This window comes from Dasypus novemcinctus, chromosome 1, assembly GCF_030445035.2.
Source record: "Dasypus novemcinctus isolate mDasNov1 chromosome 1, mDasNov1.1.hap2, whole genome shotgun sequence".
Taxonomy (NCBI): Eukaryota; Metazoa; Chordata; class Mammalia; order Cingulata; family Dasypodidae; genus Dasypus; species Dasypus novemcinctus.
Window position 1 is genome coordinate 104,450,288 of NC_080673.1, and position 144,179 is coordinate 104,594,466.

A 144,179-nucleotide genomic window follows, 5' to 3' on the forward strand; every position below is an offset into this window, starting at 1 on the left:
CTCTTTCTTGTTACATTGGTTTCCTATTAAATGATCTAGATGTTACTATTTATAAAGTTTACTTCTTTTACATAGGAATTAAAGAGGATGAATGCCTTTATTAGCATAAATTGGTGAAATTCTGCCATCTAGTGCCCTTCGCTGAAAAAAAACCTTATTAAAAATTTTTTTTGCAGTTCCTAGTCTCTTAAATGTCTCAGATGAAAACATTAGAAATCTTTGTCCAACCCCTGAATGTTACAGATAAGGAAAATGAGGTTCAAAAACAAAAATAAAATTAGGACCCATGTTACTGGAAGGGTATATTCCAGGCATGGGAGGGAATTCTAGCCAATACTTAGGAACTGGTATAGTGCAAGCATTTTTTTAGGATCTGTTTACTACATCTAGTATTAAATTCTTTGTGGAGTGTGTATATTAGTCAGGAGTGAAACTATGAAGAGTTGTGAGATGACTGAGGACCACTGGATAATGAAACTCTGGGTGATTGGCCATGAAAGGGAAGAACAATTCCTTGGGGGAATGAAGATTTTTTTCTCTTTCCCCTATGAGATAGAGTTGTTTGTGTGTGTGTTTTGATAGGAGGAGGAAATGAGGAGTCACAGGTTGCATTAGGAAAATGGGGAATATAAAAGGGAGGTAGAGAAAAACCATAAGTTGTATTTAAGTGTGCTAGTAGCCGAAGTTAAATGACCAGGAAGCTTTGGATTCGCCTGGATCCATATTTGGGTTTGAACTCAAGGTCTGCCTATCTCTTGTGTGAATTTAGAATTACTTGGTTTCTTTTGGAGATCTAATTTTTATGTTAAAAGGAATGGTGAAGGTGGGGCATAGTAGGGTAAAATCAGGTTCTTTATAATATAATCGTGTAAAAACAGCATGGGAATGAATATTAACTCCTTTCCACCAGAATATGTTAGGTAGAATTTCTGCAGCTACCTACCTGTATCTGTGGGACATATGCTTGTATGGGACATGTCACTTCTCCTTTAGTTAGGCTTGTTCAATTAGACTAAAGATTTCTTTTACTTAGTAACCATCACTTAGCTCTTAACCATATAGCATCTTTCATTTTCTTGGCATTTATTATCTCTTGAGTTTCTATTTAACTTTTGTTTTTAGGAGTGGTATCAACAGCTATATTTATATTTATATCTATATCTACATATTCATAAAAATGTTCATAAACATGTCCGTAAAAATGTTTTTCACATTTCTCAGTGTCTTATACACAGTAGGTAATTGGTAAGTACTTATTTATTAGGTTTCAGTAAATTTTCTGAGATAAACCTATCTTGTCAGCAGATCCTTCATATTACCACCATGAAAAAAGTATACAGAATTCCAATAATTTAAAATCTTCTAAAACTATAATAAGTTCCTTTGGGATCATTATACATGACAGGTAGGTTTTTTAAAAAAAAGTTTAAAAATATGTTCTTACATATTTCATGAATATTTTATAGTTGAGCCACATGAGACTGGGACCTTAATAGTCACATAATTTTCCATTTTTAGCATACTGAATTTAAATGAAGTGTCAAATCACTGATTTCCAATTTTTAAAAAGCCACACAGCTATTTTAAGAGACTTTTCTTTTAGTCTTCATTTTCCTTTAAGGAAAAGTAAAATGCCTTATTGTTAATATTTTTTTAAAAAATGAAAGAACTGTATCTGTTATTGTTTTCCTTATTTTCATACCATCAAAGGCAAATTACAGTAAATGTTAATTGCACTACTCACTTTAGGAGGACGCAACCCATAGTAACCCATGATAAGGGCAGGGAGAGCATTCTAAAGCTCCTACTGCTGCATTTGCCTGGATCTCAAACTCGGTTCTCAAGGCATGAAAAGAATCAGCAGTTGCCATTTCTCCAAGTCAGGTGATATATTAACTACACTGATTTTGGCCAAAATTAGTAAGAGAAACTTTATTTATGAACCTTTCTGAGAAACTCTCAAGTGTGAAAACTTCATTTCACCAGTTTTTATATAACAATTTCCTTCATGACCCTATATTTTGTGGCAAAACCTCCCCTAGATCCTTCTCTATGCCATTCTCTTTGATAAACCTCACTACCAATGCGCTTCTGCCTTTAATTACTGTTTACTTCATTTGCGTCAGATTTTCCTTTTTACAATGTCGTATGAATCAGGGTCTGTAAGGAGCTGTTTTCCAAGGCAGTCCAAAGGGTGTTTGTATGAATGTTTCAACTTATACTGAAAATTCTACCTGATTTCATTTCTTCCATATTCCTGTTTCACCTCATTCATGGAATCAAAATAATATAAACATTCCACAGCTCTATCTGCTTTCTATCCTTGTTTTGTCTCTTCTAACCAAGATTTCATGCATTACATTTTATTAAATAAATCTGTACCCTTCTGCTCTGAATTCTCTGATTTGCCCTTTTAACATTTAAAAGCAAGTTAACTGTAAACATTTCAACCAGAGTAATGTGTATTTGCAGCCTCTTCTGAATATTCTAATTAAGTTCTGAATTCACATTCCACCAATTAAAATTTTCTTTATATTTATATATTTTTAATTTTACAAACAATGCATAAACACGATCATTTATTTTATATACTTTTTTTTCCCCCTCCTTTGTCCATTCCTCACTCTTTCTTCCCCTCCTCTACCTATTTTAGGTAGTTGCTTTAGTTTCTAGGCTGCTTCAGCAAATACCATGAAATGGATTGGTTTAAACAATGGGAATTTATTAGCTTACAGTTTTGAGGCTGGGAAGATGTCCAAATCAAGGTATCATAAAGGTGATGCTTTCTTTCTGAAGACTGGCTACCAATGATCTTTGGCTCCTTTGCCACATGACAAGGCACATGGCAGTGTCTGCTGGTCTCTCCCTTCTCTTCCAGGTTTCATTGATCTCAGCTTCTTGCTTTCTCTCTGTCTGAATCCATGCTCTTATAAAGGGCTCCAGTAGGAGGATTAAGACCTATCTTGATTGAGGTGGGTCATACCTTAACTGAAGGATCCTCATCAAAAGGTCCTACTTACAGTTAGTTCACACTTACAAGAATGGATTAGATTTAAGAACACGTTTTTTTAGATTTAAGAACAGCTTCAACCCACTATAGCAGTCTATATTAATAACCTAGTGTGCATCTTTCCATATTTTTCTCCATGCTTATATAGTCATATACATATATATATATGCATATATACATTTAACATGTACAGGTGTTGTTTTTTTGGAATTCCTTGGTTTCACAAAAATGGTGACACAAATTTTTTTTGAAACTTGCTTTTTTCCACAATATCTCATGGAAACCTTTCCAAGTAGCTAGAATGACTTTATTTTTTTTTATTTTTTATTTTTTTAAAGATTTATTTTTATTTATTTAATTCCCCTCCCCTGGTTGTCTGTTTTCTGTGTCTTTTTGCTGCGTCTTGTTTCTTTGTCCGCTTCTGTTGTCGTCAGTGGCACAGGAAGTGTGGGCGGCGCCATTCCTCGGCAGGCTGCTCCCTCCTTTGCTATGGGCGGCTCTCCTTATGGGTGCACTCCTTGCGCATGGGGCTCCCCTACGCGGGGGACACCCCTGTGTAGCACCGCACTCCTTGCGCGCATCAGCACTGCGCATGGGCCAGCTCCATCCGGGTCAAGGAGGCCCGGGGCTTGACCGTGGGCCTCCCATGTGGTAGACGGATGCCCTAACCACTGGGCCAAAGTCCGTTTCCCTAGAATGACTTTAATTCAGTATTTAAAATGGTTGCATGATTTACTCAGTTTTTCCACTTATTAATAGGCATTTCATTTGTTTCACTTTTTGACATTTTACACAATGCTGAAATAAACAAATTTGTGTTTAAATATGTGGATATACACATGTGTATGTACATGTATCAGTTTATTATAAAATATTTTTAAGGGAAACTTACAGGATTTTCACAATTAGCTTTCCAAAAAGGTGATGACAACTCACATTTCCACCACCTATATGAAATTACACTTCCCTGCATCTTGCCCAAAATAGGTCTCTAAATTTTTTCCATTCTGGTTGCTAAGAAGAGATATTTCATTGTGACCCTGATGTTCACTTTCTGACTACTAGTGGATTAGAATTTTTTTTCCTTAGGAGGTACTGGGGACTGAACTCAGGATCTCCTACGTGGGAAACAGGCACTCAACTACTTGAGCTACATCCGCTCCCCTAGAAAATGTATTTTGATTTGACTGTTTGGATTAGTTCCTCTGTAAATTGGTTCTTTATATCCTTTTCTGTTTGTTTTTTAAACTGTTTTTTTCTCTTCCTGATAATTTGCATGGCATAAAATATATTCAACCTCTTTTGTCTTTTGTATTGCAAATAATACTTCCAAAGTTATTACTTACCTATTGATTTATATTTATGTATCTTATGTTACATAAAAGTTTTAAATTTTGATTTTGTCATATAATGACTATCTTTTCTCTTAAAGCTCCTAAGTTTCTAGAGTAAAGAAGGTATTCTTGCCCACACATATAATCTCCTAGATTTTGTGCATGTATTTTGTCTTTTTTTTTACATTTAAGTCTATAAAACATCTGGAAATTATTTTTCTAAATGTGCCATACAGAGGTAATTCTATTTTCTTACAAATGGGTAGTCAGTTGTGCCAACAGAATTTATTAGAGTTCATCTTTTCCCACTTGATTAAAATATTACCTTTGTCTTATATTCAATGTTTACATATACTGGGAAATATTTCTGGAATCTCTCTTTAGTTTCCCAGTTCTGCCTGTCTATTTCTGTGCCAATACCACAGTGATTTGATTATAGTTGCTTTCTAGTCAATTTGTATCTTCTGATAATTGGTAATGGGAGTTATTCCTCATCATTCTTCTTTTTCATAATTTTCTATTCTCCCACATTTATCATACTAAAAATTTGACTGGGGTTCTAACTAGATTGTGTAATATCTTAATTTTGTGGGAACTGACATTTTTATGATATTTTCCTCCCATAAACTTGGGTGTCTTTTCATTTGTTTATGTCTTATTATTTAGTTTCTATGCAGCTCCATATGGGTTAAGGAGGCCCAGGGTTTGAACCGTGGATCTCCCATGTGGTAGTCAGACACCCTATCCATTGGGCCAAGTCTGCTTCCCAAACTGTCTTTAATTCTCCAACTTTTCTTCTCTGTCTTGTCAGGCTCTTTAAATAGCTAACAAATTATCAGAAAATGCTGTGAAAAATCATCAGGGCATGAATTAATTGCAGTAAATGTGGTTTGTGTCTTTTTAAAATGCATGGGTTTAATGTTTGATTGTTTCATAATACTCAAAGAATTGGTTCATTTTAATCCAATTTAAAGAAGTAAGCTGGTATCCAAACCTATAGTTTTGGCTGATATTTCATTACATATTTTATATTCTTCAACTATTAATACAATAAATATTAAAATGAGCTATGCTAAGTGAAGTGAGGAATTAAAAAATGATGCTCTCCAGAATTTAGCATTCAGAGATGAAAAGTAGAGGTAGGGCATTTCAAGGCAGAGGTAAAACCTTGAATGAAAGCACAGAGATGTAAAGTGCTGAGTTTGTTTGATCAATACTTCAATTGTGTAAATGAGGGAGCAGTGAAAGATTTAAGAGTGGAAAGGTATATTGGTTTTTTGAAACTTCCAAGCCAAACTTATTCAGTATGTAATATGAGCTCAAGGGTGACATTCTCAAAATCATTCTTAGGAATAATAACCTAGCTGCACTGTGGTAGATAAATTTTTTCAGAGATTGGAGGAAGGAATTCCAGTGGAGATATTATTAGAATAGACAAAATTATAATGTTGAGAGCTTCAACGAAATAATGACAGTAAGAATATCAATTCAGAGAGATCACCAAGGTGGAAACAATAGAACTTGGCAGCTGCTTGGAATGGGAGTAAAGGGAGTGGAAGGAGTTTAAGAGGTTTCAAGCCTTATGTCTGGGTAGATGATGCTCTTATGAACAGAAATAGGAAATTAGGAGGAGGAGCATGCTTTCCAGAGAGAAAAATACATTAAGACTTGGGAATATGTAATTGAAATGTTGGTGGAACACATATTTATGCGTTAAGCAGACATTTGGACAATGCAGGATTGGAGAGCAATGTATTCAAAGGGTGTACATGAGTTATGAAAAGGATAAAAATTACTGAGAGACGGAGAGAAAGGGATAGGAGAAGAAAGAATAATTAGAGAAAATGACAACAGAAACACTTTAGAGCAGGGGTTCTTAACCTTTTTTGTTTCACTGACCCCTTTTTCCAGTCAGGTGGAAACCACAGACCCTTTACTAAATCCACACTATACTATGTATTATTTAATAAACATATCACACCCACACCAACATGTCCTCATAAGAATAATATTTTTTTTTGAATTTGAATTCAAGCTCATGGACCCCTTGTTAAGAACCCCTGCTTTAGAGGTCTGTGACTGAGCCAGGATAGACCCTATGAAGAACTCCTTTCATCTAAGTTAGGTTAGGCTCAATGGCCAAAATTCAAATGAGACAGAGAGCAGATAAAGCCTGCTTTATCACTTATACCCCCATTCTCAAACCCAAAACTATGCAAAGAAAGGCTAATTCAGGCTACTGCAGACATGAAGAGGCAGAGGGAGAGTGTTAGAGTCTGCCCCAGTGATCACAGGGAAGATGGCTTAGGCCTGAATTTGCTCTCTGGTTTATATTTTTGTTTGGATCATTAGGGGCAAATGATGTCCTTAAGGAATTTCTAATTAGAAGCTAATTTACAAGCACTACAAGATCATCCTCTAAAGTATATGTGTGTGTGTATATATATAAATATATATAAAATTTCCTCCTTTTAATTCTATGATTCTTTCCTTCCTAATATATCATAAAGTCTAATAGTAAATAATAGATCTTATCAATGGGTATCTGTATTAACTTGGGAAAATAAGGTTTGAATAACATTGAAAGTACTATGAGCGTTTCTACCAAAATGCAAGAATTTAAGTAGGTAAGAAAGGATCACTGATCAGTACCTAGATTCTTATATGAAGAGCACCGCAATGCATCTTTCTCTTTACCTCTTAAATCTTTTGAGTAAATAAATGAATTATTCAGCCAGCTATTGAGTAGAAAAAGGATATTATAGATACATCTTTGAGGAGCCTATAACCTTGTATAAAGAGTAGGCTAACATTATGTGGCACAATTAGACTACAATGAAAACACAGAGTCGAGTACCACACAGTGTACTTTAGAGTATAAACACTATAAATACCTGGAATCAGAGAAAAATCAAAATACTGAAGCTCATTTAGGGGCAAGCCATGGTCAAAATTTGATTTGAAGCCTCTAAGGATGGGTAGAATCTGGGTAGGTTTGTTGCTGGAAAAAACAGCCTGACCCAACTTTGAGGTGGATTCTGACGTAGATTCTTCAAGACTATCTGTGCAAAAGCCAGGCTCCTCTGGCCGAAGGTTAAGAGACCCATTGGTTTTGTGGGGTAGTATGGGCTTTCTTAGTGCTTTCGCTTTGTTTTACCAACGGTGATGAATCTACGTTGCCATTGGTTACCCGTCGGGCATCTGACAACAGAAGCAGTTTTCCGTCATCTGCATCAGGTGGTGAGCCTTTCCTCTCCCTCCGGTTCCCGGTTTCTTATCCCTGCCTCCAATCTGAGTTTCTTTTAGCACAGTTTGTATTATCTATGGGATAAATTTAGAGGTGCTTTTCCTCTTTCGGTGAGAATATAGCTCAGGTAGGAGTGAGGGGGCGAACTTGCGAAACTCAGGCTCTGCTTCGCGCTACTCCTTTTCTTTCAGATCCTGATGAGTTTCCTCCCAGTCGAGGTGATTTGCAAGGAAACGAATCCAGGTCAAGTTAGGTCCAACCTCTTCTAGCGCCTTTTATAGGGCTTTTCTGCACAGTGAAAGAGCCCGGGACAGAAACCAATAAGTGTCTTCAAAGGGACTCCAAAACCCCGTCCGCCCTCCCCGTCCTTCGGGTCGCCGAGGGCGGCTCTCAGAGCGAGTCGAGGCGGCGCTCGGCTCCGTGCGCATGCTCCTCCGGCTCGGGCTGAGAATAATAGCTTCCAAACTCACTTTGCAGTCGCGGTTCGCCTCTTCCCCTAGGCTTCCGGTTTGGAGAGAAATAGGCGGAGCCATGGCCGGATGCACAGTGGCGGGCACCTACTCTCTTACCTTTCTTTGTAGGAGCGGCTCAGTGGGGGTGGCGGGCGGAGGGGTGCGTGGCGCTGTTGTTCCCTTTTCCGGGGGTTATCTATCCGCCGGGATGAAGTCCAACACCAATTAGTGGGTGGCAAGATGTCTTCTACGCTGGATTATTCACCGAAGTTCTGTTGTAGACCTCCTCAGACTGGTGTCTGTTCCTTTCCCCCCACGCTTTCTCTAGCCGACTTGTTCTATTATCCCTTTTCAGATCCTTCCCTGGGTCATCATGTATGACCGGGCTCCCAGATTGCTCAGATTGGCTGAGGGTGGCAGCACTGAGGTCCATGTGGGTCCAGGATCCTACCAGGTACCTTTCCCGAAGCAGCAGGTTGCAGGTAAGATGGAAGGAAAGCCAGTCCTTTTCATGTGCCGCGCACCTCACCCTCAGCTTTGTGGCCGTGAGTTAAACATAAAGCGAACTTCCATTTATAACAGCACTTTTAAAGTGTAACTAAATGTCAAGCCTGCCGATGAGAACTGGTAAAATAATTTGTCTGATATCACAAAGCTAGTAAGCGTTTGGCCAAGACTTTTGATTCTACAGTTGTTTACTACATCACACTCTGAATTTTACTGCCTAGATGTAGAATTTTGATTTCCTGGCTCTGTTGAAAATGTGAGTCTTCAAATCCCATGTAACACTTTCTTACTTCCTGCTGTCTTTTCTTTATAATTGTCTGCCTCACATACCTTTTGTAACATTAACCAGAGACATTTATTTAACAAGATGTAACTTTCATAATTCTATTTTATATTATCATTTAAAGATGGTCCTCTCTTTTTCCAGCTGTGTGCGTGCTGTCTGACCATATCTGCTGTCCTTTGTGAAATTCCTTTTGGACTGGACTTTGTAAGACTCCCTTTTGCCCACATTCTGCAAAGACAAACATGGGGATGGAGTAGGGATGGATAAATATTTGCTCTTTTCTTTTGTTTGAAGGTAGTGAGTTAGCCAAATATTTAATAAATATTTTCAATTTGCTTTCTACTTTTTGTATTCTGAGGATTTTCTGGAGCTTAATACATATCAAATGCTTTTGCCCTTATTAACCTACATTTTCTCTATACCTACACTATGTATTTTTAAACAAATGTTATGGTCACATAACTGATCAAATTAGGGTTGAATTAGGTTTCTTTGGGAAGGTTACAGATTTGTCTTGTCAGTGTTTTAATATTGAATTTTACTGCTTTCCCCCTTCTGATATCAGTATTCTTGGAACTTAACTATGTTTGCCTTTACTTGTTAATAAAATTTTATTGAAGTATATCATTCATACGTAAACATACATAAACATTAAGTGCCTAGTAAAGGTTGTGAACTTACAAAACAAACATGCGTAGCATCATACCTGGCTCCCATAAATTAACCCACCACCATCACCTTACATGGTTGTGAAACATTTGTTACAAACTATGAAAGAGCATCATCAAAATATTCTGTAATCCATATCTTACATTTGGTATATTTATCCCCCAACCCACCCAGTTATTAACACCCTGTATTAGTAGTATATATTTGTTATTGTTAATGAGAGAACGTTCTCATATTTATTCTGTTAACTACAATCCATCTTCCACAACTGGATTCCCTGTGTTATACATTCCCATGCTTTGTATAATCCATTCAGAGTATACACACAGTGGCTCTCATTTTCATCACAGAGTTGTGCTGTCATAATCTCAGTCAATTTTAGATCATTTTCATTATTCCAAAAGGAAAAATCCCATACTCTTTTACCCCCTCATTGTTCCTTAGAATTCTTACATGTTCTTTGCACTGATGGAAAAATATTACAATATTACCATTAGCTATTGTCTATTAGTTGTAGTTTTCCTATGTATCACCATATTCTTAACACTGTAAAAGAAGAACATTATTTGTACTATTTTGTACAAGATAGTACTATTTGTACTATTAGTGCTATTGATTACAATCTTCATCTACCACCAAAATCATGTAAATTATACATACCCTAGATTATTCTCTAGTTTCCCTTCAATTGAGGTTTACATGGACAGACTATTTTTTTAGCCACAATCACATTTATAAGTCAGCCATGTTAGTTATATTCACGATAGTGTGTTACTATCAGTTCTTTTCATTTCCACACTTTTACAATAAACCTTATGAAAAATTCTACAATCATTAAGCATCAGTTCCCATTCTCAACCCACATTCTATATCCTAGTAACCTATACTGTAGTGGTAAACTCCGTGAGTTTACTCATTGTATTTAGTTCGTAGTAATGAGGCCGTACAGAATTTGTCCTTTTGTTTCTGGCTTATTTCAGTCAATATAATATCCTTAGGGTTCATCCATATTATCATACACATCCCTATTTCATTTCTTCTTATACCTGAACAGTATTTCATTGTATGTATATACCACATTTTGTTTATCCAGTCATCTGTTTATGGACTTAGGCTGTTATCATATTTTAGTAATTGTGAATAATGCTGTGAGCATCAGTGTCCAAATATCAGTTTGTGTCCTTGCTTTCAGTTCTTCTGAATATATGCCTAATAATGGGATTACTGGATCACACAGTAGTTCTATATTCAGATTCTTATGGTACTGCCAAATTGTCTTCTTTAGAGGCTGCACATTCCATGTTCCCACCAACAGTGAAGGAGTGCTCCTATTTCTCCACATCTTCTCCAGTACTTGTAGTTTTTCTTTTTAAACTAATGGCCATTCTATAAGGTATGAAACAGTATCTCATTGTAATTTTGATCTGCATTTCTTTAATTGCTAGTGATGTTGATCATTTTTTCATGTGCTTTTAGGCCATTTGTATTTCCTCATTGGAGAAATGTCTTTTGGCCATTTTTAATTGAGTTGCTTGTCTTTTTATCATTGAGTTGTATGATCTCTCCATAGAACATGGATATCAAACCCTTATCGGATATATGATTTCCAAATATTTTCTCCCATTGTGAAGGTTGCCTTTTGCTTTCTTGACAGAGTCTTTTGAAGAACAAAAATGTTTAATTTTGAGGAGGTCCCATTTATATATTTTTTCTTTTGTTGCTTGTGCTTTGGGTGTAAGGTTTAAAAAACTACTGCCTACCACAAGATCTTGATATTTGCCTACATTTCCTTCTAGGAGTATTATGGTTGTAACTTTTATAGTTTTTTTTTTGTAGTGCATACACACATTACTGAGTTTTGCATATTAATCTTGCATCCTACCACTGTGCTTAAATCATCTATTAGTTCCAGTAGCTTTGTTGTGGATTTTTCAGGATTTCCTAGATACAGGATCCATATCATCAGTGAATAGGGAAAGTTTTACTTCTTCCTTACCTCTTTGGGTGACTTTTATTTTTTTATTTTGCCTAATTGCCTTAGGTAGAACTTCTGGCACAATATTGAGTAACAGTTTGACAGTGGGCATCCTTGTCTTGCTCCTGTACTTATTGGGAAGGCTTTCAATTGTTCACCATTGAGTACAATGCTAGTTGTGGGTTTTTGTATATGCACTTTTCCATGTTGAGTGAAAAAACACTCCTATATCTTGGAGTGTTTTTATCCAGAAAGGAGCTGTATTTTGCCAAATGCCTTTTCTGCATTGATTGAGAGGATATGATTTTTCTTCTTCAGTTTATTAATGTGGTTTATTATACTAATTGAATTTCTTGTGTTGAACCACCCTTGCATACCTTGGATGAAACCCACTTAATCATGGTATATAATTCTTTTATGTGCTTTTTGGATTTGGTTTGCAAGTATTTTGTTGAGGATTTTTGCATCTATATTCATTAGTGAAATTGGTCTGTAATTTTCTTCATAGTATCTTTATCTGGTTATGGTATTAGGGTGATACTGGCTTCATAGAATGAGTTTGGTAGTGTTCCTTCCTGTTCAATTTTTTTGAATAGCCTGAACAAGATTGGTATTAATATTAGATCTTTAAATGATTGGTAGGCTCTACCTGTGAAGCCTTCTGGTCCTGGGCTTTTCATATTTGGGAAGTTTTTGGTTACTGTCTCAATCTCTTTATTTGTGAGTGGCTTATTGAAGTCTTCTATTTATCCTAAGGTCAACATTGTTCATGTGTTTCTAGGCATTTGTTCATTTTATTTATGGTTGTCTAGTTTGTTGGCATAAAATTATTTATAGTATCCTCTTATGATCTCTCTTAATTCTCCCATGTCAGTGGTAATGTCCCCCTTCTCATTTCTGTTTTTATTTATGTGCATATTCCCCCTTTTTTTCTTTTCAGTCTAGCTAAGGATTTGTCAATTTTGTTAATCTACACAGAGAATCAGCTTTTGGTTTCTTGGTTCTATCCATTTTTTCTTCTTCTTAATTTCATTAATTTCTGCATTGAGCTTTATTATTTCTTTTCTTTGGCTTGTTTTGGGATTAGTTTGCTGTTCTTTTTCTAGTTCCTCCAGGTGTGCAGTTAGTTCTTCAATTTTAGCTCTGTTGATATGTTGTGTTCTTGTTTTCCTTCATCTTAAGATATTTACTGATTTCTCTTGCAATTTCTTCTTTGATCCACTGATTTTATTTAAGAGTGTGCTGTTTAATCTCCATATATTTGTGAGTTTTCCCTTTTTCTGTCCATTATTGATTTCCAGCTTCATTCCATTATTATCAGAGAAAGTGGTTTGCATGATTTCATTCTTTTAAACTTTATTGAGACCTGTCTTGTAACCCAACATATAGTCTATCTTGGAGAAGGATCCAAGAGCACTCAAAAAGAATGTGTATCCTGCTGTTTTGGGAGTGTGCTGTTCTATAAATGTCTGCTAGGTCAGTTGATTTATCATATTATTCAAGCTCTTATTTATCCTCTGTCCAGATGTTCTATCCAATGCTGAGAGTGATGTATTGAAGCCTCCAACTATTATTGTAGACACATCTATTTTTCCCTTGATTTTTTTTTGGAAAATTTTTTTATTTTTAAAGGAACTTTAGATTACATAAATGTTACATCAGAAATATAGGGGATTGCTATATACCCCGTGCCCTCCCACCAACACTTTCCCACATTAACAACATCTTTCATTATTGTGGTATGTTTATTACAATTGATGAACACATAATTGAAGTTTTGTTACTAACCATAGACTATAATTTACATTATAGTTTACCCTTTGTCCCACAAATTTTATAGGTTTTTGACAAAACGTTTAGTTACCTGTGTCTGTCATTGCAATGTCATGCACGACAATTGCAAAGTCTCCAAAATGCCACCATGTTACACCTGTTCTTCCCTATCTCTCCCCTCAAAACATCTGGTGACCACTGCCTTTATATTAACAATACAAGTTCTTCCATTGCTAGAATAATAATAAATCTATAATAGAATAATAGTAAGTCTACTTTAGTCCACTGTTAATTTCCCAGTCTTGAAGATTTTGGGATGATGTTGTCTACTCTTTTTCTGATTGAGAGGGGCCTTAGATCCCATGGGGTAGATGGATGGAACTATCTTGCTTGTAGTTGTAGACACTCAGTTTTTTGGGATGGGCATTGTTTTGTTAGTTGTACTGGGCAAGCCCAGTGAACTGAAGAGTAGGTGTTATAACTCTGATGAGATTAAGGGCTGACCTGGCATATAAACAGACCTAAGATTCATGTGTCTGAGACATATATTTAACAGGTATAGTGTTAATTATGTGTTCAAATAAAAGGGGCAGAAGAGCCATGTGTAAGGAAATTATAAATGAGCCTAATTGTGTTACACTGGGGAATACAAATTCCAAAGTAAGGCCCACTGACAGGGTGCCTAATTCCTGAGATTATCTGACCTTCTTATAGTCTCTAGAGTCCACAGGAGCCCTGCTTTTTGAGATATTGTTTTCTGTGGCAATCATTAAGATCCTGCTAAGATATACATAAGTTTAAACTCTGGAATGGCCTCCTCACTCACTTTGAAATCTCTTAGCCATAAAAACTCATTTGTATTTAATATCTTGGTCAAGGTCTTTTTCCAGATGCATTGCTAGTTGGTGCTTTGTAATCATCCCTTGGTTTCAGGGAGGCTTATCCCGGGATGTCATGTCCCAATTGGAGAGGAAGGTAGTGAGTTTATTTGCTCAGTTGGCTTAGGGAAAGGCCCACATTTGAACAACAAGGAGGTTTTAGGAGTAATTCTTAGGCGATACATAATACAAGGCTAAGTTTCAGTTTTACAAAAAAAGGTTCATGAATACAAACATCAGCATCAAGGGCTTGGCATAATGGCCTGTCCTCCTTCTCTAGGCACCACACATTTACTTGGAGGATTCTTGCCATCCATTAGAGAATGTAGCAGGACTTCCCAAGATGGGAATTCACTGTTCTTTCTGTTACTGTGTGGGTAACACTTGAATGTATTCATATGCCTTAGAGGCCTAACCCAGGTGTACCCCTCCCCACACATCCCCTCACCACTGACAACCTACACCAGTGATCCTCCCCTGCCACAATTGTGACTGTTTTGCAATCCAAAACCTCCCCCAAAACAAAGCCAAAACAATAACAAAATAAAATAATTAAGGAAATAAAATTATTAAAAAATGACAATAAAATACAAAAATACAAAATAAAAAATAAAAAAATTTTAAATTCATTGTCTTTCTTCACTATAAGATCTTTTGTCTTTTATGTACAGTGACAATTTCTTCTGTATGTTCCCCAGTATCTTATTTTTTTCACTTTATCTTCAAAGAAGCTTTACAGTACAGAAAAGTCACATAGAAAATATGCAATATACTCAATGGCTTCCCCTTCTCTCACTCTCTCCTATTAGTAATATATTACATGTGGACGGTACATTTCTTATAATTGATATACAAATATTGGAGCATTGCTATTAACCATGGTCAGTGGTTTACATTATGGTTTACATTTTGCACCATATACTTTTATAGGGTTTGACAAAATTTAAAATGGCCTGTATCCATTATTGCTAGATCATGCAGAACAGTTTCAAGGCCCTAAAAATGTCCTATGTCCCATTTATTGTATTCTTTCTTGCCCTTCCCTTCAGAACTTATGATAAGCACTAAGTTTCGATTTTTGAAGGGTAATGTTCATACTGCATTCCTTCTTACAGCTGATAAATATTCCATTGTACATATTTACCACAATTTGCTTATCCATTCATCTGTTGATGAACACTTGAGTTGCTTCCAGCTTTTGGCAATAGTGAATAATGCTGCCATGAACATTGGTGTGCATATATCTGTTAATGTCCCTGCTTTCATTTCTTCTGGGTATATACCCAGCAGTGGCAGTTCTATAGTTAGCTTCCTGAGGAACCACCAAACTTTCCTCCACAATGTCTGTGCCATTCTACATTCCCACCAGCAGTGGGCAAGTGTTCCTTTTCTTCCACATCCTCTCTAACACTTGTAGTCCTCCACTTTTTTTTTTAATAGATGCCAATCTAATAGGTATAAGATGATACCTATTATAGTTTTGATTTGTATTCCCTAATAGCTAGTGATGTTGAGCATCTTTTTATGTGATTTTTAGCCATTTATATTTCTTTTTTGAAGTGTCTATTAAAATCTCTTGCTTATTTTTTAAAAATGGCTTCTTTGTCTTCTCATATCTAATATGTAGGATTTCTTTATATATGCTGGATATTAGGCCCTTATCGAATAGATGGTTGCCAAGTATTTTGTCCAATTGAATAGGCAGCCTTTTCACTTTCTTGACAAACTCATGTGAAATACAGAAGGTTTTAATTTTGAGGAGATCCTATTTATCTATTTTTTCATTTGTTGCTTGCACTTTGGGTGTAAAGTATGAAACCATTTCCTACTACAAGATCTCGTAGATGTGTCCCTACATAATCTAGGAGCTTTATGGTTTTGGCTCTCATATTTAGATCTTTGCTCTATCTAGAGTTAATTTTTTAAAAATATAGGGAAGTGAATTTGGCTCAACCTGGGTTCAAACCCAGGGCCTCCTGACCCATATGGTGAGCTGGCCCACGCACAGTGCTGATGAGTGCAAGGAGTGCCATGCCATGCAGGGGTATCCCCCACATATGGGAACCCTACGTGCAAGGATTTGCCCTTCAAGGAGAGCTGCCGGGTGCGAAAAAAGTGCAGCCTGCCCAGGAGTGGCGCTGCATGCATGGAGAGCTAATGCGGCAAGATGATGCAATAAAAAAGAGACACAGATTCCCAGTGCCACTGACAAGAATACAAGCAGATGCAGAAGAATACACAACAAATGGACATAGAGAGCAGACAATGGGGGGTGGAGTGAGGAAGGGGAGAGAAATAAAAAATCTTAAAAAAAATGTGTATTTTTATTGAAGTATATCATTCATACATGAACATTCATAAACAATAAGTAGGTAGTAAAAGTTGTGAACTTACAAAATGAGTGTATAACATCACACAGGAGTCCAATACATCACCCCTCCACCAACACTTCACATAGTTGTTCTATGTATACATTCGGTACAAACTGTGCAAGAGCATTGTCAAAATATTATTAGAACTATAGTCCATGCCTTACATTTGGGGTATTTTTCCCCTAACCCACCCTATTTTAAAAAAATAAATAAATTTTATTGATACATATTAATAAAACATACAATTTATATGAAGTGTACAATCAGTGGTATCTGGTATAATCACATAGTTGTGCATTCATCACTTCAGTCATTATTAAAGCATTTTCATTACTTCAATAGTAATAAAAAACAGACAAACAAGAAAATTCCTTCCCTTTGAGTTAATTTTTGTATAGGACATGAGATGGTAATCCTCTCTCATTCTTTTGGATATGAATATCCAGTTCTCCAAGCACCCTTTGTCGAAGAGGCCGTTCTGTCCCAGTTGAGTGGGCTTGGTGGCCTTGTCAAATATCAGTTGACCGTATATGTGAGAATTGTATCAGAACTCTCAGTTCTGTTCCATTGGTCATGTCTATCCTTATGCCAATACTGTGGAGTTTTGACCATTGTAGCTTTGTAGTATGCTTTGAAGTCAGGAAGCGTGATTCCTCCAATTTCTTTTTTTCTTATTCAGCACATTTTTGGCTCTTTGGAACCCCTTGCCCTTCTAAATAGATTTCATAAGTATCTTTTCCATTCAGTAAAAATGTAATTTTTATTGGAATTGCATTAAATCTCTAAATCAATTTGGGTAGGACAGACATCTTAATGATGTTTCCAATCCATGAACATGGAATATTCTTCCACTTATATAGGTCATCTTGGATTTTTTTTTAAACACTGTTGTGTTTTCTATATACGATTCCTTTACATTTTTAATTAAATTTATTCCTAGGTATTTGGTTCTTTTAGTTACTATTATAAATGGAATTTTTTTTCTTGATTTCCTCCTCAGATTGCTCATTATTCGTATACAGAAATGCTACTGATTTTGCAAGTTGATCTTATATTCTGCCAGTTTATACTCTTGTTTATCAGTTCTAGAAGCTTTCTATTTATGCATATAGTGAAATTTTTACTTCCTTTCTAATTTGGGTGGCTTTCATATCTTTTTCTAGCCTAAGTGCTTGAGCAAAACTTCTATCACAATGTTAAATAAGAGTGGTGACAGTGGGCATCTTTGTTTTGTTCCAGATCTTAGAGGGAAAGCTTTTAGAATTTCACCATGAATATGTTGTTAGTTGTGGGTTTTTCATATATACCTTTTATCATTTTGAGGAAGGTTGCTTCTATTCCTATCTTTTCAAGAGTTTTTGTCAGGAAAGGATGCTGTATTTTGTTGAATACTTTTTCTGCATCTTTTGAGATTATCATGTGATTTTTTTCTTTTGATCTGTTTTTGTGGTATATTACATCGATTAATTTTCTTATGTTGAACCATCTTTGCATACCAGGGATGAAACCCAGTTGGTCATGGTATATAATTCGTTTGATGTTCTGTTGAATATAATTAGCAAATATTTTGTTGAGGATTTTAGCATCTAGGTTCATTAGAGAGATTGGCCTATAGTTTTCCTTTTTTGTGGCATCTTTGTTTGGCTTTGGTATTAGGGTGATGTTGGCAACATAGAATGAGTTAAGCAATGTTCCCTCCACTTCTATTTTTTGGAAGAGTTTAAGCAGGACCGGTGTTCTTTCTGAAATGATTGGTATAATTCATTTGTGAAGCCATCTGGTCCTGAGTTGGGATGTTTTTGATGACTAATTCAATCTCATTCCTTGTGATCCATCTGTTGAGTTCATCATTTTCTTCTTTCATCAAAGTAGGCTGCTTGTGTGTTTCTAGAAATTTGTCCATTTCATCTTCATCCAGCTGTTTGTATTCAGTTTTTAAAAGTATTCTCTTCTGAAACTATTTCTGTGGGATCAGTGGTGATATACTGGCTGTCATTTTTTATTTTATGTATTTGTTTCTTCTCTCTTTTTTTCTTTGTTAGTCTAGCTAAGGGTTTGTCAATTTTATTAATCTTCTCAAAGAACCAGCCTTTAGTTTTCTTAAAATTTTCTAGTTTTTTAAATTATCAATTTCACTTAGTTTTGCATTAATTTTTTGTAATTCCTTTCTTTCTGCTTGCTTTGAGATGAGTTGGTTGCTCTTTTTCTAGTTCTTCCAGGTATAAAGTTAAGGTCTTTGAGTTTAGTTTTTCTTCTTTTTAAAATATAGACATTTATGGCTGTAAGTTTCTCTCTCAGCACTGCTTTTGCTGCATCCCATAAGTTTTGATACATTGTGTTGTCATTTTCCTTGTTTTAAGGTAATTACTGATTTCTTTTGCAATTTGTTCCTTGACCCACTGATTGTCTAAGATTGTGTTGTTTAACTTTCATATCTCTGTGCATGTTCTGAGTCTCTGCCCCTTACTGATTTCCAACTTCATTTGTTTGTGGTCAGAGAAATTATTTTGTATAATTTCAGTCTTTCTGAATTTGTTGAGAATTGTTCTGTTACCTAGCATGTGGTGTATCCTGGAGAATGATCCATGTGCACTCAAGAAGAATGCATATCCCACCGTATTGGAGTGTAATGTTCTGCATATGTCTATTAGGTCTAGATCCTCTAACGTATAATTCAAGATCTCTGTTTCTTTTTTGACCCTCTGTTAAGTTCTGTCTAATGGTGATAATGGTGTATTAAAGTCCCCCCAATATAATTGTAGAGGCATCTGTTTCTCCACTTAGTTTTCCCAATATTTACCTCATATATTTTGAGGCACCCTTGTTAGGTGCATAACTGTTGATGGTTATTCTTTCTTTTTGATTGTTTACACCTTTTATTAATATATAGTATCCTTCTTTGTCTCTTACAGTAGTTTTGCATTTAAAGTGTATTTTGCTTGATATTAATATAACTACTCCTGCCCTTTTTTGTTTTTTGTTGGCATGTAAAATCATTTTCTAACCATTCACTTGCAACCTCCTTGCATCCCCAGGTCTAAGGTGAGTTTTTTGTAGAGCAAATAGATGGGCCATATTTCCTTATCCATTTTGCCAATCTGTGTCTCTTGATTAGAGAGTTTAATCCATTAATATTCAGTGTTATTACTCTGAAGCCATTACTTACATTAGCCATGTTTTCTTTAGGTTTATATATGTCATAGATGTTTTTATTTTTCTTTTTAGTTATTCTTACAAATAGTCTTCCTTCCTACACTCTCCTCCAACCCTCTCTCTCCTTTTTTTCCCCTTTCAACTTGCAGAACTCCCTTTAGTACTTCTTGAACGGCAGGTTTCTTTTTGGCAAACTCTCTTAATTTCTGTTTATCTGTGAATATTTTGAACTCTCCCTCATTTTTTAAATTAATTTACTGAAGTATATTACTCCTACATAAATAAACAATAAGTGTATAGTAACAGTTGTGAACTTATAAAACAAACATATAACATCATACAGGATTCTTATAACTCACCCTGCTACCAATACCCTGCGTTGTTGTTAAACCTTTTAAACTAATGATTAAAGAGCATTGTCAAAATATTACTACTATCCAAAGTATTTTCCCCCAACCCACCCTATTATTATCTTTATATCATTTTTTAAATATATGAACATACATAAACAATTAAGCATATAGTAAAAGTTGTGGACCTAGAAAGCAAACATGCATAACATCATATAGGGGTCCCATACATCAACCCTCCACCAACAGCTTGCATTGTTGTGAGATGTTTGTTACAAATTATGGAAGAATATTGTCAAAATCTTACTACTAACTATAGTCCATATTTTACATTTGGTGTATTTTTCCTGCAACCCACCCTATTATTTTTTTTAATATGTTTTTTATTACAGAGTTTGTAAACTTATAAAACAATCATGCACATGTGTAGAATTCTCATACAGTGTCCCTTCACCAACATACCACACTGTGGTGGAATATTTGTTACAGATTATGAGATAATATCATCAGATTATTACCACCAACCATGGTCCATAGCATACATTTGGCATACTTTTTCCATACCCTTCCACTATCAATACAATAAATCTTTGGCATTGATGCAAAAATATTACAATATTACTGTTAATCATAGTCCATAGGTCACACCAATTGTATTTTTCCCATGCTTCTTTACATTCCTACCACCCTGCAATAGTGACGTACATCAGCTCTAGCTCACAGAAGGATACTCCTGCATTTGTACCATCAACCACAATTCTCATCCTCCTCTGGGTTCACTGTATTATTCAGCCCCTAGATTATTCTCTAGCTTTCTTTAAAATAAGATTACAACCCTAGACTACCCTTTTCAGCCACAATCCCATTTATAAGCTAGCTGCTACTCACTAATGTGTTATCATCAACTCTATACATTCCCACACTTTTACAGTCAACTAAAATGTCTACGTACATTAAGCATCAGTTGTCCTTCTCAGCCCTCTAACCTCATAATAACCTATACTCTAGGTTTTAACTTCATCCTTTTATTCTTCTTATTTAGCTCATATTAATGAGGCCATACAATATTTGTCCTTTTGTATCTGGTTTACTTCACTTAGCCTAATGTCTTCAAGATTCATTTATGTTATCAAATGTGTCCCAATTTCACTTCTTCTGACTGCAGCAGATTATTCCCTTGTATGTATGTATATACCCCATTTTGTTTATCCATTCATTGGTTGATGGATTCTTGGGCCATCTTTTGACAATTGTGAATAATGCTCCTATGAACATAAGTATGCAGATGTCCATGTCCTGGTTTTCAATTTTGGATATATTCTTATTAGAGGAATTCCTAGATTATATGGCAGTTCTAGATTTAGCTTCCTGAGGAACTGCCAAATTGTCTTCCACAGAGGCTGCACCATTTTACAATCCCACCAACAGTGAAGGAGTGTTCCTATTTCTCCACATCCTTTCCAGCATTTACTGTTTTCTGTTTTTTTTTAATAATGGCCATTCTTTGCGGTGTGAGATGATATCTCATTGTCGTTTTGATTTCCATTTCCCTATTAGGTCGTGATATGGAACTTTTTTTCATGTGCTTTTGGCCATTTGTATTTAATCTTTTGAGAAATGTCTGTTTAAATCTTTTGCCCATTTTAAATTTGGATTGCTTGCTCTTTTATTGTTGAGTTGTATGATCTCTTTATATACAATGGAATTCAAACCCTTATTGGATATGTGGTTTCCAAATGTTTTCTCCACTGAATGGGCTGTCATTTTACCTTCTTGATGAAGTTCTCTGAATCAAAAAGGTGCTTAAGTTTGAGGAAGTCCCATTTATCCATGTTTTATTTTGTGGCTCATGCTTTTGGTGTAAGGTTTAAGAATGCATTGCCTGCCACCAGGTCTTGAAGGTGTTTTCCTACATTTTCTTATAGGAGCTTTATGGTTCTTGCTTTTATATTTAGGCTTTTGATAATTTTGATTGTTAATTTTTGTATAAGGTATGAGATAGGGGTCCTCTTTCTTTGGCTATATATATCTAGTTCTCCCAGCACCATTTGTTGAATAGACTCTTGCCCCAGTTGTGTTTGACAGGCTTGACAAAAATCACTTGACCATAGATGTAAGGGTCTGTTTCTGAGCCATCAGTTTGATTCAACTGGTCTCTGCATCTATCTATGCCAATACCATGCTGTTTAAACACTGTAGCTAGGTAATATGATTTAAAGCCCAGAAGTTAGAGTCCTAAGTCTAGGAAGTTGCTTTTCCTTTTTAAGATGTTTCTGACTATTTGGGGCCCTTGCACTTCCAAATAAATTTGATAATTATGTTTTCCACTTGTTTAAAAAATGCAGGTGGGATTTTTATTGGGATTGCATTGAATCTGTATATCATTTTGGGTAGAACTGACATCTTAATGAAATTTAATCTTCCAACCCATGATCATAGAATGTTCTTCTAATTTTTTAGATCTTTTTGATTTCTTTTAACAATGCATTGTAGTTTCCTGAATACAATTGTTTAAATCCTTGGATAAGTTTATTCCTAAATATTTGATTCTGTTTTTATAGTCCATGTCCTTTGATTGGGGAATTTAATACATTAACATTCAATGTAAAGGCATTACTTCGTCCATTTTATCTTTTGACTTTCTATTGTCATATTTTACTGTTATCTGTGTTTTTAAAATTTATTTTTATTTTTTATTTTTAAAGAAGTTTTGGATTACATACATCTTACATAAAAAATATAAGAGGTTACCATATACCCTATTACTTCCCCTGCCCACATGTTTCCACACCAACAACATCCCTTGTTAGTGTGGTATATTAGTTAGAATTGGTGAGCACATATTGAAGCATTTCTGCTAACAATGGATTTTAGTTTATATTATAGTTTACACTCTGTCTTGCACAATTTTGTAAGTTATGATAAAATATACAATGCCTGTATCCAGCACTGCAATGTCATGCAGCACAACTCCAATGTCTGAAAAATGCCCCTATATTACTCTTATTTTTCCCTCTCCCATCCCTCAGAACCACTGCCTTTATATCAATGATAAGAGTTCTTCCACTTTTAGAATAATAAGTGTATGGTAGCATAATTTTAAGTCTACTTTAATCCATTGTTCATTCCGCACTCTGCTTCTAATTGAGAGGGACCTTAGATCCCCTGGTGCAGATGGATGAAACTACCTTACTTGCATTTGTGGACACTATCTGTTCCTTGGGATGGCCATTACCCATCATCATCTCCTTGTTAGTTGTCCTGGGTGAATCCAATGAACTGAAAAGTTGTTGTCTATCTTTTTATCCTTTAAGTTATCCTTACTAATAATCTTCCTTTCTACACTCAGTTCTTTGTTTCTTGCCCATGTTTTTTCCCTTTCAGGCTGTAGCACTCTCTTGTAAATCTGATCTTTTGTTAACATACTCTCTCAGTTTTTGCTTTTCTGTGTCAATTTTAAACTCTCCCTCACTTTTGAAGGACATTTTTGCTGCATACAGAATTCTTGGCTGGCAGTTTTTCTCTTTCAGTACCTTTTTTTTTTTTTTTAAAGATTTATTTATTTATTTATTTATTTCTCTCCCCTCCGCCTGCCCCAGTTGTCTGTTCTCTGTGTCTGTTTGCTACAAGTGTTCTTCTTTGTCCACTTTTGTTGTCAGTGGCATAGGAATCTGTGTTTCTTTTTGTTGTGTCATCTTGTTGTGTCAGTTCTCTGTGTGTGAGCCGCCATTCCTGGCCATTCTTGGGCAGGCTGCACTTTCTTTCGTGCTGGGCAGCTCTCCTTATGGGGTGTACTCCCAGTGCATGGTGCTCCCTTACGCGGGGGACACCCCTGCGTGGCCGGGCACTCTTTGCACGCATCAACCCTGCGCATGGGCCAGCTCCACATGGGTCAAGGAGGCCCAGGGTTTGAACCACGGACCTCCCATGTGGTAGGCGGATGCCCTGACCACTGGGCCAAGTCCGCTTCCCTCTTTTAGTACCTTAAATACATCATACCCCTTTCTTCTCACCTCCATGGTTTTTGATGAGATCGGCACTTATTCTTATTGAAGTTCTCTTGTGTATGATGGATTGCCTTTCTCTTGCTGCTTTCAGAATCCTCTCTTTATCTTTGGTATCTATCATCCTAAATAGTAGATTTCTTGGAGTAGATCTGTTTAGATTTATTTTGTTTGGTGTGCATTGTTCTTGGATATTGATTTTTATATCTTTCAAAGGAGTTGGGAGGTTTTTGGTTATTATTTCCTGAAATATTCTTTCTGCCCCTTTTCCATTCTCTTCTCCTTCTGGGACACAGATAATACATATGTTTATGTGTTTCACATTGATTCAGTTCCCTGAGACCCTGTTCCATTTATTTCCCATTCTTTTTTTTTCTCTCTTTTCCTGCCTTTTCAAGTTCAGATGCTCAATCATTCAAGTCATTAATTCTCTCTTCCATTAGTTCAAATCTGTGTTGTATGCCTATAATGCATTGTCTTTCATTCCTATAAGTTCTGTTACTTTTCTTTGAAGGCTTTCAAATTGTTCTTCATGCTCACATAGTATCTTTGTAATATCCTTTATCTAGCATATTTTCCTTTAACTTCTTGAATTAAGTTAGGAGAATTGTGTGATCATCATTGATTAGTTGTCTTAAATCCTTTGTCTCATCAGAATATTTGATTTGTTCCTTTGACTGGGGCATCTCTTCCTGTTTCTTAGTGTGACTTGTAATTTTTTTGCTGATATCTAGGTATCTGAATATATTGGTGAATTTATTCTGTTGGTCAGTTTCTCTCTTTTGCCTTGTGGTTTTGTTTTATGGCTTTTCTTTGTTCTTTGATTTTTGGTTCAACTTTTTCTAAGTCTTTAAAATTTCCCAGCTTAAGTTATCAGTATAAGGCCAGGGACTCACTAATGGGGGGGCCCAGATCTGGTATGAAGTAACTGTAACAAGAGACTCCTAAAAGCAGTTTTTCTCCTTGCAGATTTCCAGCCCACTAGCAGATGGCACTTGTCAACACATCTTTCCACAAAGGTTATCTGTCAACTTCCACTTGCCTGTGATTGTGGTCTGGCTGGAGCCGAGATTCAAAATGTGCTCTGCTGGCCAAATTCACTAAAAAGAAACCACTGTCTACCCTCTGCTGCAACCACCCTCTTCCCAGGGAGGAAGATGTCTGTTTCCCTCTCAGTTGGATGTAGTGAGACATGAATTTTATCTAGGCTATTCATCTTAAGGTGGGGGATGGGTGCCATTAATGTGTGGGTTAGTAACTCATGTTTTTATGTTGGCTTTTTCATCTCTCTGTCCCTTGCCCACCTGGAGGATGTCAGCACTCTCCTGGTTTGCAGATTCCCATAACAACTCCTTCAGCTAGCATTTTGCCCTTCCTCTGTTGTTTTTATGAGAGAGTTGAGACCTGCTTACCTACTCTGATTCCATCTTACCTGTTTGTCTTTATTTTAATGTATTTGAAAACTAAGGTATTATAAGCCTTAATAAAAGAGGTTTCCATATACCCCACTCCCCACACCCCCCACTCTTCCCATATCAACAACCTCTTTCATCAGTGTGGAACATTCATTGCATTTGATGAATACATTTTGGAGCACTTCTCCACTGCATGGATGATAGTTTACATTGTAGTTTATACTCTCTTCCTGGTCCATTCAGTCGGTTATGGCAGGATATATAATGTCCTGTGTCTGTCCCTACAATATCATTCAGGACAACTCTAAGACCTGAAAATTCCCCCATTTAAATTTGAAGAGAAAATGACTGAGGTTCCAAAACTACCCCAAATCATCTGTCTAGAAACTATGGGAGAAGAAATACAAATGCACATTTTTCTGACTCCAGATAAATTTTCTTTGGAGCCTGTTCAGTCTGTGGTACCCTCTTCATTACTGCAAAGCTCACTTACCACCTCTGTGTCATCCATCCATCCAAAAGAAGTTGAGGATTATGTTTGTCTTTCTTATCTCCATGTGGTTGTTGGCCTGTGTTGAAAATGAATCATCAGAGAAGTGCAGGATATACTAATTGTTTCATTTACAATCAGCAAACTTTGGTTGAAGCTGTTTGAATCTTGATGAAGGAAATAAAAAAGTGAAGTTTTAAGAGACAAAAAATATTATTTAGATGAAAGGTTGAAATCCATAACTGGATTTTGGGGTGTGCCCAGGTCAAACTTTGTCTTTCACTATCCTTTTTTTTTCCTTCCCCCTTTTTTTCTTATCCTTTTTAAAAAAAAAATACATAAATCACACAAAATGTTACATTAAAAAATATCAGAGATTCCCATATACACAACTTCCCATACTCCCTACTCCTCCCACATTGACAGCTTCTTTCATTAGTGTAGTATATTCATTGCTTTTGATGAGTACATTTTGGAGCATTAATACATAGCATAGATTATAGTTTATGTTGTAGTTTACACTCTCACCAGTCCATTCAGTGGGTTATGGCAGGATATATATAATGACCAGTATCTGTCCTGGCAATATCATTGAGGACAACTCTAAGTCCTGAAAATGTCCGAATATTACACCTCTTTTTCCCTCTCCCTGCCTTCAGCAACTCCTGTGGCCACTGTCTCCACATCAGTGATATAATTTCGTCTATTGTTAGAGTCACAATAATTCTACAGTAGAATACCTGTAAGTCCACTCCATATTTTATTCCCCCATCCTGAGGACCCTGGGATGGCGATGTCCATTCCATCTTTAAATTGAGAGGGGGCTTAGATCCCATGTGGCTGATGGATGGAATTCTCCTGCTTGCAGCTGTAGACTCTTGGTTCCCTGCTGTGGTGTTTGACCTTCCTCACCTCCCTGTTAGCTGACCCGGGTAAGTCCAGCGTACTGGAGAGTAGGTGTTGCAACTCTGCTGAGACTCAGGGCCCAGCTGGCACAGAGACAGTCCAAAGATTCAAGTCTCCTGAGCATATGCCAATCCCAGGTTCAGTAAAAGTGACAGAAGAGGTGTGCATATAGAGGTCACATCTGAGTCCAACTCCATCACACTCAGGAGCACAAATTTGAAAGTAGGGCCCACTTACAAGACATTGAACTCCAGAGCCATCTGTCATGGCCATAGGTTCTGGGTATCTCTGTAGCCCTCAGGAGCACCAGTACCTGGGATTGTATCTACTTTGGCTGTCTCTGAGATCCTGCTGAGATGTGCATAACCATGACCCCTTTGATGACCTCAACTCATTTTGAAGTCTCTTAGCCATATAAACTCATTTGTCTTTACCATTTCCCCTTCTTATTCAAGGTCTTTTTCTAGTTGCATCACCAGCTTGGTAGTAATCCCTCAGCACCAGGGAGGCTAATCCCTGGGAGTCATGTCCCATGCCGTGGGGAAGGTAATGCATTTACATGCTGAGTTTGGCTTGGAGAGTGGCCACATTTGAGCAACATGGAGGTTCTCAGGAGGTAACTTAGGCACCCTGCATGGGCTTATATTTAATAACTTAAATCTATAACTTTCTTTTGATACGAACTTAACTTCAGTTACATATGTAAATATTTTTCTTTGCTTCTTTGTCCTCCCACCTTTATAGTTTTCTTTTTATTAATTATGTCTTTATACTCTGTCTATATTCTTAGATTTATATTGTTCTCCATTTGCATTTTAGATCCTATATGAAGTAAAAAGTGAAGTTTTAAACAAAAATATGGTATTACTGACATTTATATTTACCTATATAGTTACCCTTACTATGCTTTTAATTTTTGTCTTTCAGTTTCACTCTACTGCCTAATGCCCTTTCCTTTCAAAATGAAGAACTCCATTTAATTTTTCTTGTAGGGTTGGTCTTGTTACAAACTTCCTCAGCTTTCTTTATCTGAGAATGCTTTAATATCTTCCTCATGTTTGAAAGACAGCTTTGCCAGATATCACCTTCTTGATTTGCAGTTTTTTTCTTTCAGCACTTTAATTATATCATCCCTTTCCCTTCTTTCCTGCATGATTTCTGATGAGAAATTGGCTCTTAATTTTATTGCTGTTCCCTTGTATATGACATATTGCTTCTCTTTTGTGGCTTTCAGTGTTCTTTATCTTTGGCATTTGACAGTTTGACTATAGTGGGTTATTTGGGTTTCTTTGAATTAATTCTGTGTGGTGTTTGTTAAAATTCTTGAATGTGTACATTCGTGTCTTTTGTTAAATTTGGAAGTTTTCTCTAAATATTCTTTCAGCTTCTTTCTCTCTTTTTCTTCTTGGGCTTTCATAATGTGCATATTGGTGCACTTGATCATCTCTAATAGCTGTCTTAACCTTTGTTCACTTTTCTTCATTCTTTTTTTCTCTGCTCCTCAGACTGAATAATTTCAGTTGTCTTATCTTTAAGTTTATGGTTTCTTTCTTCTGCCATCTACAATTTGCTTTTGAATTCCTCTAGGTAATTAAAAAAATTCAGTTACTATGGTTTTCAGCTTTGTTCCTTTTTATGATCTATTTATTGAAATTTTTCTTGTTCATCTCTTGTTTTCCTGATTTCCGTTAGTACTTTGTCCATGATTTCCTTTAATTCTTTCAGTGTGTTTAACATAATTTTTGAAAGTCTTTGTCTGGCATGTTCAAAGTCTGTTTTTATTTATTGAATGTTTCTATTGCTCTGTATTGTTCCTTTGTACTCGTGATCTTTTCATGCTTCTTAGTATGCCTTGTACTTGTTTTTGCATACTATGCATTTTAACATTTTAATGTGATATCTCTGGAATTCAGTCACTGAGATGTTTATTCCTTAAGCTTGTATCCATCTGGTGTCAGGACAGAGAATTCCTTGAATACCGGGGTTGGGAAATGGCATTAGGAATTCCTCTATTTACATGGTTCTGAATATCTCTTTTCCACTAGGAAATTTTTCTCTTGGTCCTGGGTACTCTTTTGCAATTCTTAAAGCTAGAGATCTTCTGTCCCAGGAACCTGTGATTTGACTGCTTTTTTACAGCGTTGTAGCTGCTCTGTGAGTTGCTTGCATATGCAGGGGTAGTTCAGGACTGCAAGTCAGAGATGAGTGTTCTGGTTCAGTCCTTCAGACTGTCACCAGACCATTTGGTACAGACATATAGTCACCCAATATGTGCATAAGGGTTACTGTGTTTCATTCAGACTCAATAACAGGGACCACAGCCTACCTCTACTCTGAGTTGGGAAGGGGTTGGGGAATTGGCTAGCAAAGGTGCCACGTGATTTCCTGACTTACCATTTTAAGTTGCCAGTCACTGTCATCCTTTCACTGTTTTCCACAGCTCTGAAAAAGGTGGTTCTGTAGTTTTTGCTTGTTGTTTTGAAACTTCTGTGGAGGGATGGAAGCCTTGAACTTCTCACTTTGTCATTTGATGATATTACTTGGTTGAGTTTTATAATGTGTTTTACTTATTTCCTTTTATCCTCCAAGTTGTTAGGTCTTTTTTTCTTGCCTACTGTAAACCCATGCGCTTGTGGTTTGTTATTTTTCTTTGGCAGAAAAGAGTAGTTCAGCTTGAAGCAAATTCTATAGCAGGTGCTTTAATATACATCAGTGTTTTTATATGTGTTTTTTTAATTATAATCTCTCTATAGAGAATTTTTAGACAATTTTTCCTAATGCCCTCTCAACCATTAAATTTTAATACTGAGAAATACTGTTTATCTGTTTGTGTATTATATGTGTATCCATGCTTTAGACATAAAAAACTAAGTTTTATTTTTATTCAATGCGGGATTAAGAATGATTAAATAAAAATTTAAGTTAATTAAAAATTAAAGTGCTATTAACATTTAAGTTAACTTTATAACTGCGTTTGCTGAGTAATTTTTAGTGTAATTTACACGTATAAATTGTAATGAATCGAATGAAAAAAGAATCAAATAAATAATGAATCAAATGAATGAATAATGAATAAATAAATAAATAATGAATAAAATAATTTTTACTGAATTAACTTATAATTTTAGCTTGAGGTTAGAAAATATAATGAATGAAATAAATGAATGAATAATGAATAAATAATGAATAAAAATAATTTTTACTGAATTTAAATTTAAATTTTAGCCTGAGATTAGAAAATAACTTCAACTTAACTAGCTGCTAGATATTCATTCAGATGTCAACAGTTTTTATTTTTTATATTTTATATAATTAATAAGTTGAACACGTTTTATATAATTAAATAACAAAATTTACATAATTTTTATTTAGTTCTCGAAGCCCATTCACATGCCAGAGCACTGAGAATCAAATACTGTGGAAGAGGTTATCTTCTAGTGAAGAAAGGGTTCAAATTCCCTGTTAATCCTTTCTCCTCAGGTGTCAATATATTTTCCTTTTGGAAGGGAAGTCACCTTGCATTATGAGCATCTACTTGTATCAGTTGTGATTTGAAGGGAGATAATAATTCACCCTCCCTGAAGTCTCTACTCACTTCTTAAACTTAGATGTGTTTACGCCTGGCCAATCAAACTTTATCATCAGGTAAAGCCAGACTCATCTATCTTTTGTCTGTGATGAGTCCCAGGATCCATTTTGCCATTCTAAGTGAACCTTGGGGGCAAAGGACTGTGGCCATAAAACCTTCTGAGGCAAAGTCAGTACTGGAACTTCCTGTCAGTCTAGTGTCTACTTGTCCTTGATCTGATGGAAATGAATGATCCATCTCTCCACTGAGATCAAAGTAGGGAAAAAAAAACCCAGAATAGATAAAAAATAAAAAGTATACTGTTCCTTTTTTTTTTATTTTATTTTGTTTTTTGTTCCTTTTTAAATTCTTCTTAGTTCTTGCTTCCTGATTTTTGGGTAGGTATAACTCAACTGAGGTAAAAGGGGTGATGCTAGTGTGTTACTTGAAATTATACGAAGAAAGCTAGACCAGCCAGCCAGGTAGAGATCGTTTTTGGAAAGGATGGTATTGTTGGATAACATATATGATCCGTAGGTATTAGTGGCTTCTGTGTGAGTCAAAATAATTTCTTGTTGAGTGTCTGTATTAGTTTGCCAAAGGGCTGCTGATGCAAAGTAATAGAAATGTGTTGGCTTTTATAATGGGTATTTATTTGGGGGTAAAGCTTACAGTTTCAAGGCCATGAAAAGTCCAATTCAAGGCATGCTTTCTCACCCAAATCAGCTGCCATGTGCTGAAGCAAAATAGTGGGCATCTCTGCCTGGTCTCTGCCTTGCCCTCTGGGCTGTACTGTCTCCCAGAGCTCAGCTAAAGGCAACCAGACATAAGGCTTGTTTCTTACAAGACTCTAAGACTTGGCTGCTCTGCTTTCTTTCCATTTTCAGCTGCAAGCTATCAGGAAAATAGCTTGCCTTTCTCAGGGAACTCAGCTCTTTGAGCCTCTCCTGTCTGTCACATGGCAGCATCAAACATGGCAGAGCTCTCTTTGCTAGTCTTTCCTCTTTTAAACAGACCCAAAAGAGGGTGGAGACTCAACAGGAGTCACGCCTCACTAAGGTAGTCTAATTGAAAAAAGGTCTCACACCCACAGGAGTGGACCAGCCCACAAACATAATCTTTTTCTTTTTGGAATTCGTAAAATAATTTCAAACTGCCTCAGCATCATTGCCCTTTGTGGTACTTCTAATACTGTGGTGGATCTGAGTGTAGATCTACTGGACTATAGTAGATAGAGTAGTTACACATGTTAGATCAGCTTTTGCAGTCTTGCTATTTTATTCTAGATGTAGTTGCTTTCTATAGCTTTTGTATCTATTTCTGTAGAATAGTTAGATCAGTCCTGCCTGTGTGACCCAATGGCCTGATCATACAGGTAGGTCATGGTGAAAAAGAAACAATTGAAAAATTCATAGGTCTGAAACATGCTGTTCACAAAATTCAAAGAGGCCAATTAGAGGTTGTTTATCTTTTTCTCATGATTAGTGTTATAACAGTTTGTCTTTAATTGGCTTTAAATGAATTGCTCTTAGATCTGTGGCCCAAATAGCTGCCTAGAAGGTTACTTGATCACATGGACTTGGATATTAGAATAATTTAAGTCCTATCCATATTTGGTGTACTGTGCCTGAAGGCATGTGAATGCAAACATTTTTACTGGTGGTGTCCATAATCAAAATAATGTCAATATAATGAACCCTAGTTGGCATTTTACTTTGTGCTAAGTTTTATTTATGTTCTGAAAAGATATTGCTGGGGGTTGGGTGGGGTTGAGGAAGTTAATTAGTCATCTATTGCTGTGTAACAAATTGCCCCCTAATTTAGTGGCTTAAAACAACTCACATTTATTATCTCACATTTTCTCTCATTCAGGAATCCTGGCACATCTTCACTCAACCCACTGCTTCAAGATCTGTGAGGATTAATTTCATGTTCCAATTTAGCTAGGCTATGGTATCTAGTTGTTTGGTCAATATTGGCCTGCTTGTTAATATGAGGGTACTTCAAAATGGGATTTGCTTATCTCATCAATTGATTGAATCTACTATCAGTAAAGGTGGGGAGTCTCCTCATGCAGTCAGTTGGAGATCTTAAAAATCTTAACTAAAGATTTCAGAGGTTAGAAGAGGAATTTGGATTCAACTTCAGCATTGGCTCTTGCCACAATTTCCAGTCAGCCAGCTTATCCTTGGAATCCAGACCAAGAACTTCAGCTTCACCTTAATAAAGGCTCCAGCTTGTGATCTGCCCTATAGAGTTTATTCTTGCCAGTCTCATGGGGTCACATGAGCCAATTTCTTATAATAAATCTATAATCTGTTGTTGGTCTATTTCTCTGGCTATCCCTGACTAATACAGGGTCTCTCATAGGCTGTAATCAAGGTGTTGTCAGTATTGTAATCATCTCACCTTGGCTGTGAGAGGATTAGCTTCCTAGCTTATGTGGTTGTTGGCAGGATTTAGTTCTTTGTTTTTGGACTGGGAAATAGTACTAGGTATCACCTCTATTTTAAACCATGTATTTAAATGTCTTTTTTCCCTCCTGGTATGAGACAATACTTCATACCAGGACATGTTGGAAAGAATTATAAGTGCAGGCTCTTTTTGGTGATACATTCAACCATTTATTTAGAAAGCTAGCCAACAACTGGGTCGGTCATGAAGAATGTGACACCAGTATGTCTACACAACTGTGAACCTAAAGCATTGTTAAAAATTATTCAGGCTGACAAAATAATGACACATTGTTCCTACACAAAAACAAAAAAGATACCATAGAAGTTCAGATGTCTAGAAAGGTCAGGAATGTTTGGGGGTCCTTTCCTGGAAGCACAGTTGTGGCCAAATATTAGATCTCATCCTTTTCCTTATTCATCCTTGTACCTGTAATTCTTTTTTTATAAAATAATTTTATTTCAAATTCAAAGAAATAAAAGACAGAAAAAGGCAGCTTATAATTCCAGTCCGATTTTTATGTCAGTCCCCTGATTTTGTATTTTTGTTTTACAAGAATAGTTGAATTCATTCCTGATTTTTACATCAGCAAATCTGTTTGGCTGCTCTTCTTATTCTTCTTCCTTTTTTACAAAAGCAATTTTATTGAGATATATTTATATGCCATACAATCTGCCCAAAGTGTACCTTCAATGGGTTTTGGTATATTCTTGGCTGCTTTTCTAAGCAGGTCCTAGTTCATGTAGCTCTGCTTTTCTCTTTAATTCTGTCTCTCCCTTATAGTTCCACTTATATTTTAGTAATAAAGTATAAGCATTCAAGTGAATACTTCTGAGAACCTTGCCTCATTTTTACTGGCTACCAAAAGCCTTACTCTTTGGGGCTATCCAAAGAATAAAAAATCCATCTCTCTGGTATTTTTGAAGGATCTGGGTGTTTTGTAGCTTTGGGGTATAGTAGCAGGTTCTCTGCAGCCCTTCCCTTTCTTGGACTGTGGACTCTGCTCCTGTTCTACCTATTCCTGAGCTCATGGACACTCAGATACCAGTTATCCATCATCCCTACTGATATTAATGATCCCCAAGATGCACTACTTAAAACCTGTGCTTTGAAAATACACAGGAATAGGATTGGGTGGAATGCTTTCCTTCATGACTGCCAATTCTCATGTAAAATGGACACAGACATACAATCTATAACTAGTGCCATGTGTTGTATAAAAAGAATTTATTTGGGAAAAATCTTATTAGAGTGCACAATCTCTGGAACATTCATCATGTCTTTGAGAAGTGTGTGTATTTGATCTAGATGAGCTGCAGAAAGAGTTCCAATAGGGGAACTTCTTCTTCAGAATGCTACACTTTATCTAGAAGAAAAGAGAGGCAGGAAATATTTAGTAAATTATGTAACAGTGTCACTTCCTGGTAAACAGATAGCTTTGTTAGAAATGGAAGGTAATGTCTCTAGCACTCAGCCTCTGGTATTGAGTCTGTTCTATAGAGCTAAAACAGATTTGCAGATCCAGTTCCTTGGAAAGAACTAAAAGGAGAGAAATACAAGTCTCAAGGATCATTCACACATAAAGAAAAATTGTTTTGTTCAGAATTTTTTTAAGATTTTATCTTTATAGAAAAATCCCAATGCAAACATCTTTGCCATTTTTGGAATTTACATCATCAATTTATTATGTTAGTCTGCATTTGTAGCTGTAACATTTCATGATGATTTTTTGAAGTTATGTTTATAAGTAATATATATTATACATAAGCTTGATTTCAGAATGGTAAGGGGAACATTACAAAGATTTTGTTATAAAAAGGGGACTGTGAGTTTGATAAACTTCAGAACCACTACTTAATGTGTATTTACCTGCTATCCCATTTGTTCCTATTGTGAGCATCCAATCTGGTCACTCTTGTAGTCTGTATTCTTCATTTTATATAATCTGTTGCTTGGTTTGTAGGTGTGTAAAAGTGTGTGCTTACATATTTGTATGCTGAGTGAAATCTGTCCCCATTGCTTATCCTGATTTGGAACATATCACTGTTGTCCTTGGTTCCTCAGCTCTGCCAGACCACTGTTGTTTTTCAGAATGAACCTTGCTTCCTTTTAAGAATTTCTCCTCTTCAAGTTTTTTACGTTGGGTTAGCCAACTTAAACCATCAGTCACTAAGTGAACACAGACAGTTTTAACACCATCCATGAAGCTTTTGCTAATAACCTTTGATGTGAATGTGAACTTCTTTTCTTTTTGAATTTTTCTAAACATTTGTCTTGCATTTTGGCACTTAAGATATTTTTCCTTGATTAAAATTAATTTGTTACTTTTCTTAATGATTCATTATGGTGTTTTATTTTTAAACGTAAACTTCTGTTTTGCTCACCTCTTTTATGTTGTAATAACAACATAACTAACAAAAGTACCATCTACCATATAGGAGGCCCAGGGTTCGATATCTAGGGCCTCCTGGTGAAGGCAAGCTGGCCCGTGTGGTGAGCTGGCCCACGTGAAGTGCTTCCCTGTGCAGGAGAGCTGTCCCATGCAGGAGTGCCACCCCACGCAGGGATGCCAGCCAGTGCAGAGAGCTGATGCAGGAAAATGACACAACAAAAAGAGACACAGAGGAGAGACAGTAAGAAATTTAGCAGACCAGGAGCTGAGGTGGCACAAGAGAATGATCACCTCTCTCCTACTCCGGAAGGTCCCAGGATCAGCTCTGGGAGCTGCCTAATGAGAATGTAAGCAGACACAGAAGAACACACAGTGAATGGACACAGAGAGCAGGCAATGGAGGAAGGGGAGAGAAAGAAATAAATATTTTAAAAAAATTCTTCAATTTCACAGTAATACTTGAAGGCCTCAAAAGAAACATATTATTTCTAGTTTTAAACAGAGTATTTTTTATTATTAGTCCAGAGTAGCTAGATTTTTATTATTCTAATAGTCACCATAAATTTCTATAGTAGCACACATTTTCCTTTTGTGTAAAAGATTCTCTCAAGTTTTGCATCCTCACTTTCTTTCTTTTATACTTGCTAAATATATTTGCTCTATTCCCTCCCAAGCCTTCTTTAGTATCTATGTTGTTTAAACCATACTCATTTCTCAAAATATTCTTGCATTTTCACCAGACTTTCAGCAGACTCTCCAAGTGTGTCCAGTATGATTGTTGCTCCAATGAAATCAGTATCTTGGATTTGTAAATCTTTGTTGAAGATCAGACAATCAAGAAATATTTACTGAATTCAAACCATGTGCAAACTCAAGAAGACATTTTTGGTTACCTGATGTCAATCCACTCTAAATTCTTTCCATCTAGACTGTCACTCTTTACAAATCATATATGATATTCCAAAATATAAAACGGTGCTCTTCTGGAATGAAAATAATTATTAGCAAAATATAACTGCCCTTTCATCCCAACCAGATGTGTTTGGAAGACAAAAATCGTAATTTTATTTTTATTATCCTCATGTATTTTTTCTGTTTAGGAAATCCAGTGCTGTAGGTGCTTATGTTTAATTTATTTTAATAATATTCTATCTTGCATCACGAATGTAGCACATTGTGTGGCTAGCCATTGGTTTTTAAAATACAGGCTAAATAATGGGGGTTATTAACTGATTTTATATATTTTGAGGAATTTTTCTCTGAAATCCTTGGAATCCTATCTTATCTGCCAATGATATGATTTTATTTTTATAGGTGGTTATGCACCATTCCTTTCTTTGGCTGCCAGAGGTGGTTTCTTTGGTGTTGCTTCTAATGCTGAGAAAGCTGTTCCAGGTCCAGGATACTATAATGTTTCAAAAGTACAGGTAAATTTATGATAGCTATTATAATTGTCTGAGTTAATAAAAATAATATTTTCTACCGCTAATAGACCAAAATATCATCTATAATATTTTATTTTCCTCTCATGTTGTCCTCTTCCTCTTCTCAATCTTATTTTATAATTTGAATAATAAAAAAATAAATTCGTTCACTGTTGATGCCTGATTGGGTGTTCTTCATTATTCCATATGTTCTATAAAACACAAAACATTGCTATATGCTGCATGGTCCTTGAGACGCTTTCTTTTTCTTTCTTAAATGTATTTATATTTTTAAAAGAAGTTTTAGATTCCATAAATGTTACATCAAAAATATAGGAGATTCCCGTATACCCCACCCCAAAACACACACTTTCACCCATTAACAACAGCTTGCGTTAGTGTGGTACATTTGTTACAATTGATGAGCACATATTGAAGCACTGCTGCTAACCATGGTCTATAATTTACATTATAGTTTACACTTTGCACTGCACAATTTTATAGGTATTTATAATGGCCGGTGTCCATCATTGCAGTGTCATGCAGGACAATTCCAGTGTCCCAAAAATGTCCCATGTTACACTGATTCTTCCCTGTCCCTCCCCTCAGAACCTGTGGTCACTCACTTTATGTCAGTATCTGATACAAGTTCTTCCATTGCTAGAATGCATAGTTGCATTCCCCTCTTAGTTTGTTCATTCCTCAATCTTGACAATTTTAGGATCATGATGCCCACTCTGTTGCTGATTGAGAAGGGAATTAGATCCCATGGGGCAGGTGAATGGAACTGTCTTGCTTACAGTTATGGATACTCTCTGTTTTTTGGTATGGGCATTGTCCATGATCATGCTTTTGTTAGTTGTCTTGGGCAAGACCAATGAACTGGAGAGTAGGAGTTGCACCTCTGCCGAGAATCAGGGCTCAACCAGCATATGAACAACCAGAAGATTTAAGTCTCTGGGACATATATTTAATGAGTATAGTGCTAATTATAGGTTCAAATAAAAAAGTTTGCAGAAGAGCCATGTGTAGGGAAATTATAAATGGGTCAAACTTTGTTACTTTGTGAAGATATATTCCCAAGTAAGTCCCACTGGAAGATTGCCGAATTCCTGAGCTTGTCTGCTCTGCCTATGGTGTCTAGATGTCTCTAGAGCCCTCAGGAGACCTGCTGTTTGAGGAACTGTTTACTATGACAGAAAATGAGGTCCTGCTGAGAGGTGCATAATGTAACCTCTGGAATGACCTCCCAACCCACTTTGAAATCTCTTAGCCATAAAAACTTATTAAATATTTAATAATTCCCCCTTTTGGTCAAGGTCTTTTTCCAAATGCATCTCTAGTTGGTGCTTGGTAATAATCCCTCTGCCAGGGAGACCGTTGAGACTCTTGAATGGGAGTAAAAGACCCTTGAATGAATTATGGCCCATGATAATTGTGTAAATGGTCTATATAGGAAGAAGAATGGCAACAGTATGAAGGAATTGGTTTGTTTGCCATATTCTTATGCTATGGCCATTATTATCTCATCTGTCTCCTGTTTCTTCTTGGTCCCAAGAGTCTGTAACCTTAACAGCTCATTCATATTTAGAAATAGTGAATATAATGACAATACCTTCATAATCCTGAATATCACCTTTTATCCTTTTCAAATACATTTTGTTTTCATACATAGTGGCTCTTATCTGACCCTGGAAGATCTTAACTCTCCTGTTGGAGGACCAGATGCAATCACTGATGCCCTTAATTTTCTATCAGTCTTACTGAATTAATGTTAGCAACCACTGTATCAGTTATCATTTTTTTTTGGCTCAAAGCAATATAATAGGTTTTTAAGATGGATATTAGGGCAACAATGAAAGATTTACAGGTAAGGTTCTTGGGTGGCTCACAGACATGAAGGACCAATTGAACAATCAGGACTTAAGAAAGGATAGGATCAAGAAAATTCCAGGTGTCTGCTAGCAAGAGTTTTGGGCCATTTCAACAGAGAATGCCCATGTGATTACTCAATTCTATAACTTCCTTTCATTTTTTATGTGTCTTCATTCAATATTAAAATTCCCAGTAGGGAGAATCTAATCAGCTTAATTTGGTTATGGACCCATATCTTTAATTTCTGAGAGTAGGGAATCTTGTGTTTGGCTCCTTCCAAACTACAAAGTACAGCAGAGGTTTAATTGCTCCAAGGGTGGGGAATATTACTGTTATGAATAGATGATTGAAGGGATGCTGGAAAGATAAAAATAGATTTCCATTACATGTTACCTATTTACTGTCCAATTCTCTTTCCCACACACTGTGCATGTATGAGTGTACACACACACAGAGTTTTCCACATATATATAATTTTAAAATGCTATTATTTTATATATTATTTGCAAATGTACATTCTCAGAAAGACCATAACTAATCTTATTCAGAGGTGATGTTATGGTGCTGCTGTAAAATGACTCCTGGATCTCTTGATTAAGGCCATTTCTTCTCTTATTCTTTCATATCCCTGTTTCATAATTCTGTAACATTAGATTAAATGGTAAATTAGAAATAAGTGGTAAGAGTTCAGGCTTTGGAGCCATAAAACTTAGGTTCAAAATCTGACTCTGCCACTTACTAGCTATGAGACTTAATTCCTCTTAGTCTTGATTCCTCACCCGTTAAGTAATAATAACTTTGTAGCATTGTTTTATGGATTAATATGTTAATAAGCATTTAGAATAATGCCTAAAATATCTGAGTATTGTTACCATTAAATAAGTTTCAGCTATTGTAGCAGTTTGATATTGTTTATGAATTCCAAAAATAGATATTGGATTGTGTTTGTAAACTCTCTGTTCCTCGGGGCATATTAGATTATATTGGATTCAGAGGTTTCACTTTACTTTATTAAATCAAGATTAGGGCTTTTATTTGACTACTTCATTAGGGAGTGCAGGGTTGAGTCCACACCCTCTTGGTGGCGATTAAACAGACTCTCACATGGAAATAAATACACAGAGAAGAAGAACACAGAAAAAGAGAGATAGCTCATTAGAAAAGGCAGTGGCCTGGGGAAGAGAGGTGGGCCTGATAGTCACAACTGACCTTGTGAAGAGAATAGAGCAGCTGAGCCTGGAAAGAAACAAGCCTCAGGGAGAGAGATGAGTCTTATGCCTACCTACAGCTGAGACAGGAAGAAGCTATGTCCACGGAACCTTAAGAGGAAAAAGGAAGGCTGAACCCTGCAGACATTGCCTACCATGTTGCCTCACCATGTGGCGGCAGAATTTGGTGAGGAAATAACTTTGAATTGGATTCTTTAGGGACTTGTAACTGTAAGCTTGCACCCCAAATAAATACCCTTTTTAAAAGCCAACAAATCCTGGGTTTTGGCACCAAAAACAAAAACAACAAAAAAAGCCAACAAATTTCTGGCACTTTGCATCAGCACCCCTTTTGGCTAAAACAACTATTATTAGTGTGCTATTATCATTTTACAATAATAGAAGAAAGGAAAGAGGGAAAATGAAAGAAAATGATGTAGGAAGCAAGGAAATGCAGGTGGGTACTTTAGGTCTTGTGCCCTCAAGTAGTCATGAGGATATAAGTGGCTTAAGATTTTTCCATTACTGTTTGTAATGTTGTCCATCTCTTTAACAAGGACTTTATCTGGTGGAGTTCTTAGCTTGGTGTGGTAAAAAAATCTTTATTTCTAAGTAGTCTGAGCCCTTGGTCATCTTGCTTCTCAGCCTTTGGATAGTTTCCTCTTAGCAGTTTCACTGGCAAGGATGCTCTGCAGTGTGTCCCTGGGTTCATCCAACTATATGCCTCTTGACTACCATTAGTCCTATTTCTCCTTCCTGGTCAGGGTTAATCATATCAGCCAGTATGCTAATCTCCTTGTTTTGCCTTTTGTTTCACAGTATAAATAATGTGGAATGGCCAGGTGGTAGTCTCAATTCCAATTCAGTAGAACATTTTTTATTCTCTTTTCTTGGGTCTTAAAACTTCCAGTATACTACAGTCTAGAGCTGTGAGGATAAAAAAGTAAAACATTTGATAGTGGGTCATTAGAATTAATCATTAGAAATGTTACCTTGGCTTCTACTCCAAGGTCCACAGATTAACATATTATGGGTTGATATGGGTTAATATTGTGTGATAAACATTTCTATATATTGGCTCTTGTTTCAAAGCCTTGATTCAGTCTTGCAAGACAGTACCTCATTATGGGAACAAGCAGTTGTAAGTGCTGTGATAGGAAAATCATGTGGGAGGGTTCACAGCTAAGCCTCAGAGGATTGATTAGGCAAGGCTTCCTTTAAGAATTGATATATGTGTTAAAATCTGCAATTAAATAAGAGGTGAATTAGGGGGTGATATACTGAGGGAGAGGAGTGTTTTAGGTGGCATGTGTGAAAACCTGAAGTTAGAGATTTTTGTACTTTGGGAGATAGGGAAGAGTATGGTTAGAAAATATACTTTGAGAGAAGGTATGATAAAATATCAAGATTAGAGAAGAAAAAAAGGGTAGGATGATATAAGGCTTTATAAGAAGTTTGAAGTTACTATGGGGAGAAATTGGAGGATTTTAAGCTGAGAATTATGTGATTTAGAAAGATCCTTCTGACTACAATATGAGGAATGAATTGAAGGGATGCAAGATTAGAGTGTAGTTCGTAAATTCTAGTAATCCACATGGGAGATATGATGTTCTCATTAGGTCATCGTAATGGAGATAGAAAGAAATGGTTAGGTTCTAGTGCTAATTAAGAGTTAACACAAGACGAAGAGATGCTATGGGCTTGCTAGCTATACCTATAGTTCTCTTATTATAACTAATAAGTAACTCCAGTATCCCGAGAAAAAAAGCAGTAAAATCCACAATATGTAGAATTTAGTAGGGAGAATTGTTAAATATGGAAAGTGTCAGAATGTTGGAATATTTTCATTAATACTGATTTTAGCTAATTCCACATACAAAATAATAGATGAAATTCAGATCATTTTACCCAAATTGAATACATTTCTTGGATTTTAACAATAAGGAGTTAGAAAAGGTGGTTTTGGTGTGTAAAAGAGGAACTGAGAAAACAATTCTTATATTTCCTGTTTTTCTTCTTATATAATAATAGGAGAAGATTGATTTTCTTGGTTTAAAAATGACATATGACTTGTTCAATTGCTGTTAAATTTTTTTTTTTTGTAGTTTTTGGGTAAATTCTAGGAGAACTTTTAGAAATTCAGGAGGTATGAACTTGTCAGACTATCTAAAAATTAAAATTCGTTTCATTTAAAATTGCTGAATGATATTCATTCTGTAAATAAAAGCAATTAGAGGGACTGTCTTATTGGGAATGAATATAAGTATATTTTATACTTTTCTTTTGGAAATATAGAGTTGAATGTTTCCTATCAGCAAGTACTTAGTAAATATTATTTAGAGACTTAAAATGAATTTTTATAAATTTAAAATTGAGTTGGTGTTGTAAGGACCTGCCTTCACTATAAAATACAGAATACTTGAAACTTTTATAAAAGTAGAATATCTGGGGATTGAACCTGTGCCTTAACTTGGTCTTCTGTATCGGTCTCTTCCTCTTAATGTTATTTTACTTTGATTTTTGTTGTCACTACCATTCCAAAGTTCAGGGATGGGGAGTGATATAATTTTGACCTTTACAGCTCTTGTCCAGATATGGGGCAAAATCTCTTTTCCTGTGTGTCCTTTAGTATATCTGAAGCCAGCTAAGTTTTTCAATAGGAAGTTTGCTTAGTAGAAGAGAAGAGAAAAAAATTAAGAAAATGCAAAATGCATAAGAAGAATCAAGTTTACAAAGTACAGGCTTGTGTTCCTTTTAAAGAAAATTAGCTTGTTAAGTCATAAATCATGTTCTGGTCACATCCTATTTCCTAGGATGACTCCCACTCCAACAGGCCAACAAATTTCATGTAACTTTTCTGGTTTTATTTTCTTCTAGTTTCTGACCTCTGCCCAGTAGGTACCATCTTGTTTCTTGTCACAAGAGAATGGTACTAGACATGTGGATCTCCTCCCTGGTTCTAGACAAAGAATTTCTTTCATAGTTTACATTCATCTATGCCTAGGTATAGCACTTCAAATTAGATTTGTTTTTCACCTGAGATATTTACCTCACCATAGCTGACTAAGGAGATATCATTTATTATGCAAGGAATGCCCTCATCCTTCAGATAAGAGTCTGCCTCCTAAAATGTTGGGGGTTGCTCACAGTATAATAATTCACCAAATAACCACAATACTTAGATAAATTCAGTACTCAAAAAATAATAGGACAATTTTCTCACAAGTTTTCATATAAAATGTGTAATTACTTGGTAATTGTTTTAGTTTCCCATGCTGCTTGAGGAAATAACATGCAATGGTTCAGTATAAGCAATGGGAATTATTAGTTTATGGTTTTAAGGCTAGAAAAAAGTCAAAGTCCAAATCAAGGCATCATCAAGGTGATGCTTTATCCTAAAGGCTGTGGTGTTTTGCTACCGGTGATCATTTATCCATGTCACATGGTGAGGCACATGGCCAGTTCCCCTGGTCTCTCCCTTCTGTTTTGGATTCGTTGATGTTCAACTCCTTACTTCCTATGGCTTTCTCTGTTTGTCTGAATTTCATTCTGCTTATAAAGGACTCCAGTAATAAGATTAAGACCCATCCTGATTGAGGTAGGCCACACCTTAACTGAAGTAACCCTATAAAAAGTCCTACATACAATGGGTTCACACCCAAAGGAATGGATTAAGTTTAATAACATGTTTTTCTGGGGTACATACAGCTCCAAACCACCACAGTAATTTAATTTTCTTCATCACTTACTTGACACATGGCAGTTCCTTTTGTTACTTTTTATAAAATCAGTAGAATTGGCAATTATGAAATATGAGTAGTTTGAAAACATAATCCTGGTTTGTTTGTATCATTGTTAAAGAAATTAGATTACATTGATTTTTCTATCATCTATTGCAGTATTCAGTATAAATTGAAATTTCACTTTCAGAATATGATCATACAGACTACAGTAATGTTTTTCAAAATCAGATTATGAAAAAGTCTTCTCTTTTCACAGGATTTTACATATTGTCTATGTTGTAATTTTATTGTTTTTGCAAAACAATTGATTAAAGCTCATTATAGAGCTAAACTCCTTAAACAGGCATTCTGATTTTGTTAAGTAGTAATCAAGTAGTGAATTGGCTATCTAAGAATTTAATCTGATTTATTTTCTTTAAGAAGACCTCCTTTGTGTATTATTATTATTATTTTTTTGGAAGTACCTGGGGCCAGAGTTGAACCAGGGACCTTGTCTGTGGGAAGCCAGTGCTCAATCACTGAGCTTCCTTGAGTTGGTTTTTGCATTTGTTTAACTTGTTTTTTGTTTGTGCTTTTTCAGGAGGCATGGGGAACTGAACCTAGGACCTCCCATGTGGGAGGCTGGCACTCAACCGCTTGAGCCACACACACTCCCCAGTGTATTTATTTTTAAAATTTTTTTGTCCTTTTATTTTAAAGATACATAGGTCACAAAAAATGTTACATCAAAATAAAAGAGGTTCCCCTGTACCCTTCTCCACCCCCACTGCTCCCACACCAATAACCTCTTTCATCATTGTGGCACATTATTTGCATAGCGTGAATACATTTTGGAGCACTGCTACACCACATGGATTATAGTTTACATTATAGTTTGCACTCTCCCCCAGTCCATTCAACGGGTTATGGCAGGATATATAATGTCCTGCATCTGTCCCTGCAATATCATTCAGGATAACTCCAAATCCCCAAAGTGCCCCCACATCACACCTCTTTTTCCCTCTCCTTGCCCTCAGTAACTCCTGTGGCCACTGTCTCCACATCAATAATACAATTTTTTTCTATTAGTCACAATAGTTCTGTAGTAGAATACCAGTAAGTCCACTTTAATCCATATTTTATTCCTCTATCCTGTGGACCCTGGGATGGTGACTAAATCAAGAGGGACTTAGATTACACATGGCTGATGGATGTGATTCTCCTGCTTGCAGTTGTAAACACTCTTGGTTCTCTGGTATGGTGGTTGACCATCTTCACCTTCCTGTTAGCTGACCTGGGTAAGTCCAACAAACTGGAGAGTACAGGGCCCAGCTGGCACACAGCCAGTCCAGAGATTCAAATCTCCTGAGTATACACCAACCCCAGAGCCAACCACAGGTTGAGTAAAAGTGACAGAAGAGGCATGAGTGACCCCTCTGATGACCTATCGACTCATAGCCATGTCTCTTAGCCATGTAAACTCATTTGTCTCTACTAGTTCCCCCTTTTATTCAAGGTCTTTTTCTAGTTGCATCACCAGTTGGTGATTGGTAGTAATCCCTTGGCACCAGGTAGGCTCATCCTTGGGAGTCACACTGCGGGGGAAGGTAATGCATTTACATGCTGAGTTTGGCTTAGAGAGTGGCCGCATTTGAGCAATATGGAGGCTCTCAGGAGGTAACTCTTAGGCACCCTACAGCTGTAGACCTAGTTGAAGTTTCAAGCACACAGGTTCATAAGCATAGTCAGCAGTATCAAGGGCCCATCATTGGGCCATCTTTCTTCACTGGTCTTTGCCCTTGCACTTGGGGGATTGCTGCTATTCCATTGAGGAATGTGACAGAGCTCACCTGGCTAGGAACTCAGCACTCCTTCCTCAGTTGATGTGTGTAACTCTACCTACTCTGACAATACCCAATGAATATCCGAACATTTTTATATACCCTCTATACCGCCCTGGAGAACTCCCAACCATGTATCCCCCATCAATGACACCCCCACACTGGTGCTCTTCCCCTGCCATAGTTGAACCCCTCTGTGATCCCAAACTTCTTCAAAATGAAGCCTAATATATTGCCAAATTCAGTTAGTAGGAAAATGAAATAGTAACGGTAAATTTAAAGATTAGAAATAGAATACACAATAATTTAGAAAAACTAAAATAAGGGAAAAAATTTGGGGTATTAAAAATGAAAAATATAAAACTTTGTTTTTGATGTTTTGCCTTTCATTACTAAAATAAGTGTTACCTTGTGTGTACAGTGGCAAGGCAGTCTCTTCCTTCCTCAGTGTCTGCATCCTTTTTTAATTTTTTAAAATTTTATCTTCAAAAAAGTTTTAGATCATAGTAAAGTCACATATTCAATATAGGGAACTCCCATATATTAAACATCAAACCCATTTCCTGCTTTCCCAGCAATGATATTTTTATGTGTGGATGTTATATTGGCTACAACTGATATATAGATATTGAAACATAGCTACTAATCATGGTTCCATTTTGGTTTATAATTATGGTTTATATTTAAGACTGTACAGTTTTCTAAACTTTCAATTACATTATGGTTTATATTTTAGACTCTACACTTTTATAAATTTTTGGTGAAATTTAACATGGCCTGTATCCATCATTGCACGATCTTGTGGAACACTTCCTTTGTCCCCCAGTTACCCCCTCTTCCATCTGTTCTATTCCTCTCCCCCCCTCCCCTTGGCACCCACAGTGACAACCAAGCTTCACTGCTTGAAGGACCAGATTCATAGATCCTTGTAACAATGCTGAGGGCTTGACACACTGGACTGTCCTCCCCAATTGGGAGCCACCAGTGCTCTCAAGAGACACCCTTCCCTCTGTTTGAGAACATCTGGCCTCCGCAGGATGGGGGTACAACACCTTCCCGCTCATTGTATGGGCCTCTACCCTATGATATAACACGCTGTGACAAGATGATCACTCACACACTGCCTAGAAGCCTGCCCCAGGTGCACCCTGTACCAGATGCCTCCATCAAACACCTTAAGTAATGCTTCCTTATTATATTTTCTAAAGAGCTATCTCAACTTTATAGTTTCAACCACATACCTGATAATCTTCCATGTTCACCATTTCCCCCCAAAACCTCCCCCCAATTCCATGGACCATCTGATCCAAAGCTCCCAACCCTAGACCCCTCAAGCCTGCAAAGACATACCCAATAGAATCCCTATGCCCCCGTCTTATCCTTTCACTGCACAACTACTTACCTTCACTTTATCATAGATTTCATCTTTGTAGGCTCAGCTCACAATCTTCCTCTCCCCCACAATTTCCTATAAACCTATCATCCAGTCTCGACCTCTCCTAGACAACTTGATTTGCTTAGTTCATATTAGAGAGGACATGTAGTATTAGTCCTTCAATGCCTGGCTTGCTTCAGTCAACATAAGGTCCTCAAGATTCATCCATGTTATCCCACGTGTTGGTGCTGTATTCCTTCTTACAGCTGAGTTTCCATTGTATGTATATACCACATTTTGTTTATCCATTCATCTGTTGATGGACATTTGGGTTGATTCCAACTTCTGGCAATAGTGAATAATGCTGCTGTGAACATTGGTGTACTTATATCAGTTTGTGTCCTTGTTTTCAGTTCTTCTGGGTATATACCCAGCAGTGGAATTGCTGGATCATATGGCAAATCTGTTGCTAGTTTTTTGAGGAACCGCCAAACTGTCCTCCAGAATGGCTGGATCCTTCTGGATTCCCACCAACAGTGAATGAGGGTTCCCATTCCTCCACATCCTCTCCAACACTTGTAGTCTTTTGTTTTTTTAATAGTCACCAGTCAAATGGGCATAAGATGAGTGTGCATTTCTTAAAAGCTGAAAAAAGCTAAATAAAATGCAACCTAGAGATAGGCTGTTAATAGTGATTATGAACAACTTTTGTGTGCACACAATGTGAAAAGAGCTCTCAATGACTTTTAAAAAATATCTCAGCAATCAAATGTCAATCACAGTTACCATGCTTTATCTTTGAAATGATTGTGCTATGATTGTTTATTGAAAGTAATATGATGGAATTTTACCTGAATTAACTATTAGGCAATTGATAACTTTCTGATTCTGGAGAATCTAGAAGTGTGACAAGGAGAGATTCCTCCCAGTGCCTTCTCTGAAATAAATCATGTTTAAAAATGGATATGAACATAAAATTGAGCCATTGCCAATAAGCCTACTTAAATATGCCTGGAAATGACCAAGATGTTATTTAGGAAAAAATAATCTTAAGCAAGCTTGGAAAGTTTGCTTTCCACCTGCAATATGAGTGCCAGCATTTTTTTTTTTTTTTTCTCATTTGAGAGGTACAGATTCTCCAGGGACCTGTAAAAATGTTCTCTTTATTCTTGCTCTATAGTTTTGGGAATTCCTTTGTCTCTGTTTCCTGTCTTTTTATATATATATAATAAACTTTATAGTTTATTTATAAAATTGCATAAAATTACTTGGAAATTATAGGGGATTCTCATATACTTCTCTACCTCCCCCTCCCACATTTTCCCCTATTAATAACATCTTACATCATTGTGGTACATTTGTTATACCTAATGAACAACTATTGAAGAATTCCTACTAATCATAGCCTATAGTTTACATTATGTTTTATATTTTTCACTGTACAATGTTACAGGATTTGACAAAATGTATAATGACTTGTAGTAGCCGTCATTGCAATATCATGCAAAGGAATTCCAATGCCCTGAAAATACCCCATTTCACCTATTCTTTCCTCCCTGTCCTCAGAGAACCTCTTGTAACCACTATCTTTATATTAATGTTACAAGGTCTCCCATTACAGCAAAATAAGTATACTTTGGTCTATGGTTGTGTTCCCCCTTATGTTTGTTCATTCCTCAATCTTGAAGATTTGGGAATGGTGATGCCCACTCTGCTTCAGATGGAGAAGGGAGCTAATTCTTATGAGGCAGATGGAAGGAACAGTTCTGCTTTCAGTTGTAATATTCTTTGTTATTTTTGGATGGGAAGATTCAGGGCTCAACTGGCATATGAACAGACTGAAGATTTAAGTCTCTGGGACATATATTTAATGAGTATAGTGCAAATTGTAGGTTCTAATAAAAGGGGTAGATGAGTCATGCAGGGAAATTATAAATGAGTCTAACTCTGTTACATTGGGGAAATAGATTATCATATATTCCAAGGTAAGGCCTACTGATGGGGTGCTGATTTCATGGGGTTGTGTGCCTTGCCTATAGTGTCCAGATGTCCCTATAGCCCTCAGGAGCACCCCTGTTGTAGTTTTGTTAACTGTGGCAGTTAGTGAAATCCTCCTGAGTTGTGCATAAGTGTAACATCTGAAAAACTTTCCTTGCTCACTTTGAAATCTCTTAGCTATAAAAACTCTTTTCTGTTTAATGTTTTGTATTTAATGTTTCCCGTTTTGGCTAAGGTCTTTTTCCAAATGCATCGTTGGTTGGTACTTGGTATTAATCCCTCCGTACCAGGGAAGCTCATTCCTGGAAGTCATGTCCCATGTTGGGGAAAAGGTAGTGAGTTTATTTGCTTAGTTTGGCTTAAAGAGAGGCCAGCTCTGAAAACGGAGTTTTTGCATTCTGTAAGAATTCTCTAAGTACAATAAATTTCAGTTGAATTCCAAGTTAAAACTGTCTGCTATTATGGTAATCCTTTCTCATTCTCTTTTACTAGAACAATATCTTCAGCCAAGAGCCTTAACTATCTAAGGTTGGGTTTTAAAGCTTTTTTTAAATATTAATATTTAATATTTGTGAACTTGGTATTAATATAAAATACTTCTCATTATTTCATAAGTTTTTTCTCCTTCACTTTAGCATAATATTAAAGGAGGCCATAGTCTACAATACCGGGAGGAACGTTTTAAGAAGTTTGTTTCAGATAGTCCAGGACCTGCAAGCTATGATCAGTCTTATCATGGGACACTAGAGATCATGAACAGAAAAATACTAGAGGCTAAACAGCATCTTCAATCGGTAAATTGCTATTTTAACTTATGCTTCTAAAGACATTTTTTTTAGTTAGAAGAAAATAGAAAATGTTTAGTATTTTATGAACTAAGTACATTTAAAAAGCTTTAATCTAAAAATTAAGAGATTTATTACTTTGTGTTATAGGTAATTTATAATTAAATGAATGCTCAATAATATTTTTTAAACTTTAATTTTGCATTGTTAGCATCTGACTTCTGTTTTGCTCTTGATGAAGCTATAATCACTTCCAGTGTCTATGGTGAACAGTAAGTGAGACTTAAAAACTACCAGATTTGGTTACCTATACCTAAAGGAACTAGAAACTCTGTGCTAAGTATTGGTCATAATACAGTAAAATTTAAAACATGATTCCCAAATTTTAAAAAGCTTAAGATTCAGATGACTGAGATATATAGATAGCTACTAATGCTAGAAAAATGTGACAGGTTTTAAATGAATGATCATGTAATTAAATGCCATAGAAATTTACAGGAGGAACACCGTATTATGGGGAAGTATAGCTTGCATAGGATTTATGCTGGAGGTTGTTTTTTAGGTGTGCCTTAAAGAATAAGATGAGAATTTGCATTCCAGGCATGGAGTTACATTAGTGGAGATACTGAAGTGTGATTTTATGGAGGGCAGTGAAAAAATTATTTTGATAGGAGAGAAGAATTTGTTTAGTAGACTAATAGGGGATACGTTTGGAAAGGTAGGTTGGTGCTGTATAGTGAATGGTTTTTGTAGTAAAAGTTTGTTTTTAAATAATCTAGCAGATTTTGGTAATGGTTTATTTAGAGTGGTTCCCTTCTTCTTTTGTCATATTCCTTTACCATAGCTCATATTAATGAAATTTTAATCAGTTCTCTCTTTGTTTAGGGAGATATATTTAAGCACTAAGTACTCAGTTGGATGACAGGGAAATGAAAATAAGGATGTGTATATACCTAAATTTCTCTAATAAAAATTATGAAGTAGAAAAGATTTATAAATCTATTTAAATATCAGATATTTTATATGTTTGAATTTATGCTTATCAAACATTTATTGAGTGACTAAATGTGCTGGGCATAATCCTAGGTACTGGTAATACCTGGTAGAAGACAAATCGCTGCATCTTGGGATCTGTAATTTTTAACAGGGAAGGAATGAATGAAATTCAGTCCAATAAGGACAATTAAATGAAATCATGGGGAAGTGGATGTGGCTCATGTGATAGGGCCTCTGCCCACCATTTGGGAGGACCTGGGTTTGATCTCTGGGGGCTCCTGGTGAAAAAGAAGGGAAAGCTTGCCTGCAGAGCGAACCAGTGCCTGCGCAGTAAGCCAGAGCCTGTGTGGTGAGCCATGTACCCATGTCGCGAGCTGAGTGCTCATGCAGTGAGCTGAGTGCCCACGCGAGGGCCTGCTTGTTGAGCTGAGAGCCCACGTGGTGAGCCAGTGCCCACAAGGGAAGCCACTGCCCACGTGACAAGCCGAGTGCCTGTGCAGCAAGCCAAGTGCCCGCGCTGTGAGCCAGTTCCTGCACAGGTGAGTCATGCAGCAAGGTGATGATGTAACAAAAGAGAGACAAAGGGGAGAGTCAAGGTGAAGCACAGCAGAATCCAGGAACTGAGATGGCACAATTGACATGGAACCGCTCTTCACAGCAGAGGTGCCCAGAATTGAATCCCGGTGAATCCTAGAGGAGAAAGACAAGAAGAGAAGACAAAAAGAAATAGATACAGAAGATCACGCAGCAAATGGACACAGACAGCAAAAACAGGAGGGTGGGGTGGAGGGAGGGGGAGGGGGGGAGAAAGAAAAATGAAATTATGGATCCATAATAAAATGTTCACTAGCAGGCTAGAGAGTCATGTATTCCACCTGGAAAGAACAGGGAATATTACTGTTGGAGATTTGGACCTGAAGGGTATCGGGAATGAAAGAAAGAAAAGGGAGAAGGAAACAAAGAGAAAGAACAAGCGAGCTGGGATCGGGGGTCTGTGAGTAGAGACTCCTCCGACAACTTTATTTTTTACATGTGGCATTATATATACTCAAGCTATGGAGATAACAAGCAGCGTAACTACACATTAACAATACTTGTAAATTAAAGAATTTATCTCAGAGTACGAAGATTTAGTGTTCCTTTCAAACTGCAAAGTGTGTTTGCTCCTATTTTTTCCTGCCCCAACAGCTTTGTCCTGTTGACCCAAAAGGCTTAATTGCTGCATTCCTATGTTAAAAGCGTAGCCATGGAAACAGCATGTCTCTCTTTGTGAGACCACTATGCCTCAGTTTCCAACATTACAATTGAATTCGATCTTGCAGGATTCACCAGTAGTCAAAAAAGATGGGAAAAGATATTCTAGACAGAAAATCACAAGTGTAAGGGCATGGTGTGTTCAGGGAAGAACATTAATATGCTGTTCATGGTCTCAGAGGAAGTAGTAGAAATAGAGACTGGAGAGGGAAATAGGGACTATATTTTAGGAAGTCTTGATACCATGCAAATAAGTTTTTGAGAGTGTTAAATGGTGGGGAGGGAAGTCATTCAATACCTTCCTGTTTTAATTTGCTAATTAAAATCATAAATATCATTGGAATTACTTAATCATTGTCTCTAATTATAAAAAAATAAAATTCTTTAAGTGATAGTATGTTTATTATATAATTTTATATGGGCATGTGTGCTGTGTGCACCCAACTATAGCATTTATTTATTTACAGAAACCATAAGGGATGGATATGTTCTTAATATGTTAATTTTTTTAGATAACTAAACCTTTAAGTGTAAATACTTTTATTTGATATGTTTTATATTAGCATTTCTAATGTTACTCTTTCCTGCTTTTATTTAAATTATAAAATAATTTGCACCAAAGGGAATTTTTGATAAAAGAATTATCACCCCAAAATTCTTGCTTTAACATTAATATTCTGTTAATTTTTGCAGAACTTCTTTCAGTATTAAGTCATATATATGACTTTATATATTTACCTATAATTTCACATATTACATAGCTATAGTCATACATTCAATTTTGTATTTTGCTATTTCCATTTAGCATTATATCATAGACATTTTCCTTGCTACATAGTCTGCATAACTAGGATTTTTATATAGGGCATCAGTAATCTGAGACAAGTGAGAATCTGGGAAGAAATGAAGCCAGGAAATTTTACTGAAAAAGATTTGTTTTTGCATGACAGATATAGATATGTTGCATGATAATATAGCACAAACTGAACTTTTTTTTTTGTTGATATGACTATAGGAGTGCCTGCTTTTAGAATCAGTAGTATTTGTTTTATTAAGCAAGATAAGTAACAACCAAGTGAGAGACTTCTTTCCTCTTATTGTGGCTTTAATAGTAACGGTGGACATTCTTTTGGTTTATATGATGAATTGGGATTTGAATTCTGTCCTTGAAGTTAGTTTTTCAGAGCAAACATTTTTTTTACTTATTTCATGAAACTCTTTAAGTCAATATTTAATAGGTGCCTTTTAGTAAATTTCAATATTTGGTTCTTTATTCCCTCTTCTTCTTGCCTTTAAGCAAAAAATATAAAATGTTTTCTTTACAGACAATTTCAAGAGCACCTACAGTTTCCAGAAGTGTTGATGTTCCTTCAGTTCCTTCTTTTGGATGGTCATATGGTTACCATATTAATGATGATGGCACTATTATAAAACATTTTCCTCCTGCTAGTGACAGCACACTAGGTCCAGCATATTACAAACCTCAATATGTAAGTATAATGCATTTCATATCGGCAGTTGGAGGACTGTTTATTATTGTGTATATTTACTTAATATAATAGTAACTGCTGTAACAGATAGATACCCACCTTTCTGCGTCTTAATACCCTAGATGCTTTCTTCCTCATTCATACCACTGCATATCCTGCAATCCTGGTTGGTAAGTAGTTTTCCACCATGTAGAGTCAGGAGTCCAGATTTACTCCATTCATGTTTGTATCATCTCCTAGGGCCTTGGTGTCATCTGTGTCCTGCTGGCAGAAGGCAAGAGTATGGAGAATAGTGAGTGGAGGTTTTTTGAAACAGGCCTGGGAGCTAAAACTCAGTCACATGGCCACAGAGAGCTGAGAAATACAGTCTGCATAATTAGGAAAGAAGAGGAAACAGATTTAAATTACTAGAAATCTCTGCCACATGTATAATCATATGTGATACATAGATATTCTTTTCCTGAATTTGAAAGCAGAATAATTTACTTTTTTTCCCCAGAGGTACTGGGGAGTGACCCTGGACCACATACATGGAGAGCAGGCGCTCAACCACTTGAGCCACATCTACTCCCCAGAGTAATTTACTTTTAAAAGAATTTAAATAGGATAGTGTAAGGATCATTTATTCCACAAATTATGTATTTTTTAAAAGGAGTTTCTCCCCGATTAGAATATCTTCTAGCATAAGATAGCAGATCCATCTCATCCAGATTTTAAATTTCATACCTGCTCAGAGTTGAGCCAAGATTTCATTGAGTCAGTTGGAATGTATGAGTTATCTGTGAATGCATATTAATATATATATAATGTGTGTGATTTTTTTTTATTAGAGAAGTTGCAAGTTTACAAAACAATCATACATAACATACAGGATTCCCATACATCACTACCAACACCTTGCATTGTTGTGGAACATTTGTTACAAAATGATGAACAAAATATTACTGCTAAGTATCAATGACTTACATTTGGTGTATTTTTCCCCATAAACCACCCTATTGTTAACACTATGTATTAATATTGTATATTTGTTATAGTTCATTAGAGAATGTTCTCATATTGGTATGGTTAACTATGATCCATCTTGGGTTCCCTGTGTTATATGATCCCATGCCTAGTATAGTTCATCCAAAGTGTATACCTAGTGGCTCTCAATTTCATCACAGCATTGTGCTGTCATCACTTCAGTCAAATTTTTTTTTTACATTTTTTATTGTCTTTTTTTAAAGATACATAGATCACAAAAAATGTTACATTAAAAAATATAAGAGGTACCCATATACCCCTCAACGCCCCCCCCATTCCTCCCTCATCAACAACCTCTTTCATCATTGTGGCACATTCATTACATATTTCAGTCAATTTTAGAACATTTTCATTACTCCAAAAGGAAAAATCTCATACCCCCTTATACCCTCCTATTATTGACCCTTAGCATTGATATATTACCTTCTATGCCATTGATGTAAAAATATTACATTATTACTCTTAACTATAGTCCATAAATTATAGCTGTTGTATTTCCCCCTATATTACCAAATTCTTAACACTTTTTAGTAGTGATGTACATTTGTTCTAGTTCATGGAAGAACATTGTTGTATTTGTGCTATTAACAATCGTCTTTATCTATCACCAAGTTCACTATGTTATACAGTCCCTAGATTATCCTCTAGCTTTCTTTCAATTAACATTTACATCCCTGGACTACCCCTTTCACCCACAGTCACATTTACAAATCAGCAGTGTTAGTTATACTCCACTATAATATGCATGTGATGTGTGTGATTTTCTAAATTGCCAGATGTAAGTAAATAGGGTTTTGAAACTGTTGTACTTTCACACTTTCATGAGATCAGGAAGAGATAATCCTAGGAAGGAAAATGACAAAAATTATAAATGGACTTAAGGAAAGGGCAAAGAGATACCTTGGGCAAAGAATAGGTATTCTCAGGAATTGGTTTCACCCTCATCTTAATACTCTAGTTATTTGTTCATACATGTCTCCATCTTTGGTCTTAGGCTCAAGCACCTTCAGAAAGCATTTGTTTCATGGCGATAGAGTTTTTGGTCTTTTGATAGAGTATTAGGTCTTTTGAATTGTTAACTGTTTCCTTAAAATATTTTAATTGTAATTTGTATATTTCAAACACAATAGTACAAAAATAAATGCCCCTATCATCTAGATATAATATATTAAAAGCTTGTCACACTTATATGTGGATCTCTTCCCTGGGTCTTGAAAAAGAATTTCTTTCATATTTTGCATTCATCTATGCCTAAGAATAGTTTTTCAAATTATACATGATTTTTCTTCTGAGATATTCACCTCACCATAGTTGAATGAGGTGATCCATTTGTTATGCAAGGAATACCCTTATCCTTCAGATGAGAGTCAGCCTCCTAAAATGTTGGGGATTGGCTCACAGTATAATAATATACCAAATAAACACAATTCTTAAATAAAATCAGTACTCAAAAAATAATTGGGGGAAGCGGATTTGGCCCAATGGATAGGGTTGTTGTAGAATTTGAGAGAAGTTCAATTATTTGAGTATAGAGAGGCCAGGACTCAGGAATGATTTTGAGAAGGAAAAATGGTTTATTGACGGCCGGCCGGACTCGGGAACTTCTGTTTGAATCCCGAGCCCCGAACAAGATTTTCAAACGTCTTTTATACAGAGAGGAAAGGCCAAATGGTCCCTTTGTTTCAGTTCTCAATAGGCTTCAATTAGCATATATATCTTCCACATCTTAGGTAAGCTTTTAGCATGGACTCCAGATATTCTAGATAAGCTTTTAGCATATTTACTTTTTGCATTTCCCCTAAATACTTAAAGTTTATAGCCCTTGCATTGTTAAACTGTTTCCTGGGACTGGAGCCTGTTGTCATTGTCCCTAAGGGCAGGACTGCAGCCTCTTACCGTTCCACACCCACAGCCTTCAGCTTAGGTTATCTCTGAAGAGACAAAGAGCCTTCCACCCATAGCCCACATCATTCCCCCCCTTTTGCCAAAGTTTAACTTGCTAAGCTTTGGCATAATTATTATTGGAGCTATGAGGTGGATGGCTGTTTGTTGTTTTGATTGATTATTTATCAGTCTTTAGTACAGCATCCAGGACTGTTTTTAGAAGTTTAGAACTTTTCATTCTGGACAGCAGAATCTTGGGCAGGGGCCTCCTGCAGTTATTCTGCTGCCACTGGCACTCACGTGAATTTCCAGTCAGGTTCCAGATCCATCTATTACTTTTATTTTATTCTTAAAGAGTTTACACCTTTAATTTAAAAGGGGTGCTGAAGGGAGATGATCTCTTTTCTGTAACTGCTTCCTGCTGGCCATGGGCTGTAGTCATTGCCTAATAAGGTGTAAAACTCTTAATTTATTCTAACTGGAGGAAGATGGATCTGGCATTCTGTACGAAGTTGGATGAAGTTTTCATATGGTTAATAAGATGTTCACTCTGAAAGAAACAAACTTAATTAAAAATTTGGAATACCCGTTTTTAAAAGAGGACACATTGGATTACAGAGGTAGACAAGGTTAGATGCCTATAAAGATGGCACTCCTTAAAAGCTGGTGGGAACAGCATATATATTCTTTTTTAAGTTATCCATCTTTAGAGAGAAATTGCAACAGACACTTAGCTTTGTCTGAAGACACATTCCAAGCTGTTCAATGATTGACACTCATTCGCTCTGTCAGATGCTCCTGGTGAACTGGCACTCCTTGGGCAACTGGCTTCACTCAGGATTAGAACACTAATTTGGAAATACTCTTAGTTTTCACCTGTGGGAGTGATCAGAACTACAGAATAAAGATTTTTACACCTTGGTTTTCATTGTACAATTTCTAGCAATTTTGACTTGTTCAATAGGTGACTCACCATCAGCAAGCAAGCCTCACTTTTGCTACACAGCAGAGTACAGCAGAATATAGAAGTTGACTGAGACTGGCTGAGACTGCCACCTTATTCTATAGACATGTTATTAACTGTTTAGAAAATGATTTTACCAGGAATTTAACATGTCTAATATACTTCTGCACTTGATCCAAAATAGAAAAGATAACATTACAATTATTAGGCATATATTTAGTACAGGATAAAAGTACAGCACTTAATATTAACTAATGTATTACTTAATGCATAAGGATTCAGAGTTGCAATTATTAGTTTTGAGTTTCAGGTTTGTAATACCTTACATGTTATCTCTCCATGAGAGCAGGCCATAATGCCAATTGTGTTTAAGTTTCACTTACAGTATCCTGGTATCATGGCTCCACTTAGCATGTTCTTCAACGCAGTGAGCAAGTTGCAGCATCCTTCATCTTAGAGAGATTTTCCAGTATTCCACTAGCCTGGTGCATAGGGCTCTCTGGCACTATGGAACAGTGCCAGTCTGGAGGCGATATCCATTGTACACTTGGCTGTACCGAGTCATTATTGGCTGCTGCAGGAGCTTGAAACTGCAATATAGTTTCCATCGACTTCAGGAGCAGAACCAGAGACTGATATAGCACATATTTTAATTGAGGGGTCAGTGACCAGCCTAGCCAATAACTCACATGGAGAGGCCACCTGTAATGTATTCAAGGCCTGGTTTGAATGCACAAGAGTTTGACAATGTTAAAATTTATTCCTTGTTTTTATATATATTTTAAACAACTTAATGCAACACATATATCAAATGACTGTTTACTTACACAATTTTACTATGAAGATAACAGTAGGTACTTTACTTTAGTAATAGAGGAAAAATATTATTTTTCATTGTTAGAATGAAAACAGAATATTTCCAATAGAATCAGGACAACTTTTTATTACCATTTACTTAAATGTGTACTTTGCAGTGGCCTTCAGACAGGTTTATTATCATGAAGTTATTTCTGCTACCAATACCAATATAAGTTTTTTTAGTTAACAATGACTTCTACAACTAGAACTATTTAAACATTTTCAGTTTGGAAGATGTTTTACAAACTCTTTATAATTGACTATAACCACATTGACTAGCCACCTCATGTTTAAATAAACTTACTAAATTACAATTACCAATGAAATAAATTCACTCTTTATTTAAGAGAGCATATCTACAATCTTTTTCCTTCAGCCTAATTTCATTCATTAAAGATTTCATACATAATGTTAATTTAGTTTATAAATTAACTATGGGAGATTACACTCAAGTTAAATAAAATTGAAACCATAATAGTTTATGCAAGGAATGTTCTCTTTTTCCCTTACAGGAAGCTAAAAACTTCTTTTCTTTAAGTTATGAAAATTATTAATTTAAAAGCATACTGACTACCAGGTTTTAAAACACATGTATACTGACTACCAGGTTTTAAAACACATGCATACTGACTACCAGGTTTTAAAACACATGCATACTGACTACCAGGTTTTAAAACACATTACACAATTACTTAATTTTTTAAATCATAACCCAGGAAAGATCTCTCCATAGTTTTTATGGACTTTCCTTTACTTACTGAAATTTGTTAATAGAGCCACTAATTACCTTTATTTTGTTAGAAAGAAATCTTCTGGAAGAAAATAAGGCTCACCAGATTGTGGAGAAGAAAATAATTTATTCTCAATCTTGCAAGAAGGGGTGCAGAGCCAGGTATGGCTGGTGCCATGAACAAAGAAAAATGACACAATTTATACCCCTAAGCCTAGCATGCAAGCTCTTCCTCTGTTTTTCCATAGATTGGATACTTCAGAAGTTACAGTTTATCTGAGATTTAACTTTCCCACCCAAAAGTTTGATTTAACTGCTTCTTCTATAACATTCCAACCATTTTAGTTTTTACCTGCTCCCCTTTGTCAAATAAGGAATAGAATTTAGTGCTGAAATGGCACCAACTTAGTTAGCTCCTTCTTTGGCATCCTTCCACTGCCCATAGGACTGGCCTAAACTGGTCTCCTCCACTGCTGTCCAACCTGGGAGTGGGAGACTGAGGCAGCAGGCCGCCGGGTTACATCAACATTTTTCTTATGTGAAAATTAACCTAATTTTTTTTTTTTTTTTTGCATTTTATGGCTGACAAAGGTTTAAACTAGGAAATTACCAGGCAAACTGATTCTTATTCCCTAGCCTAGTAGATAGGTTTAATCTGCCACACCTAGTCTTGCCTTAAAAGCTCTTGCAAAGAGGAGGCCCTTTCCCAATTGTTTCCATAATCAGATTTCTATGACTTTTTCATCCTGCTTAGTTTAATTTGGGCTTTAAGAATATTTATAAATATAACTGCATATTTAATTTTTAACAATTTGAATAGACCTCTTTTAAGAATTTTTGTTAATTTGATATTATCCTGATGTATGAAGACATACATTGAGCATTTTTTAAAATGGGCAGACACAAAGAGTTAGACACAAACACAACTCATTGATATTACTTATAATTTGCATTATTTTATATACTGTTTAGCTTAATTAATTAGGGGTCCAGAAATACATATTACTTATATAACTGCATATTTAACCTCAACAATTTGAGCAAATAGGCAGATATAAATAGTTTGAGACAAAAACATAACTTTAATTACTTTAAACTTCTAATCTTTACAAAACAAGTGTGACTGCAAACATTTCAAAGACTCTTGAAACTCTTCTTACTTTGCACTATGACCATGCAGTTTACCACAAGAATTTTCCTTCTTACTTAATGGACTGTAATAACCAAAATGTTCTCAATGCCTTAGCACCATTTTGTTTTAGAACTTTATATTTTACCTTGAAATTAGCAGAATTTTGGATAAGCAACAAGATTAATTTTATATATATTTACTGAGGCTATTTGAAGCCTCAGGGAGACAGACTGCTTTCTCTCATGAATTGCCACTCTTAGGAACACTGACCGTCAAGGCAGGAGACTTCTCTCCCTCCACCCCCCTTCACTTTCCCCCGCTTCCAGGCAGTCGGGTGCACAACAAACAGGAATGCGGCTTATGAATAGAAGGGTGGACTCACTGGAAAGGGGCAAGCCACTCCCCCCTTTCCAGCTTTCAGCCAAAATGGGCAGACAGAACCTACTCAAATTTGGCAACTCTCCCAGGAATCCAGCCGCCCTGACTGGGACATTCCCAAAAAACTTGGGTGCTTGGCGCGGACACAGATGGCCTCCAAGCCCCGGCAAAGGGCCAGACCAGAGACAAGACAGCAGAGCATGCACCAACATCTAGACTCCGCAAACATCCAGACTCCTCAGCTTTTGCCCCAGAATCATTTCACCCCCTTGCCAATGGCAAGGGAGGGCTCCAGCTCAGCTGTAATTCCACTCTACATAAGGACACAACTCCAACACTAGCCTTGAGCTGACACAGACAGAAGCACAAAGGTCACTAATCTGAGCCACAAGTTTATATATTTATTTTCACCATGGCTTCCCCCACAGCCATCACAAACCTCAGAACACTTAACATTTGGTATAAAGCGAATTCATTCACAAATTAGCACCATAACAAAAGATTTCAGCTAGACTTTTCCACTGTTTAAACTTTACACCCAGACCAAGCTCCACCAGAAAAGCCGATCCATTTTCCTGTAACCAAGTTTTGTTTTCCTTAATCTAGACCAATTTCCAGGACATTAGGACTTGAACCTATAAATAGCCCTTCCTATTAAAATCGAGACTCCACTCCTTTAGTGGATATAAGACCAGTACCAGATTCTAACATGCAGTTAGACAAAGCCAAAACACCAGGGCTTTTCCCCGGTTTTCCTCCTTTTCCCAAGCCTAGAGAGAACGGCTTCCCCCCAGCCTTCTGGGGCTACTAGGGTTCTCTCGGGAGGTGATCAGCCTCCCCTTCCTAGCAATTAAAGCTAGGGCCTTCCAGACTGTGCTCACCCGGGGAGTCTTACCTTCTTCCATGTTCGGAGTTCTTTTTCGTTCCCAGAATCTTTCTCTTCAGACCTTCCACTGCCCTCGATTTTTGTCGGGAAGATTCTGGTGGAGCCCAAATCTTTTCTGGATTAAATTTAATCCAGGGGTGCCCGGATTTGGGGTTCACCCGAGTCCTCCCGGCTTCCTTGGAGATTTGGAAGGGGCAGCAAAATGCTACCGTCTCTGGCCTTCCTTTGTTGTCCCATCTGGGTCGCCAAAAATGTTGTAGAATTTGAGAGAAGTTCAATTATTTGAGTATAGAGAGGCCAGGACTCAGGAATGATTTTGAGAAGGAAAAATGGTTTATTGACGGCCAGCCGGACTCGGGAACTTCTGTTTGAATCCCGAGCCCCGAACAAGATTTTCAAACGTCTTTTATACAGAGAGGAAAGGCCAAATGGTCCCTTTGTTTCAGTTCTCAATAGGCTTCAATTAGCATATATATCTTCCACATCTTAGGTAAGCTTTTAGCATGGACTCCAGATATTCTAGATAAGCTTTTAGCATATTTACTTTTTGCATTTCCCCTAAATACTTAAAGTTTATAGCCCTTGCATTGTTAAACTGTTTCCTGGGACTGAAGCCTGTTGTCATTGTCCCTAAGGGCAGGACTGCAGCCTCTTACTGTTCCACACCCACAGCCTTCAGCTTAGGTTATCTCTGAAGAGACAAAGAGCCTTCCACCCATAGCCCACATCAGGGTGTCTGCCTACCACATGGGAGGTCCGTGGTTCAAACCCTGGGCCTCCTTGACCTGTGTGGAGCTGGCCCATGCGCAGTACTGATGTGTGTAAGGAGTCCCCTGCCACACAGGGGTGAACCCGCATAGGGGAGCCCCACACACAGGGAGTGCACCCCATAAGGAGAGCCACCCAGCGTGAAAGAAAGTGCAGCCTGCCCAAAAATGGCGCCGCACACACGGAGAGCTGACACAAGATGATGCAACAAAAGGAAAACACAGATTTCTGGTGCTGCTGGAAAGGATAGAAGTGGTCACAGAAGAACACACAGCGGATGGAAACAGAGAGCAGACAACTTGGGGGGGGGGGGAGAGAAAAAAATAATTGGACAATTTTCTCACAGGTTTTCATATAATGAGTTTGTGTATATATCTGTGTAAAAAACTGAAACAAACATTTCCTGAAAAAATGCTTAATTTTTATTATGTGAGATAATTCTATGTTTTCTTCCTTAAAAAAAAGAGACTGATATCCACCTACTAAATTGATTTTAATTCACTAAAGGATATTGACCAGCAATTTAAATTTTTGTTCTAAAGTATGCATACATATACACATTCTCTATATAAAAGAAGAATTAATGTGGTCATAGAATAGGCATATCTTCAACTCTACTAGATATGAAAAATATACCTCCAAAGTAGTTATACAAATTTACACTCCTAATAACAATGTAAAAGAACTCTCCCCCCCACATTCTTCTAATATAGTTGGTGATATCATCATACTTAACACTTTTGCCAAACTAATGGGTTTAAGATGGTTTCTTGTTTTCCTTCATATGTATATACATTTTGTTTATTCATTCTTGTGCTGATGAACACTTGATTATTTACATCTTTTGACAATTATGAATAATGTTGCTATGTATATCAGTGTGCAGATATCTGTTTGGGTCTGTTGAGTTCCTATTCTCAACTCTTTTGTGTATATAGCTAGAAGGGAGATTACTAGTCATATGATAATTCTATATTTAATTTTTTGTGGAACCAACAAACTATCCACAGCAGCTGCACCATTTTACAGTCCCATAACAATGAACAAGTGCTCTTATTTCTCTACATATTCTCTAACATTTATTTTTCTCTTGTTAAAATAGTAACCATGCTAGTGAGTATGAAAGCGTATCTCATTTAAAAAATTTAATTTACATTTTTTGCCTTTGTTTTTAATATAATAAACTTTATTTTTAGAGGTTTTAGATTATAGAAACATTACGTCAAAATTATAAGGGATTCCCTTATATCTCACCCCCTTTCCCTCCCACAAATCCCCCTATTAATAATCTTACAATTGTGTCGTACATTTGTTGTAATTGATGAGTAAATACTGAAGCACTTCTCAAAACCAAGGTCTATAGTTTACATTGTGGTTTACACTTAATTCCAATGCCTTAAAAATACCCTGTTCCACCTTTTATTCCCTCTCTCTCCCCTCAGAACCTCTGGTAACTACTACCTTTTTATCAGTGGTATATATTCCTATTACTACAATATTAATAAGTTTACTTCATCCATGGTTGCATTCCCCCCTTATGTTTGTTTATTCCTCAACCTTGAGGATTTTGCGGTGGTGATGTCTGTTCTGCCTCAGATTGGAAAGGGGTTTAGATCTGTGGGGCAGATGGAAGGAACTGTTTTGCTTGCAGTTGTAGATACTGTTTGTTTTTTGTGATGGGGGTTGTTCAGCATCATTATTTTGTTAGTTGTCCTGGGCGAATCTGATGAACTGGAGAGTAGGTGTTGGCTGCAACTCTCCAGAGATTCAGATCTCAACAGGTACATGAATAGACTGAAGATTTAAGTCTCTGAGACATATGTTTAATGGGTATAGTGCTAATTATAGGCTCAAATAAAAGGGGTAGATGAATCATGTGTAGGGAAATTATAAATGAGTCTATCTCTGTTACTTTGAGGAAATAGGTTATCATATATCCCAAGGTAAAGCCCACCGAAAGGGTGCTGATTTCAAGGGATTTTGATTGTGTGCCTTGCCTATAGTGTCCTCAGGAGTACCCCTATTTGAGGCTTTCTTCACAGTAGCAGTTGGCAAGATCTGCCTGAGACATGCATAAGAGTAACCTCTTAAATGACCTCCTGACTCAGTTTGAAATATTCTAGTCATAATTTTTTTTTTTTTGTATTTGATGTTTCCCCCTTTTGGTCAAGGTCTTTTTCCAAATGCATTGCTGTTTGGTGCTTAGTATTAATTCCTTGTTACTAGGGAGGCTCATCCCTGGGAGTCATGTCCCATGGTGAGGGGAAGGTAGAGCATTTCTTTGATTAGTTTGGCTTAGAGAGAGGTCACATTTGAGTAATAAGTTGGTTTTCAAGAGGTGATTCTTAGGCAATAGTTATTATTAGGCTAAATTTCAATTTTATAAGGATTGTAATTTTTAAAAAATTCTAAATTTCATCTAATTCTGCTCTACTCTTTGTTATTTCTTTCCTTCTGCTTGCTTTGGGATTAGTTTGCTGTTCTTTTTTCTGTTCTCCAGGTGTGCAGTTAGGTCTTTTATTCTTTTTTTTATATAGACATTTGGGGCAAAAATTTTGCTGTAGCATTGCCTGTGCTGGATCCCATAAATTTTGATGTGCTGTGTTCTCTTTTCCTTTTGCCTCAAGATATTTACTGATTTCTCAATGACTGATTCAATCTCATTACTTGTGCTTGGTCTGTTGAGGTCTTATAATTCTTCTATAATCTGTGTAGGTTATTCTTCTATTTCTAGAAATTCGTTCATTTCCTCTAAGTTGTCCAACTTGCTTGCACACAGTTTTTCATACTGTCCTCTTATAAATCTTTTTATTTCTGTGGGGTCAGTGGTGATGTCCCCTCTTAGGTTTCTGATTTTATTTGCATCTTCTCTCTCTCTGTTTTTCTTTGTTTGTCTAGCTAAGGGTTTGCCACTTATATTAACCTTCTCAAAAAATCCTTGTTTTTCAGCACTTTATGTCATCTTTGTGCCTTCTGTGATGAGAAATAAGTTGAAATAAAAGGTTTGTGATGAGAAATAAGTTGAAATAAAAGGATCCCTTTTATGTGATATCAATTTTCTCTTGCTCATTTCAAGATTCTTTCTTTTGCTCTGGCTTTCAGCATTAGGATTGACATATGTCCAGATGTATATCTTTTTGTGTGTATTTTTCTTAGAGTTTATTGAACTTTATGTGTAGATTAATGTTTTTCATGAAATTTGGGATGTTTTAAGGTATTATTTTTTCAAATACTCTTTTTTTTTCTGTCCCCTCCTTCAGGGATTCCCATTGTACATATGCTGTTGTGTTTGATGGTGTCCCACAGGGTTCTGAGGCTATCTTTATTTTTCTTCATCTGTTTTTTCTTTCTTTTCCTTGAACTGGTAAATATCACTTCACTTGTTTTTTTGTTTTTTAAAATTTATTTTCTCTCCTCTTACCGCCTCCCCTCCCCCAATTGTCTTCTCTCTGTGTCCATTTGCTATGTGTTCTTCTGTGACCACTTCTATCCTTATCAGCTGCACTGGGAATCTGTGTTTCGTTTTGTTGCATCATCTTGTTGTTGTGTCAGCTCTCCATGTGTGAAGCGCCATTCTTGGGTAGGCTGCACTTTCTTTCATGCTGGGCGGCTCTCCTTATGGGGTGCACTTCTTGCGCGTGGGGTTCCCCTATGTGAGGGACACCCCTGCGTGGCACAGCACTCCTTGCACGCATCAGTACTGTGCATGGGCCAGCTCCACACAGGTCAAGGAGGCCTGGGGTTTGAACTGTGGACCTCCCATGTTATAGGTGGACACCCTATCCATTGGGCCAAGTCTGCCTCCTTTGACTTGTTTTTAATCTCACTGATTGTTTTGTCACTTTGAAATTCTGTTGAGCCTGTTCAGTGACTTTCATTTTATTATTCTATTTTTCAGTTTCAGTATTTCTGTTAGTTTCTTTAAAAATAATTTCTATCTCTTTATTTTCTCTACTTGATGAGACATAACTCTTATATTTTCCTTTAGCTCTTTAGATATGCTTTTGTTCAGTTTCTTGAACATGTTTAAAATAAAACTGATTTATTAAAGTTTTTGTCTAGTATGTTTAACACCCTGACAATTTATATAGTCAGCCTCTTTTCCTTTGCATGGGTCCTATTTTATAGTTCTTTTTGTGTCTCAATTTTTGTTGTTGTTGAAAACTAGACATTTTATATAATATAACTTGACAAGTCTGGAAAACATCCTCTTACCTCCCACTAGGTCTTGTTTTTGTTTCTTTTTATGTCTTTAGTGATTTTCATGGACTAGATTTCTGAATTCTGTATTCTTTTTCTTGTCTATCTTATGAAATCTCAGCCTAGTTACTTGAGAAGGCAACTAATGATTGCACAGAGATTTCCTTAAATTTCTTGAACCAGTAAGCCTCTCAACCTTGTCTGAGGTGCTCTGTGGGACATGTGTCTGTTGGCTCATTTCCCACACTCAGACAGGCAGTTTGCATGTTTGTCTTAGCCTTCATTTCCTATTTGTGTAGAGCCTCAAAGGCAGGTAGAGGTAAGAGCTTTGTATATTCTTATATATTTCTGGGGTGTGTACGTGGCTCTGGGCATAGGTATAGACTATATGTACATATGGCCTACAGGATTCACAGGGATATATGGGAGTTTTTCAGATTCCCTTATAGATATCTCATTCTCAAGGTTTTCTTTAAGTTTTATGGTTAGGTTCTTCTTTGTTCCAACACTTGTTGCTCCCTCAGATAGCTGTGATGTGAAACAATCTCCACTAATTTTTTTTTTTTTTAATCTCTCCACCCTTATCTGAGGAAAATGCTGTTTACACTGAATGAGGTTTGACAGAGGCAAGCCCTGTGAATGGGGTTTCTAGGGTACTGTCAGACAATTCAACTAATGGAATTTTCTGTGAATAGTGGTTTTGGGGTGTGGCAAAACTGTTTTGACCCCTTGCTTCTAGACTGCTGGTTTTCACTGTGATTGTAGGGTTGTTGGTTTTCATGGCTACCAACAGCTGGGGAAAGGAGGATGGGAATAAGAAGTTAGAATAGCATAAAGCTTGTTATTTTTACCAAGATTCTACCAGTTTTCTTGAATAAATGCTCCTTGATTATTATAAACCTTTAATTTTCAGAGTTCTAAAAAAGTTAATTTTGATAAATTTTGCTGCTGTTCTCATTGCTTTATGGTGAGCAGCTTTTCGAAGATCCTTACTCTTATTTCAGCTGTTATTACTTCTGCATTTTTAAACTGTTAACATTTTACAGAAACCTGAAACTAATTAGCACTTTTTCCTTGGAAATTTAGTTGAAGCTGAATTCACAGCTGAGTCAAAGTCTTTTTATTCAATTTGGAACTTAAATGTGAAAAACTGGATTTATGTAAAATGAAGCAGGGGCATCTTTGAATGCTTGAATGACCTGAAGTATCCGGGGACACTTGGCACATTGAAGATCTGAATAACTTTTCATTTTCTTGCTCATACTCTTTTTTTTCACCAAGTGTATGTGTGATGATTTGGCCCAATAGGTTCATGTCCTGTGACTATGGTATGAGTTAATCATGGATCCAACAATGCTTTGCAATGTTTGCAAAAGGAAGAGAGGAGTATACATTGATATAATTGAAGGAATTGTTTGAGTCATGCAATTGTAGTAGAACCCAGAACAGAATATAGATTTAGTGGGTGAATAATCAGGAAGGAAAGTACAATTTCATTTTGTAATTTGATTCCTTATGGACTGCACTAGAAATGATGTGTGTGGTACTCTGTAAAAATTATGAAGAATTATGAAGAACCAGATTGCCTGTGGTAAAAAGGAGAGTAATGAAATTGTGGGTTGTAGACATGTTTCCTTTTCACACCCTGAGAATTCTCATTTCTTTCTGGCCGTGGGATATTTTGCCCCAGGAATATTTCACTCTCTAGCTCTATGCTGTACCTGGTCATCAAGGACTTGACTATCCCATCATAATGATTAGTCTTCATTAACAGACAATGGCAAGTATCTTAGATATTTGAGTAAGATACAGTTAATAGAATATATGAGATAAATTCTGTAAACATAAGAAAGGTTCATAGAAATCTTGTGGTCTGACATTAGGATATTCTCTCCAAAGTGAAGAGCACATTGTAAGAGATAGTGTGATGGAGCCTGATTACCTGTTTTGTTTTTTTTTCTTTCTTGACTCCACCCATTTAATAATTATTTTTTCTTGGACAAGTTATTTAATGTCTTTGTGCCTCAGTTTCCTCATATGATAATAATAGTATGCTGCTCATAGGCTGATATAAAAAGTAAATGAGTTATGTAAAGCATAGTTCTGTACACATAATAAATACTCTATTAGTATTTGTTATTAGTGCACCTAATACTCCTTGTCACTAAGAAAGATAGATGAAATATACTCAATATACAATTACACGCAAAGCAAAATGATGACTATTACTCTTAATCAGAATTTGGGATTACTGGGAATTTTGGCTAATTCCAAACCTGATGAATAACAAAACTTCTATATAGATTAATATTCTTAGAAAAAAACTTTAATCATATATATGAATTAATATTTCTTTTTCCAGTAGTTATAGATCCCTGAGCTTAGTTTTAAAAAATTACATGATTATTCTTCACTTAATAAATCTCTGAAAGTAATTCTTGCTTCAAAATTATATTTTTTGTATATACTATTTCATTTCAGGATAATATATCTTGTGTTAGAAAATCAGAATAACGCCTCTAAACGTCCCTAAATGTACAAGATCTTTTTCACATATGAATAAGCATTACTTTCTCATATAAAACTTGATTTCTTTCTTGCTAAGTTATTACTCATAGAGGACAGATATATTAAGAAAATTCATTTCAGAATTTTAATAGGTCCAATTTATTTGATGACCCATTTTAGTAATTATGAATCAATCCAACTTGTATTTATTAGAATAAAAATCTAGATTGACTTTAAGAAAACCTGTTATGTAAAAATGTAGATTTACATATAAATTAAGGACATGGTTCTTACTATTCAAGAAGTGTGCGTTTGAATAGAATTGCGATATTTTGTGAAATTCCCATCTTGCATTTGAGAGAAGAACTGGAGATGGGGAGGCGATGCTCAGCAACTAAAGCCTTTATTTTCTTCTGTTTCTCCTGCATAAAAGCACAGGTTCTGCAGAGACCACTGTGAAGTTGACACTGTAATGATGTTAATTCAAATCTTATCCAAATTTCTGATAAATCTATGTAGCTCTTTAGCTGCTTTTCAAAATAATATTGTATGTGGTCTCAGTGAAAGCTAAGAATATTAATAGAAAATAAAGAAAATAATCCAATAATTATAGATGAGGAATTATTGTAGTTTTTTCCCTGAAGTAGTGAAAAATATTTACTGAAGGAATCTTATATCACTTATATATAGAAGCAACCTTGGAATTGAGGAATATAATTGAGGAATATAATTGAGGAATATTAATATAATTATATTCCTCAATTATATTGAACTGATAAAATTTAGCTAACTTTAATCTGTAAAGAGAAATTTTTTATATAAATTATTTGGTATAGTATTTTGAATTATAAAATTTGCTTTCTTCTTTTTTTTTTAGAAGAACCTAGGGAACCATGAGAAATCTGTTTTTCAGAGATGGATTTTTAAAGCAAAATTTGTGGTTGGAATTATGACATTGACATATTTGCTAATAATAACATGCTGGGAACTACCTGTGTTGTCACACTGAAAAGCAGGCCATTAGTGCTTGAATTGATGCACTTTGGAACTTTTAATGCTTCACAGATTCTGTTTCCATATTTAATTATAGAAAAGATGTGGGGGAAAAGTTGCAAAGCCCCTCCATTCATTTCATTGTCAATGGGAGTGGTACTCAGTAATTCTTCTTCATGTTATATTACAGCATTCACTTAAAATAATGCAGCTCCTTGCTGAGTTTGCTTCTATTAAGTCATATTTTATTTGCTAATGACTTTACACATTGACAGTGACCTTGAAGGTGGTATTGTCAACACTTCTTGACGTAAAGAGTGTGTGATTTAGAGTTGAATGGATCAATTTATTCTTCATATCATGTCTGTGTTTTTGAAAGGTTTTTAATTTAATTTCAGATGGAACATTTGCTTGAGTACTGAAGAGTTAGTGAAAGTGTTTGTGAGGATTATGCTGCATCTTGAATGATACATATATTTCTTTCTATTTTCTACTGGATTATCTTTAAAATTGTTAAATAATTGAACCACAGAATTCTTCATGTTTAAATTCATGTGAAGGAAGGCTTCTTGTATATAATTCTGATCAATATCTTAAATTGCTATGATAAAAGTGTTAATATAAAACTTTAACATGATGTTCTTTTAGGCTATAAAAATCTGATAACAAGAGATGATTTTATCAAAAATGTACTGTTTGGGGAGCAGATGTAGCTCCAATGGCTGAGTGCCTGCTTCCCATGTATCAGTCCTGGGTTCAATGCCAGGTACCTCCTAATAAAAAAATATGCTGTTTTTGAATAGTTATTTTTTTGATAAAATATAGCCTACAGTACATTAATATATTGAACATTTTCCTTCATGAAATATATACAATATTTACTGTGTCCTACATGAGTATATTATATTAGAACAGAGGTCTATATTGTGCACTTCACTGTTACGGTCATGATATAGAACAAATCAGTTTTGAAATTCTGCTTTTTTCCTGAGGAAAAACAAAGTACAATATAAATGGGAAAATTTCCTATTTCTGCCATCAAAACTGCATATATACTTAAAATCTATGCCTGTATTAGGTAATTCCTTTTAGTTTTCCTTCCCCTTCTCCTCCCTGACCTGCTGTTTTTGCTGTTTGTGTCCATTCGCTGTGTGATCTTCTGTATCTATTTTTCTTTTTGTCTTCTCTTCTCATCTTTCTCCTCTAGGATTCACCAGGATTTGATCCTGGTGACCTCTGATGTGGAGAGAGTTTCCCTGTCAATTGTGCCACCTCAGTTCCTGGTCTCTGCTGTGCTTTTACCTTGACTCTCCCCTTTGTCTTTCTTTTGTTGTGTCATCATCTTGCTGCTTGACGCACTTGCCCAGGCACTGGCTTACTGTGGAGGGACTCAGCTTGTTGTGTGGGCACTCAGCTTGCCATGTGGGCAGTGGCTCGCCACATGGGCCCTGGTTCACCATGCAGGCACTCAGGAGGGCACTTGACTCACCATGTGGGTACTTGGCTCACCACGTGGGCACTCATGCAAACACTAGGCTCACTGCACAGGCAATGGCTCGCTGTATGTGCACTGGCTCACTATGCAGGCACTCAAACATGGACATTTGGCTTGCTATGCAGGCACTCGGCTCACCATGTGGGCACTCAGCTTGCAATGCAGGCACTTGGCTTGCCACATGGGCACTTGTGTGGGCACTCGGCTTGCCACACAGGCACTTGCATGGCCATTCAGCTCACCACGCGGGCACTGGCTCGCTGCCCAGGCACGCTTTCTCTTTTTTTTGCCAGGAGGTCCCAGGGCTCAAACCTGGGTCTCCCATTTGGTAGACAGAGGCTTTATCACTTGAGCCACATCTACCTCCCATGTAATTCCTTTCGAATAATGGTCTAGAACACTTATTTTAGTAAAGGAAAATGTTGCTCTTCCAGACACACTCTTTTCTCCTGAGGCTCTGCTGGGTGCAGCAGTCTCTGGACCTGCCACTGTCTCTACAAAAACAGGCTGCTTTTCTGCTACTCTAGTGGATGCTGTGGTTTCTCCCAGTACTACCCTGGTGGCATCTGTTGCTCTGCTGGACCTGTCAGGCTCTGCTCTATTATGTGCCATTCTGTTAGGTGTAATAGTCTTTGTCTTTGCTTCTCCTTTTGTGTTCCCATTAGGAGTTCCAAAGCAGAGGTACAGAGATTAGTGGCACATTCTCTTTCAAGTTTTATTTATAGTCCTGCTTCTTTTAGGACCTATAGGGGGTTGGGTTTGGGATACAAGTTATCAACTAGACTACTTACTTAAATTAATAATAATCATTTTACTTGGATATAGTGCTTTATAGGATTGTATCACTCTTTAGAGTAAAGAGGGAAGAATACCTCTGCTCTTTTGTGTTATAATTCATTTGAAATGATCTGCATATCAATAATCCATGCACTTTGAGAACATTTACAGCTCTGGAAATATACTATAGGAAATAGATTAATCCTTTTTATTTATTTAACAAAAGCTTTCCCAAGATTCATTGATTGAGGATACGAAAAAGAATCACAAATACCAATGGTTCTTGCCTCCACCTATTGATGTAGAGAACCTCTAGCCTTTTGACAAGTCCCCTTACCAGGCATTATTAGAAGTCCTCAGGGGCTGTCTCAACTGTCCTCCCTAACAAGACTGTTTTCCCTGTATACAGCTGCTGCTCCACCGGGCACTTCAGTCTCTTGCCATATGGTGCTCTCTGCTAGGCATTTCCACCAATGTATTCTATCACAGTTCATACTGCATAATGAGCTGGGCTGAAGTTGGGGGAGGGATAATACCCTTCTCTCTTTGCATTAAACTCTATTAGAGGGGTCCCAAAGTGGTATTGATTTCTACTGGTGTTTTAGTGAAACATCTCTTTTAGCCTTTTACCATACCTCTATGTACTCTGAATGACCCAGGAATCAATATAGTGGGAATTGTCTGTGTTAGGAGACAAATTTAATCAACAGAAAATACTCAGTATTTAGCATTGCCACCCTTTTGACACTAAGATTTTCTTATTCCGTACATGTCTGCTATTAACCACTTCCCACAGGTTTAGTTTTCACATTTGCCTTTGGGTGACTTGCTCTGGTTAGTTCACCAGACATCTTCCAAACATGTCTGAATCCCCTATTTTGGACACAAGTTGATAACTCCCTGTTTCTTCACCTCCAGCTCCTCCACCTTCCCACACCCCAGGCAAGTAACAAACAAAGTGATACACTAAAATCGAAGTAGGGGAAAACTAGAAAAACACTAATTCAGTTTTTCCAAATACGCGTCTATGAAATAAGAATGAACAATGGTCCCCTTTCACCTTATGCAAATATCAAGGTTCTGTCAGAGATGGTGTTGGTATATATTTAATTTCTTCAGGTCAGGTGAGTGTAGAAAGGAAAATTTAGCTTTGTTGTGTTTTCATTTTATAATATCTGAGGGCTAATTGTGTTAAGTTAAATGAAGTAAAAGTTAGAAATTTTCACGTGGCAATTCACTTCAGTGCTTTGTCATCTTCTTTTCGGATTTTGTTGTGGTGGCCAAAGCTGTTTGGAGTGGTACATATGTAACTGGAAAGTTGGTTTTCATTAGGGGCCAGTGACTGTGTTTCCAATTTGTTTCCAACCATCCATGCCAAGAAGAAAATGGATGCTAGCGTTCTCACTCACCACTTCATGTAATGGCACTTGTGAAAATCTCCCAAGTTACTAGTAGATTTTAAAATTACTCCCTACTCACTATCCAAGACCCCTTCTTTACCTTCAGTTTCTGCCTTTCTGGGGATGTTTGTAGGGTTCTGTTGGGGCTCTTTTCATATGCAGTGAATTCTAGTTCCCACTGTGCCATATCTTGCAGAAATTCATTAAGTTTCTGGCATGTATTGATACCTTCTCCTAGTTTCTGGCTTGGAAATGTGTCTATTTTATATAGTTCTTCAGAAATTTTGGTGGAGTGGGACAGGTAAGTGTTTAATTCATCATTTTGAACTGAATTTATGCTTTTTATCAATAATAGTTCATTAGTATTGCTTATGATGGTAATTGAGAGAGGCTAATTCTACTGCTCCAGAAGAGTAAGCATCCTTTAGAACAATGGAGACATTGTTTTATACAGTTAAACCATAAGTTTATGTTATAGGGATTTTATTCAGTAATAAATTATTTTAATACAAGCTTGTTTTAAAGCTATATTTTTTACAAATGTAAATTAAAATAAGTAGATTAGAGTTTACCTTCTACTATCGATTTAAAATAGGAATTTAAAAAAATTCTTTAATGATTGTCAATTTAGAATATATTAGGGGTAAAAAAGACAATTCTGTAAGAGAAGCTAATGTTCTTATGCTATACATTATTATTTTATCAGTTTCTGATGAGACCAGAAACTTTAACATTGCTAAAGTGAAGTTTTAATGATTCATTCCTAATTTTGACATTCATTATAGTGGATATAAAGGAAAGATGATTGTTAAAATCTCACATCACAAATAATTCCTTTGGCATTAAAGGACTAGTCCTGACTCCAGGGTTTGATATCATTAATGAAAAAATGAATAGAGGTAGTATTTAATTTATTGTTAACTTTTTGTAACTCTGAAATATTTACACAAATATATTATGGTTTAAAATACCTGGTAATTAGAAATTTTCTAATGTCTGTTGGTGATATTTGCACTTTCTCATCTGTCTAAGTATAGTCATTTTGATAAGCTCTTCCATTCTCTAAATCATACAGTGCACGTATTTTTTTTATGAGTAATTTTCATTGCTTTTAAAAGTTTTAGATTACTGAATATGCTGCCAAGAGCAAAGCTGTTCATATTGGTTGAGAATATTCTAGGTTAGGGGCACTTTTTGGGGATACTGGCTGTGGAATCAGGCATGGAATGGAACATGGCAGTGAAACCTCAGCTTGGGATCTATCAAAGAAGGCTTTAGCATTTACCAGTAGAACACCTTGACTAAAGCTAGCCTTGCTTTAGATTTAGATTTAAGAAAAGTTAAACATCATACAATGTAAACTTTAATCCATGCTTAGTGACAATGTTCCAAAATTTGTTCATCAATTGCAATGAATGTACCTCACTAATGAAGGATATTGTTAATGTGGGAAAATGTGGGAGGTATGGGGAGGGGGCATTTTTATAATCTAAGTATCTTTAAAAAAAGGAAACGTTAAACATCATTTCTTGACTTATTCAAACTATATCTCATCTTCATTTTTATTTTTTTAGGATGTTTTCAGTGCAACTTTGAAATACAAAGGGATACATTTTGGAAACTCTTCAGGAAGACGAGAGCTACCAAAAAAGTCAGGACCTGGTCCTGGACAGTATGATATAGTCCAGTAAGTAAAAAGTGATACATAAATGTATAAAGTAATGCTTTAATGTAGTTTTTGGCTATAAACTATCCTAATAATTCAGAGTAGGCTATGTTGTTATGGAAGGAAAAATCAGAATGAAAAAATCTAAGAAGTATTATATTTTGGAATAAAATATATTAAAGCTGTTACTTTTTTATGAGCCAGATCCTGTGCTACATGTATTATCTTGTTTAATCTTCACAGCAACTCTGTGTATAGTTACTATTGTTGTATCTGTTTTATCAGTGTAAAATCCAAAAATGACAAAGGATGAATAACATATTCATGATCATGTAGCTATTAAGTGGCAGATCTACCCTTTAACTGAGACATGTTTGATTATAAAACTGATGTATCTAAGTACTAAAATATCTTTCTTTAGTCATAAAATAGACAAGAGGTCAGTGAAAATATAGCAGAATGTGACCCAAGATTCTACATCTTGTCCCTGACTCTAGTCTCCATTCCTCTCACTATGTGATGGATTTAGAAGGCATTTTCAGTTCGTGTGAGTCAGAGCCATAAAATTCTAAACTTAATATCTTTATCATTCTTCCAAACCAAACGAGGTCTATAGAATTTCTTTTTTTAATTTTCTTTTTAAAGAAGCTTTAGAACATAAATGTTACATATATTTTAACTCTAATCACCCACTTCTTAACTTATGCTTTTGTTGTTTAGTGTTTTAGTCTTATCCTTTTTCTTCTTCCAGATTGGTTTTCTAATCATTAATTAAAGTTTTATTGAGGTATAATTAATGTAAGTAAAATTAACCCCTTTTCAGGTATATAGTTCTATGATGATTGCCTTTCATCCATTCTACTACAATTCTAACTAAGTACCCCAGCCGTAATCAGGACTCTTTCTAATCAGTGTTACTCTGATTTTTTGCTTGGTAGTTTTCTCCTTTCAGTTCTTTTTACATCCCAAACTTCTCCACTCCTATTCTTCTATCTTTTTATGTCATTGCTTTCTTTCTGATCTTTTTAGTTCCCCTATTTCTCCTCTTCTTCTCTTTGTACTTTTACTTCCAGGAATGTGTTAATTTAGACTGCTTTTCCTCCTGCTTCAATTATTTTATCATTTTCATAAGCTATCTGCTTTTTGGTAAGGCTGTCTTTATGGAATCTTTTATTTGGAGTTGTCTTAGTTCCTTCTAGCAATTGACATTTCCTACTTCTTTTTTTGAACTTTTTGTTTTAGTGATTGAGTCAGAATTAGTCTGGACAACTTGATACAGTATAAAAGTAGAGATACTTGGCCAGCCTAAATGGAAAGTTGAATTTATAAGTCTCTTTTTGGGAATGACAGAACCTAAGTGCTATGTGACACTTCTGATATTGCAAATATAAATTTGTTGTCCATTAGCCCATTCGAGGTTTGAAAACAAGTTCATGTCCTGAATTTTATAAGATTAAAAACCAGTGAAGAAGTCAGCATTTAACAGTAAACTGGGATGTTAAATGCATATTTAATCATAGGAATGCAGAGCAAAGACAATAATGTCAATTATAGCTCTAAGCACTCGTTTTTATGTTTTCCTTTTACGAGGAAATTCTAAATATCATAGGTCATAATGGTCTACTCATTATTCTTCCTTTTCCTGTGACTTTTTTTCTTTCGATTTTCCTTTGTATCTTTTCTAGTAAGATAAATGTTCCTTGTATTTTTGACTGTTCTCATTATTTGACTTCAAGGTAACTTACTTTCCTTTGAAGTCATCTAGGGACCTTCTTCAGTTTGGGAATATCCATTATTTTAAGAAATTTATCTGTTTATGTTCAATATAGTTTGATGGAAATGCTAAATATGATAGATTTCTTTGGAATATGCTTAAAAATAGAAAAAAATTGTGTAGTAAATTAAATGTAATTTTTGTAATAATAATAGTTGTTATTGTATGCTTTTTATGGGCCATGTATGGCACTATTTCACAGATATTGTGTACTTTATTCATTGCCATCTAGAGAATTGATTATTACTTTTTCCGGTTCCAGAAAAAGAAGCTGAGGCTGAGAGAAGTTAGGTGGTTTGTATAAGGTTATAGCACTAGTTAGGTGGGAATGCCAGGATTCCCTCCATCAGGCTGTCTGACCCCAAAGCTTGGGCTCTGAATCACTGTTTAAATAGTTTCTAGTTTTTTTCTTCTTGAGGTTGTCTAAATTATCTAAAGAAAATAAGTTTCTTTTTCATAATCATAGATCTTTCTTTGTGATCTTTTCCTAATTGTTTTATGATACAAATAGGTAGGGTTATTTCCCCCTTATTTTAGCAGTACTTGAAATACCAAAGGATTTTGGAATTTTAAAGGCCTTTTATGGTAAATAGAATACACAGGAAACTTTTTTAATTAGCTTTTTATTTCACTTCATGATGAAAATCGCATTCCTTGTTGTCTTTTTGGACTTCAGATTAGAATCATTTTATAATAATGCTCTGAGTAGAAAAAAGTCAAACTAACCAATATCAATGCATTTTACAAAATTTAGAGTATATTGGTCTAATATACCTAGATGATCTTATTACTGCATACTTTTTTTTTTCAGCAGTTTAGGAAATTTAAAATATTTTATTTGCTTATATGAACATTTATATACTTGAAAATGAGAACTCCATTTCTTTCTGAATTTTTTAAAGGGAAAAGGTATCACATTATGAAAATATTAACATCAAGAAAGAGCAACAGCAAAATTATTGCTTATTTCTCCCACGTTTTTATGAAGTAATAGTACTGCAGGAAGAAAAAAAGGTAAGGAGATAAGTAGCTATTTCCTATGTTTTCTAGTTTTTAAGATCTTTGAATCTTCTAATCTTTGAAGTTAGAGTACCCTTAGATCTTCTGTGCCTGCTATGTAGTTGTCACTCAGTGATTGTGGAAAAACCTATGTTTAATATCTCTGTCAAGTGGTCACAATCTCTGCTTGAATACCTCATGTGAAAAAGCATTCACTACTTCTAAGTTTTCTTGTTTCAGTAGTGGACCACTTTATTTCTTAAAAAGTTTGTCTTAAATTGACTTATATTTACCTGCCTCTGGTCTACTCATTATTCTCCCGTTTCCTATGAATTTTTCTTCTTTCAATTCTCCTTTAAATCTTTTCTAGTAAAGATAAATGTTCCTCATATTTTTGACTATTCTTATTATTTTACTAAAGGTTAACTTACTTAACTTTGAAGTCATCTAGGGACCTTCTTCAGCTTGGGAATATTCATTTAAAAAATGATATTTAGAATTAAAAATAATATTCCGGATATGGTCTGATTAGCACATTTAAGGTTTTCTTCTTCCTTGTTCTGGATAGTGTATGTTTAGTAATATTAAACCCCAAATCCCATTAACATGTTTTTGTAGTCATATTTCAGTTTTTTTAGTTGAAACTTGTAGGTAAATAAAACCATGGGTTTTTCCTTCAGTATCTGATTATGATTAAACTTAAAAACTTATAGATTGGAGAATAAAAATTTGAGGTAAGATTCTCAGTTGAAAAATTGATAACTATTTCTCTGAGAATTTTCTCTTGTATTTGATTTGCTTAGTCTTCCACTGAATATTAATTAGCAATGAAAAATATTGTTTAGAGTAATATTAGAAAAAGACATAGTAGAATAATATAATACAATTATTTTTATAGAATAGCAATTATAAATCTCAAAATAGGTAAAATGTATTAGTTTAGAATAAGTAGAATTTAATAGATAAAATTATTTTAAAATATACTTAGAAAAGGTGAAACAAATGTTTGGTTTTTCATTAAGGTTTTTTAAATCAATATAATTTTTTTTATAGATAATCTCTTTGCTTTGAATGTCAGTAGAAATATGTAAAACTTAAAGATTATTTTCTAAGTTGCCTTTTTAATGGAAAATTTTCTCCTTTTTGCTAAATTTAGAAATTTTCCTAGTAAGGTTTCTTTAAGGTCTTCTTTCATGGTGATACCTTATATTTTTTCAAAGGAAGAAAAGTTTTTATTAGCTGACTTCTAAGGTAATATCATGGTATGTTTATCATTGCATTATTTGCTTTTGAGATTACTGTGTTAAGACATCATTTTAAAAAATTATGGGATGGTTAATATATCAGTATGAAGATAATTTGTAATTGATACAATGAAATAAATATCACTTATTTACATATTAGCATCAGTGTATTTTTTTCTGTTCCTTTCTTATTAACTGTAAAATCTTCACTTCATTGCATGTTCTGATCATGGGGACTGTGTATTATTTACCATTGTATCTTTAGTGTTTAACACAGTGTCTAGAACATGGTAAGGGCTTAGTTAGTATTTATTTAATAAATACATGAGGAACCTAAAGCATTTCCTGTTTTTTTAAACACCAATATCATTTTATACTTTACAGAGATACTTGAGGCTTTTAAACATACGATATTATTTACTGCACTTGTACAAAGATACTAATATGTTGACATCTTAACTTTTTAGTTCACTTTCAAGAAAATAATTTCTGAATCTGACAGTCCACTCTCATCTATAGATACCTTTACCATTACCATTTTCCTTTCCTCCTGTAATTTTTTCCTTTTACAATTATTGTAAATTATGTATCAAAATATTACCTCAGTATTATCCTATTGTACATCACTGTTATTTGCTACACATGGAAAAACTCTAAAAGATAATGAATGGTAATACTAGAAATATTGGTGTATGTTTGGAGTGGGTAGGGGATAGTGAACACTAAAAAGCCAAATATTTGATTGTTTCTTGGTGTTTCCTGTTCTCTTAAGATTTAATATACAATTTAAATTTGAAAATATATCTACAGGTTATTTACCCCTGATCATGTATATACTTTGAAATATGCTTGTAAAAATGTTGTGAGTTTATTCAGGAATGAGTTTATCTATTATAACTATATGTAATGTGCATCTTTTTCTTTTAAAAATAATTCTGTGAGAACGAATATGATAAATTAAGACTCTTGAGATGTTAAAAAGCATTTGTTAATTTAAGCAGGCAATGTGAAAATATTGGTATAGTTTGTATAGTTAGTATAATATAAAGCTAATAAATGCTTTGTATAAAATTAAGATTTGTGGAACAATTTTTTCCATCAGAGTATCCTGAAACTAGAGAAATAAAAGTGAAGGAAGGGAAGTGGATTTGGCTCAATGGATAGAGCATCCGTCCAAAGTTCAAAGCCAGGGCCTCCTGACGTGTGTGGTGAGCTGGCCCATGTGCAGTGCTGATACGTGCAAGGAGTGCTGTGCCATACAGGGGTGTCCCCCTGTGTAGGGGAGCCCCACGTGCAAGGAGTGCACTCTGTAAGGAGAACCACCCTGTGGGACAGAAGTGCAGCCTGCCTAGGAGTGGGGCTGCACACGTGGAGAACTGACACAGCAAGATGACACAACAAAAAGAAACACAGATTCCTGGTGCCACTGACAAGAATACAAGCGGACACAGAAGAACACACAGTGAATGGACACAGAGAGCAGACAACTGGGGGTGGGGGGAAGGGGAGAGAAGAAAATAAAAAATAAACTAAAAAAAAAAAGTGAAGAAATAATGTTTTCTTTCTTCACCCTATATAAACAAAAGAGGAAGGAATTAAATTGAATAAGCTAATTGAAATATAGGAACTTTTTTGAATATGGCATTTCTCAATACCTTATTCTGTCATAACAAGTATTTGTTTATAAAATATAGAAATATTTAGTTTAAAATTTGAGGTAATGGGGGAAAACGAACTGTTTCCCATTTCCTAAACTATTAATTTATCTGCTTACACAATGGTAAGTGACATTTTCTAGTCTTTATTGTGACTAATGGAATCATTAAAGTTTGTTATTTTGTCATGTTTAAAACTAAATGCCAACTCTTTATGCATATTGTATACACTTCATTCACTTTTTCAACTGCCATAATTATTTTTGAAAATTCTGTCATAGAAAAATAGAAGACAGATCTTTTTGTGAAGGTTGCCATTAAAAAATTGTAAAGAATTTTAGATACTGATGATATAAGCCAAGGAGTTGTGCTAAAGCACTACATGATTACTTTTTTTCCTAGCTCTACCAAATTCAAGCAGAAACCCTGAGGCAATTTCTTTTCTGGCATAACTATATGGTTAGCAGCAGCTACAGCAGTACAAATGGTTATCTGCTGATATATAGATAACACTGAGCAGTATGAATTTTAGAATGGTGACTCAAGGATTTATTTATGGAATGTGGACTATGTATTACATGTAAGGGGAATGTAGTCCTTAAAAATAGTCTGGATAAATATTTTGGAGGACCCCAAATGCCAGACAAAAAAGTATTGATTTGAATTTATAGGCAATAAGGGCACATTGAAGATATTTGATCAGAGTATATTTGAACTATGCTTCAAGAAGATTAATCTGTCAGTAGTAATAAACTGCAGGTTCCTATAGTGGTCAGTTGAGAAGTAATAAAACCCTTACTAGAGTAGTGTTAGTTGTAAATGAAGATGAAGAGAGAATCGTGAGGGAGGTTTTAGAGGTAGAACTGACCAGACTTAGTAAATGATTTTGTGCGTGTTTGTGTATAGGTAACTGAAGGAGAAAAGGCAGAGATGACATATAAATGATGTATAAATTGGGTGAATGTGCCGTGAGCAGAGATGGCAATCACAGAAGGATGAACAGGCTTAAGTAGAGAAGATGACAATTTCAGTTTCTGACAATTGAATTTTGGGGGAAATTTACCACCAGAGAATTGGAAATTTGAAAATAGAATTATGGCTAGAGACACAGATTTTGAAGTCATCCTCCTAAAGGTGATAGTTAAAATGGTGAGATGGCTATAGAAGACAATATAAAGATGAAAAGAAAACAGAAAAGATTTTTGGGGGAACAGTGAAATTTAGAGGCATAATGAAAGAGCCAGAAAAGAAGTAATTAGAGAAGTAAGAAGAGAGTTAGGGGAGTTTAGATACCAAAGGAGGATAGAGATTCAAAAAAGGAGAGAGTATGGATATATATTTATCTTTATAGAAAGATGGTCATAATAAATTATTAAATGAAAATAGATTGTAAAATGGTATGCACACTATAATTTCATCTGTGTAACTGTAAATATATGTACATATTCATAGTAAAATATTTATATTGGTTAACTGAAAGTGATGATTTTATGAGTGATTTTAATTTCTCCTTTTTTACTTGGTTGACTTTTCTGTTGTTCTATGATGAATATGTAACATAATTTAAAAAAATATAATGAAATTGGAAGAAAGTTTTAGAAAGGATGAGATGGTAGAGAAAAATGCAGGTTAAGAACAGAGCTTTGTGTTTAATTAAAGAAATCATTGTACATATTGAGGTAGCAGTTTTGGTAGCAGATGAAAGTTATATTCCATAGAATGAGGGAATTCAGGCCAGGGAGCAGAAGCACTGAATATTTATTAATATTACTCTTTCAAGATGTTTGGTAGTAATGGAAGGAGAAAAATTAGAAAAAAAATTGAGAGGATAGCAGAATGGAGACAACTTTAGTTTTGGAGTGATGTACATTCTTAGAATAGTTGAAAGATTCAATGGAAATAAATGAGTTCTGGAAATACACATATAATATAGTAATTTCCATCAGCTGATAATAAGCAAAGGGAACCAAGGCATAGACAGCTGTTTATATATAGAAAGAGGTCCCATTTGATAGTGGCCAGTATAAGCTTGCTATTGGCAATTGCAGGGGAAGAGTGTTTTGTATGGGCTTATACATTGTTGGAGATTGAAGCTATAACTATAGTGAAATGGCAACAGTTTGAGAAAATCAGTTTTCAAGGCCAATATGTTAGCTGTGGAATCCAGGCTATGTAGATGGATAAAAGAAAGCAGAAGAAGTTTGGTGGTTTGTAAGAACAGGGATGAGTTTTTAGAGGATTAGAATCTTCTTGCATCCTTCTTTTTTTTTTTGGTATTCTTATAGTTAGAGAAATGAAGTATATAATGTTTAGGAAAACTTTTTGAATGAGTTAATTTGTTACAAATCTTAAAAACAAGCTATTTTATTTTAAATTTAAGTTTAGAGAAAGAATTCTTGGATTTTCTCTTCCCTCCCATTTATCCCATTGCCTTTAAAAAATCAGCAGAATAAGTTCCAAAACAGTAAAATAATTTAAAATTTAAGTGCTATAGTGTCTTTGGATTTAGGCATTTCCTGATTATAAACCAAATAATATAAAATATGATAATATATAATATTTTAATGCATAATGTTTATCATAATTATCCTTAACATATATTTAATTCTATTGTATAGACAGTATGTTTCAACACATCTTTTGAGTATTATGGCATTTTAATCTACTGAGAATTTCTGTTAAAAAACACAAATATTGTTTTATTCAACCTCAATATTTTCCACAGGCATATGTCTTGCTTTTGGTAATAAAACATCTTTTAAATATCTTTCTTAATATTAAGGTAATCTTGAAGAACACCCTTTACTATAAGTATGAAAAACATGCAAATTTGTTTCTATTGACTTACTTTGATTTGGCAAAGTAAAATTTATGAAGTTGGTTTAAGTTTTCTATCAATTAAAAAACAGTAAGATTTCACTAGATGGCGCCGATACCTTGGTTCTTTATTGACGTAAAACCATATTCATTTCCCATATATATGAAAACAGAGGCTTAAAAGTTATGTGGGAAGATAGGAAAATTTACCTTGTGGCTCTCTTGAGCAAAACTAAATTGGAAATTTGAGTTCTTTTGGAAGTTCTAACAGATGGAATAGCTTGGAACTATGTATTTAAAAATATTATTTAAATTCTGGCTGCCAACTGTCATAGATCTGTCATTTTTACTCATTTATCTAAAGTTATTAATATTGTTAGAATTTAAAAGTTGTATTTTAAAGTCTTAATTTATGATCTAGTTTTTCTCTGAATGATATGCTTACCTAAAAATAATTACTAACACCAGATCCTGAGTTGAAGTAAATAAAATTTTAAGTAAATAAAAACATGCTAAAATGATTAAGAGGAAGGCTATAAAGGCAGAAATATATTATGGCCTTTTGCTATAATTTTGGATAGCAGCCATTATATTATTACTAATGATTTTCTCTTTTGGGCAGACTGTTCCATCATTTCTGAAGCAAACATTTCACCTTTTCACTGATCATTGCTAGTCTTTAATATTTATTAAATTAATTGTTTGATTGGCATTATGCAGTTAATAATACATGGTGGTTGTTTTGAAAGTGCTTGGATTTCAGGATGGACAAAGAAATTAAATGAGCTTTCCAAACACAAATTAGTTGTTTGTGTTACAGCTACTGTATCCAAAAGACTGAATGCTCAATTTTCTTATTTTCTAAGGAAATTCTTCCAACTTTTAAATTATGGATTTCAAAGAGGAGAAAAAAAAGTGTCAAGAAAGATGGGAGGAAAGCATTAAACTGTTAAAGATAAATGGGCTAATTATATTTCAGAAAAAGATCGAGGAAAAGATTGGAAACATTTGTTTATTGCTTAAACAGTAATTGAGTATCCTTGGATTATAAAATATTTTATACTATGGCCAGTGAATTTTATATATTGAGGTTGTATTTGTTCATGATAAAATGTTAAGAACTATATCAAACAAATAAAGTCTTCTTTGAATTACTCATGGTTTAGTGGTGAAGGTATTCAGGCTTTGGAATCAGAGTGCATTCAAATTTTCACTCCTTTGCATACTAACTGTACAATCTTGGGCAAGTTATCTTGCCACTCTAAGATCAATATCCTTCCTTATAAATCTCTAAAATGTGAATAGGGCTATCTATAAAAAGGTTATTGTGAGAATCAAAGTGTCTAACAGTGATGCTCAGTAAATGATATTTTTATTAGTATTCATTCAATGAACATTCATTGAACTCATACTATATACTATGAGTAGGAAGATGATGAATAAGGCAAAGCTCCTTTTTTCAAAAACTTTATTTTTAAAGAAGTTTAGATTTATGAAAAGTTAAATCAAAATATAAGGGATTCCCATATACCCCACCCCTCCCCCTCGCAGATTTTCCTTTTAACATCTTTCATTGGTGTGGTACATTTGTTAAAATTGATGAACAAATATTGAAACATTGCTACTAACCAAGGCCTATAGCTTACATTATGGTTTACACTTTGCACTGTACAATTTTATAGGTTTTGACGAAATGTATAATGGCCTATTTGCATCATCACAATATCATGCAGAAGATTTCAGTGTCCCAAAGATGCCCCCAAGTTATACCTATTCTCTCCCTCTCCCCTCAAATCACTTTCTTTATATCAGTGTTAGGAGTTCTTCCATTACTAGCATAACAATAAGTCTACATTTGTCCACAGCTGCATTTCCCCCTTTGTGTTTGTTTATTCCTCAATCTTGAGGATTTTTGATGGTGATGTCTACTCTGCTTTCAATTGAGAGAGGGCTTAGATCCCATGGGGCAGATGATTTATGTTGGTTAACATAGTAAATGCCTGCATTAAGATAATGAAAATAAGAACTGAGATGAGGGGTAAGTGACAGATATTTAAGTATTAGCATTTAACATGATAATGAATTTTATGTGAGAGGATAAGCAAGAGGAAAGTAATGAGAATGACTTCTAGATTTCTCAGAATACTAGGTGAATTGTAGAAAGATGGAGAGATTATAGAAAGTGTGCCACATTGTGTGTGTATTTGTGTGTATGCATGTGTATGTAGTACTAGGGAATCATTTTAAGCATCTACTTGCTATGTTGGGAGAATTGTCTTGCAGGCAGTCAGAAAATAGAGAAATCTGGATTGGGTTAAATTAGATAATGAACAGGGAGTGAGGGTTGAACCTGGGGATTGAAAGCACTTAATACAGTAAGTGGAGGAAGGGGAATCTTGGAAAGAAATAAAGGAGGAATGAAAATAGCAGGAGTAGAATTAGAAAGGAGTGACTTTTCAGGAGTTAGAGTAGTCGATTTCAAAAAGAAGTAAGCCAACTTTATTTTATAGATAGTTTACTAAAGATGAGAATTGACGATTATCCACTGAATAGTGCAGAATTTTGATGCCATTTAGTGACTTTAGCAAAGTATTCTGGTGAACTGGGTTGAAGATAGCAGATGGTAGTGGATTGAAGAATGAATAGTTGGTAAAGAAGAGAACCTTACGAATAAACTGCGTACTCTTTCAGGGAGCTTGCTTGAAATGGAAGGCAGAGATAAGCTTGTAAATAGCTAGAGTTAAAAACATTTTTTTAAAATTATTGTTTAAAGGAGAGTTTATAGTCCTTGCCACTGTAATTCTTTACATGAGTTTTTTTGCATTTTGTTAATTCACAATTATTACTAAAATAAAAAAGCTAGATTAATGATTATAAATAACCTGATAATGATTAAAGCAATTAATTTTTTCAGTTTCACAAATTTTATTGACTCAGCACTGTGTATTTAGAATTGCACTAATTGTCTTAGGTCTTCAGAAGTTAAAAAAACAAACAAACTCTGGTATTTGTTTGCCATCTAATTGGAAACACAAATCACATCATACAGGAATCAATTAGAGAAAATACATGGTATCTTCCTAACATTTGCTGAAGGAATGAATGAATGAATGAATGAATGAATGACAAATCTCTGAGGTATATACCCCATGACCTCCCCCGTCACATTTTCTCCTATTAATAACATCTTATGTGAGTAAGATACATTACAACTGATAAAAAAATATTGAAGCTTTGCTACTAATTATGGTCAATGGTTTACATTATGGTTTACACTTTGCACCATACTTTTATAGGTTTTGACAAAATGTATAATGTATAATGACCTGTATCCAATTGAAAAATCATGCAGAACAATTCCAATGCCCTAAAAATGCCCTATGTTCCACCTTTCTTTCCTTCCCCTCCCCTTGGAACCTATTGGGTTTTAATTTTTGATAAATAAGATCCAGAGTTATATGCATTCATACTGATGGCTTGACATATTGGTCTGTTTTCTCTTATTAGGCACAGCCTATGTAAATTTGAGTTTTTAAATGTGCTAAATCTTGCTATTCTCTATATGTTAAAAAAAGAGCTCTTTCTTGCTTATGTATAGGTTTAACACATGTTCTGCCTCTTTGTGATTTAAAGTGAAAAACACTGAAAAACTGTAGCATGGGCTTTACTGTCAGACTTGGGTATGGGCTCTGTTTTACCATTTGCTAACCATGGTCCTTTGGGTAAAATATTTAAACTGTTATAAGGCTTTTTTATAAAGTGAGGGTTATTTCATAGTTTGTTATAAGAATAAATATAAATGATGCAGAAAATGTGCTCTCTGTCATGCTGCTTATGTGATATGTACTTAATGCCCCACTCAAAAAATAATTATTATTTTCTCTAATTCTTAAGATATAGCAGGTTTTAAGTTATGTTATATAAAATTTTTTCTTTAGGATGATATCCTAATAATATGCATTTATTTAATTTAACTGAATCAAAGTAATATACTTGAATTCCTTCAGTTTTAATTTTTTTCTATGTACATCTGAGCCATCACCTATTTCTGCCCCAAATTATTTTATCTTTATACTGGAACAAAGTATTTATAAAAGGAATTTGAGTTCTTTGATAAATACTGATTATGGGTGATCAATTTGTGTTGATTTGGTAATTTTAATCCATTTGAAAAAACCCATAATGTAGAATAGTTTACTTGTATTCCTTTTTTCTTTAATCTGATGAAATAAAATATAATGAGGACCTATAAAAAAAAGCTACTAGAATAAATAAGTGAGTGTAGAAAGGTCACACAATACAAGGTAAATATACAGAAATATATTACACATCCATATTCTAGCAATAAAACATTGAAAATTGATATGAAAAACATGATTTCAAGTAAGTAGCACTTCACAGCATAAAACACTTAGGAATAAATTTATCAGAATATAAACCAGACCAGTATATTAAAACTGAAAAACATTGCTGAAAAGAATTAAAGGAGACCTAAATAAATGTTGAGGAATACTATGTTCATGGATTATAAAACTCAATATTAAAAGGTCAGTTCTCAAATTTATCAACAGATTCAATACAATTCCAGTAAACAGTCTAGCAGATTTTAAAAAAAGAAATGGACAAGCTGAATGTTGGGTATATGAGAGTTCCCTATATTCTATATGTAACTCTACTGCAACCTTAAGCTTTTTTGAAGACGTAAAAAAAAAAAAGGATGTAGACACTGAGGAAGTAATGGAAGAGATTTCCTTGCCACTGTACATACAGGACAACACCTGTTACAGTGATGAAAGGCAAAATGTCAAAAAAATTTTCTCATGATGTTTTTCATTTTTTTAATACCCCAATTTATTTTTCACTTTTTAATTTTTATTTTTCTAAATTATTTTATATTCTATTTGTAATCTTTAAAGCTATCACTACCATTTCATTATCTTATTAATTGAATTTGGCAATATATTAGACTTCAGTTTTAAAAAAGTTTTGGATCACAGAAAGGTTTGACTATGGCAGGGGAGGAGCATTCATGTGGGGTGTCATTGGTGGGAGGGTGTTCTCCAGGGCATGCATATAGGATATATAGATATGTTCAGATTTTCGTTAGGTATTGACAAAAGGGGTAGAGTTTCACAAGACAACTGAGGGAGTTCTGAGTTCCCATTCTGCAAACTCTCTTGCACTCCCCAATGGAGCAGCAATAATCCCCCAAGTACAAGGAAAATGACCAGTGAAGAAGGAAGGTTCAGTGACGGTTCCTTGGTACTGATGACTATTCTTATGAGCCTGTATGCTTGAAATTTCAACTAGACCTAGAGCTGCAGTGTGCCTAAGAGTTACCTCCTGAAAGCCTCCATGTTGCTCAAATGTGGCCACTCTCTAAGTCAAACTCAGCATGTAAATGCATTATCTTCCCCCCAGCATGGGACATGATTCCCAGAGATGAGCCTCCCTGACACTGAGGAATTATTACCATCACCAGCTGGTGATGCAACTAGAAAAAAGACCGTGAATAAAAGGGGGAAATGGCAAAGACAAATGAGTTTATATGGCTAAGAGACTTCAAAATGAGTTGGGAACTCATCAGAGGGGTCATGCTTATATATCAGCAGGGTCTCAGAGACAGTCAAAGTAGATACAATCCCAGGGAGAGGTTCTCCTGAGGGCTATGGAGACACCCAGGCCCTATGGTCATGACAGATGGCTCTGGACTTCAGTGCCTTACCAGTGGGCCCTATTTTGGAATTTGTTCTCCTGAGTTTGTTTGAGTGGGACTCAAATGTGACCTCTCTACTCATGCCTTTTCTGTCACTTTTACTGAAACTGTGGTTGGCACTGGGGTTGGTGTATGCTCAGGAGACTTGAATCTTTGAACTGTCTATGTGCCAACTGGGCCCTGAGCCTCAGCAGAGTTGCAACACCTACCCCCGTTTGTCGGACTTACCCAGGTCACCTAACAAGGAGGTGAAGATGGTCAACCACCACACCAGGGAACTGAGAGAGTCTACAGCTGCAAGCAGGAGATTTCCATCCATCAGCCATGTGGGATCTAAGCCCCCTCTTGATTTAGAGGTGGAGTGAACATCGCCATCCCAGTGTCTTCAGGATGGAGAAATAAAATATGGATTAGGGTGGACTTACTGGTATTCTACTCTAGAAATATTGTGATTCTAGCAATAGAAATATCGTTGATGTGGAGACAGTGGGCATGGGAATTGCTGAAAGGAGGGAGAGGGAAAAAGAGGTGTGAGATTAGGGCATTTTCAGGACTTGGAGTTGTCCTCCATGATATTGCAGGGACAGATGCAGGACACTATATATCCTGCCATAACCCACTGAATGGACTGGGAGAGAGTGCCAACTACAATATAAGGTATAATCAATGCATCAATGCTGCAAAATGTGCTCATCAAATGCAATGAATGTACCACTCTAATGAAAGAAGTTGTCAGTGTGGGAGGAGGGGGATAGTGTGGGAAGTGGGGTATATGAAAACCTCATTTTTTTGTTGTTGTTGTGGAATCTGTGTTTCTTTTTGTTGCATGATCTTGCTGTGTCAGCTCTCCGTGTGTGCGTCGCCATTCTTGGGCAGGCTGCACTTTCTTTCACCCTGGGTGGCTCTCCTTACGGGGCGCACTCCTTGCATGTGGGGCTCCCCTACACGGGGGACACCCCTGTGTGGCAGGGCACTCCTTGCGCACATCAGCACTGAGCATCGGCCAGCTCCACACGGGTCAAGAAGGCCCGGGGTTTGAACCGTGGACCTCCCATGTGGTAGGTGGACGCCCTATCCATTGGGCCAAGTCCACTTCCCCCTCATATTTTTTAATGTAACATTTTGTGTGATCCATGTATCTTTAAAAAAAAATAAAAAAAAAATTTATATGGAAATGAAAAGGAAATATTAAACAATATTGAAAAGGAGCAAAAGTTCAGGACTTACACAATCTCATTCAGATTATATCTTTAAAAATTTTTTTAAAAATGATCTTTTCTTAAAAAGATAAATAAATAACACAAAAAGAAATTGTCCTGCATGACATTGCAACGATGGATACAGGCCATTATACATTTTGCCAAAACTATAAAATTGTGCAGGGCAAAGTGGAAACTATAATGGAAACTATAGTCCATGATTACTAGCAATGTCTGAATATATGTTCGTTAATAGTAACAAATGTACCATTAATAATAACAAATGTACCACACTAATACAAGATATAGTTAATGGGGGAAAGTATGGGAGGAGGACGAGGTGGGGTATATGAGAATCCCCTATATTTTTGAAGTAACATTTATGTACTCTAAAGTTTCTTTAAAAATAAAAAATTAAAGATAAAAAAGTTAAAAAAAGAAAAAAATTAAATTTGTGTCTTTATTAGAAAGGTATTAGACTTAAAAAAAATATATTTTTTAACCACATATCAGGGATCAAGCTTGGGACTTCATACATGGGAAACAGGTGCTCAAACCCTGAGCTACACCTGCTCCCCTGTTTTAGGCTTTAAATACACCGATTTTGCTAATCAAATGGTTGTTTTTTAAAATAAGAAAAGACATTACAGAACTGCAGTATTTATCCAACAGTCTTGTCTTCTTTTAAAGCAAGAAACAGAGTGCCAGTAATCAGAAAGCACTTGCAAGCATCAGTTAATCCACAGTACTAGCTTCTTAGTTCCAAAAGCACTTGCAAAGAAAACCATTGAGAGGGTGGAGGAAGATTGAAGCAATTCGTACTAACTGGAATCCCATGAGTGTGTATGTTGTCTCAAGAGACTATTTTTTGAATTTATCTTTATTTGGTCACTTTTTTCCTCAAACACAACATTTTCTTTGACTTTTTCCTCAAAGTGTATAAACTATGAAATATATACAAGCTCTTGCATTGCACACTTACAAGTATTCAAGTATTCTAGAACTATCTACACACTGATAAATCCCATCAAATCTTGGATAATTCAATAAATACAAAATATCAGGTCAGAGAAAGAAGTAAAAACCACTTCTTTTTGTTACACATACAATTTAAATATTCAATATAATGAAAAATAATCGTATTTTAGCTTTGCTCTACTTTTACATTTGATGTACTTATAAAATATTGTCAAATCAAGTTTAAAACCCCAAACCAGCCATCAGACAAAACAAACAGGTAAACAGAAAGATGATTTCTTCCTCACTTCCCTAACCCTGATAACTAGAAGTCATTTTTTTGACATGTCTCCAAACACTGGGTTGTGACAACAATGGCTAGGTCCAGTTTCTTCATAATTCTTCTGGTGTGGCATACTTGATAGAACTCAGATATGGATGCCAGCATCAATCCCCCAGAGCAAACTATGTATCGCTGCATGTGGTGTGTAATCATCTGAACATCAATATACTTTGGCTTCAATCTACTGTCACTCAATTTGTCACTTAATTTCAGCCTAGCATCTACTGTCCTTTTCAGATCTCCTTGCAAGTGATATTCAGAGTCCCTGAACATGGTTGAACCTCCAGAGAAGACCATGTTTTGTAGGGAAGAAGTCTGACATCAGTAGGACAATTCTGAGTTACTTCATCTACAACTTCTGAGATAGGTTGTGTGAGGTTTGGATTAGCAAACTCTGGGTGAGAAAATATTTTGTGTCCAAAGAATCTCTCATAACCAACATTGATGGAAAATTCTCTTGAGATAGCATTGATTCTAGTATACTGCTTAATCCACTATGACCTATCTGTTTCATACTTGTTAAGTTCTTTTACTAAATTGGGGCAAACATAACTATATCACTCCTTTACTGCTTTAGCTATTTCTGGAGATTTCTCTGGACAGATTCCTACTTCTCCGTCTCTTAGCATTGCTGAATAAAATGTGTTATGTCTTGTCCTGCAATTGGAATGTGCTTAATGCAGCTGCCAGTCACATACCCTTTAGCCCTGGGAATGGCAAGAATGACACCATATCCATAGTCTATTACTGTACCACTGAATGTCCATTCTCCTACTTGTCTTGAGGTCCAGGATGTAGTTAGGGCAAAAACAATCTGCAATGTATAAGCCTGAAACATTGAAGGACGCAAATATTATTTCAAATATTATTTTCTGGAGTATTCAATGGAGATTTGGTCAAAAGAAATTAATGGGTCTTCAAGTTCTGCCCTTAAGTATTTAAAGATCACTTGCTTCATAAACCTTTCCATCAAGCCCCGATTTTCAACTATTCCATGGCAGATTGACTACCTTGTTGCACATGTAGGTTTTTCTATTGCTTCATCATCAATGAAGAAGTCTAGGTCATCAACATCTTCCATCACCCTCCTCTGAGCTTGATCACCCAGTTTTGCTGACTCCTTGATAGCAATACAGGAAGGGGTGATAAACTGTGGTTTTGTATTTCCAGCATATCCTAGTTTTCTATACCCCATGCCACAGTCCACCACACAGGCTGGTTGCAATCTGACCATCTTCCTCCTTGCTTGCTGCTGTCACATGCTGGTTGGGGTCAGGGATTGGCAGGGGTAGATGGGAATTAACTGACCATCCACAGTTGGCCGCTCTCTCCATCTGGGGGAAGCCAGGAAACTGAAGCAATAAACAAGAAGGCAGCAGGGAGTAATTGCCTCTTGATAAAATAATTCAAGAGGAATAGAAAGTCATTTCAACACATGGTGTCAGAACAACTGGATAGCCATTTGGAAAAAAGTGAACCTTGACATATACCTTTGATCAGGTACAAAAGAGGACATAAGAATGGTAAATACGCACATGAGAAGGTGCTAAATCATTAGTCATTAGGAAAATGGAGGGTAATAACATACCATTGTGTCCATATTTGAATGGCTAAAATTAAAAGTGATGACAATATTAAGTCTTGGCAAGAATATGAAGCACCTGGATTTTTCATTCATTGCTGGAGGGAATAAAAATGCTAAGTTTACTTCAGCAATTTTTTTTTTGCCAATTTCTTATAAAATTAAACATGCATATACAGTATGATACAGTAACTATGCTCCTAGATATTTATCTAAAAGGAGTGAAAACATATAGATACTAAATACACATATTTTTGGAGTGGGTTTATTCATTATTATGAATATTTCCCAAACTGGAAACAACCCAAATTCTCATCAGTCTAAGCGAATGGATAAAAAAATTGTGGGTTATACACACAATGTAATATGATTCAGCAATAGAAAGAATAGAAGGACTTATTCACAATGAATCTCTGAACATTATATGAGGCAAAAGAAGCCAGGCATAATGCACTGTAATTCCATTTATATGAAGGTCTAGAAAAGACACATTGATTCTTTAGTAACAGGAAACTGTTATCACATTTGTTGCCAGGGGCCTAGAGTGGGAGAATTGTCTGGAAAGTGGCATAAGGAAACATTTTGGGGTGATGCAAATGTTCTTTATCTTAATTATGCTGATGGTGACAGTAATGTCTCTGATAAAACTCATTGGAATATACATTTAAAATGGGTGCATTATTTTGTTTGTAAATGACAGTGTAATTGTGTGAGTATATATATATCTTACTAGAATATAAGCTGTGAGCTGCCGTGGATTTTTGTTTATTTAGTTCATGTGGTATCTTAGAACAGTTCATCAGGGCCTAGCACATCACGTGTTTGATGAATAAATTGATGAATTTGATAAATATTTTAGCTGGACAAATGTAAACTTTTGCTTTTCAGTATTACTTTCACACAGTCTTTTTCTAGTTGTCAATCTTGTATATTTTTCCTATATAATAGTGTGTTAGTTGATATTTACCAAGAAATTTTATTAATAAAAGGGATAAGCGTCACTAAATATCTACTTGATCTATTCATAGTAAAGGGAAATTTTTTTATCATTGTGATATTATATCAGTGGATTCGGTAAGGGATAATCCTGATATTCCTAAATAATCATTTATGAGTGAGTTCTGAATTTTTATCCAACTCTTATCAGTAAGTATAGATCTTGAAAAGTAACTTAATTTCCCTTAGCTCTTTAATTTATAACATGGGAGTTACGATAATTTCTACTTCACAGGATTGTGCAAGAAATGAGATAATACACACAAAAGTACTTATTGTATGTAAGGAATTATTGCATATTAATTGTTGCTGCTTAAAATATCCATATCTGCTTTTATAATGTAGTACCTTAAGTTATATGAGTGACAAAAGTGAATAAAGCTATGTCTAATTCATTCTTATACCCTGTTTTTTGAAGACAGAAGTTGTGAAAACTATACCAGAGACTTTATATGAAAAAAAGATAGAGCATTTTCTTATGTGATTATGGTGTTGCTCTTCAGAATTATACTTTGAATTTGCTTAAATTTAAATTATTTGCGTGGTCCTATGCTTCTCTTCTTTAAAAAAGAATCCATCTTGAATTTTGTATTGGATAGTTTAGATTTATTAGCCAAAAAGGAAACTTTCATCTCTAAAAATAGATATTGGAATGGTGTGTATGGGGTATAAGCATGTGTTCACATGTGAGTTGTGACTCTTAGAGTTTGTCAGATATTATTGATGAAGGCCAGTCATGGTTGCCTATCTAGTAAACCACTATAAGAATAAATAGTCCATTTGTTACTTAAATCAATAATAGGCTACCTTAAATCTCTACATAGAAAGCGAAATTTATAACAGTATAATTTATATACTATAGAAACTTCAAACTTAATTTTTAAAAATAATTTTGCATTGAGCAAGTTTTCTCACAGTTTTATTTATACATAGAGTGTGCATACGTTATTTTTCTTAAGTTGTATGTTTTTACTTTTAGATTGAATATATTTACTTTTTATATGCAACTTTTTAAAAAGATTTATTTATTTATTTATCTCCCCTCCTCCCCCAGTTGTCTGTTCTCTGTGTCTATTTGCTGTGTGTTCTTCTTTGTCCCCTTCTGTTGTTGTCAGTGGCAGGGGAATCTGTGTTTCTTTTTGTTGCATCATCTTGTGTGTCAGCTCTCCGTGTGTGCAGCGCCATTCCTGGGCAGGCTGCACTTTCTTTCGCGCTGGGCAGCTCTCCTTACGGGGCACACTCCTTGCGCGTGGGGCTCCCCTATGCGGGGACACAAGCCTGCGTGGCACAGCACCTTGCACACATCAGCACTGCGCATGGGCCAGCTCCACAGGGGTCAAGGAGGCCCGGGATTTGAACGGCGGACCTCCCATGTGGTAGAGGGACACTCTATCCATTGGGCCAAGTCCGCTTCCCTGTAACTTTTTAAAAAGAAACAGTTTATGGCTGCTTTAGATATCTTTAATGTAATAATGTAATAAAAGATTTTATTCTGGAAAACATCTGCATATTAGATGATTCTTGAGTCTTACACACAGCATCTTTCAGAATGTAAAATGACCACCTCTCTACATTTTTACGCAAATGTAAATATTTCATGAATTGGTCTCTGTAAATGATTACTCTTTTTGGAATATAGAGTGAAATAATTTTATTTCAAGGTAGCTATTGACATTTAATAGCATTTTGAAAAGTAACATTTTAGGAGATTGATATTGATTATAAAATTATGTGTATAGGTACCTAAAGTGTTTTATGACATAACGAGTAAGACCTTTTATGGTTCATGTATGTAGTACTACTGTATCACAATGTGGAGTTGATATCTTGTGAGTTGGTTAGCAAGGTTATTTTAAAAGCTCGAATCTCATGATTAATAGTACTATTTTTCAAATATTGAAAAAGACAAGTAGTAAAGAGTGAGAATGTAAGAGAAAGTGAAAGCAATGTCTTAGGAAGACTAATGAGTACCTGAAATACTCATCTTTGCTTTTCAAACTAAACCTTTTTGGTCATCAATCAGTCAGGAGTGGCAGGTAGTGACCATTAGGTGGATTCATTAACACTGTGCAGTCTGCTTGTACAGGGTGACCCACATCTGTCTTCATTAGGAGTTTCCTAGGTGCCAGTAGTGAACAGATGGGTCATTATTGCCAACACTGCCCTCTGGGCCTACCTGGAGGACAAGCAAAGTCATCTTTTACAGGACACATATTCACATTTACCTACTAGGGTGTGAGCAAAATATTTTTGAATAATGGTGATATGTTAAGATGTTTCAAGCTGACAGGCTGTCTTTGTGGATTTATATTTAAAAATAGTTTATACAAAAATATTGATATTATTTTGGTGGTAGGGAAATGATTTAAATGTATAAATATTGTGAACATCTGGAAAAGCTAGAAGATATTTGAATTGTAAGCTATGTAGAAGTTAATTATAAATTTTCATTCAGATTATTTAAACTTAATAGTATACTGAAAGACCTTAGTAGAAACATAATATGTAATAGATTTGATAATTATCGATGATGCTTCTACATCATAAATATAAGGTATTTCAAGATTTTTCCATTTATCTTCAAATAAGAGTATACCTAGTAACATATGTAAGATATTAAATTCCAAATTTAAAATATTAAAAAGCTTAGAGAAATGTACACATAGGAAAATCAGTCTTATTTAAATAAAAAGTCATGCTTATAATCTTAAAACATGCTATTTATATTTCTAAAAAGACTCTTTCAGTGATAAAAAGCACTTTTTGTATGAGCAGATTAACATCATGGTTGCAAATGATGGGAAGATATTAACTGCACATTTGTCTTTGCACTCCTGCTTCTCTTTCTTTCTCTCTCCCTCTTTTTTTTTAAATGTACTGATATGCTTTTGTTCATTAACATTCAGGGTCACCACAAGTGTAGGCTGCACATACTTAGAACCCTGAAATCATGAAAACTAGTTTTTGAAATGGTTATTTTTTCTATAATACTATAAAATAGTATTTTAACTCTAGTATTCTTTATTTAGAAATCTGGACGCTGGGGTCCTATGGAATTGGAATACTTTGCAGTTCTGGGAATTTGTTTTTTCCTTAAATCTGATAAGCTGGTTAGTGAATTAATTTTCTTTCATGTAAATTTCCAAAAGAAATATATTATAAGGGTTTCCAAATTATAATAACAATAACAGTGAGCCAGCTTTTCCTTTATAATTTTCTTAGTTGAAGATTTTCTTTGCCTAAGAAGTCTAATGAGGGTGTAGTAGAAACACAGGCCCTGCTTTTCTCTCTTTTCAAAAGTGTATGTATCTTTGTGAGCATTTTTGCAGTGATCAGTATGTCCTACAACTGGGGAGAGAAACAAACATTTTTAACAGTCGTATTTTAGATGACATTAAAGTTCTGTGTTTGGGAGAATATTGATTTTGAGAAAAAATGTCCTTATATTGAGTTTCAAGTAATGTAGGGAGCAAAGAGAATACAAGAATTAGGAATATGTTGCAGACCACTAGCACAACTATTTCTTTTATAACTGTGATTCTTATTGAAATAGCTGGAAGTGACAGAAGATCATGTGAATAATATGAAAAACTTCAGTGTAGGAATTTTTAATATTGGTGAACTTTGCTTCTTGATTTAACTTTTAATATATTTTATTGATATATTTGGACATTTCAGATTTATCAGTGCAACCTGTAACAATTAATTTTTTACTGTTTTTATCTTGTGTGACTGTCTTAGTTTCCTAGGGCTGCTGGGTGACTTAAAACAGTAGAAATTTATTCTTTCATACTTCTGGAGGCTAGGAGTCTGAAATCAGGGTGTTGGCAGAGGAAATTTGTAGCAGCATAACTCCAGTCTCCTCTATGTCTGTGTGTCTGTCTCTTCTGTTCTTATAAGGACACTAGTCATATTGTATTAGGAACCACCCTAATCCACTATAAACTCATCTTAACTTGATTACATCTGCAAAGCCTCTATTTCCAAATAAGGTCATATTCATAGGTGTGGAGTAGGACTTTAGCATATCATTTTGGGGAACATAATTCAACCTACAACGGTGATGTTTTCAAAAACAGTTTTATAGACATAGCAACAATTTTTGCTTCTTCAGTTTCTCTCTTAATTTATCTTTTAGATTGAGGGCACTTGTTCTCAAACTTTTGGGCCTTAAGACCTCTTTACACTCCTAAAATTACTGGGGACTTAAGAGAACTTTTACTTATGTATATTATATGAACTGATGTTTATTGTATTGGAAATTGAAACTGAGAAATACTTAAAATACATTATACACAACTATATTCCCATCATGACAGAATAAGAGTCACAGAAAATTTTAGTATTTCTGTGAAAATCATTTTGGTCTCATGGATTTCCTGAAAGGATAGCAGATTAAACTCTGAGGACCATGGCTATGTGATCTTTGAAGTGAGAGATAACGTCATTTTGTTTGTAAATGCCTAGACCAGAGAATCCTTAATACATGTTAGTTCATATTAGCAAAAATTATATTTCCATATGTTTTATAAAGTTGTGTGTTTTAAGGTATATGCAACTTTTGATTAAAAAAAATAAAATCATATCCTTTCTGTGAAGTGTGCAGTGAAATTGTAAATTGGAATGAGAACAGTTTTCTTACTATACCTGTTAAAATTAAAGTGACCTTAAGGATATTGCTGGCATTTGCAATTCTTATATCAAATGTCTTCCAACATTATACTGTCAGCAGGGGACAAGAGAGTTGACTAATTTGAAATGGCAGTCTTAGGGAAGACATAAACTTCAAAATACCCATAACTGCTTTTAATGTCAAAAATTCACACATGGCCTATCTCAGTATCTGTATCATCACTTCTAAAATCTCTACAAATTTCGAGAACTATCACTTTAAGGAACATATTATTACTTGAATTTGTATAAAATGTTTATATGGAAACAAACATGTTGACATTTTCAATTGTGATTAAAAATATAAGCAAGAAAATAATAAGCTATTTATGAAATTAAGGTTATATAAATTTTAATATAAATTTAAAAGATTTCTTTCCTACAAATTAAACTCTTTTGGGCTTTTGTTCTTTCAATTTTTAATGTTGGGTTATTTCAAGGTTTTACTGTTCATTTGCCTGTTTTAGTTTGCCAAATGGCTGCTGATGCAAAGTACCAGAAAAGTGTTGGCTTTTATAAAAGGGGTTTATTTGGGGCAAAAGCTTACAGTTACAAGGCCTTAAAAAGTCCAATAATAAGGCACCATAAAAGATGCTTTCTCACACACGTCAACTGCCACATGTTGAAGCAAGATGGTGGCCCATCTCTGCCTGATCGCTCCTTCTCTTCCAGGCTTCCTCTTTGTGGCTCAGGTGCTCCACTTTCTTCCTGATGTCAGCTGCAAGTTGGCATAGGGCTTGTCTCTTAGGGATTCCTATATCGGTCTTGGCTGTTTCACTGTCTTCCCAAGTTCAGCAGTAAGCTACTAGGCATATCGTAGGGCTGGTCTCCTCTTGAGCTGCTCCATGGGCCCAGCCTCTTGGGGGCTTCACGTTTAAGAAATCTTCTGTCTCACATTGCAAAATCAAATATGTTGGCTCCCTTTTCTCTCTGTCTCTGTCTACATGAGTCCATTTATATCAGACTCAGCAAGGGGGCGGAGACTCAACCTGAGTCAGGCCTCACTGAAGTTATTCAGTCCAGAGCCCTAAAGCAATCTTATCAAGTAATTTAATCAAAGACCCCTCAGCTGAATTTTAATGAAATCAAAAGGTATAATACCCAGAAGAATAGATTAGTTTGTAAACATAATCTTTCTCGTTTGAAATTCATAAAATCTCAAAGTACTACAATGCCTTTTAAGGTTGTATGGTCTTTCTCTCTTGAAGATTTTATAAGAACGCTCCTCTCAGAAAAATACAAAACTTTATGTGTTATTCTCTAAAAAAGAAAAGAATTGTTTTCATAGTCTGCAGAATACATTCTTATTATGGAAATTTTATATTACCTGATTCATTTTTTTCTTCTCATTATTATTCAGTCATATATATAAGTATCTTAAAAAGAATAGTGAAGACTTCTCTTTTTGGTTATAATGAAGTAGCTTGTATTAGACCAAATCTCCTGTTGGGAACAACTATACAGGCTGGATAAGAGTACCAAGTAGGAAGCAGACTTGGCCCAATGGATAGGGTGTCTGCCTACCACATGGGAGGTCCACGGTTCAAACCCCGGGCCTCCTTGACTTGTGTGGAGCTGGCCCGTGCGCAGTGCTGATGCGCGCAAGGAGTGCCCTGCCGCACAGGGGTGTCCCCTATGTAGGGGAGCCCCACGCACAAGGAGTGCGCCCAGTAAGGAGAGCTGCCCAGCACAAAAGAAAGTGCAGCCTGCCCAAGGATGGCGCCAAACACACGGAGAGCTGACACAACAACAAGATGATGCAACAAAAAGAAACACAGATTCCCGGTGCCACTGATAAGGATAGAAGTGGTCACAGAAGAACACGCAACGAATGGACACAGAGAGCCGACAACTGGGTGGGGGACGGGAAGAGAGGAAAAAAAAAAGTACCAAGTAACTCTTCGAAGGAAGCAGAGAACCACCATAGGAGACAGGACTTAAGGGATAAAGATCTCAGAGGAAAGGGAAATGTATTTAGGCTTGCTTAACATTCTGTGGGGCTTTTTATGTTAAGATATCTTTCAATTTATAAGTGACATAGGTAGGAAGTCTGAAATGCTAAACAGAAATGACTGCTAAGAGCATTTAGCAGTCTCACAAGTTGGGGAAACAAAAATTTGGTATTCAGAAACACCAAGGTAATCAAGGCTTGAGGAGCCCAAAGTCTTGAGAAAAGAGAATCCCAGAAAGGCTCTCCTGACATTCTGTGCTACTTTACCCCTTGAGACATTTGCTGATTTCTAAGTTGTGCAAACAAGAGGCCAATAATCCAGTAGAAATTGTCAGCTAAATGGCTAAAAAGTTAAGAAAACAGAAAAAGGAGATGAGGAGCTACCCAAAAGAGAGCCTGAAAATATTCCAGATTTTCAGGAATAACCATGGATAAGAAACAGACCAACCTGCACAAAGATTTAAAGTCCATTTCAAATACCTCAATCTCTGATTGACTTAAGATGATATGTCCCTACTCAACTGCAAGAGAGAAGAATAGTAAGTCCTGTCTGTAGGAAGATAACATTATTCAGACTTTCTATGCCCAGTATTCAATTATGACCCAAGAGAACATCAGACTCCAGTTGATCAAGATATTTGACTTAACAGATTTCAGAATAACTATGATGAATATGCTCAAGACTTGGAAATAAGATGGAGAATTTAACAGAACTGAGTTGAGTAAAAAAGATCCAAATGTGGGGATTTAATTAAAACTGTAACACATGAAATTAAGAATTTAGTTGAAGGGTTTATTAGAAGTTTAGGAACTGGGACACCTCTCTGTCACTTTACTAATCCTAGAACAGAAGAGAGGATTTGTGAACTCAGGGGCTAGTTAAGTGAAAAATATTTGGTCTGAAACACAGAGAATAAAAGAACAGAAAGAACAGAAAAGAGTGTAAGAGATATGAAACACATATGTGATTGGAGCCCCAGAAACAAAGAAGAGAGAATGGGGCAGAAGCAATGTGTGAAGAGATACTGATTGAGAATTTTCCACAAGTAATGGAAGTCATTAAACCACAGATTCAAGCTCTACGAACTCCAAGCAGTTTAAACACAATATATACCACATCAAAGTGCAGCATATTAAACTTTCTGTAAACCAAATACAAAGAGGAATTTTTAAAGTTGCTGGAGAAAAAGCTATCCTCAAAGGAACAAAAATAACCTGACAGGTGATTATTCAACAGAAATGATGAGAATTCAGAAGACAATGTTATATTTTTAGAGTGATGAAAGAATGTATAGCTCAATGAATTTCCACATGAGCTAATAAAATGCACATAAAATGCCAACTTAGCATTTTATACTCAGAAAATATTCAAAATGAAAGGGAAATAAAGACATTTTCAGATAAAGACTGAAAGAACGTGTCATAAATACAGTTACATAACAGGATATGTCAAAAGTAATTCTTCAAGTGGAAAGAAGGCAATCACTGATCATCGGGTCCAAGTTTCTCAGTCAGAGTGAGGGAGTCAGGCCCATTAGCAAAGGAAAAGGAAAAGGGGAGTTTATGCATATTTAGTTTATTCATTGTTCTAATCCACCTTTCTCTGCTTTCTCTCTGCTCTCTCCTGTTCCTTCTCCTTTAAGCGTTTTTTGTTCTTGCCTCTCCTCTGTTTACAAGGGAGCTGTTTTTATGTTACTACTATCAGAATATATGATTGGCTCCTACAGTGGCATACCTATCATGTTACATATACTGATTATTTGCCATATGTGTTGGTTTGGGGTCAAGCTCATTCCCTGGAAACGGCATGCAGTTATGCTTTGTCACTGCATCCTGGATGTAGCGAAGCAGTATCCAGGATGGTTAGGCTGTTTAACTATTGGGCTGTAGTGCCCCCTACACTGATAAAGCAATGAGAACTGCAGTAAGGAATGAAGAGGAAAGGAAAGAGTAATATGTCAATACATATTGATGATATAAGCAAAAATATCAATGTATGCTGGTATTTAAAATATATGTAGAGTTAGAATGTGTTTCAAAAATACCACTAAAGGGGAAAGAAGGTAAAAGGAGTTAAATTTCTAAGGTCCTTATATTGTTTGAGAAGAGGTAAAAGTCATCATTTATAGTATGATCTAATGAGTAAAGAATACATGCTATAATCTCTAAAGTAGTTACTAAAAGAATAGTAAAATAAAGTATAAGATAAATGAGGGAAAAATTGTTACTTGAAAATCCAAAAGAAATAAAAAAAGAATATGAAAAGAACAAAGAACAGAGTAAACAGAAAAAGATAATGTTACTATATTAGATTAGTAATTACACTAAGTATAAATGAACTAAATGCAATAATGAAAAGATGAAGAATCGTTGCATTAAATTAAAAAAAGAAAATCCTATGGCCTTTAAAGAGAAAGGCATTAAATATAAGAACACAGGAGGAGAAAAGATGTAGTAGGTCAATTAATACCAGATAATAAGGAAAGGAAAATCCAACTCATGAATACTGATGCAAAAACCTGGAATGATATATTAAGAAATTGAGTTCGATGATATAAAATGGATACTATATCATCAACAAGTTTGATTTATTTGAGGAATCCAATGGTCAGTTCAACATTCAAAATTACTGTAATTTACTAAATTAATAGGTAAAGATAAATACTATGTGATCATCTCAATCAATGAAGAAAAAGTATTTGATAAAATTCTCTTACCTTTCATGATTAAAAAACTTCCTTTGCAGCAAAGTGGAAATAGAAATGAAGGATTCTTACAAATGAAGTCATAATAGTGTTTACTTTTATGGAGAGGTGGCAAAGTGGAATAGAGTATGACTGATTTCCAGATTTTCTTAAGCTGATAGTATTTGGTTTATTGAAATGGGTAGTAGTTGTATGGGTGTTTTCACTTTGTGAAAATTCACTGAGCTGTACATTAATGATTTGTACAATTTTCTATATATATGTAAAATTTTAAAAAGCAAGCTTAGTGATGTGAACTAAACAATTATTTAATATAGGAAAATCAAATCTTTTGTTTTATTAAAATGTATCACATTTTAATAAAACAATTGTACTAATTTTAAAACAATCTAAAGAGCTATAACAAACTAACTTCAGTAGCTTGTTTACCTTTTGGTTTATAGGTTAGCTTTTGTGTCATTGGAAGGTGGGAGAAAAGAGCATATCAGAATACACCAACAGAGACCCCATGCAAAATAAAACTTAAAGTTATTAAGGGGAGTGTATATTTAGGGGGAGAGGATTTGTATGATTTGAAAGGGATTAATCAGTAATGCTGATATTCTTCTTCTTTACCCTATTTTAGAAGTTAATATTCTTTGCTTTGGGCAGTGATTTATGTAGTTTGTTTGAAATACATTTCCTGTATGCAAGTTTATCAGGAAATCCTCCTTGTGTCAGTGTTCATTGCTGAAAATTTTTCTAAATTGCATTAGTCCTATCCCCATCTTTTTAAAATTTATTCCTAAACAATTTTGTACAAGTAATAGATTATCTGGATGTAAGTACTTTCAAGATAAAAAATAAGTTGTCAAACATGTTTTATATATTGATATTGCCCTCCTGTCCTGTTCCAAGAACATCATGAAGCAGCTGAATCTCTGAGACATTATTGGCTGGAAGACTAACAAATCATTAATTTATATCACAAGCAGAGGTTTTCTGGCTTCCAAATGGGGAGTAATAAACAATACTATTTAATAGGTTAAATCATTGTAATGCTTTTGAAGCAAAAGCAAAGTTGGTACTATTTTAATCCTAAGGGTAAAAAAAAAAAAAAAAGAAATACAGGTTTTGGTTTTGTGAGGTATGACTACAATTACGCTTTTTCCATCTTCATTTTTTATTAATAAGGAGATCTTGACTATGTCATTTAACTAATCTGTGTTCATCTGTGTATCTTTCTGAACACTAGAGGAACAATTTAGTTAGTAGTTGGAATTAGATGAGAGAATAGTACCCGAAAGAAAACTTTTTTAGCAGTAATGTTTCCATAACTTGAGCTACTTTTTTTCTGTTCTTTTGATTTTATGAAGTTGAAATAAAGTCGTTAGAAAATAAAAGGTTAAATCATTTATTTATTTTAATACCTAAATAACCCTCATTGGTTGTAAAGCACTTGTCTGAGTACAGCTCCAGAATTACCTTCTGAAAAAAATGTACCTCTGTCTATATGACAACCAAATATTCTGTTTTAATCTCACATTGTTTAAGTGTTTTAATATGAGGAAAAGGATTAACTTTTAGAGAGCTAGACTGATTGTTACATTCCTAAAAAGGAGAGGAGTGAGAAGGAAACATTTCCTCAATGTGTTGCTATAATTGATGAGGTAATGTTTGAATCTGTAACCTTTTGACATCCTACATAGTAAACTCTTTAAAAAAAAAAGAATTGGATTGCTTCACATTTCAGAATACGTATTATACATTTAATAAAAAGAAACATAACTGATATTGATTGTCAGAAATAATAAGCTTGTGAATATATAAAGCAGTCACTTGTATAGTTCCAGGTAGAGAGAATGAATTAGGCAATTTGTGTACATGCTACACACTTCATGCAAAGGAGCCTTGTGGATATTACATGTTCTTCACTCCTGAATGGTAACATTAATAGTTGGGCTAGTAAAAAGGGGGATGTATTTGCTGTTATTTCTGCTGTCTTTTATCAGTGTTACTCTAAATGAAGATGTGTTTTCTTGTTAGGTATTGGTAAGAGAATGTGACATGAGCTCTTTTCCAAGTGGAGTAAATGTTAAAGTGTGGCTTTCTCCTTAGATTTTGACAAGTAACTTCTACATTAAGACATACATTTCTGTACTGAATTTGCCTTCTGTGAGAGTCAAGTTGGATTACATTTTCTATCAAATGTATAATTTTGTAAAATTGTTAGCCACTAAATTCATTCAAATATTTAGGTAGGTGATATATTTAATTATATTATGAACAAAATATTTTTGATATATGAAACAAATTTCATATAACTTTGATAGAATATTCAAATACATATTGCTTTACTTCTTTTTTATTTATTTCTCCCCGCTCCCTCCATTGTCTGCTCTCTGTGTCTATTCGCTATGTGTTCTTCTGTATCTGCTGGTATTCTCATTAGGCAGCTTTGGCAACTGATCCTGGGACCTTTCAGAGTGGGAAAGAGGTGATCATTCTCTTGTACTACCTCAGCTCCCTGGTCTGTTTTGTCTCTTATTGTCACTCCTCCGTGTCTCTTTTTGTTTTGTCATTTTACTGTGTCAGCTCCTGTGTGGGGCAGCACTCCTTGCATGGGGCTGCAGTCCTGCACAGGGCAGGACACTGCATGGGCCAACACTCTGCATGGGCCAGCTTGCCACACGGCCAGCTTGCCTTCAGCAGGAGGCCCTGGGTATTGAACCCTGGACCTCCTATATGGTAGATGGGAGCCCAATTGCTTGATCCATGTCTGCTTCCCTGCTTTCCTTTTTTTAAAAAATTTATTTCTCTTCCCTTCCCCTCCCCCCCATTGCCTGCTCTCTGTGTCCATTCACTCTGTGTTCTTCTGTGTCTGCTTGTATTCTTTTTTATTTTATTTTATTTTTTGTCTTTATTTTTTTTTAATATTACATTAAAAAAATATGAGGTCCCCATAAACCCCCCACCCCCCTCACCCCACTCCTCCCTCCATAACAACAATCTCCTCCATCATCATGAGACATTCATTGCATTTGGTGAATACATCTCTGAGCACCACTGCACCTCTTGGTCAATGGTCCACACCATAACCCACACTCTCCCATAGTCTACCCAGTGGGCCATGGGAGGACAATGTCTGGAAACTGTCCCTGCAGCACCACCCAGGACAACTCCAAGTCCTGAAAATGCCCCCACATCTCATCTCTTCCTCCCACTCCCTACCCCCAGCAGCCACCATGGGCACTTTCTTCACACCAATGCCACATTTTCTTCGATTACTAATCACAATAGTTCATGAATAGAATATCAGTAAGTCCACTCTAATCCATATTCTATTCCTCCATCCTGTGGACCTTGGAATGGTTGTGACCACTCCACATATATATCAAGAGGGGGCTTAGATTCCACATGGATGCTGGATGTAATTGTTTGTATTCTTGTCAGGGGCACCAGGCATCTGATGTCATCTTGCTGCATCAGCTCTCTTTGTGTGCAGCACCACTCCTGGACAGGCTGTGCTTTTTTTGCATGGGGTGGCTCTCCTTATGGGGCTCACTCCTTGCATGTGGGACACACCCCTGCATGGCATGGCACTCCTTGTGCATATCAGCACTGTGCGTGGGCCAGCTTACCACACAGGTCAGGAGGCCGCGGGTTTGAACCTTGGACCTCCCACATAGTAGGTGGATGCTCTATTCATTGAGCCAAATCCACTTCCCCTGCTTTACTTCTATACAGCTAAAGACTCTGAGGTATCAAATTGTTAAATGAGTTCTGTTCAAGTCATAGTATAACACAACAGAAAGCATTAAGTAGTAAGATATTTCAACTTCTACTCCTTTACTTACAAAACACACTATGATACAGTACTTTACTAAACTAGGGGTAGATATCCATATTGAAACATGGATATGTACATAAAAGTTTTCTCATACTGATAAAGTTGCAGCTATAAAAATAGTTTAAACATACAATGTAATAGTATAATTCAACTTTGTAATTAATAATGGTCTTCTGTGTGTATCCTTGTTTAAACTCTATTGCCTTGTTGTGACTAAATAGCAGAAATAGGCTAGAGGTTGAGGCAGCTTTCTAGACAAAGGAGCTTTGTGTTATTGAAATGAATGCTTGGTGGTGGGGAATCTTATTATTGGATGGAACTATTCAAATATTTATTTATTTACTTCACATGCTCCACTTAAAAATATTCTTTTCTTGGCAGCTGTATCAAATGACAGTAAACTCAATTCAATTTGTTTTAAATGGAAAGGGAATTTATTGGTAAATTCTATGGTAAGTTTGGACCAGGTACTGTTTGCTCCAGTGATGTCACCAGGACTTAGTTTCTCCCTTTAAGTTTTTGGAACTCCTCCTTCTGTATGTTTTATTTTCCAGAATGGGATATTTTATTACAAACTTGCTCATTGAAAGATAGATTGAGTCAAAAATTTTGTTAGTAAGAGATTTTAAAACACTTTTAAGCTTGATCATTCAGACATATACTGAACCCTGGACTTATCCAACAACAAAGGAAAAACACTATTTTTAAACATACAAGAATTATAAAAACTGGTCACACATTAGTTTATAAACTATAGTTCTAATTTATAAAACCTAAAATGCCTCTTATTCAAATTAGGGATTTATTTCTTTCATGTAACAAGTTTAAAAATACAGTATATAGTAGCTGCAGATGCCTTAGATGTGCCACTGGGGAGTGAGAGATCCTGTATTTTTGCAGCTGTTATTGTAACCATGACCTTCATTCCAATGGTCCTACATTTGCCCAACCCAACTCAGGGCATTTTGTCCAATTTCAAGAAAGCAACAAGGACAGAGGACAAAGGGAATTTGGTTAAGAGAGAAAGAGCAATAATACTTTCCCCTCTCTAACAGCTCCCTAGGAATCTCCTCATTGGCCAGGACTGTAAACTGTGCCCACTACCACTGAGAAAAGCTGGGAAATGTGTTTATAAATATTGAACAGTTTATTCTGCAAAAATAATCTATGCTCCTTAATAGAGAAAATAAAAAGAATGGATATTGCTAGATAACTGACAAAATTGGCCATATTAGCCCAAAATGCAAGTTGTAATAGGTAGCCCAAATCAGCATCATATAAAGACCACATCCTCTGATCACGATGCAGTCAAATGATGACATCAGTTACAACAAAATGACAGAAAATGTATCACAGAATACTAACCATGAGTTTAAATAATGTCACATTGGAAATGAGACCATATTTATATAAATGGATTGTAAAAAACTACTAAATATCAACATTTATATGACAGGTCACCTAGAGGGATATTCATCATGTAAGAGAATTGAATTAGAACATAATAAATTATGGTTCCATTTTAAGGATGAGACATTGATAAAGGCAGTGACAACAACAATTAGTATTTCTCTCTTTCTATGCACTCACTTATGCCCAGTAAGTGAAAAGCTGGAACTGAAGGTTTCCTTATATTTATTACAATTAGAGTTTCTCTCCAAAGGGTGAGCTCATGTGTAATTTAAGGGTTGAGTATTTAAAGATGTCTTTCCCACATTCCTTATTCCCAATGTGTCTCCAGTGTGATTTTTCCTATGGACTATCAATTTGAGACAACACTGAAGGCTTTTTTGCATTTCGCAGATTTCATAACGTTTCTCTCTAGTGTAAGGACAAATGTCTACTAAAGATGAGTGAAGATTAAAGGCTTTCCACAGATTTTACCGTCCAGGGTTTTTTTCCAGTGTGAGTTCTCATATTTCTGTAAGATGAGAATTCAGGGAAGACTTTCCCATGTTAATACCTACAGCTCCTTTCTAATATGTCCTCTTTTCATGTACAGTATGTTGAAAATTTTAATGAAGGTTTTCCCACATTTCTTTCATTCACAGGGGTTCTGTCAACTGTGAATTCTTAGATGTATTTTAAGTTCAGCAGAATTAGTGAAGGCTTTTTTCACATTCCTCATATTTATAGGGTTTCTCTCCAGTGTGAGATGTACTGATGTGTACAGTACTTTTTTTGGAGCTAATGAAGGCTTTCCCACATCCCTTACATTCATAGGATATCTTCACAATGTACTTTCTTTAATGTGTATTAAGGTATAAGGCGTTTTTAAAGGCTTCCTCACATAGCTTATATTCATGGGGTTTCTCTGGCATGAATTTTCATGTTTCTCATAAGGAATGATTGATAATCAAAGACTTTCTCACAATTTGTATATTTATAATTTTTCTTGCTGACAGTTTTCCTGTGTGAAACAGAATGTGGAATTTGGGCAAAGGTTTTTTCCATTTTGATTATTCTCATTATTTGTCTCTACAGTATTATGTCTCCTCTGTGCAACATGGATTGAGTTATTTCTGTAGGTGTTCCCACATTTATTAGATTCACAAATTTCCTCTCTGATGTGAGTGTTCCTGCATTTTGTAAGGAATAAGTCTTCACTGACAGCTCTTCCAAGTTCCATTTGTGAATGTTCATCCCCATAAGAATTTTGTTGTATATATGAAGCACATTTTCCTGAGTTTCATTCCATGTGCATGGTTTCCATTCTGTTCAAATTCTCTCACACTGAATGAATGGTGTGTTCTGCCACAAGGCACTATCATATTCATTGTTTTTACAGATTTTATTATTGTTGAAGGTAATGTGGACTTTCTCATTCTTGTTGAAGGCAAATTTATGTTTCACAATATTTGAGTCACGTTTATGGATGTATTTTCTTGTTCAATTTCCCTCTGAAGGAGCAAACTTTGAGCTAGGTTGAGAGTTGTCCCTCATTTCATGACATTCAGAGACTCTAACCAGAGACTGCTTTCTCTTGGGCAAATGCAACTCCTTTCAAATGTTTCTTTTGCTTGTGTGGCTCCTATATATTTTTTTCTCTTGGTTGTCATATTGTTTTTAATCAAGTCAACTTGATGCACTTGCTTTAATGAATAGATCGCAAGTTTTAAAATTAACAATGGCTCTCTAAATATTCAATAGTGATGTCTATATCATAAACAATATTTTTACATAAAACATAGTAGTATCCTTCAGAGTCATGCTATGCATTCTGAAATCCAACAAAATCTACTTGAAATAACTGTTAATCCTAATGCTTTCGAACAATTTGTTTCCCACACTTCACATTACAGAAAAAGAAAAAAAAGTGTCAATAAATGAAGAAGTTGTTGAGTGCTCTGGAACTTCAAGAGCTTAACAAAACTGAAAAGATGGCTACATAAGAAAATCAACAGTGCCTTCAGAATCACAGGAAAATACTTGGGAAGATTGTACAGTAAACATTAAGTGAGTGATCAGAAGAAATCAAAGTTTTCAGAACTTTGTCATCTGTTCCCACAACCCAAGTCTGTTTTTCAAAGTTGGAGATGTGCTTGAAATAACTCTGAAACAATTATTTGCAGAGTTGAAAGGGCTTCAGAGTATAACTGATACTTCCTAAAACAAAAAACTTGTATTTACTTATTTATTTTTTTATTTTTTCAAAGATTTATTTATTTATTTATTTCCCCTTCCCCCCACCCCATTTGTCTGTTCTCTGTGTCTATTCGCTGCATGTCCTTCTTTGTCCACTTCTGTTGTTGTCAGCAGCACGGAATCTGTGAAGAAACCTGTATTTATACCCAAAATTGGAACTCATTCCAAAGCCTCTTAGAGAAAAAAACATGAAGAAATAAAATAAATTTAAAGAAAATCATGACAAATTCACATGCGGCTAAAAAACAAAAATCCCAAACACACACACAAAATTCCAAAGGCAATTTCATCTATTTCTAGGCCTGAAACATTCCTTACCAGAAATATATATAAAGATTCTACACTATAGAAAAGACAGCATTACAACATACTGGTATTAAAATGTGCTGATGATATTTGCTCTTACTCTATTTCATATCTATCATTTGTACAGCCTGCCTCCTACAAATTAAAAGGTGATATTAGGAGGCTCAGACAGAACGTGGCTTCAAAGCGCATTTAAAATAGTATTTTGTTATCTAGGTTATTATTTTCCCTCGTGTCTTGTGTTTTGTGTGTGTGTGTGTATGTGTGTGTGTTTTAAATAACTGTAAAGTCAGGCTTAGGGAAACTTGCCTTTGTTGACAATAAACAAAACCAAAGCTTTTGTGTCATTTGCTAACCTCATCCTGCTTTAAGAGAGGGATGGTAGTTTTCTTGCAAGAGTAAAATTTATACCATGAATGATGCAGGTCTAAGTCTGGTGGTACTAAATAGGAGTCTCCTCCGTTTTGTGGCATTTCCAGCTTTCTCCTAATGTGTAGGACTGGAAATCATCTGTTTGCTTCATGGAATGTTTTTGTAGCAAAAATGTCCTGTTGAGGGGTTGAGTTTTCATTTTAGGTTAAGTCAGTCAATCTATGGAGACCAGATTCCAGTAGTACTCCAACATCACACCTCTGTAAAGTTTTCTCTGAACAATTTTCAACAAAAGCCCACTCCTCCTTGGCAAAGTTTGTGGCCACATCCCAAAAGATCACTGAATCCATTTCCCCTTCGTCCAAGAGTGCTGCAGACAGGAGCAATGGAACTGGAAAAAAAGAGTCACAAAAACGACAAGGACCCCAAGAAAGGCAGGTGACGGCAACTTATTCTGCTGCAAGTCCCTGTCAGAGTGCTTAGCCAGGCATTTTGCCTTCTGTGTGTGTTTTATTCACAGATAGGATTTTTCCTCATAGTGGAAAGGTGGCTGCTGAAGCTGTAGCTTTACATTCTCTTTTGTTCAAGTTTAGTGGAAAGAGAATGACTCTACTCCTGGACAATCCAAACAAAAGTCCATTTCGAATTATCAAACTTCCTATTGTTTGTGATGTTCATTTGTCATGTATTAAATTCTTACATAGGTAAGATTCTGTTTCTGGGCAATTTAGATGGTTCATACAACTAATACAGGGCAGGGAATTGTGGAAAGAATTTATTTTCTATTGCCATTATAACTTCTAATGGGTTATTATTGGTGTAGAAAAAAGATTTTATTTTACATAATTATCCAGTAACTGGCACCTTATAAAACTCTTCATTAATTCTTTGAGATTTTTAAATTATTCCCTTAGCTCTTCCAGATATATGATCTTGTCATCAAAATGATCATTTGGCTTCTACCTTTATAAGCATTATTTTTAGTTGATGTTTTATTGCCCTGGCCAGAAATTACAGGACAACATTGAGTAATAATAATGGTAGCTGGCATCCTATTCGTTTTTGATGGGAATGCCTTCAGATTTTCCTATTAAGCATGAGGATTGGTCTCTAGTTTAAAATGGACAGTCTTTTTTTTTTTTTTTTTTTAATTTTTTTTTTATTTTTTATTGACTTTGTAATAATATTACATTAAAAATATATATGTGAGGTCCCATTCAACCCCACCCCCCCACCCCCCCTCTCCCCCCCCCCAACAACACTCGTTCCCATCATCATGACACATCCATTGGATTTGGTAAGTACATCTTTGGGCACCTCTGCACCTCATATACATTGGTTCACATCATGGCCCATACTCTCCTCTATTCCATCATGTAGGCCCTGTGAGGATTTACAATGTCCGGTGATTACCTCTGAAGCACCATCCAGGGCAGCTCCATGTCCCGAAGACGCCTCCACCTCTCATCTCTTCCTGCCTTTCCCCATACCCTTTGTCCATTATGTCCACTTTTCCCAATCCAATGCCACCTCTTCTATGTGGACACTGGATTGGTTGTGTCCATTGCACCTTTATGTCAAGAGGAGGCTCAGATTCCACCTGGATGCTGGATGCAATCCTCCCATTTTCAGTTGTAATCACTCTAGGCTCCATGGTGTGGTGGTTGTCCTTCTTCACCTCCATCTTAGCTGAGTGTGGTAAGTCCAATAAATCAGATTGTAGGTGCTGGAGTCTGTTGAGGCTCAGGATCTGGCCATCACACTGTCAGTCCAGAGATTCAAATCCCCTAAATATATCTTAAACCCCAACATTAACTGCACCTCCAGCACATTAGCATGAAAGTCTTATGAAGGGAGATCCCATCTGAGTCCAGATTCATCACACATAAACACCATTTCCAAAGAGGGGCCATCTGCCCTGGTAGTTAACCCCATCGGCCATGATAAAATGGACAGTCTTTATAAGTTAAAATATCCTTTATTCCTGGTTTTGTAAGATTTTTCAATTGGAATGTGTGTCGAATGCTTTTTTTGTGGTCTCTTGATGTCATCATCTGGTAAATCTCATTAAACCTACTGACATGATAGATATGTAGAGAGATAATGTAATATTCAGCCACTTTGCCTTCCAAGTCATGATAGGCATGATAGACTTAATATACTGTTGAACCAATTTTCTAAGTATTCAACTATTTGCAGAACATCTCCTTGGTTAACATTTTCCCAGTAGAGAACTTCTCTTGTTTATGAAAACATTATTTTCATATAATCTGCATCCTCTAAACTCAAGTTTTAAACAAAATGATTTACAGGAGGAAGTCTTTAGGTGCTTTCTAAATACAATTTTAGCAGAACATCAAATTTACCTATAGTTGTTTTGGAAATTAACTGAGATTGGCAAAGGGATCTATCTTCATTCTTGTTGGGCTAAGAGAGGCATCATGCAAAGTATTACAACATGCAAAGCAATTGTTTCTTAATAGCTAATGTGAATTTTTGGTTGATCAGGAAGCTATGTTTTAAACATTTTACATCTGAACCAGGACCCCCATGTGGGAAGCAGGCACTCAGCCACTTGAGCCACATCCACTCCTGCCTTGTTCTTGAAGACTGACTGCTGGCAGTCCTCGGCTTCTCTGCACAGGGCAGGGTACATGGTGATGTCTCCTAGTCTCTTCCTTGTGTTCTGGGTTCCATTTCAGCTTCTTGCTTCCTGAGGTTTTCTCTCTCTCTATTACTGAGCAAGTGGTCATTGCCTGATATGCACAGAAGTCAATGCTGTGACACCAGGATTTTGAGATAAAAAAGATTTTTTCTTTTAGAAGGTACCGGGGTTGAACCCATGATCTCATACATGTGAAGCATGCACTCATCTACTGAGGTACGCCTGCTCCAAAAAAAGTTTTATTGTATGGCAGCCAGCCAAAGAGACAAAAGAACTCTCAAATCTGACTCTGATTCTACGGGTTTTATGGGATTCAAACAATGGAGGTGGAGATAGTGATGTTATTTAAGTTGGCATGAATTGATTCTACAAACTGGTTGTAAATAAGAGGCTGTAAATAAGGGGCAAGCGTTTGGTTATAGCAATATTATAAATCATTCAGTTAACATAAGATAGCTACAATAACAAAGGAATGGAGATGAGCTAAACAAATGGGCTGTAAATGAGGGGCAAGCATTTGGTTACAGCAGTGCTGTAAATTACTTAGTTTACGTAAGATAATTACAATAACAAGTAAAGGAACAGAAGTAAGCTAAAATAACTAATACAAGAACAAATATTTCCTGAGTTTTTCCTGACCCCAGTGGTTATATCTTTCTCTCTGTATTCATTCCATTTATAAAGGATTACATTAATAGGATTAAGACCCAGCCTGAATGAGGTGGGTCACACCTTAACTGAAGTAGTCTCATCAAAAGGCCCTACTTACATCTATGTCAAGAGGGGGCTTAGATTCCACATGGATACTGGATGCAATCCTCCTGCTTTCATGTAGGCACTCTAGGCTCCATGGTATGGTGGTTGACATTCTTTAACTCCAGGTCCACAGGAAGGAGGAATACAGTAAGGATTAGAGTGGACTTACTGATATTCTATTCATGAACTATTGTGGTTAGTAATCGAGAAAATGTGGTATTGGTGTTGAAAAAGTGGCCATGGAGGCTGCTGGGTGCGGGGAATGGGAGGAAGAGATGAGATGTGGAGGCATTTTCGGGACTTGGAGTTTTCCTGGGTGGTGCTGCAGGGACAATTACTGGACATTGTATATCCTCCCATGGCCCACTGGATGGAACGTGGGAGAGTATGGGCTATGATGTAGACCACTGGCCATGGGGTGCAGCGATGCCCAGAGATGTACTCACCAGATGCAGTGGATGTGTCATGATGATGGGGGAGAGTGTTAACTGTGGGGGGAGTGGTGGGGTGGGGACGGTGGGGGTGAATGGGGACCTCATATTTTTTTAATGTAATATTTTTTAAAGAAATGAATAAAAAAAAAAAAGTGAATCCTCCAAAAAAGGCCCTACTTACAAAGGGTTTACACCCACAGGAATGGGTTAACTTTAAGAACATGTTTTCTGGACATACACAGTTTGACACCACCACAAAGGTATATCAGTTTAATCTTTTATATCATAAAGTTTATATATTCCTTTATATAATAAAATTTCTAAATTTTGTCTGCCAAAGACAAAAGGTTGTAGATATCACAATTCTATTTATGTGAATTTTCAATTGTATTTCTAATAGTTTTTGTGTTATTTATTTTGAGGCTTTTTCCCTGTGAAAATTCTTGATTATTTTTATTCCGTCTGTTAGTTTTTTGTTAATATAAAATGACTCTCTTTTTTGCATTTCATTATTTTGCCTTAAATTCTACTGTGTCTAAAAATAATTTGTTACTTGTGGGCTTTTGTTTTTTTATTTTTTGGCCTGGTTTACCTTATTTTTTAAAAAAAGAACATTTTGTGTATGTACTAGTATTATTTAACAGAATTATAACATTTTGTTTTTTATTCTAATCCAGAAATCTCTGTCTTAATATGGGAGATCCAACCATTTGTGTTTACTGTGCACAAATATTATGCTTCATATTTTTTTTCATTTCACTTTATTTTATTTTTTAGTTTTACTGCTTTATTGCTATATAGATTGTGTTTTCTTTGCCTTAATTTCTTCCAGTTTTGAAGATTGTTCAAAATATTGTTCTAACCTCAGGATTTTTGAGTGTTAAAGGGCTCCTCTTAAGCTTCTCCCTCAACCAATATATTTTTATACTAGCCTCTGATTTGTAGTTCACCCTATGGATTGCATTGACTACTATCTGGATGAAGAAAGTGGAGAAATGACTTAATTATCTTTAGGTCAAAGAGAACAGGGAATTCAGTGAATATTGTAGACCCTTGTCAGATATGGGATGAACCCCACCCAAAATTTGGTTTGGTTATTGATGCTGATGATGACATACATAAACATACACTTATACACACATATATGCACACACAATACACAAAGAGGGTATGAAAAGATTTTTAAGTCATATGATGAAGCTTACTGGGGAAACATGTCAGGCTCCCAAAGCTGGTCTGAAATGGTTTGAGAGAGCAGGGAAAGGAAAGTGGCTTGAGATTTTTACTGTGGTTAGGGGTTGGGGCTGGGGTGAGGGTTCCCACTTGCAGGCAGGAGCTTGTAAGGTTTGAAGCATTCGCTGTTACCAAAAGATGGAGCACTGGACCTTCTTAACAGCTTTACCAGCTCTGGGGCAAAAGGGGAAGAAGAGGTAGGACTTAAAAACTCAGCAAATATCAAAATGGAGTCAGACTCTATTCCAGAGGAGTTTGAAACTAAGGGTACAATAGTAAATGTTAGTCTGCAACAGATCTACAGATGGGAGTAAAGGGAGGAAGCATCAGATTTTGAATGGTCCTTCCCTACTTAAGTCATAGTTGTCCTCTGGGTCTTTATTATACTGTATCTGATCTACCGGAACACTGGGGAATAATTTGAGAGTAGGTACATTTCTACAGGCTTGATGGATTATGAATTTTGTTCCTGACAGAGCAATCACAACATTTAAGGAGTTTATTTTTTATTTTTTTTAAAGATTTATTTTTCATTTATTCCCCCCCTCACCCCCTTTCATTCACTGCGTGTTCTTCTGTGTCTGCTTGTATTCTCATTAGGCAGCTCCAGGAACTAATGCTGGGACCTTTCTTCTGAGTAGAAGAAAGGCAATTACTCTCTTGCGCCATTGAGCTCCCAGTTCTGCTGTATCTTCTTATTTTCTCTCCTCTGTGTCTCTTGTTGCTTCATCTTGCTGCACCAGCTCTCTGCATTGGCCAGCACTCCTGCATGGGGTGGCATTCCTGTGTGGGCCAGCACTCTGTGGGTCAGCTCACCATGTGGGACAGCTTACCCTTACCAGGAGGCCCTGGGAATCAAACCCTGGACCTCCTATATGGTAGATGGGAACCCAACTGGTTGAGCCACATCCGTTTCCCTAGTTTTTATAATGTCTGACAAGAATGAAAATTTGAAAGCCATCATTGGTTAGTGCTTGAACCTCAGTCAAAGTGGGGACAAAGGCTATTATTTGCAATGGGTACAAATCTGGATTGATTGCAAATGGGAAATAGATAACAGAATTAATTTATTCTATTAATAGCCATAAATATAAGTGGCTTACCTTTCTTATGAAAGGTAAAGACTTTTGGATTAGGAGAAAAATATAAAATCCTATTTATAAGAGGCACAGATACCCACAAATACATAATGAATAAAAAGGAAAGGAGTGGTAAGGAGATATCAGGCTAATGGAGATAGAGAATAAAACACAAGTTACCTAAAAAATAAAAATTTAAGACAAAAGCATTCAAGGTGGTCTTGAACAAATATTTTTTCCCCGTGGCCTAATAAGCAGTTGAGAGTCTCATGTAACAGGAATGTGAGGTTTTATTTCTCTATGGACAATAGTATTTATTTTTTTCCATATGAAGCACATCCCCCTTTGGTGTTTGGCTCAATCCATTAACCTGGTGAAAAGTCTACAGATTTCAATTAGCTACTTCCTGTAGGTGAGGAGAAATAAAGAACCAGTTCTTCTTTCAGACATGCAAATATACCTTTTATTTTAAATCGTATTCGTAATTGTCTTTATGTTTTTCAAAAATATCTTTTTTTTAAAAAAGATTTATTAATTTATTTCTCTCTCCTTGCCCCACCCACCCTGGTTATCTGTTCTCTGTGTCTATTTATTGCATCTTCTTTGTCCACCTCTGTTGTTGTCAGCGGCACGGGAATCTGTGTTTCTTTTTGTTGCGTCATCTTGTTGTGTCATCTCTCTGTGTGTGTGGCACCATTCCTGGGCAGGCTGCCCTTTTTTTGCACTGGGCAACTCTCCTTATGGGGTGCACTCCTTGCGTGTGTGGCTCCCCTATGTGGGGGACACCTCTGCGTGCATCAGCACTGCACGTGGGCCAGCTCCCCATGGGTCAAGGAGGCCCGGGGTTTGAACCACGGACCTCCCATGTGGTAGACAGACGCCCTAACCACTGGGCCAAGTCCGCCACCTCAAAAATATCTTAAAACCTTAATACCTCTAATTTTTCAAATATAAGAATAAGAAGACATTTTTTTACTTTACCCATGATGGAAGAAGGTTAGTAAGAGCCTTTTACTTTGCTTGTTATTGAGGAAAAATGCCCTTTGTTCAGTCAGTCTGAATGGATGGAGTCCATGTAACATGATGCTTTCCTGCACGTAGATATAACAGGGCTTTTAAAACATCTTTATTTGAGGAACCTTTATATCTCAGGATGTGATATTCCCTACTCCTATTACTTGCCTTTTCTGAGATTTTTCCAGTTTCTAAATGGACAGAGAAAGAGATGGGTGGATAGATAGAACTGAGGTGGAGTAGTTCTCTATATGCTTCAAAAAGTGACAAAGAAGGATCACTGCACATTTTTGGTTCATGATTTTTAGGAAGGGGACAGACCATAGGGAAGATACTGCAGTCATCCTCCCACTCCTTTCAGGTTTGCTCTGTATCTGTGCCTTGTAGCATGTAGAAATTCATTGTAAATTTTATTTTATATTTTCTCTGAATCCTTATTGATGATTTCAGTTTTCCCTTTATTCATGTCTTTCAGAACTATGTTATTGGGAGGCTGAGGGTGACAATAGGCAGATGCCATTTCCCTCCTATGAATCATGAACTTAAGTTGTTAAAATTAAATGGTTATGGACACTCTAATAATGACTAACTCAGTATTTAATGGAAAGGATAAGACTATACCTTTTGTTTTTCTTTAGTTTTCTTACACTTTTTAAAAATTAAAGTTAATAGATCACAAAGTACATTACATTAAAAAACATAAAATAACATAAAAAAACATAAGAGGTTCCAATATACCCCACTCTCCACCCTCCACCCCATCATTTTTGTAAATTGTATTTTTTTGGAAGATAAATCACGAAAAAATGTTACATTAAAATATATAAGAGGTTCCCGTATACCCCCCATCCCCCCACCCCACTCCTCCCACACCAACAACCTCCATCACTGTGGCACACTCATTGTACTCGGTGAACATATTTTGGAGCACTGCTGTACCACATGATAATAGTTTACACTCTCCCCCAGTACATTCAGTGGGTTATGGCAGGGTATATAAAGTCCAGCATCTGACCCTGCAGCATCATTTAGGACAACTGAACATTCCCAAAATGCCCCCACATCACATCTCTTCTTCCTTCTCCCTGGCCTCAGCAACTACTGTGCCCACTTTTTCCACCTCAATGCTACAATTTCTTTTATTACTAGTCACCATAGTTTTATAGCAGAATATCAGTAAGTCCACTCTAATCCATATTTTATTCTTCCATTCTGTGGACCCTGGGATGGTGATGTCCACTCCACCTCTAGATCAAGAGGGGGCTTAGATTCCACATGGATGATGGATGCAATTCCTCTGCTTGCAGTTGTTGGCACTCTAGATTCCCTGGTGTGGTGACCTGGGTAAGTCCAATGAACTAGAGAGTAGGAGTCACAACTCTGCTGAGGCTCAGGGCCCAGCTGGCACATGGGCAGTCCAGAGAGTCAAGTCCCCTGAGCATGCACCATCCCTAATGCCAACCACAGGTTCAGTAAAAGTGATGGAAGGCATGTGTAGGAAGGTCACATCTGAATCCAGCCCCATCACACTCAGGAGCACAAATTCCAAAGTAGGACCCTCTGACATGGCACAGAACTCCAAATCCATCTGCCATGACCATATACCCTGTGGATCTTCATTGCCTTCAGGAGAACCAGCACCTAGGATTGTATCTACTTGGGTTCTCTCTGGGGTCCTGTTGAGGTGTACGTAAGTGTGACCCCTCTGATGACTCTTTTTGGAAGACAGCCATATAAACTTATTTGTCTTTGCCATTCCCCCCTCTTATTCAAAGTCAAAAAGCAGTTTTTAACACTTGATCCAACATGTAGGCAGAGATATTCTGTTGGTCTGAGTTGACCCTTTTATTCAAGGTCTCTTTCTAGTTGCATCACCAGTTAGTGATTGGTAGTAATCCCTTGGTGCCAGGGAGGCTCATCCCCAGGAGTCATGTCCCACACTGGGGGAAAGGTAATGCATTTACATGTTGAGTTTGGCTTAGAGAGTGGACACGTTTGAGCAACATGGAGGCTCTCAGTAGGTAACTCTAAGGCACCCTTCAGCTCTAGGCCTAGTTCATATTTCAGGCACACAGGCTCATCAGCATAGTCATCAGTATCAAGGGCTCATTATTGGACCATCCTTCCTTGTTGTTCTTTGCCATTGCACTTGAGGGATTATTGTTGTTCCATTGGGGAATGTGACAGAGCTCCCCTGGGTAGGAACTCAGCACTCCCTCAGTTGACGTTTGTAACTGTAACTACTATAAAAACACACAACATATATAAGAGCATTTTTATGTCCCCTATATATATGCCCTGGAACGCCCCCCACTCATGTGTCCCCCATCAATAACACCCCACACCAGCGTTCCTCCCCAGCCATAGTTGAACCTCTCTATGGTCTAAAACTTCTTCAACAGTGAAGCCTAACATATTGCCAAATACAATTAATAGGAAATTGCAATATAGTGATGGGTTTAAAGTTTAGAAATAGAATACATAATAATTTAGAAATAATGAAATAAAGTATAAATGAATTGGTGTATTAATAAAATGAAAAATATTATAAAGCTTTGTTTCAAACATTTTGCCTTTCTTCACTGTAATAGATGTTGGCCTGTATGTACAGTGGCAAGGCACTTTCTTCCGTTTCTTCCTCAGTGTCTACATCCTTTCCTTTTATTTTTTTTTCTAATTTTTAATTTTGTCTTTGAATAAGTTTTAGATCAGAGTAATTCACATACACAATATAGGGACTCCCATATATCCAACATCAAACCCTTTTCCCCTTTCCCCTGCAATGATCTTTTTACATGTTTATGTTATATTTGTTGCAGCTGATGTACAGATTTTGAAACATAGCTATCAAACATGGTTCCATTTTGGTTTACATTATGCTTTATATTTTAGACTCTACAAATTTCTAAATTTTTAGCTTCCGTAAGTTTAACATTATGGTTTACATTTTAGCTTATAGACTTCTTCTATACACGTTTGGTGTACGTTAACATGTCCTATATCCATCATTGCATGATTTTGTGGAGTACTTCCATTACTGCCCAGTTGTCCTGCTTCCATCTATTTTATACCTCTCTTCCCCTTTCCTCAGGGCCCACAGTGACAATCAATCTTCACTACTTGAGGGACCAGAATTATAGATACTGTAACAATGCTGAGGGCTTGATATATTAGACTGCCCTTACTAATTGGGAGCCACCGATTCTCTTGAGAGACACAATTCCCTCTATTTGGGGACATCAGGTCTCCCCAGGATGTGGGAACACCTTCACACTCATTGTATGGGTCTCCACCCAATGCTGTAACACACTATGACAAAATGAGCACTCAGTACTCCCTAGAAGCTTGTCTCTGTACCAGATGCCCTCCCACCCCCTTAAGCACCTTAAACACATAATCCTTGTTATATTTTCTAAGACTATACCTGAATTCTGGTCATTTAAGACATGGCCTCTGGCCTATCATTATTCTTGGATTTTTTTTTTATTTACTAGAGAAGTTGTGGATTTATAAAAAAATTGTGCATCATATACAGGGTTCCCATATATTAACAACTTGCATTGGTGTAGTACCTTTGTTTTTATACAATTGATCAAACCACATTTTTATAATTGCACTAGTAACTGTAGTTCAAGGTTTAACTTAGGGCTCATTGTGTTGTGCAGTTACATGGATTTTTAAAAAAATTTATATAGGGAAACGGACTTTGGCCCAGTGGTTAGGGCGTCCGTCTACCACATGGGAGGTCCACGGTTCAAGTCCCGGGCCTCCTTGACCCGTGTGGAGCTGGCCCATGCGCAGTGCTGATGCGCGCAAGGAGTGCAGTGCCACACAGGGGTGTCCCCCGCGTAGGGGAGCCCCACGTGCAAGGAGTGCACCCATAAGGAGAGCCGCCCAGCGCGAAGGAGGGAGCAGCCTGCTGAGGAATGGTGCCGCCCACACTTCCCGTGCCGCTGATGACAACAGAAGCGGACAAAGAAACAAGACGCAGCAAAAAGACACAGAAAACAGACAACCGGGGGAGGGGAGCGGAATTAAAGAAATAAAAATAAATCTTTAAAAAAAAAAAAAAAAAAAGAAAAAAAAATTTATATAATGTATATAAAACCTAAAATTTTCCCTTTTGATCACCTTCAAGTATATAATTGAGTCCTGTTAATTACAGTCATAATGTTGTGCAACCATCATCACTAAATCATTATGAAATCTTTTTCATTGTTCCAAATAGAGATTTTATATATTTTAAGCCTTAAGTCCTTATTCCCTACTGCTACCCTGTCCCCTGGTAACCTATATTCTAGATTCAGACTCTATGAGTTTGCTCATTATAATTATTTCACATCAGTGATATCATACAATGTTTGTCCTTTAGTGTCTGGCTTATAATATGATGTCTTCAAAGTTCATCCATGTTGTCAAGTGTATCAGGACTTTATAACTTTTTCTGGCTAAATAATACTCCATTGTGTATATATACCATGTTTTCTTTATCCATTCACCTGTTGATGGACACTTAGGTTGCTTCCATCTTTTGGCAATTGTGAATAATGCCACACTGGTGTGCAAATATCTGTTTGAGTCCCTGCTTTGAAATCTTTTGGGTGTATATCTAGAAAGGGGATTACCAGGACATAGAGAATTCTATACCTAAGTTTCTGAGGAACTGCCAAACTGTCTTCCACAGCAGCTGAATTATTTTACATTCTCAACAGCAAGTAATGAGTGCTCCTGTTTTTCCACATCCTGTCTAAAACTTGTACTTTTCTGTTTTTTTGATAGTAGCTATTCTAATGGATATGAAATGATATCTTACTGTGATCCTAATTTGCATTTCTCCAATGGCTACTGATGTTGAGCACTTTTTCATGTGCTTTTTTGCCCATTTGTATGTCTTCTTTGGAGAAATGTCTATTCAAGCCTTTTGTCCATTTTTTATATGGGTTGTTTGTCTTTTGTTGAGTTTAAGGATTACTTTTTATATTTTGAATATTAAACCCTTATATTTTTGCTCATTTCAACACACTATTTTCTTGCTTTCATGGTTTGATGAGAAATCAGTACTTAATCTAATTGGGACTCCCTTGTACTTAATAGACTACTTTTCTCTTGCAGCTTTCAGAATTTTCTGCTTTGCATTAGAAAGTTTGATCAGTATGTGATGGGGCATATATTTCTTCAAATATATCCTGTTTGGTGTTCTCTGGGCTTCTTGGATGTGCATATTTACATCTTGCTAAATTTGGGAAGTTTTTTGGTATTATTTCTTTAAATTTTCCTTCTGTCCCTTTCTCTTTTTGGGACTCCCATTATGTGTATATTGGTATGCTTGATGGTGTTCTAGAGGTGTTTTAGGCTATTTTTTTTTAAATAATTCTTTTTTCTCATCAGACTGATATATTTTAATTTTGTTTTTTTGAGGCTAATATTTGTCTCTTGCCTATAGAATAGGTATTTACAGATATGAACAGAACCACACAGAATAGCTGTAAAACCATACTGACCCCGGTGGAGCAGCAGGGCTTGAGCCCAGCTTGGAGAGGGCTTTCTGAGTTCCTGGGTGTCAGCCAAGGGCAATGGCTGGAGATTTTGGCCTCAGCATTCTCCCAGAGCACATTCCTGAGCACTGATAATGTGGGCTCTCACCACGCACACATCTTTCTTACTAAAGGGGCCCAAACAGGGAGAGGTGGGCATGGGTTACTCTCTTTGTGTTTTCAGAGTATTTACCTGAGCCCCTGTGCTGGCAGAGTAGTGTCCCTGAGCTGGACTGGGGACCTCTCTGGCCTGGGGCTGCTGTTCACCAGTCAGAGGTGGCAGGAGCTGCTGGCACTGCCAGGGAGCACTCACTGGGGGAAAGAGAGCTGACCCAGGGTGGGCAGCCACACACAAAAAAGCCTTGGAAAGCATCTGCCAGTTTAAGGTAGGGAAGGGGTAACTGTCAGTGCCAAGTGGGGTTGGGGGCTCACACAGCATCTGGCACTTCTTTCTTCTCTGGTCATCAGGGAAGGGACCTTACAGGTGATGGAGAAAGGGCCAGGAAAATGAACGCAGCAGGGAGAAGCAGCCCCAGCCTTAGTACCTGGGCTGTCTGGGGACTGGGTGCATGTGCAGCGACACTTAGTTCCTCAGGCAAGGGACCCATGAGGCCCAGCTGGAGACAGGTAGCCTTAGGATTCCCCATGGCCCTGGGCATCTTGGGCTGCTGTCACTCAGACAGACCAAGTCCCCTCTGTGTCCTGGGCAAGAGGCGACTGCTGGGAACTGTGCTGCTGCTTCCCATAGCTTACGCCAGGAGGGCTAGATGACAGGGTTGCAGGGAGAGGGAGGGAAGACCACAGTGTGTCATGCCCAGGAAAATGATAAGCAATGGGAATACTCTTCTGATCCCCACCATGAGTGGGCCCTGGGTAATATCTGAGGGATCACAATGTTGGTCTTGTACAGCTCCTCTGGCCACGCGTGCACATAGCACACACTTGTTTGCCAGAGGCTCTCTCTGCTTCACACATGGTCACATTGCGATTCGAGTCTCTTATTGCTGTATGGAGGAGTGGGGGTGGCAGGGATGCTACTCCTAGACAAAGAGTGATCACAGCACCATCAACACAGTGCTTGAACTTAGCAGAAGCACTAGCTGCATGCAGTGCCATGGCTCATCTTCCTCCAAGAGGTTGGAGAACACATTCACCGGGGTGATGTGGAGAAAACCACTACAGGTAAAGGACAGGATTCAAGCCACAGTCTCCTCCTTTGGGGGGTTGTGTACAGATGGCGCAGCTGCTGCCTAGCAGGCCCTGCAGTGCCACTGAGAGCGGCAACTTGACTGCCCTCCATCAGCCAAGGCTTGCCCAGAGCAGGATGGCGAAGTCACCTGCTTCATGGGGGATCTCATGCAGGAAGGATAGCCATGACGGTCAAGAGTCCAGTCTTCAGGGAGGGAGCCTGAGTCAGTGGGGTCTGGGCAGCCCCTTGCCCACTCATTCTACAAGCATTTACTCTGCTCTGAATTTGCTTTATATTGGATACTGTTGGCTACTTCTTGCTCATGAGGAAACTGGCAGTCATAGTCAGTCCATGAGTGAAGTTGTCTATGATGTTGGCTATCAGGTTGGTAAAGCCACTGACTTTGATGCTCTGGACCGTGGTGCTCAGCCATGTTCTGCAGCTGGTTGGGCCAGACAGAGGCCTCCATTGAGCATGGCAGCTGCAGAATGATCTTTGCTGGTGGCCTGACTGGATGCCTCCTTCTCCTTGCTGTCCAGGAACTTCTCTAATGCCAGGAATGTCAGGAAGCCAGCAATGAAACTCATAGCCCTGGTTGTTGCTGCTGCAAGCTCTGCCCCTCACTGCTTGGGCTGGCACTTCATGTGTAGGCCCATGCCTCTAGCAGCAGATGAAGAAACACATTGCCCAAGAGTACTCCCCACCCAAGTCAAAGCTGAGCAGCTGCTTTAGGCCTGAGCCCCAGCTTCAGAGTGCAGCACAGTCCCCATCTCCAGGGGAATGATAAGCAATGGGAAGACTCCTCTGAACCCCACAGTGAGTGAGCCCAGGAGGTTGCAGATCCAGGTGTCTAGCACTCCCCACTCAGCAGTACCCCCCAGGACTTGCTTTCCTTGTTGTCTAGGTGACAGGCTGCTGCAGACCTCTGGCTTCAAAGGGCCTGCTGGGAGCCTTCATCTCCTCGTAGGAGCTCCAGGGCAAGAGCAGTGAAGAAGAGGCACCTTTGGTTTGCAATGCCACAGCCAGGGCAGAGACATCCAGATATGCCACATGTGTGCGGCAGTGCTAGCAGTCAGGGTGGCTGTCCAGCTGTGGTGCCATGCTCCACCCTGGGTCTGCCCTGCCTGGTCCAGCTACCAGGCTCCAGCACCTATTTAATTTGCTGATTCTTTATTTTGCTAGCTCCAATCTGTTCTTTTTTTTTTTTTTTTTAAAGATTTATTTATTTCTCTCCCCTTCCCCCCCACCACAGTTGTCTGTTCTCTGTGTCTATTTGCTGTGTCTTGTTTCTTTATCCACTTTCCATGTGTTTGGCACCATTCCTGAGCAGGCTGCACTTTCTTTCACGCTGGGTGGCTCTCCTTACGGGGTGCACTCCTTGTGGGGCGCACTCCTTGTGTATGGGCCTCCCCTACGCGGGGGACACCCCTGTGTGGCAGGGCACTCCTTGAGCGCATCAGCACTGTGCATGGGCCAGCTCCACATGGGTCAGAGAGGCCTGGGGTTTCAATTGAGGACCTCTCATGTGGTGGATGGATGCCCTAACCACTGGGCCAAGTCCGTTTCCCTCCAATATATTCTTGAAACCCTCCTGGGAATTTTCATTCAATTACTGTGGTCTTCAACTCCAGTAATTCTGTTTGGTTTTTTTTTATAATTTCTATCTATATTGAGATTCAGATTGTTCAATCATTGTTTTCCAGGCATCCTTTACTTCTTTGTTTGTATTTTCCTTCATCTCCTTGAGCATATCAAAGATCATTTTTTTAAAGGTTTTTGTCCAGTATATCCACAGTCTGGTCTTTATTGATGCCTTCTGGATTTTTATCCTCTTCTTTTCAATGGGTTATCATTTCCTGTTTCTTTGTCTGTCTTGTAATATTTTGTTGCACACTGTACATTTTAATATTTTAGAATATTAACTCTGGAAGTTATTCCCTGAGATGTTTCTGTTACCGGATTTTATTTAGGTTCTTGGCTATGCTGCAGAAATGAATCTCAAGAGCACATTGGGTGAGTTAGGCCAGTAATTTATTCAGGTATGGAGGGAAGAAAAATGGGAGAAAATAACAGATCCAAGGTCCCAGGTAGAGAGGAAGGAGCTAAAAAGTGAAAAAGAGGGTTGATTTACAGACTAAAATTCCCCATTATAGATGATAAATTCCCAGGTTTACTTGCATAGTGAACCAAGCAGGGGAGAAGGCAGCTGGAGTCAGGGTCCAGAGGCAAGAGAGCATAAGAGAGTGAACTCAGGCCCAGTGCTGCTTTTTGAACTGCTAATTATCCCACCACTTTGCTAATGGTAGGGGAGGAGTTCCAGCTGTTCACTGCTTTGATTGCTTATTTCTCCCATCAATCTTGCAGGAGGGCCCAATGATAAAGTCCTTGGGGAATATCCAGGGCTTCTCCTGGCTTCCAGTCTTCTTTGGAGTGGCAGAATCTTGGGGGGGTCTTCCAGCAGCCATCTTGGGGTTATTGATGTCCACGTGGACTTCTTGCCAGGTTCCAGATCTGTCTATTAATTCCCTATCCTACTAGCCTGCTTCATTTCTTTCTTGAGTTTATAACCAGTTAGTGATGTGACAGAGATTTTCCTAAGTGTTAGGAGCTAGCCTTTCACTGTCTTTGTAAATTGGCTGTGCATTGGCTGGTAAGCTCCATCTGAGTTCAGCTTTCCTGTTAGGGAGGTCGACCCAAGGCAAAAGCAAAGTGCAGGGTCCTGCCTAACTTTTCCGGGCCTCTCTGTGTCTTTCCTTGGGCTTTAGGTTGCTAGTGGTTGTAGGAGTTCCCTTGTTTACAGGAATTTCAGTGCCCCCTCTATTTCCAGGAAACAGACCTTCTCCCTCTCCAGGGTATTCCATCACAGGTCCTAAAGCAGGCAAGCCTTTCCCCCAGGCTGTCTCCCTCAATTGTTTCTTTTATTGATGTCATTGTCTCAAGGTACATTTGCCTGGAGGACAAATTCTGGGAGGGAAGAACATGGCAGAGATGAGTTTCCCAAGTTAGTCTTTCCCAACCTGAACAAGTCCACGGACCCACAAGGAGTACTGTCTGGCTCCAAAATGCCATGGAGAGAGGCTGAAGGCAGGGCGAGAAAGGATGCCTGGAGCTTTTTCCAGGGCTCTCTAAAGTGATGCTGTCTTGACCCTGCCCCAGCCCAGGAAATGCAGCCCAGGAAATCTGACCTCCATAGCTCTGAGGATGCATACTGCCTTTAATTCTCAGCTGCCTTTGTCCAGGGAAGGTTGAAACAATGGCTATCCTCAGAGCAAAGCCCCCAGCTGTCCAAAGTAGTTAATCAAAACATTGGTTAGCAACTGGCCTGCCCCCTCTCTCACTCCCTTGGGTCTTGGTGAACTGGATATTTATGTCCCTTCTTTAACCAGCAATCTAAGTCAGGGGCCAGACCCCACTGTTGCCTGTCTGAGATTTGGGGATCGGTGATTGTAACCACTGCACAGAGAGCACAAAATGCTGGCATTTACTGGAATTTACCAGTCTCTTCCTCCCACTCTTCTCTGGTAGATGTACAGTGATCTACTGACCTCTGGAGTTTCACAATTGTTGATTCAGATAGTTCCTGCCTGCTTAATAGTTTTTCTGGTGGAGGGACTTATTCCTAGAGCTTCCTACTCTGCCATCTCCCCACAATCAATCTCTTGGGTTTTTTTTTCATTCATTGAGATGGGAATCAGATACATTAAACCTTTCTATTGAGCGAGAGTTTTTCATAGAAAGAATCATGGATGTTAAGTTCTCATATATATACTATTCCTCATATGGAAATGAAATATTCCATATGAGATACAGGGCTATTTGTTGTGGCAGTATTTCTTCAAGTCTGGAGGCATCTCCTTGAGGGAATCCAGCACCCAAGAACCTAATTTAGGGCATTTTTGAAAGAAAAGAAGCTAATATTATATGGAATGTTTTTTTTTTTTTCCCCAGTCATTTGAATTTCATATACATATCAGTCTTCCACATCCAGTGGGTTAAAGATCTCTCTTGTGTGTCTTAAAGCCATTTCCCTCTGAGATTTCTTCTTTATGGAGAACTTAGTGACTCCACAGTCCTCTATGCATCTTTAGTATACAAAGGTATGAAGGTAAGGTGGGAGATGGTGGTGGTGGCACTTACTGTTTAACATACTCATTTGCAATTCTTCGCAGGTGAAATTAGAGCCAGTGTCCCTACACCTACACCGTGAAACTATCACAGTGGACCATCTGATCCCTACCAAAATATTTATTGTGGCAAAATATTTGCTAACTCTTTATCTAGAATCATGCCTTGAGATTCATAGAAATATTTGGGATGTGTAGGCAGTCTTCCTTTTAATAAAGCAGATTCAAAAGATTTTAACTTTAGAACATCCTTGGGCCTCATCCCCATTAAGACTATGATGTTATTCTTGTTCTTTAGTCTGTGTCTTAAAAAATATTGTTTTTTTTAAACAATTTTCTTTAAATATTTATTAACTGCCCCCCCAGTTGTCTGCTCTTCTGTGTCCATTCACTGTGTGTTCTTCTGTGACTGCTTCTATCCTTATCAGAGGCACCGGAAATCTGTGTTTCTTTTTGTTGCATCATCTTGTTGTGTCAGCTCTCCGTGTGTGCGGTGCCATTCTTGGGCAGGCTGCACTTTCTTTCGTGCTGGGCCGCTATCCTTACGGGGCACACTCCTTGTGCGTAGGGCTCCCCTATGCAGGGGAACCCCTGCGTGGCAGGGCACTCCTTGCACACATCAGCACTGTGCATGGGCCAGCTCCACACGGGTCAAGGAGGCCAGGGGTTTGAATCTTGGACATTCCATGTGGTAGGTGGATGCTCTATCCATTGGGCCAAGTCCACTTTCCTTAAAAAATATTGTTGGTTTACTTCTCTGTCTCAGCCATCTGTAGCTTTTGCCATCACTGGTATTTGCCTCCATGTTCTCTCCAAACATATTGAGTCCATTGAAGAGCACTGTGTTGTATCCAAGTTTTGTACCATATTCTTTTATTCCCTATATTAGTGTCCTGTGGTTGACATAACAAAGTACTGCCAACTGTGCCGCTTAAAACAACAGGAATTTATTCTCTCACAGTTCTAGAGGCCAGAGATCGGAAACCAAGTTGTTGACAGAGCTGTGTTCCTTCCAGAGGCTTTAGGCAAGATTCCATTCTTACTCTTTTCTAGTTTCTGGTGGCTTTAGGCAGTCCTTGATTTGTGGCTACATCATTCCAGTCTTGCCTTTATGGTCATATTGCCTCCTTTTTTTCTCTATGCATCTTTCCTCTTTATGTCTCTTGAAAGCACATCTTCAAGGATGATCTCTTAATCTCAAGATCCTTAATTTAATACATTTCAAAGATTCACTGTTCAAATATGGTTATATTCAGAAATGCAGGGGATTAGGAACCAGACCTATCTTTTTGGGGGCCACTATTCATCCTACAATAGATATTTCCAGTATACATCTAACTGTCCTTTATATAGCTCTTAAGGATTGATGGCCAGTCAGGGAAGAATCTTGCTTTTTTTTTTTTAAGATTTATTTTATTTATTTCCCCCCCCCCCCCTTGTTGTTTGCTCTTACCATCTGCTCCCTGTGTCCATTTGCTGTGTGCTCTCTGTGTCTGCTCGTCTTCTCTTTAGGAGGCACTAGAAACTGAACCCGGGACTTCCCATGTGGAAGTGAGGCGCTCAATCACCTGAGCCACCTCAGCACCTGGTTTATTGTGTTTCTCATTGCCTTTCTTCTTTGTGTCTCTTTTGTTGTGCATTTTGTTGCATCAGCTCACCATGTTTGCCCACGGTGCCAGCTCTCCTTCTCCAGGAGGCACCAGGAACTGAACCTGGGACTTCCCACGTGGTAGGTGGAAGCCCAGTCACTTGAGCCACATCTGCTTCCCAGAACCTTGTATTTTGACCACCCTCTTCTTAGGTTCAACTAAACATTCAGACTCAAAGGTTATCATAGGCCATACTTGGTAGAGTCTGCTTAGAAGGGTATAGGACAGGACTGCTTTGAAGGGACAGGTATAGGACAGGAGCTTGCCTATGAACAGTGTCAGGAATTCTGCTTCTGTAGGAATCTTTTCAGCAATCACACAGAATTACAGGTGTAAGGAGATGAAATATATACTAGGAGGGTTTGATAAATGTCTTATATCATTCAACAAGATTACATGAAAACTACAAGTGATAAACAAAGCTATGATGTCATTCCCGCCAGCCCTTTGGTGACCATACGTCTGACCAGTGAGAAGTTTCTCCTCTTGGCATAAACTTGGATTCACTCCAACCTGTATTTGTCCGCATAAGCAGAAGATTTAGCTTTTATTTTATGTTTGAGAACTTTTGCCATCAGACTAAGTGTTCCCACCCAGGCATCAATATCTCATTGCTATCTTCCTTCCCATTCTTTTTTCTACTGAGGTAAAATTCACATAGCATAAAATTATAATAACAATTTTGAAGTATATGATGACATTCAATACATTCACAGTGTTATACAACCACCACCTCTGTCTAGTTCCAAAATAGTCTCATCACACTAAAAGGAAACCCGATATCCATTAAGGAGTCACTCATGCTTCTCCCTACTCCAGCCCATGGACATTACTGATCTGTTTTCTGTCTCTGTGGATTTACCTATTCTGTATATTTCATAGAGATTGAATTCAGCAATATGTGACCTTTAGTGTCTGGCTTTCTGTCAACATAGTGTTTTTGAATTTCATCCATGTCTGGGCATGTATCAATATTTCATTCCATATTATGGCTGAATAATTTTCCATTGTATAGACATACCAGATTTTTTATACAGCCATTAGTTGATGGATATTTAGGTTGTTTATGGCTTTTGGCTATTGTGAATAGTACTGCTATGAAGACTTATGTGCAAGTATTTGTTTGAATGCCTGTTTTCAATTGCTTTGGGTATATATCTAGGAGTGCAACTGATGAATGATATGCCTTAACTTGTAACTTTTTGAGGAGCTATTAAATAGTTTTCCATAGTGGCTGTACCATTTTACAATGCAACAAGCAATTTCACATCCTTGCCAATACTTGTTATTGTTCATTAAAAAAATTATTATAGTCCTCTTAGTGGGCGTGAAGTGGTATCTCATGGTGGTTTTGATTTGCATTTCTCTAATGAGCAATGACGTTGGGCATCTTTTCATGTGGTTGTTGACTCTCCTTTTCTCTCATAGGGGACACTTGGACACTTGAGTCAAAAGTCTGAAAGTCTAGCCCATATGGTCACACTTAAAACCTTAATATCTCTGGGTGGATGAGGGCCATTAAAAAGACTTTTCTCACCAGCAGTGCAAACCAAAAGCTGTAATCTAAGAAGAGAATATAGCCTGACTTCTCCCATATGGTACCCAGAAACAACTGTACAATATATTTCATTCACCCTGATATTTCCAGAACCTATTACACTACCTGCCATAAAATAGTACTTAATTGTTTGCATTGAATAGAATTGAAATAAATTTTAAATTTGAAGATGGTTTCCTGAGCCCATTCTGAATCACAGTAATAATTGTGCATCATCACATCATCATTTCATTCAGTTCCTTTATCCATTAATATCTAGTGTTCCTTTTAATGTTCAGCTTGTTTAGATTGTGCCTTTACTCCATATCTCTATATTTCACAGCAAGGAGCTCATTAAGTTCTATGGCTTTAGATACCATTTGTATGCTGATTGCTTATAAAATTCTATCTCAAGTCCTTCACCCCTACTATAAATATTTTTGCTTAACTCTTTATTCTACATATCTTGGATATCTGATAGGTATCTCAAACCAGCCATGTCCAAAACCGAACTTCTGATTTTTACCCACCTGTCTTTTCCACATAGTCCAGCAATCCAGTTATTAAATAACTTATTTTAAAAACTTCGGAATTTTAATTGATTTCATTATGCAAAATCCATTAAGTGAGTCCTTTCTCTGCTTTTAAAATATATTCCTATCATGACTTTGTCAGTCAGGGTTCTCTTGAGAAGCAGTTCAAATAGAATATCTGTGAATATATATGTTTTAATTTAAGGAATTGGCTCATGTAATTGTGGGGCTGGTGAGTATGAAATCCATTTGGCAGGGTGGCTGGCTGGAAATTAGGCAAGATTTTATGTTTTAGCCCTGAGACAGAATTTATTCATCTCTTGGAAACCTCAGTTTTTTTGCTCTTAAGACCGTCAACTGATTGGATGAAGCCTACTCACATTATTGAGGGTAATCTCCTTTATTTGAAAGACAACTTATTGTAAATATTGCAGACATCTACAAAATACCTTCACAGCAACATCTAACTAGTGTTTGACTAAACAAATGGACACCATAGCCTAGCCAAGATGATATATAAAATTAACCATCACAATGACCTCACCTTTTTCACCAGTACTATCTTGGTCAAAGCCATAATCATCTCTTGCTTGGATTACTGCATTATTTTCATAAATTGGCCCCCTTCTTCTATTCTTAGCCCTCAATGACCTATTTTACATACAATATTCAGAGATATCTTTCTAAAATGAAAATCAGATCACATCCTTCCCTTGTTCAAAATTCTCCACTGGTTTCCACCATCAGAATAAAATTTATACATTTTACCATAGTCAGTAAGTTCTATAATGATCTTACCCCTGCCCACCTCATCAATTTTACTTTCTGCTACTCTTCCTTAGTCTTATGTATTCAGCTGGCATTTATCAGTTTCTTTGAACATGCCAAGCTGTTTCTTGGCTCCAACTGTTTTGCATTTATTGTTCTTCCTGCTTGGTATGCATTTGCTGTTGAAAGGCATATACCTCATTTCATGCAGGTTTCTACTCAAATATGTCTTTAGAGGAGCCATTCCTGACCACCCCATCTAATCACCTACCTCTATGTAGTACTTTTCATTTTTCAAAATTTTACATAACGTAATGCTAAGGGGTGTGGAGTTTTTTTTTTTTTTTTTTTTTGGGTAATGAAATGTTTCTAGAATTTTTTGTGGTGATGAATGCAAAACATTGTGATCATACTAAAAGCCTTTGATTATACAGTTTGGCTAGGTTGTATTGTATACGAATATATCTCAATAAAACTGCTTAATAAATAAGTAAATAATTGTGCAAGAATAGCCAGAAATAGCAGCTATGTACAGCAGGAGAAACATAGATTGAGAGGTGAAAAATTTTCTTATTTGTCTGTTTTTTGTTTATTATTATTATTGAAATAATAAAAATGCTCTAATAATGAATGAAATGATTAATGCCCAACTGTGACTATCCCAAATACCATTGATTGTACACCGTGGATAAATAATATGCTTTATTAATATGTATCAATAACATTGATTTAAAAATTATATATAATAAAATAAATTATATATTTACATATTTGTTTAAAATTGAAGCCCCAATATGGCAGAAATTTTATCTTGTTAATTTTATCTCCAGTGCTTAGACTTAGGACAGTGCCTGGCATATAGTAGACAGTAAATATTTGTCAAGAGAGTCAAAGAATGGTCAAGGATAGGGAGCTGAGATATACCACAAGATGCCCTAGCCTCCTTATCCCACTAGATCGATTTTATGGATAAACTTGTGAGAGGAGCATGGATAATAAGAGCATCCATATAAATTTACATCCCAGAGTAAGTATACTTAGAGTGTATTGGATTCCATAATTTGAAGCCATAGTATCTGGTCCTTTGCTCTACAACTAGTATCACATAGAAGCAGATCTCTAGTATGCCCTTGTACTTCACAGATTTAGTTCTGAATAACTTAACCTGACCTGTTGCATGTAATGAACTCTTACCTGATCTTGGTATTTCTAATTTCTGACCTCTTTATTTATTTATAAATAAATATAGACTTACCGTATGTTTTTGTGCTCAGGACCAGCTTCATGGGTATGGGACCAGTGCAGTCTGTGCTCAGACAGGTCCCACACTTGGTTTAATGCTCTGCTGTTGCTATTTTGAAATTCTTAATAAAACTAAATAAAATCTTGAAATTCTTAATAAGAACAAAGACTGCCACATTTTTTATTTGCCTTGGGATCTGGAAATTGTATAGACAGTTCTATTAGTGGCCCTTATTTAGCACTGTTTTCCAGGCTGTGGTTTTAGCTCCAGGATTCTCTCATTGGCTGTTTCACGTGTTTATGATTCAGCTCGGTCCCATCTTCTCCTACTTAACTTAGCTCACAGAGGTAGCACCTCCACTAGCTTTATCTTAGCCCTAGGCTTGGAAAGTTTTGGTGTACAAAACATTTTTTCATAATTATAATAATGGATAACATTTATTACACTCTATATGCCAGTCACTGTAATTGGTAATTCCTAATTTATGACTAAACTTATAACCTATTGAAACATTGTGAGAGGAAATCCTCCAAAGGAAAATTGCAATAGAACCACTGAATTGTATGTACCAAAGCCTCATTGTTTTTAGAGCTGATAATTTGATAATATGTTCAATAGTTAACTTTCTGGATAGGTTCCAAAATGGATCTCAGTTATAAGAATTTCATTTTATAGTAAATAGGGAACTTATTGAGCTTAATGAAAAGTTTTAATAAAATTATTGTTTAAACTTTTAATTTAGCAGATAAAATAAGGGTAATTTACTAAATATTTTGATCTATAAGCATCTAGAGAGGTTAAAATTAATAATCTTTAAAAAACAAACCTATAATGATGATTATTTTTACTAACAATAATAATCTGAATTATAGTAATGCAAAGGTTATTTTCCCCTCATCTTCATAATTGTTTAAAACTGTTACTTTTGAAGAAAATCATTCCTCATTTATAATTTGTTTTTTTGGAGTAAATTGTATAAAATACAGAGTTCAAAATTAAACATTATGTTGAGTTACACCTATGCTTTTTGTGTGGTGTTGAATGGCATTTTGCATTTTGATTTGATTTTTTGCTAAATATCAGCTGTTTTACATGGAAGTTATAAAAACAATGATCATGAAGGAATGGTGAAAGTAAGAATTAGAGCATAACCTAAGCTATATTTATCTTTAAAATTTTATGTTCTGAACTGTAATATTCCTGCCTCTCCACTCCCATCTTCTAAAATTTTAGTTTTTATGTTTATAGATATTATGACATGAAGAGATCAGAAGACTTAGCCATAAGTTCAAACCCTCAGGATAACCTAAACAAGTGGATAATAAATTTGATGTTAAGATATATATCAAAACAATTTAGAGAAATTGTAAATCACAAGAATGAATTTGTTCAATTATGATCAAAGCTGAAAATAGGAAGCCCTAAGAGGAAGAAGAAGCCTGAATCCTTGCAGATGTTGGCAGCCATCTTGCTCCAACATGTGGCAACAGCTTTTGTAAAGTAACTTAATGCTATGAGACCATCTTCTTCTTTCACGCCCTCAGTTCAGTAGGATGTTTTCAAACTTCTCGCAACTACTTACCTCTTTCCATACTGGCAGGCTTTTACAACGATGGCAAATTTGAGGACTGGGCTGTGGAGAACTGGCTCATCACTGGCAAATACAATGTCTGGCATATAGTGGGAGCTCAAAAATAAGTGCTTAGTGAATTAAGTGACAGAACCCCAACAGTTAGGTCTGGGAACTGCCCTGCACCTTGGCGGGCTCCACCATGACCCAGATGGTAGACAGCAGCCTTCTCAACCAAGCCTGAGAGCCGAGGGAAGCAAGTGCAGCCACCGTGGAAGGACAGCTCCGTGACCACAATCCTACTATACTAAACGGCAGAAGCCACAGCCACCTCCCGAAGCTGGAAGAGCTAAGTCAAACTTGTTCTTTCTAGTTCCATGACAACTTTTTGAAGAAAAACATCCAGGGAAAGCGAAAAAAATTTTTAGGAAGTACCAGGAATTGAACCCAGGACCTCATACATGGGAAGCAGGCACTCAACCATCGAGCTAAGCTTGTACCCCAAATAAATACCCTTTATAAAAGCCAACCGATTTCTGGTTTTCGCATCAACACCCTATACTCTATACTCTAAGCAAGAGTTTCTCAAAGTGTGATCAGCAGTACATGGGTTCTCTTGAGGACTGAGATCCGATCCTTAATTGCCTGTTTTCATTTATTCTCATCAAAATCAATGACATTATCTGGAGCTATTCTGCTGATATTTTGGAGATTAATGGAAAATAAATCCTTTTATGTCCACTAATATACCTGGATTATTATACTACTTTAATTATTTCCTCCAATTCTTTGTTAGCATTTTGTTATAAGAAATTGGGAATGTTTGATGTAAGTGGGACTCCAGTCTTTTTCTAGTCTAAAAAAACTATTGGGGAAACTAACCAACCAACAGGTGAATCAACTAGCCTTAAGAACTACTGTTTTATGAAGTTTCATCACAGACCTTGTGAATTCCTGAAACCTTGAGAAGTAAGCTATTCCTTGTAGTATTGTTTTTCTGAGAATGAGAATGTATTATCCTTTCCTCAGTAAGGTTAGGGAGGGAGAGGACTGTATTCAGTCACTCAATTTGCTAGCTGTCCCTTAATCTGTATTTAAGTGTATAGGCACAATATACAGAGTCTCCAGACTGGATCATCTGTTTATTGCCTACTAAATGATAGTGTGACAGTTTGAAGCTTTTTGTGGATCTCAGAAAAGACCATGTTCTTAAAGTTAATCCATTCCTGTGGTTGTGGAACCCTTTGATTAGATTGAATTCATTTGGGGGGACTTTAATTAGATTACTTCAGTGAGCTGTGACCCAGGGTGGGTCTTGGTCTTCTTGTTGGAGTCCTATATAAATGGGAAAAACATGCCGAGACACAGGGAAAAAAGGAGCAGAGACAGAGAAGCCCCAAAAGTCTGAGAGAAAGAGGTCCTAGAGGTTAGAGGCTGGAATAAGCAGACTCAGAGACATGGAAAAAAGCCCCCAGAGGCCAAAAGACACAAGGCCAAGAGGAGAGAGGAAAGAAGGTTGTCTACAGCTGAGCTCAGGGAGAAAGTAAGCTTGAAATAGAAAGCAGAGAGCCAGACTGGAGAGCTGCCTTTGTGTCTTGCCATGTGGCAGGAGTTCAGGATCTCTAGCAGCTGACCTTTGGTGGGACAGCATCTCTGATGATGCCTTGATTTGGTCATTTTCACAACTTCAAAACTATAAGCTTTTAACCTAATAAATTCCCATTATAAAAGCTAACCCATTTCTGGTATATTGTTCCTAGCAGATTTTAGCAAACTAAAACAGTTAGCCACTGTTAGGCATTTAAAATATATGATTTTACTTAATCCTTTCTAGACACCAAATAGTGCCTTTATTAATTCTCCTAATAACCCTGTAAAGTATTTATTGTTGGTCATTTTTATTTTATTTTTTACTATTTATATAGATCTGTATTTATTGAAATGTCAAGAACACATTGGTTTTTAAAAGCCCATTAATAAAACAGCATGGGTAATATGATCCCATTTAACTTAAAATGGTGTATTAAACATATTTATATTTTTAGGCAGGGGTCTGAAAGGATGTTTACCAAAATATTAATAGTTAGTTATCATGGTGGGGCTGTAGGAAGGATAAATATAAGAATTAAATGAACATATATTATTTTTAAAATAAAAAAACAATAAGTTATTTTTATTTTAATACAAAAGACTAAGGTTGGTTAACCCTAACTTGACTTGACAAGTTTCAGTTTACAAGCAACGAGAAAGATCTCTTTAAAAAAAAATTGCATCAAGTAATAAATTATGTGCCTGTTCAAAAGAAACTGCTGGGGGATGGAGGATCTCAATCTCTATCAGATCCTTCTCTTCCACCTAAGGAAATTTTGGAAAAGAATACATTTTATAGACATTTTATTGGTTAAATGTGAATTTGTTCCCCATTTCTACATAACAGCCTGAACTTCTGTATCTCTATCATGCTATTTTATCAAGCTGACTGTCCTCTCTCTCTCGTTTTCCTTTACAATTTGCAAAACCTCCAAAACCTGCATCAAGTGGCTGTTTTACTTCTGTGCCAGAGAAAACCTTTTTCAAAAATGATATGATAGCATCACCATATAATATATTAGGTGCTCCAGTTTTGATAGAACCTTTTTTAGTTTTGATAGAATCACCTTTAATTTTTGCAGGTTGGGGAACTGCCTCCACACTTTTACCCAGTCACCCTATTGAGTCAAAGACCTGAACAGGATTCAACAGTTGTTTGAATCTTTTAAGGAACTTCAATCCCTGGTTGTCCTCCTTTTTAATTGACAAAGACCTTCACTGGGTTTGTTCAAGAAGGAGAACATGTGACCGTTAAGAGATAAGAGCAACAGTTTACACAGGCCAAGGGGACACTTGGCCAACAATGATTCTTTTCATTATGTGTGTTCCATTGCTTGAAGTGTAGCATGTCATACACTTGGTGCACACAGGGAAGTTTCCTTCAACCACTGATGTAGCATGGCCATGCCATCTTCATCCTTGATGAGTCTTCTCAATCAGTGCCAGTGTGTCCATTTACAATTATTGGTTGTTCTTGTAGCATGTTTGTGGGCTTTAGGCTTTCACACCGCACAGGACAATTTTAGGAGTTGGCAGATTGTGACTTATGGACCAAATCTGCCCTGAGGCTTGTTTTTCACAGACCTCTGTGCTAACAATGGATTTAAAATTTTTTAAGTGTTGTAAAATAAAGCGAAGAGATATGCAGCAGAAACCATATACAGCCTGCAAAGCCTAGAATATTTACTATCTGGATCTTTTCCTGAAAACTTTTTGAAACCCCTAATCTATGTGCTGTAATGCTAGATTAAACTTCTGAATATAAATTGCAATACATTGGCCTAGCATGTGAACAGATATACCAATTATGCATCCCTGAGAAACGGCACATATGGTACCAAGTAGGCTCAAATAGTCCCTGTTCTGAATGGTTTTTAATGTAACATTCCACTTCTATTTTGTTATCAGCACATAAAATAAGCTTTCTATGTGGAGCAGTGACTATAAAACTGTTGAATTCAACCACATTAGCATCCACCAGATCTATCACATCAAAAATGATTGCCTTTACAGTTTTTGCATAGTAGCGTTTTTCCTCAAAGCTAAAACCTCTCTCTTTTTTTTTGAAACATTGGTATGAAATTTTCTGTTTCATTAGCATCACTTGATAATTGTCTTTTAGTGGATTTGACCCAAGGTGGAAACGTTTCAGGTAAGTTTCTGGAGGGACCCTGGCTCTGCCTTGGACTCACTATACCTTATTTCCTTTGACAGTGGTAGAGGCCGTAATAGGCCCTGCTGTGGGATGCCTCCCACTGCCAAGCAGCCTGGCTTGTGTGAGCAAGGCCTGTCAAAGAGAAAGAGGGGCAGAGCCCCATTTTTAAAATTTAAGAATACTTATATGGACAAAAATAAAACATACTGAATTAGAGAGACTGTAATGAATGCGCATGCATCCATCAATCAGTTTTGACAGTTTTCTCATCATGGCCATCATGTTTTGCATCTTTGCCCGCACCACTGAATTATTTTGGTGCAAATATTACAGAGATATATTGTATTTTAATCATCAAACATTTAAATTTGCATCTCTAAAACATAATCACAATCCCATTATCACATGTACAAGATGAAAATAATTTATTATCCTCAATTAGCCATTTGGTCTGCAAATTTCCCTGATTGTATTTTTAAAAGAAAGTTTTATTTGAATCAGATTCCAAATAAGCTCATATATTGTAATTGGCTGATATGTTTCTTAAATTTCTTTTAATCTATAGGTTTCCCCTCCATTTTTAAATATATTTATTGAAAAAAAACAGATTAGGTTGTTTTTCTCTCTTATTTTCCACAGTCTGGATTTTTCTGATTACACCCCAATTATGTCCTTTATTTACTTATTTAATTTTATTTATTTTATTTATTTCTCTCCCCTTCCCCTCCCACCCAGTTGTCTGCTCTCCATATCCATTCTCTGCATGCTCCTCTGTGACTGCCTCTATCCTTATCAGTGACACCAGGAATCTGTGTTTCTTTTTGTTGCATCATCTTGTTGTGTCAGCTCTCCATGTGTGCAGCACCGTTCTTGGGCAGGCTGCACTATCTTTTGCACTGGGTGGCTCTCCTTATGGGGCGCACTCCTTGCGTGTGGGGCTCCCCTACACAGGGGACACCCTGGCGTGGCAGGGCACTCCTTGTGCGCATCAGCAGTGCACATGGGCCTGCTCCACACGGGTCAAGGAGGCCCCGGGTTTGAACCGCGGACCTCCCATGTGGTAGGCGGACACCCTATCCATTGGGCCAAGTCCGCTTCCCCCCAATTATGTCCTTTAATACCTCTTTTTAAAATATTCTGTATGTTAGAACTATATATAGATTTAAATTAATGTTCATCTTTTTGGCAAGACTACTTCATAAGTGGTATTGTCTGCTTTACTCAGGAGGCATATAATGTCTGTTCTTGCTCTTTTTGTTAGCCATTGGAGATCATAAACTAGTTCTCATATAAGAAGTTGCCAAATATTGATATTCTATTATTTTTTACTTATTTATTAGTTGAAATACACAACTGTTTGTTTACTTTGTGGTACAGTTCATATAGAAAAGGCAAGATAATTGCTGGTAACTTTTATTTACCACTTTTCAAAATAATGCACTGCAAAGGTGGCCAGTGAAACTTAAAAATATCATTATGAATTCATGGAGTTAAACATATTATATGTGTTTTAATCCATTTTCTTATTGCCGCATTGTCCAAATTGCTTTATCCTTGGTAGTTGGGAGCCTGTTTGACTTGACTCCTGAGTCCTTTTTCATCCAAGCATAGCAGTTTTGATCCTTTCCTTGCTTTTTGGTATTATAAGATGTTACAAGCCTCTTTTAAGACGTGGAATCAGCGATTTCCTCATAGAATTTTGGTTCCTTTTAATGTTATTCTTATTTTAAAGATGGGAAAACTGAAGCTTAGAGAAGGTAAGTAACTTGGACAAGATTTTATAGCTAGTAAATGGTGGGCCTATTATTCTGATCCAGGTTCATTTGATTCCAAAACTTCTAGTCAAGTATATGCTTAAACTCTTCTATACAATAAATCCAATTCTTCTTTAACATGTGCTTAAACTTTATTCAAGTTTCCACAAATTCTGCTTTAAGGGAAAAGGAATGTAAAAACTTTTTTTTTTTTTTAAAGATTTTAATTTTTATTTATTTAATTCCCCTCCCCTCCCCTGGTTGTCTGTTTTCTGTGTCTTTTTGCTGCGTCTTGTTTCTTTGTCCGCTTCTGTTGTCGTCAGCGGCACGGGAAGTGTGGGCGGCGCCATTCCTGGGCAGGCTGCTCCCTCCTTCGTGCTGGGCGGCTCTCCTTATGGGTGCATTCCTTGCGCGTGGGGCTCCCCTACGCGGGGGACACCCCTGTGTAGCAGGGCACTCCTTGCACGCATCAGCACTGCGCATGGGCCAGCTCCACACGGGTCAAGGAGGCCCGGGGCTTGAACCTCGGACCTCCCATGTGGTAGACGGACGCCCTAACCACTGGGCCAAAGTCCGTTTCCGAGGAATGTAAAAACTTTTGATATGCATTTTCTTTTGCTTTATACATCAAAAAGCCGATGTATAGTTTTACCTCGTCTTTCCATTTCAATTTTAAGAGAAACTTTGCTCTTCAGATAGCATTAATTGCTTTATTGCTATCTCTAATTATATGAACTCTTATCCAGGGCAGTGTCATACTATTCTCAGGAATTCCTGTACCTATTTTCTCTTCTTTTATTATGTGGATTATAAAGAAAAAGTCAAGCAATACTGGACCAGACTATAATGGTATTGCTTCATCCTTTCTCACCTTGAGAGTTATTCTTTCTACCCCCTTGCTCATTTTACAGAGCAGTTCTTAACATGGTATCTACATTAGAATCATGCATTTTCACTTTTTGTTTTCTGTTTTTAAATATACCTTTATCTCTAGTTTCTGAGCCAGTAGGGTTGACATATATTTTTTAAAATAATTGTATCACTTAAAAAATATTTTATTATTTTTAAAGAAGCTTTAGATTACATAAAAAATATAGGGGATTCCCATATACTCCACCCCCACTCCCACACACTTTCCCACATTCACAATATCCTTCTTTAGTGTGGTACATTTGTTACAATTGAACACATTTTGAAGCATTGTACTAACCAAGGTCTATAGCTAACATTATATTTTACACTTTGACCCACCCAATTTTATAGGGTTTCACAAAATGTATAATGGCCTGTATTTGTCATTGCGATGTCATGCGCAGGACAATTCCAATGTCCCAAAAATGTCCCCCATATTGCACCTATTCTTCCCTCTCCCTCCTCTCGGAAACTCGGGAAGCCACTGCCTTTATAGCAATAATACAAGTTCTTCCATTGCTAGAATGATAATAAGTCTCATTTAGCCCATAGTTGTCCCCCATATTTTTGTTCATTCCCCAGTTTTGAGGATTTTGGGATGCTTCCGATTGAGAGGGGACTTAGATCCCATGAGGCAGATGGATGGAACTGTTTTGTTTACAGATGTAGACACTCTCTGCTTTCTGGGATGGGTATTGTCCATCATCATCCTTTTGTTAATTGTCCTGGATGAGTCCAGTGAGCTGGAGAGTAGGTTTTATAACTCTGCTGAGATTCTGGTCTTGACAGCATATGAAGAGACTGAAAATTT

General features: G+C 36.5%; 1 protein-coding gene and 2 pseudogenes across 4 annotated transcripts; 1 reads left to right on the forward strand and 2 right to left on the reverse strand.

The window, feature by feature from the left end:
- The first annotated feature begins 8,059 nt into the window (after nt 1–8,059).
- LOC101433248 (sperm-tail PG-rich repeat-containing protein 2) lies at nt 8,060–111,597 on the forward strand. Of its 4 annotated transcripts, none has more exons than XM_071215537.1 (8): nt 8,060–8,168; nt 8,399–8,525; nt 36,550–36,662; nt 49,314–49,472; nt 53,039–53,203; nt 74,777–74,889; nt 77,545–77,656; nt 79,988–87,161. In XM_071215537.1, exons 2-8 carry the CDS (start codon nt 8,417–8,419, stop codon nt 80,009–80,011), a joined length of 795 nt encoding a protein of 264 aa, XP_071071638.1. In that variant the 5' UTR covers nt 8,060–8,168; nt 8,399–8,416; the 3' UTR covers nt 80,012–87,161. The 4 variants fall into 4 exon arrangements, with proteins under 4 accessions (XP_071071638.1, XP_071071636.1, XP_071071635.1 ...); XM_071215535.1 differs by lacking the exon at nt 79,988–87,161 and adding an exon at nt 110,609–111,597 and having other exon boundaries at nt 8,093–8,168; XM_071215534.1 differs by lacking the exon at nt 79,988–87,161 and adding an exon at nt 110,609–111,597 and having other exon boundaries at nt 8,117–8,525.
- On the reverse strand, nt 91,562–92,785 carry LOC139436663 (actin-related protein 3 pseudogene; annotated as a pseudogene).
- A 13,897-nt stretch (nt 111,598–125,494) lies between the features above and the next one.
- Nucleotides 125,495–137,064, reverse strand: LOC139437445 (zinc transporter ZIP13-like; annotated as a pseudogene).
- Between the last annotated feature and the right edge of the window lie 7,115 nt (nt 137,065–144,179).

Bases quoted from the DNA above. Each gene is read 5' to 3' on its own strand.
- LOC101433248 (XM_071215537.1), top strand. From the start codon at position 8,417: ATGTATGACCGGGCTCCCAGATTGCTCAGATTGGCTGAGGGTGGCAGC. The intron at 49,473-53,038 runs GTAAATTGCTAT...TTTTCTTTACAG, and splicing joins CTAAACAGCATCTTCAATCG to ACAATTTCAAGAGCACCTAC. The intron at 74,890-77,544 runs GTAAGTAAAAAG...AATTTTTTAAAG, and splicing joins GGACAGTATGATATAGTCCA to GGAAAAGGTATCACATTATG.